Source organism: Apus apus, chromosome 10 (genome assembly GCF_020740795.1).
Source record: "Apus apus isolate bApuApu2 chromosome 10, bApuApu2.pri.cur, whole genome shotgun sequence".
Lineage (NCBI taxonomy): Eukaryota > Metazoa > Chordata > Aves > Apodiformes > Apodidae > Apus > Apus apus.
This window is the reverse complement of record NC_067291.1, coordinates 12,743,845-12,867,738: the sequence shown is the minus strand read 5'-3', so window position 1 is coordinate 12,867,738 and position 123,894 is coordinate 12,743,845. Positions and strand designations below refer to the sequence as shown.

At 43.6% G+C, this 123,894-nt stretch overlaps 2 protein-coding genes across 3 annotated transcripts; both read left to right on the top strand.

Annotated features, from left to right (window-relative positions):
• Window positions 1–9,542: 9,542 nt before the first annotated feature.
• Window positions 9,543–123,003, top strand: CEMIP (cell migration inducing hyaluronidase 1). Of its 2 annotated transcripts, XM_051628160.1 has the most exons (29): window positions 9,543–9,661; window positions 66,306–66,413; window positions 69,242–69,394; window positions 70,378–70,516; window positions 71,281–71,517; window positions 71,908–72,087; window positions 76,622–76,692; window positions 77,415–77,510; window positions 78,140–78,261; window positions 80,434–80,575; window positions 81,396–81,587; window positions 90,328–90,503; window positions 91,080–91,289; window positions 96,919–97,124; window positions 100,381–100,450; window positions 101,262–101,390; window positions 102,076–102,161; window positions 104,949–105,080; window positions 107,079–107,114; window positions 107,205–107,360; window positions 108,928–109,108; window positions 110,762–110,977; window positions 111,886–112,097; window positions 112,569–112,754; window positions 113,442–113,646; window positions 114,462–114,548; window positions 114,695–114,852; window positions 118,306–118,406; window positions 119,300–123,003. In XM_051628160.1, the coding sequence occupies exons 2-29, from the start codon at window positions 66,338–66,340 to the stop codon at window positions 119,425–119,427; spliced, it is 4,083 nt and encodes a 1,360-aa protein (XP_051484120.1). In that variant the 5' UTR covers window positions 9,543–9,661; window positions 66,306–66,337; the 3' UTR covers window positions 119,428–123,003. The 2 variants fall into 2 exon arrangements, with proteins under 2 accessions (XP_051484120.1, XP_051484121.1); XM_051628161.1 differs by lacking the exon at window positions 9,543–9,661 and having other exon boundaries at window positions 66,024–66,413.
• On the top strand, window positions 9,855–58,839 carry LOC127388746 (cell surface hyaluronidase-like). Its single transcript, XM_051628547.1, is given in 24 exon segments — window positions 9,855–10,341; window positions 10,459–10,990; window positions 11,211–11,368; window positions 11,685–11,789; window positions 12,220–12,272; window positions 12,274–12,363; window positions 12,365–12,391; window positions 13,240–13,449; window positions 17,194–17,263; window positions 17,266–17,398; window positions 18,822–18,891; window positions 19,525–19,590; window positions 19,592–19,652; window positions 22,324–22,359; window positions 23,197–23,347; window positions 25,181–25,358; window positions 30,530–30,745; window positions 38,489–38,697; window positions 49,876–50,058; window positions 52,011–52,075; window positions 52,721–52,822; window positions 55,106–55,180; window positions 56,540–56,649; window positions 57,653–58,839. Coding segments are annotated over 21 exon segments (3,075 nt in total). The 5' UTR covers window positions 9,855–9,893; the 3' UTR covers window positions 52,735–52,822; window positions 55,106–55,180; window positions 56,540–56,649; window positions 57,653–58,839.
• Window positions 123,004–123,894: the final 891 nt, after the last annotated feature.

Genomic DNA, 123,894 nt, shown 5'->3' with positions numbered 1-123,894 from the left:
AAATGTTTGAACATAGTTGTCCCGAGTCCTTACAACAGGCCTGCAGTTAATTTTCCGTACTGTAAGTATGTCTATTGTTTTTGATTATTCACTTGGCCCTACTACTGTAGAAGGAGAAAAACTGGTATTTTCACTTCCAGTGGGGGGAAATGAGGACACCCATCCTGCTCCACGTTGTCTGAATCCTTAGAATTTGGATCTGGGCAGTAGTTCTCTTGGTGACTATTCCAGCCAGAATTGGCAGGTTTTGCCTGCCACCTCAAGCTTGCTGCTTCACTCTTGTATATTAAATAATTGTTCAGATACATGTCTCTTTATTTTACACCTTCATAAATCTGCAGTGGATTTTCTTCTATTTCTGCATGTGTTCTTTCTGAGACTATAGCCCTGTGGAAGCAAAGCTGATGTCCATGGTATTCAGGAGAACCTTTGAAAGTGTAAGTCTCCATGGAGTGACTTGGGGAATTTTTACTTAATTAGACAATGTTTTTTGTAACCCCCATTGTACTTTGTGTTGCTCTGGAACTTCAGCCTACAACATTTCTTTTCCTCATGGCTCCTTGAAGCTACCCTTTTACTTCAACAAACTGGTACTTCTGTCCTTTTCCCTATATATGTTTTTAATTACTAGTTTAACTCCTGCAGAATTTTGTGACTTTGCTTTTTCTGTCAATGAGAACCCCAGATCTGAAGTAACATTGTCATTTATGTCCTATGGTCTCTGCACATGCAGCCCAAGCTCACAGTATTCTGGCTGAACATCAATTTCCATCTGTACTATCTTTTATTTGTCCTAATTCCTACCTAACTGATTTCCAGAGATGCCTTGGTGTTCTGCTGGCTTCTACCTTGTGTTTTTTTGCTTTGCAAATTTCATCTATGTTTCACACAAATGTTTTGTTGTTAATTAAAATGTTAGTTAATGATCTATCAGTGATCCACTGCTATGGCTCTTCTTCCCTGTTTCTTAATAATTTGTTTACCTGTTTGGTCCCTTAAATAATTTTCCGTGTAGCCCTATTACCATCCAGTAGATTTAACTGAATTCTAATTTTTTTTATAATTTTCTCACATCTCCTTTAAGAGTAGCAGTGAGCTTCTTTATGTTATAAACTTGCATCAAAGCATCACTGTTTCAGGCATTTCAAGACTACTGCTGGCCAACATTGGAATTACTAGTTAAAAAAAACCTGGGCAGTTCATGAAACTGCTTACAAGGCAGCATTTCAGGTCTCCATTTCTTTAAAGAAAAAGGGTTAGACTAGATTATTTTTTTTTTAATTATGGAAAAGGAGATAATATGAGGTTACGAAAGAGGAAGTTTGGTTGGGCTAAAAAACATTCTGTTCCAGCAAACTGTTAACATTCTCCAATTTAAATGTATATTGCAGGCCTGCACAAGAACTTGTTATGCATATTTTAGAGCTACCAAGGTGTCACTGCAAAAACAGCTGCCTGTGTCTGGATAAATTATGTGATGGGTCTTCCAAGGATGTAAATGATCACTAACATTTTTTTCTTTCTGTGGATGCTCTGTCCAGTTTTCCTGTGTAGCTCACCATCTTTGTTCATGCAGTGCAGCCTTGTATGGTGCAACAGCTTTTTTTTTCAGGAAGGTAAGGGGAGCCACGTCTGTTTCTCTCTCTCAGTGGTTGATGTTTGCATTTTAGAAAAAGCCAGAGGAAAATATTTGTTATGTCTTTAAAGATACTGTTTTCTAAAGAGTGTGATTGAAATTTTGTAACTGTTACAGATTTAACTTGTGTTTGTGTGGGGACCTGTTCTCCTTGTTGCTTCTGCTACATTCTTCTTCCCTGTTTTTGGATGTTACTCCTGTCACTTGTGGCAACTCTGCTCTGGGTGCTGACCCTTCACTTTCTCTCTACCCAAACCTGTATTTACACTTAGCATTGTACACATCTTTTGTAAACCCTGCACTGTATTTGCTTTTTCTAAATGATGCTAAACATAGAAGTAGAAAAGCAATGCACTTTATTCCTCTGGTTATTTGTTCAGCAGTAAACCTTGATTTGTTCTCATTTGGAAAATGTTTTCTTCCGTAGGTCCATTCTCATGACTGTAAATTAACCATCTCATTAAGTCCATTTGATTTATTTCTCCCTATCCTTCTTTGTGGAATTCAGGCATTTTAGCTCTGAAGTTTCTTGTGTTGCAAGTGCAGTTGTTTTGTACTCCCAGCACTGTTGTTAAGGGTAGGGTGGCTCTTTGGTGGTGGGCACCTCGTTCTTGGAGGTCAAGCACAGAGACTACCTGCTTAGCCTTCATTGCTGTCAAAGTCCGGCAGCGATTCTGAGGCCAGGTGGGTGTTGGTTTGAAAGGGGGAGCCTGGATCTCAGCTGTGCAGTGTTTGGATCCTGTCACTTTGTTACAGCGGTGAGAAGGACAGGACAGAACTGATGCTGACAGCAGGAGAGGGAGCAGCACCGTTCCCGTGACACTTTTTGCCTCTGGCAACGTTTGGTTTTGTAAATGGGTTCCTGAGGTGAACAAACTTAATTTTGCAGAAAGGAAGGGGGGAAGCAAAAAAAAAAAGAAAGAAAGAAAGAAACGCAACAACAACAGCAACAAGAAAAACCAAGACAACCCCTACACCTTCAGCATTAAGTTGTCTCCTGGCTTCTGTAAAGGTAGCCCCGCTTTGCCCTGGGTTTCCTTACCCCCCAGCGCCGAGGCGGGCTGGGAGCAGCGCCTGCCTTTCGGGAGGACAGCTCTGGGTGCCGGTAGGTCTGGGCTCCCCCGTGCCCTGTGCTTGTCGCTGTACCCGGGGCTGCTGAGCCCCGAGATGCGCTGCTCGCCCTGCTCCGGTCTGTTCGCTCCGCTACAGCCCCCGGCATCTCCGCTCCCCGGTAAGTGCGGGCTGGCGGCCTCCGCATAACCATTCCTTGTGTCCAGCGGGGGCACATCCCGGGCAGCCGGGCCCAGGGAGCGATGCTGCCAGGTCAGGAGTTGCCGCAGGGGTGGGAGCCGGGGGGCACGGGGAGCTCTGCGGGGCCGCCCCCCGCCTCTGTGTTGCAGGTGCCCTCCCGGCTGCTGCCGCTGCCCGGGAGGCAGGGGAGGAGTGTCCAGAGGTGACCCGGTCCCGGCGCGGGGGGCCCTGCTGGAGGGGAGGGAGGGTGATGCCGCAGCCCCGGTGCGGCTGTCCCGGCAGAGGAGGAGCGGGGCTGGGGGGCTTAACCCTCCCTGTTGCCTGATGAGCAAACGGGAGGGAAACACGCCTCTGGTTTCCCGTGTGACTTGAGGACACAGACAGGTGGCACGGCCTGGCTGTGGCTTTGGAGGGGCTGCAGGCGATGGGCCCTCCGTTTATTTTCTCTATTAGTTCCTCAGGCTTTTGTTTTTTGGTGTTGTTTTTTTAGTTTAAGGGCTGCCTTTTGAAGACAAGACACTGTTTTAGGTTATTCTAAAGAATGTTTTACACCAGCAGTTTATTAAAAAGCAAAACAAAGGAAAACAAAAGTCAAGAAATGTGCAGACCTACTTAAAGATTTAACATTGCAAACATTTCCAGTCACTCAGCTGCAGCAGTGCTACTATGTGCACTTAGGGTCGTTTTGGGTCTGCCCCAAAACCCAGTCAGATGACAGCAGGGTGCCCAGTTCTTCTCTGCCTGGACCATCGACCCCACAACACATCCGAGCTGGAAGAGGGGGTAATATGGACCTCTTGTTCCTGGGGTCCTCCTTGAGCTGCATCCTCCTTCCTCTCTGCTTGTTCTTCCTGGACATCTCACACTTGTGAGAGCCCATCACGAACTAGTGGAAGAGCTCGTTGATCTCTCAGGTCTTGTGAATAGGCTTCTTTCAATGGGTATTGATTGCTCTGAATGAAAGATGCAGTAAAGATGCAAAATGTTATGGCATATTCTTGAGTTATCCACTGTAATCTAGTTCTAGCAGTTATATTTTGCAGTTCCCAAGTAATACAGGGTTGTATTTCAGGGATGAATTACAGCTATAAAATGTGCATTTTGCTATGTAAAATTCCAACATAATGGTAGAATACTTCATGAATACAATGACAATATGCAAGCCATAGGTCATGGCTACTTGAAGCTGATAACCTTAATCTTGAAATCAAATGAAAAAGTACCTGAAGCTTCTGAAACGTGCTGGACTAGGATCCACCTCTAGGAAATAGAAGAACATTCTTTAAAATCCTGTCCTCTGCTTAGAAGTGAAAGGGGAGGCTGCAGGCACATTCCAGGGCTCCTAGGGCTGTGAGCTCCAGCCTTTAGCAGTGTGCTGATATGTTAAAACATTAACTATTTCAAGACTCTAGACCAGATGCAATTAAGTTTTTTTAATGATGAGAGCTTTCTTCTGTTTGCAGCCCCACTTATTGTGAAGTTCCAGCCTGCTTATGCTGCTTTTATTTGTTTCACTGGTCAATTCTTGGGGTGTAATTCAGGCTCAATGAAGGAGAGCTGAGTAGGGGCACTGCCTCAGAAGCAAACTTTAACTCTAGAAGAGTCTGGATTCTCCCATATTGGTGTGTTATTATCCTTAGGATGAAGCTAATGTGGCCTTTGAGAAACCACAATTTGATCCTGGTACACCAGGCTAATGGCTTTAATCAGCAGGTGGAGACCAGAGAGATCATCTAGAAACTAAAACATTTAAGCCCAACCTATATCTACTGGAAACCTGTCAGGTCCTGGGGCTGGACCCAGCGTGTAAAGAGACCAGCAAGAGGGTAGAAGTTTCCTTTCTTAGTCATGTGTGAAAAAGACTTTTATAGTTTTTAATAGGAATAATTCTTTTTCTTAATGTTTTTCAGAAAATGTATATGGAATAGTGCATACATTTTGGTGATTTGGGATTTTTATTAGGAATCTCTGTACTGTGGAGTGTATATATGAATAACAAAAATAGCTTTCCTGAGCATTACAGAAAACATTAGTTCAAACTAAACAATTACAAATAATCATTATTACATTCTAGTACCTAAAAACCTGTACAGGGATCATTCAGTAAGTTTATCAAAGCAGTGTAGCAGTCTGCACTGTATCCAGGGCTACAGCAGAACACTGATAAGTGTGTGTGTGTGTATGTATATATATATATATATAAGGAAACAAGCCCACTGGTAACTTTTGCTGTTTATATTTAAGAGGTTTTACTGTATTTATGATTATTTCAGAACTTAGCCTGAATCCCAACAGTTCTTTGTGGGACATGGATTATGAAGGCCTGTTGCACAGTAAGAAAACCCTTCCTGGGACTGAGGGCTAGTACAAACCCTCCAGCCTGTTCAGGAGCAGCTCTCTCCTGAGTCACCAGGGAAGAAGTTTACTAAGTCAAAACCTGGGCCAGAAACCACATGAAAAGCAGTTGTCCTGTGACATGCTCCTTAAACTTTCTAGATGTATTTTAATAGGTACCTTTGGACCTAGCTTGGCCTGGGATCTCTTTCGGCTTTATAACTGTGATCAAGAAGTCAACCTGCCCAAAATTCATACCAGTCCTCTCAAGGTGGCCCAGCACAACATGAAGCCATTCTTGCTAAGCAGGGTGCTTCTGCTCCTTGGGAATATGGGAGTGTTGTCTGAAGCTCAGCAGTCCAAGGCCTTCTCTCTGCTCGAGAAGCAAATGCTTCAACCAAGGAAGATAACATCAAAGCCCAAAGCGGAACAAAGTGGTAGGTATATAAGGAGGAATGTGGCTTTGGTATCTCACGTGCTTCCTGGTGAGGGCTGGGCTCTGTCATGCAAGGCTGAGTGGTGCCAGTGAAGGGTGGACATCACTGGGTGCAATCCAGAATATGGTGGCCCTGTGTTGTGCCAGGGTCTGTCACTCCCTGGTCAGTGTTGTCGGAGCTGGAGCCAGGGCTCGGGTGGCTCAGCCCCCGGCAGGTCTGGTGAGGAGGGCAGGAGGCAGGTGCTGCCGGCAGAAGAGCTGATGCCAGACAAAGGAGTGTGCAGAGGGCAGTCACCACAGATGGGCCTTTGTAAGGAGACGGTCTGTGGGAGTCAATACAAGCACTAAAAGCTGCGTTGTGGTAACGCGGTGCCCGGCCCGGTGGGGCTGCCGGGCCAGGGCTCTAACGCCGGCACCAGCCGCGGGCTGCTCCTTGGGGTGCCAGCGCTTCCAGCTCCCACCAGAGCCTGTTGTGCTCCGCGGCTCGGAGCTGGGAGTTGCCGCTGGAAATGCAGCTGTGAAAGGAAAAAAAAACACCTTATTTTTTAATTATTGGCAATGTTAATGACGCCCGTCCCCTGCTTCCAGGGTGTGCGGGCAGGTCTGCCCGGGGAGCAGGGAGCCGGGGCGGGCAGCGCCTGTGCAAGGGCGCCGCCTCCCGGCCGCCCGCGGCGCTGCAGGGGCCGGGCCGGGCGCTCCCCTTCCCTTTCCAGGGGCCGGGCCGGGCGCTCCCCTTCCCTTTCCAGGGGCCGGGCGCTCCCCTTCCCTTTCCAGGGGCCGGGCGCTGCCCTCCAGGCGTTGCTCCTTCTCCCGGTGCCCGCAGGCGCGGGGGGCGCCGGGCCTGAGCTGGAGCTGTCTCTGCTGAGGGAGCCCCGAGCCTGTGCAAGCGGCCTTATCCCGTGATGCCTCCTACTCCGTGGGAATGGGTTGCTCAGGGGATGCTGACTCCGCGTCTCCTTCCTTTCTCTGGGTAGAAAGAAGGAAGCAGGAAGCCTCCAGCGAGGGAGTGTGCCCGCTGTCATCACTTACAGAGAAACCATCCTCTCTGCATTCATTCACGTACGAGATGTGTATTTCTGGGAAAAGGTGTTTGTGCTCAGGGAGAGGGTTCATCCGGCGCTGACTCAGTTGAAGCAGTGTTGGTTTCTGCAGCTGCCTTAAAATGAAACGTCTCCAGTCGCTGGCATTTGTTGTTGACTGTTACAGTCGTGTTTGTAGGCAAAGCATTACAGCCATCGTGACATGCCAGGCACAAGAAGGTCGAGCTTGCCTCACACCTGGTAGCCCATTGCAGAAAATGACCCATTTTTGTTTGTTAGAAAGATAAACATAAGTTGATAAGCAGCAATAACACTCGGAGGGTTTGGTTGGGTTATTTTTGCAAGGAAGAATGACACCAGCCGTATGTTTGAGGCAGTGTGTTAGTCACCATTTCCCACTTGCAGGAGTGAGGATGTTTGGGAACGTTGGTGTGCTGAGGATGCATCCTGTAACTGAGGGCTGTGGTGTAAGCTTCAAAGCAAAGTGGTGCTACTGCAAAGCAAAAATAATCTCAGAAACTGTATTTGGAAATGAGTTTAGCTTCTGAGCACCAAACTACAGATAACAATTGGGGCTTCCATGTTTGCCTTAAAATGAGAATCTTTGAAGAGTCAGGATGATATGTCCACCCCAGTTTACTTTGAAATTTTCTCCCTCAGGCCACTGAAAACTTACTGTGGAGCACAATGGCAATGAAATAATCCACCTGAAAGTAGTTCTTTTCAAAAAGAATCAGCCTGGTGTATTTGTGTGGATTTTGAGGCTACAGAAGGAAAATGGCTTTGAAAAATTTAAACTGTTTGCGCCTTAAAATAGTGGGTCCTTGTTCAGGAAAAGTCCCGTGTAAACAGATGCAACTTCAGCTTTGCTGATAATTTCATCAGGCCTGCACGAAGTTAAGCATGAACCAAAGCAGGTGCTACATTTATTTCCACTATTAGTATGTTAGTTTCATAATTTTTGGTTTTTATGTAGATTGCAAGCCCATGAAACTTTTTGCACAGAGTCAATATTTACATGAAGATGTATGAGATTTCTAGGGCCCCAACAGGTTTAACATAAAAGTTGAAGTCTTCATCTACCTCAAATTTTGTACTTCTAGAACCACTGAAATCAGAGAATTTAGTCAATGTGTTTTAAGACAAAATACTCCCATTTGTCTTGCCTAAAACTTCCACTAGTAGAAAACTTTGTCCAAAAAATCTGAGCCCAGCCTCCTATATCTCTGATAACAGCTCTGCTTTCCCATGACCTGCATTCGTATATGTCATATTCAGATAAGAAGGAGGCACAATGCTGACTAATGCTGCTTTTTTGGAAGGAAAATGACAAAAGCTATTTGAGGCAGGAGTAGAAGTGCCAGCACAAAATGATAGATGAACAGCTGGGAGCAAATGGCAGCTCTAACGTTTCCCTGTATTTCTGGAGTATTGAAATGAAGGATGGTTATCTGGATTTGTTTCCCTAGGCTGGATGCTTATCTTCAAATTCAGCAATACTCTGGGTCCCAGGACAGGCTGTAAGAGAGTGTGTGAGTTTTGTTTAGTTTGAGTGTTGCTCCTGCTCCAGATCTGTTGTCTGGAGCATGGGGCATGGCTGTGCCCCTTGCCCACCCCCCCCTGCTCCCAGTCTGTTCCCATATTTTGTCTGACAGCACTTGCTCCTTATTAACATGACTATAGCCTCTTTGTGCCTTCCGTCAGAAGAAATTCTGCACCAGAATAAATTTCAGAGGTGACAGATTGGACCAGTTTGACCAGATGATGGCACACAAATGTCTCTGAGATCAGCAGCACCTGTGGCTTTGCACCTCTTTGGTTTTGGCCCTGGGCAGAAGCAGTGGTTGGCACTGTTGCCTGGTCACTTCTGGCTCTCCTCTCTGGATGTTGGGCTCTGGAGTGGAGATCCAGGACTATGTGTAGACCCTGAGAGGGAGAAGGCAGTGGTTACAGTAAGCAGTTTTTGTGTCCCCAGGAAGCTCAGTTATGCTGCATATTTAGAGCCTATTAAAAAGGTAATCTTCTGATTAATGGAAAACAAACCAGTGTGTGGTGGTCCTTCTGCAGGAGGACCCTGTCCACTGGGACTGGAGTCCAGGCAGGAACATGCAAAAGTAAGGAATGCACTCCCAGGCTATGGGGGTAAAAGCTCATGGGTTTCCTTGAGGCTGTGTCTTGTCAGACCATTTTTTAAGGCTTTTTCTCTCTTTCACTGTAAGTTCTGACTACAGGTTGATTTGGTCAGGTGATGGGAGGTGAAGTGGCAGATTCCTCTCTGCTCACCCACTGTCAGGGAAACTTTTGCAGCCCTCGGGTTACAGCATTCCCAGTGCATCTGCCAGATGCAGGACAGCACAGGCCAGCAGGCCTACGAGAAGTTGTGGGGGAGGGGGGGCGGGGGGGCAGGAAGGGCTGAGGGATGCCAAGCCCTTTAACCACATCGGGGTCTGGCGTGCCTCAGCCCCCTGCCCTTCTTGGGGAGGTAGTTGCCCCGCAGCCTCACATATTGCGTAGGGCTTTGGAGCCCAGCCGGCTGCTCCGCGGGTCTGCACAGACCCCCTGGGCTCTCCCCGGGCTGAGTCTGACCCCATCCCCGTGCCCCCGGGGAGCCCGCAGCTCCCAGGGGCTCGGAGCCGGGGAAGATCTTTGCATGTGGGCAGCGGGGTCCCCGCGGCCCCGGGCACCTGGGCGCCCGTCGCAGATATACGTCCAGGCTGGAGGGATCGTCCCCGGCTGGGAGGAGCCAGCAGCTCCGCTGCTGTAAACAGTGCGGGCACCGCCAGCGGTTGGAAGATGGATATAAATAGGGAGGCGGAGGGGAGGCAGCCGGAGCAGAGGAGCGGGAGCTGCCTGCGCCTGCCTGCCCCTGCCTCTGCTGCCTGCAGCCGGGGTGCCCAGCACCCGGGTCGGGAGCTCCCGAGAGGCGGAGTACAAAGTTTGCGGCTCGGCGCTGCCGGGAGTTAGGTAAGCGGTCCTTGCAGCCGAAGTTTGAAACCCGCCGGCTCTTCTCGTCGATCTGCCGCTGGGGTTTTCTTCTCGCCGGCTTCTCTCTTCGTACTGCTCTTGCGGTTGCCTCGCCGCGTCGGGGGTTGTGTGGATCTGGGGAAAGGGGGGTGGTTCTGTTTTCCGTCTTGCTACGTTAAGTGGAATGAAAAAAAAAAAAAAAGAAAGAAATCCCAAACACATCAAAAGCAAAATGTGTCCTTGCGCCGTCTCTGTGCAAAGCCGCGGCGGGGGACCCCGCGCAGCGCACGTGTTGCGGGCAGGGATGCCCCGCAGCTGCGGGCAGCAGGTACCTGCTGCGGGGCCTCCCGGGACGCGCCAGCCCCGGAGAGCCCCGGGGAACCGCGGCTCCTTCTGCTTTCCCGCCGGACCCGGTGCTGGTCCCGGCGCCGCAGCGGGACTCGTCGGGGAGCAGCGAGCGGCGACAGAGTATCAGGTTGGTACCGCGCCCCTCCGCGACCTGCCGCGCTCCTCCCCCCGCGCCGCTGCTGCCGCCCGTCTCTTGCAGGGTCCTGCCCGGAGGCCGCCCCACACCTCGCCCCATGGCATCCTGGCTCCGACCCCCGCCGTGGTGGGCCGGGGGGCGGCCCTGCGCCTCGAGAGCTCCGCTGCCTTCCACTCCCTCGTCATCCGCGACGGAGGTGAGCGGGGCTGCTCGTCCCCTCGGGGCCGCCGGCTGCTCCCGGAGCCCGGCAGTGGCGGGGGGCGGCTAGGAGATGCCGAGCCCCCAACTTCTCTCCTCTCCCCTTGCTCGCCAGGGAGGGCCATGTTCGCTGACCGTCCCCGCGGGCCGCCCATCACCCTGCGGACCCGCTACATCCTCATCCACGACGGCGGGGAGCTGCACCTCGGCTGGGAGCGCTGCTCCTGCCGCTCGCGGGCCACCATCTCGCTGGACGGGCGAGCCGCCGAGGGAGCGGCCGTGAAGGGCTTCGGGCAGAAGTTCGTGGGCCTGGGTCGCGGCGGTGTCCTGGAGCTGCACGGCGGGCGGCCTCGCTCCTGGACCCTCCTGGACAAAACCCCGCGCTCCGGCGGGTTCCCACACGGCTCCTCCTCCTCGGAGCAGCAGCGGGGCAGCCGCGGGATCAACCCCCGCACCCTGGACGCCGGCTCGGGGCGGGCGCTGGCGGCGGGGCGCTTCGACACCCAGCCAGGCGAGTGCCAGCGGCTGCCTGCCCCCCTGGCCCTGCAGGCCCCCGGCAGGCTGCTGGCGGCCGCCGTGGCGGGCTCTGCCCCCCGCAACCTCACGCTGGAGACGCGGCTGCTGCTGCGGGGCCGCCTGCGCGGCCGGTGAGGCGGGGGCGGCGGGCGCGGGGCGGGGGGGCCGGGCCGGCCGCGCCACCATGGACAGCTCCCGGCACGGGCCGGCCCCGACCCGGCGGCGCCACCGGGGGGGGCGGGAGGAGGGACGGGAGGCACCCCAAGCTGCACCCTCCCCTCCTGCCCCAGCTCTCTGGGGGATGCAGGGTTCGGGGTGTCACTCGCTTTGTTCCTTCCCGCTCTCCTTCAGGCAGCCCTGGGATCCTCGGAGGGGATTAGTTTTCCACAGCAGAAGAGAAGCGGGAATATCACGGGAATGGAACAACAGCTTAGCAGTTGCCCGAAGAGATTTCCTCACCTACGATGGCACGCGTTTTACTGTTACTGCTTTCAGCGGAGGGATGAAAGGTTTAGTCTTCCCTGACAATTACTCATCTTCTGTTGCCTTGCTCTGATTTTTTTCTAGCTGCTGTGAATCTGAATAGTGCCATGATAATAATACCTTAGTCTTTTACTTGTATGGGTGGTGACCCAACTAGCAGCAGTACTCTCACCAAGTAACGTTCTAGCTGCCTACAAAGAGGTGACACTGATATATTTAATGGCTAGAGCACTCCTATCTCACACAGTTACATAGATATAAATTAAACTGGTGTGCTCTTTGACTAATTGCATGACTCTGTCATGTGCAACTGTGAAAATAATTGATTGCTCCTTTTTTCAGGGGTGCCTCTTAATGGAGTTAAAGTGGAAGTGTCCAAAGGGATAACTCTTCATTTGGTGGATGAAGTTACAAGTTGGTTACCTGGTGACCGGATTGTTGTCGCCAGTATGGATTGTTCTGTGCATCAGGCTGAAGAGTTTAATCTCCCTCCTTGCCCTGAGTAATCAAGTGAAAATTGATGGTATGAAATATTTTTATCAAGCTGCTAATTTGTGGTAAATATCTTACGTTGTCTTGTCTTTAATATTTCACATTTATACCTACTTGCCTCTTTAGCTTTTTCTTCTCCCATAACACGTGTACTTTTCATATGAAAGCTGAAGGCCCCAATATTGGGACTTTAAAGTTTGATTGGGTCAGCACTCCTTTGTAGAAGTCAGGGAAAATGCTGGTCTCCTCTGGGATCAAATACTAACAACCAGGCATGTCCCTGAGCTTGGTGTTTGCTTAAATGAAAGGCGTGCATTGCTTAGAACAACGTGATGATGAAGATGCTGTGCTCACTCTGAATGAAAAAGGTTTCTGATTTTCCCAGGCAGCCCACTTTATCTTCATATTGGAGAAGTCATAGATGGCGTTGATATGAGGGGCAGAGGTCAGTCTCCCGACTAGAAATATAGTTATTCAAAGAGAAATGGAAGACTCCTGCTATGGACAAAATCAATGTCAGTTTTTCTCTTTTTGAGAATTTTGGTGGACATATTAAAGTGAGTAATTTTTAATGCCAGTACCTGTAGTTGATTTCAGATAGTTCCTTTCGTGGTTTGTAAACAAGCAATATAATGCATGAAACTGTGTCTGGGGGAAAAAGTATACTTGCATATGAAGAAGTGTAAAGTTCATTGGCCTTTTTTGCAGAACTGGGCTTGCAATGAGGCTCTGCCATTTCCTTCACTGCACATGCAAAAGTGTACCCTTCCCTGGGTGAGAGGGGCTTCTTTGGTGACATTGCTGTCAGTGGGGTCAGTGTGAAGTGATGTAGTTCAGCAGATGTCACTGAAGAAACTGTGCTTCTTGCAGAGCAAACCTGCTCCCTTCAGGGCTCACAGAAGTGCTGAGTCTCACCCCACTGTGCTTTGCCTCCTCTTGTTGTCCAGTGTGCTCTTGGTGGCAGCGTAAAGTTTTGCTGTTGCAGGGGCTTTGTGTAAAATTACTCCTCTACCACTTGGCGGAAACTGGGGAGCAGTGCAGGTCTCTCCTAAAATCACTTGACAGAGATAAAGCTACCAGGAAACGGAGCCTGGTGGTAAATGCTACCCCTCTCTGTAGCTGGCAGCAGCACCTTGCCCACAGCCACGCCACTCAAATGCTGCAGAAGGTGTTTAGCAGCTGTTGCTTGGCAGCCCCGTGCCCGCAGGGATGGAGCTGCTGGCAAACTGCTCTGCAGGTGCTGGGCTGCTGCAAGTCAGAGCAGGGAGCTGGCAGCTCCTCCAGGGATCAGGCCTGGTTTTACTCTGCAAACAAATTGCCTGATGAGAATGAGGGGAGAGGGTTTTTTTTTCGTGTGTGTGTTTGTATGGTAATGCCTTACTTGGATCTACCTTTGTCTTAACAGATCCTAAGGAATTTTAGCTCAGTTCACGTGTCAGGAGTGAAATTAAAAAACATGGGGCAGCAAGTCCTGGGCAGTTACCCTGTGCATTTTCACTTGGCTGAGGATGTGGATGAGAGAGGAGGATATGAATGCCCAAGGTACCTTGATAACCCGGCTATCCACCACTGCTTCTCTGGGTGTGTTGCCATACGTGGAACTCATGGCTTTGTGGTAGGAGACATGCTTTATTAATACCAAGTTCATTTTATGCTTGAGCACTGCTGAACAGTCAGAGCCATCTGTGATACAAAGAGAAATCAGAATATTGAAACAGGACATCTTTTCCCCTAGAAATGTCCTGATTTGTCAACTTCATTTGACTGGTGTTCAGGTTAGGATTGTTGCTCTTGTAATGCAGCTCTGTGAAATGAATTTTTGGTTCTTAGTATTGCCTAATTAATATTATTAAAAATGAGATCAGGCATAGTGAAGCCTTTACAATGGTTTTTCTGGACAGTTTGTGATAGCAGGAACTCCCATTTAAAATTGAAACAATGGACTTTAAATCAACCTGACTGAAGCAAACAAGCTTTAATTTGCAAAGGAGATAAAACAGGCAGGGGTTGTTCAAGTCAGGGCAATGTGAAATACATCCACAAATACTCTCATGACAAAGGGAATGAAATATGAGAGGGACAGACCCAAACAGTTGCTTCAGTGCCAGAAAAGCCCTCAGGAACTTGGCATTGACCGAGATCCTTGCAAGGGCACTGTGGAGAGGAACTTAAAAAAAAAAAAAAAATCACAAAAAAGCCATATGTGTCCCAGCTGAAAAAGACAGATTCCCACTCCAGTCCTGACACATCCAACTGCTGTGTGCTCTGCAGGACCCTGAATGGTGTTTTGATGTCTGTGGGCATTTTCTCACCTGAGGTGTGCTCAGGCAGAGACACTCCATGAACTATCCACAACCTCTTCTGTTTCCTATAACTTTTTCTCAAGTCTAGACATAAAGCTGTGTAAGACCAGACATGAATGGACTCTGGTGGGACCCTTGTGCTAAAGTGTCCCCACAAAAGGTTGTGTTAATGAAAATGTGATGCTGGACTTGTACACCTGGGAACACTTTTCATGTACCCTAAACTGGATTTGTATTGTCTGGATCACTCAAACTTATTGACTGTCATCTCATCTAGGTGATTTGCACTGATTGTAGACCCTGCTTTTCTGTACAGAGCCCTTACGTGGCAAGAGACTTGCCCAGAACATGTGGATATAGTTTAACTCCCTTTCTCTTATTGCTGGTATTAAGCCTTTGGAATTGAAGGAACCTGCCTGGGATAAAAAGTTAAGCCTTAGGTTAAGATTGATCCTGGGAAGAATGATGTACTCTCTTGCGCTTTATCAGAAGTGAGGTTGTCAAGGGTTTATCTGGGTGTGTGGGATGTGATAGTTGTGAAATTCAGAATCCAAGTGTGAGATCCAGTCCCCACCACATCAGGCTGCTGAGGGCTTTGAGTCTGAATCAGTGAACAGATTGTATAGCAAAGGTGAAATATGTGATTCTGAAGAAGAATCTTGTGGTTTCAATATAGTCATGAAGAAGAAAGGTAATTAAAATGTAATAAATAACCTTTCTTTAAAATAAATGGAAATAATTTGCAGTTCCAGGAAAGAGGATGTATATCAGAGCAAGGCAGTTAAATGACATAGACGGTACCTGTTTTAGCAAATTATGAAACTTCAGCCCTTGAGGCAGAATAAACCAGAGAGATGTTTTTTCCCCTCTGCTGTTTTGAGGGCTTAGAGGATGTAATTGCAGGAGTACTATGCTTTGTGCTTTGCTGTGTCTGGGTCATGGGGTGTTGTCTGCGAGGCCCTTCTCCCATCTGCTGCTCCATGTGCCAGGCTGGTCCTGGCAGCTCAGGTCCCTCCCCTGGCTGGGAAGCAGGCTGCCACATGCCTCCTGCTGCCCTGGCACACGTCAGGCACACACAGGCTGCTGTAGGCTTTCATGTCTAACGTTGCAATGCATAAAGGTCACTTATATTGTGTTGCTGAACTATATATAATTCAGTGTTCAGAGGCATCTCCGTCATCTGGTGTTGGATACACCAGCAGGGCTGTAGCCTGTGCTGTGGATGGTGTTTCATGCTGCCACATACAGTAATATGCTACTGTCACAGTGCCCCAGGTGGGCTCTCCTTCCCAAGCTTTTAATTTCTATCTGTGATATGCCAGAATTGATCACTTACTGGGGTTTCTGATATGACGCAGTGAGCCCTCATATTTCAGTGCAAATGCAAGTGATCTTTAGATGATGTTATTTCTGGTTAGGAAAGCCATCAATGCAGTTTTGTGTATGGAAGTTTTCAGGGCTGCCGTGCGTTTCTGAAGCTGTGATGAATCATATTAATTACAACTAAAATATGGTTTTGGATGCAAGGCTGGTTTTTAATACACGTGTCTGAAGGACAGTTTAGCCAGATTTCAGCTAAATTCAGAAGAATTATGCTCTACAATTGAAATGCTGTGTAAAACAGTGGGCAGATTGTTGTTACAGGTTCTTTCCAAAAATAGTCTTCCATGGCTTCCTTTAGTGCAGCTTCTGCCCATCATTTGAAAGAGCAGAAGTAGCTAGGCTTACTGTTCTTAGCAAGCTGGCAAGGATGCTTGCATTTTATCTAAATCCATTTCCTATCTGTATTTTCAAGACTCAGCTGGCTGGGACACGTTCAGTGTGGCTGCATGTAGGTTTCCTGTTACCCTCCATGTAGCTCACTCCAAGCTGTTGCACCTGCCTGCAGGGTCTCAATGGATTTCCAAAACTCTATCAGTTAGGAGCTGGGTACCTGGTTCTGTTTTGCCTTATTTTTAGCTTTCTCTTCAACACCTCATTAGGGCAGAAACAAGAGCAGCAGATGACAAGTTTGAGGGGTGACTGCCAGGAAAACAATGAAATCCAGTAGAAATATCCCTATGGGGACTATACTGTTTGTGACTCCAGATGTTCTATACAGTTCCAGCCCATTAAGGGGAAACCACAGGATATGAATCTGAAATTAATTTAATTCAAGTATCCTTCTGTATACAGAAATAATCAAGTAGGTTAATATTAGTTAATCTTGCAGTCTTACATGGACATAACTCTGACGTCAACAGGAATTTTGTGTGCCTGAGGAGTGAATAAATATGCTGACAGGCATCATTTGACTACAAAGTCAGGTTTCAGAAAGATTTTGTAACAAATAGCTGGCATTTTAACTAGTTTGATTCAGTATTTACATTTAAAAGAAGGATTTCTGAATTTGTCTTCATAAGACTGTACATCAAAGGAGGCTTGTGCTAAGTCCTCTTGGTCAAATTAGGGTTTAATGCAATATCCCTGAGCACGTCAGTTAATCTTAAATAGGCTGAAACAATAAAACACCATCCCTGCCCAGGCTGATCAGTACAAGACTGACACAGCCCTGCACTTCCTGAGAGTGGAGGAGAAAGAACAGAAACTTTGTTTATATGACTTACTTCACATGGCCTATCTTCAATAATTTCTTACTTTATTTGGGAAATGTTGCAGTCATTAACATTTCTGGATTAAAGAGGGTAACTTGGTTTTATCAAGCAAGGCACACATCTTTATCCAGATACTTGCTCCAAGGTGCTGAAACAAATATTCTCTCCCAGATCTGAGGGCGGTTTTAAATCCAGCATTTTAAGATGCATGTGATCTTCCTCAGAGTAATTTTAGTAGCAGTTTTGCTGTATAAGAAGGTGAGTCCACAGTTATGCAAACTGCTTGTAGTCGGAGTTAGCTCCAGGCTGGATGGCTCTGGAGGCACTGCTCGCTGTGCAGAGGGGTGGCAGAACCACTCCGTGAGTGTTTCGGGAATTCAGGGATGAGCAAAGCACATCAGTTATAGTTCCTACCGCTGTGTGTTCCTACTGCCATCTGTGGCCTCCATGCTTTTTTCCCAGGTAGGAGACACTATTGGCTATGACGCTCTGGGGCACTGTTTCTTCCTCGAAGATGGGACGGAGCAATTCAACAGGTTCATCACAACTTGGGCCTCCTGAGGAGGCAGGGGACGGTGCTGCCATGGGATGGCAGCCAGGTCGTGTGCCCGGCCATCTGCAGCCACCTCTACGGGGACCACCTTCCCGTGCCCAGCACCCACTGCAGGTCAGTGCTGCAGGGTCTGGAGTCAGGTTTTGCACCTACATTGTATGTTTTTTTAGCTGGGTGAATCTTTCAAATGGTGCTTTTTCATTAAATTAAAACTAGTAGCTTTTTTTCACCCATTTTTAATTTTTAAATCATTTAGCTACTTAACAGTGTTTTCTTTGTGAAGGTACCTGTTAACACCTACATGAATCCTAAGCAAGTATTGTTTGCTGCTGGTTATTCCTGTCGCTCTTTCCTGAGAATCCTAAATATGTCAGAGTACTTTGCTGATTTCTGACCCCCTTTCGCTTCTTTTTATATTGAAGGCTCCATGGAATCTGTGTGATAAATGCAAGTTGCTTCAGCCCTTCTATAGGCTGGCAAAAATCTCACTTGCTACAAAGGGAGGTTTTGGCTTTTTTTTTCACCAGGGCTGAATTGGGGCTGGAGCACCTAGAGTAAATTGGGTCAACAGTGCATGGATATCTGGAGTACATCAGGAGATTTAGTGAGAATGCAAAGATTGGCATAAACTACAGTCAGCATCATTTAACAATAAAGAATATCCTGATATAGCTGAGCAAAGTTAGATTCTGTTCTGGAGTCCTATGAGCTGTAACATGGGCACTCAGTGAAGGTTGATGGTACAGTTAATACCAATTTATTTTGCACTTATTTAGTGGTTCCGTTTATGCAAAGGAGTGTGGATTCTTTATTATTTAAGAGTTAAGGTGGATTAAAAAATATTGATATTTCCTGCTTAGAACGATCAGATTAATTTGTATGATCATGAGAAGATTTACAGTGTTTTTACATATGGTCTTTATTACTGCAAAAGATTTTTATCACATAAAGTAAGATGACAAATGATCATCTTTTAGTAGCTGTTATCTGGCTTCTGTTTGTGTCACTGCTGATCTTCCCTCTGAAGAAAAAACTCCTTATTTAAGCAAATGTCAAAATAACTTCTTCTTAATCTCCTATTTAACGAGCCATTTGTGGCTTGCAGGGACATTTGTTTTCCACATAGAAGCTCTGTAAACCCATGGAGAATCTTTTACCTCCTGCCATTGCCCTTGAACTTCCAAAAAAACAACCAGAAGTTCACTTCTCAGACATTTTTCAAAGCTGCTTAACTAAAAAAATTAAAAGAAGATGACATTGAGTTTCCTTAAGCTGCATTTAACAGAACATGGATTTTGTGTTAACGGTCTCATATAATTTACAATAGGTTCAGCATGTGGCTCCATAAATGAACGTGTCTGACATCACTAGATGTTTTTGGTTGGGTTTTTTTTTCCCTTAAAGAGTATCATTAAGAGGTTGTGTGGAGTTTTAAAGTCGACAGGAGAGTTGTGGCTCAAGTCCAGTGCAGTGCTATGAAAGTGTATCCCTTCCTGTTCAGTGACTGCTTAGGATCATTTTGATTTTGATTTTTCAGGGCTGTCAGCACATTCTGGATTTCAGATCCAAACAACAACTTAATAGAGAACGCAGCAGCTGGTGCTCAGGTAAAACCATGTAACAGCAAGAGCTACATTTTGCCTCCAGTTCCCATATATTCAACTCCTATTGATGTCATTAGAGTGAGAGCAATTAATTTTTAGCTAGTCATTGTACAATTTGGATAAGTATTTCTGCAACCTTCATCTCTCTTAAGGACAGTTATTTACCCACAGTTCTTCCACTGATTTCTCTCACAGTGTGGCTGGAAATGGTGTGTGGTGTCTCTTAGCAGATGTTGATTTTTATTGGTAGTTAATAGTGAAATGCCCAATAACACTTTATTTTTATATATTTAAATATATACTCTCTCCTTGGTTTTATCTCTGATGTTTATCCAAATCATGCTTGTGTTTAATGTGCCTGTATAGAGAAGGCTTCATGTGCTAATAAATCACCCGAATTTCACCCACGACACATGCATTCTTAAAACCTGTGTGTAACCCAGGGGCCCAGTGTCTGTGCCCAAGGGTCAGTTGAGAGGTGTAAGAGCATGGACTGATGTGTGTACCCTGGGATTCACATGTTTGACTGGCTCAGGTTAGAAATCTGCCCAGCACAGTGGGAAACCCAAAGTCTCCCAGATAACCTAGACCGTTAGTTGTAGTGTTCCATTTCTCAGACCTCCTTGTGCCTTTTAGGATGTTGGGATATGGTACATCTTCCATCGGGTTCCAACTGAACAGTCTGAGGGGCAATATCCAGAGGGGACAGGCTGAACATACCCCCCTGGGGGTCTTTTACAACAACTGTTTACTCCGATTTCAAGGTAAGTGGATGACTTTTACAAGTCACTATCAAGAAAATAGTGTGGTTTAGGGCTGATATGTGTGGTGCTCTGAACTCAGGCGATAAAGGAAGTCTCACATTTTGATAGAGGTCTTTTAACTATATCAAGAGACAATCAACTTTTGGGGCTGATGCTCTTTCTAATGATCAAAGAGGAAGCTGAGAAGGATGGGGCTCCCCTTTCAGGTGCTTTGGCTGGGTATGTTAGAGGGGATGTGCTCAGGCCATAGGTACACCTACTACGTGAGTGAGACTTATGGAATGACAGGCAGGACGGTGAGCACTGCAGTTGGCCACAGCAGTACCAGGCTGTAGGGGGATGAGAAAAAGCTGTTTGTGCCAGAGCCTGTTCATCACCTCTGAAAACTTAGACCAAAATTTCAAGGGTAGTTCCAAGAAAAACACTTTCCCACCAATACACTGTTGACATGAAAACGTAACCTGTAAGGTGTAAAAAGCATTTTAAACTTCATTCTCAGGAGACTAGATGGAAATCAGTGCTCTTCTCCATGCTCTGTATATTTTGCTTCTTGGTCCATGGCAGGTGCTGCTCTAGCCCAAAGTCTTTAACTTAGCTACAGGGGCTCTTGTTCTCTTTGGACTATCAGGGGACTCATCACTCTTTATTTAAAGCCTTACTTCTTAACAACACTCTTTTTCCAAAAAGTTATCATGAGCTTGGCAGAGCCTCTTATTGCTTTCTTTGAGGGAGAGAGAGAGTGGGAGTTCAGTGCCTTGCTTTGGATCAGCAGGCAGCCCGAGATGCTGATGCAAAACACGTGTCAGGGCAGGCTCTGTCTTGACTTCAGCCAGCAGCATCCTATGCTCATGTCACCCTGAGCAGGGCCAAGTGACACCAAAAGGGAAGAGAAGGCCCAGGCTGTGGCCGCTGGCTTTGCCTGCACGTGCTGGCTGCCCATGTTCATAGATAAAAATCTGGGACCTCTGGTTTCTGCTGGGTGGTCTGTTAAAATAATGGGAGTCACGTGCATTTTCAGGCTGGCTTGTTTATTGGGAAAGGAGTAAAGACAATGAGAGCCAGCACTGAAGATCCCAGGGAGTATCTTACTGTGGATAACGCCAGGTAAGCACATGCTATATGGCTTATTTTGGATAGCTGCATTGCTGCTTGGCTTCTGGATTGTGTTTAGCAGATCATTAATGCCTCATTATGGCTGCAGCATCTGAAAAAAACTACCCAAGCTATCTCTGATGTGCAGAGGCAAATACTTAATGGCTATGAGCTGGGTTGTTTGTGTTATTGCTGACCAAAAATGAGACACATGCACTTGGGGTTATGAGGACTAAGCAGTTAAGCATGTGAGGGGGGATCCAGATCCTGTTTGTCCATTAGTGGGTTTGTAAGCTCCAACATTTCTTGTTAATTACTTAGAAGATCATAGAAAGATGATGTAAGAGACTGCTGAGATTGGTTTAGGGTTAATGAGGAAAATAAAGTAGCCTCAAAGCTTTTTGTCAGCTGCTTTGAAAACTCTGAGCTTCCTTTGGTAGAGTGAAAGCTGTTGAATTAAGGTAATTTTCTTGCTTGCTTCAGCCTTATGGGGCTCCATGAGGAGATGTGGCAGAAATCAGCCACTGCTCCTGAGTCAAGCCTTGGCTTTTTTCCTCCTCCTCCTCCATCATACCCTGTCAATGCCACCTATGGTGCTCCCATATGGCTGAAAGGAAAGGGTGACTTAGGGTCCCTTTGTGAGCCTTTCCTGCCAGGGTCACCCCCTTGGCCACTAAGGAGACACGTTCCTCAGTACATCAGCTGGAAAAAGTAGAGGTGAAAGTTGATGCAGAGAACAGAATGGTGATTTTTTCCAGACAAGGCACAAATCTATCATTAACAGCCAGCATGGCAAGAATTAGCCTGCAAGTCACTGAGGAGTGCCCAGTTCCTAGAGGGAACCCTTTTTCCATATGACAGCTTCTCTTTCAGCAGAGACAGAAGCACATGGAAGTTTGGTGTGTACATGCAGGGAAAGCAGCTCCAGTTACTCTGTTATCTTTGCTGAATGAGATTCTTGAAAGCACCTACTTGCTTCTCTAGCATCAATCCAGTGATTCTCAGTGGGCCTTGTAAGGACTATTACAAAAGGACCCAAATGACTTGGGAAAAATGTTTTCTATGCCTTAAATCACACTGAATCAAATTAAGCTGTGGGCCCACTGAAGTGTAGTGAGGTATCTGCTGCTGATTTCGCTGGGGCCAGAATTTCAGCCTTGGGAATATCTCTGGTCTTCTGCTTTGTAGGTGAAATCAAGGTGATAGCCTGACTCTGATCCAGGTATATCACCTCTTTAGGCCCATCATGCTGATATTTGGAAAGCAAACAATCTCTGTCAGGCATGACCTCCTCCACCTGTGGATAGTTCCTGTGTCTTCTGTGCCATGTTAACTAATCTCCTTGCTTCAGGTTTTGTCCACATCAGGATGCTGATCCTGAGAAACCACGAGTTCCTGCTGTGATCGATGGTCTTATTGTTTTAAAAAATAATGTCCATGGGGCCTGAACAAGAGGTGGTGACATTATTTTCAGCAATTCAGGATATCAGGATATGTGGCAGATATAAAGGGGTCTGTAGGCCAAATTCACTGCAGAAATTCCTTGTCATTTACACCTTTTGTGTTTCTTCTGTCTCAGGTTTTCAGATAATGGAGCTCGACTCACTCTGGCAAGGTAACTTCTTAACGTGGGCCTTCTTCCCATTTTTCCCCCCAGCACAAAAGGCACAAGAATGGAAGCTGAGACACTCCCTTGGTAATTCCTGTAAAACATGAGAAAACCTCATGTTTCCCTCCCAGACCACATCAAGTCTTCCCCATGCAGCTGTTAATACAAGGGGCAATTTAGTTTTTCATTCTCTTTGTCTCAGCATGCCTGGGGAATACATCATAATTGCTGAGTATTTCCCTTTGGATGGTAGTTCCTGAACCAGTAGACTGAACATCTGGCTCTGCCTTTAGGAAGACTTTTGTTCTGCTCTAGTCCAGTGTAGCAGCATTGCCTGTAGCTCGTGTGCTGCTGAGACAGGGTGGCTGGGATGGTCACACGAGGTGACACAGCAGGTCTCCTTCCTCCTCTGCTGGTGTCAACCATGCTCTTGTCTTGATCCCTTTTGCAAAAGACCTGCAAAAATGTGCCGTATCCAAAGCTCACTGCAGGCAATGAGAATCAGTAGTATTTGGCTCTTGCTTCCAGGATGTAGCTAAAAACTTATAGAGCAATTTAGTATAGAGCAATATTTATTTATAATTTCATAAATATATATATATACAGGCACACACACACACATATATATAAATGTAGAGCTAGTTTTATCCAAAGTTACCTGTATTACTGATGCCCGAGCAATAAACTACCTCAGCATCAACTTCCTGGTTTCTAGAGAGATTTTAAAGCAGGCTGTTATGCCAATTTAAGAGAGAAATTTTGCTACATTTGTCGTGGAGTTAAAGTAAAGAATTAATCAGTTGTGCTGTGTTGCATAGTTACCTCGTGTTTCTTTGCCTGTAGTTGATGGGTGTTTCCTGACAGATGAAGGCTCCAGCCTGGAAGTCACGTGCTCCATTTGTGTTGGAGAAAGCAGCAACTTTGGGTCTCAGGGAAGCCAAAACAGCTACTGGGGAAAAGGGACTGGGGAATACAGAACACTGCCCAGAAACAAGTGAGTTATTTTTCTGCCATTTCTTCTTGTTGGTGTGGTTTGTTTTTTTTTTCACATAAACTAAAAGAAAAGCCTCAGGAATTACTATGACTACCAATGAGTAATTTATAATGGGTGTTTAAATTATTGCACAGGCCAGAAATAATAAGCATCCAAATAAACTCACCCTTCAGGCCAACATCTTGAGAGTATTCTCAGCTAAATATGTTTGATTTAATTTTCTGCTTCATTTATTAGTCACTGGAGAATGGATTAGAGATTCTGAGAGATACCAAATGGCTTCTGCGTGGTGCGTCACTAGCGCAGTGCTGGGCTGCTGGAGCAGCTCCCAGACACCTTGCCACCCTCCCTCCTGTTGGCATATCTGGGCAAACACGGCCAGTTTGAAAAAGGAGAAACCATTTTCCATTATTGCACTTCATTTTTCTTTCAATAGCCGTATGTTGTTTTGTAGTTTGGCAGCAGCACAACCTCCTGCCTAACAACCACGGTGCCTACCTGCGTCCCCATAGCAAGGTGTAAGTTCTGCCCTAATGTAAGGTTTTGGTGTTGCTCACCAAACATGAATCCCTGTATGAGGATTATAAAACTAAGGAATAAACAGTACTCAGCAGACATGCCATCACTCAGCCCTGACTACACATCTCAGCCATAAGTGGCAATGGGATCTGTGTGGGACAGCAAGAATAATCAGAGCTATCCTCTATTATTATCAGTGTTTTTTTAATTTTAATTGCAATTGCAAAAATACTCCTTTGCAGTTCAAACAAGCTCTAATAATCTGTGACTTTATTAAGCAATGTTCTCTTGGAAAGGAGCAAATCTGTCCTCTCATTATGCCACAGTGTAAAATGGGAGATGGGGGTTCCCAACTGCTGGGATAACAGCTCTGGAAATTGAAGAATTATTTGGTCAAGAAACACTAAGCCTGGTGTTTCTGACTGGCGAAGTGTTTCTGGATCTCTGGAGCCAAACAGTGAGAAAAAACATCAGGGCTGGGAGAGAATCTGGGCCTCAGTGACCTCCAAGCTGGAGAGAGCCTGTGTGCTCCTGGGTTGTCCACTTTGTGGCTTTCATGTCTGAACAGCTCTTCCTGGACTGGGTAAGCAGTGACTTACCCCTCCGGGCCACTACTCGCCAGCCTCGTTACCATCTGTGAGGCTGGTGCAAGCCACGCTTTAATCAAACACAACTGGGGCCAAGGAAAACTTGGCTCCTTCTCAAAACAAACCATGGAAAGGGCAGGTCCTTACCCGTGACTCCAGCAGCATCTCCTTCAACGTTCATGTCTTGACAACTTGTCCATGGATCGATGCTGCAGAAACAGCTTTTCTGTATGGAATGCTGTGGATTGGGTCCCAGGGGTCTTGTGTGAAGGGGTTTGTATGGAGAGGAGAAACTGCTGCAGTGGCTTTCAAGGAGACACTGTTGCCTTCAGGGAGTCTGATACAAGTTTTTCAGTCGTGCTGATGCTTTCCTGAGAGACCCATCTACCCTGGAATAGGAAACCTGATGGCAATGCTGCCCCTTTGGGGCTTCCTCATGCTGATGAACCCCTGGGTTGCTGGAGACAAGGGTTTAGAACTGCTTTATGCCAGCTGAAAGCCTTAGTCAAGCTGTAATTTTTTTGGCCTTTAAGCCTTATTCTGTAGAGGATGTTCAGTTGAGTTTCACCTTTCATTAACTGGGATGAGCAATGAGCATCCAGATCCCAGTTTTGGGAAAGGAAAGGTGGTTTAGCTGCTTGTTAATATCTTTTTGTGCCTTCAGGAGAAGACTCGGAGTTTAACCAAACTTTTAACACAGGGTTGTGTTTGTTTTTAAATCTCACAGGATGTTCCCTATTCGTGGATTCCAGATTTATGATGGGTCTGTCAGGATGGCAAAATGCACTTTCAAGAAGTTCACCCCAATCACTGACAGATACTCAAGTGCCATCGGGTTCTTCATCAAAAACTCCTGGCAGATAAGTTCCCAGAATAATGTGTCGGAAGTCCTGATGGAGAAAAGTGTGAGTAAGGAAAGCAGGAATGCATGCTGGTACATGTGCAAGTTTGTGAAGGTTATTGAAGCGATGAGAGATTTATCCTAGAGCAAAAATTTCCAAGCAGCAGTGCATGTTACATTAGTGCATACCACAGAGACAATTTCAATGCTTTGTTTTGTTTTGTTTTTATTAAGCTGGTAAAATGCGAAGGTATCTTATGACATACGTTAAAAAATCAGTGTTAGAGGAAGATTTCACCTTGTACCCAGGAAATCCAGAACATTGCTCTTTAGCTGGTGCAGCATTACGAGGTTATATACGCTGAGGACTTGGTGAGGATGTGGCCTCAGAGTTTGAGGGAAGCACAGAGGAGATGTCAGGAGGCAGTAAGCTGCAATACAGTTCTTACACAGCAATAAGCAAATGCACTTAGAAGCAAAGCCATGGCTCAAGTTCTGGGGTCAGCAGTGAAATTCCTGTTGAGCACCACGGGGGCTTCCCTTGAGCAGTGACAGCAGAATGGGGCTCTGTATCTCTGCCTTGGCAGAAGCCCTAGGATGCTGAGCAGTTCTAGTCTTTGTCCTGGATTCCTGCAGGGATTGTGTCCCTGCATGATCGGCTTGGGAAATGATGGATTCCACCTGGCTTGCTCCCAAGGATCATAACCTCTCCTCAGCTTTTTTCAAACAAGGTCCATGCTTGTTAGGATGTCCATGAACTGTAGTAACTTTGGCTTGAGGTTTGGCTTTATGTTGAGGAAAATTTCCATTGCTCTGGGACCAATATCACTCCTTCTGGCAAGCAGTCAGTTTGTCTGTCCCCTCTCGGGTACACTTTAGACCAACAACAGGAGGGTATTTAATGAAAGGATGATGTTGATTGCTCCTCTAAAGAAAACAGTTCCTGTGCATTTCACTAAAGAGATCTTGGTTGCCTCAGATGCTTTAGGAAGCTTTGGAACCAGGATAAGGGTTATTTTGCCATACCTTCTTTATGTTCTCCCTTGGGGAGGTGGTTATAAGATGATCGTGGGCAATATGAATGAGAACATCAGCCTGGAACAGGGGAAGGGAGCTTAGAGAAAAATGTATGATGAAAAAGTTTGATCAGTGGATTGGAAAAGAGTGGAATTTTTCCTCCAGTAAGAGGTGTAGGACTCTGTCCAACAGAATGCTTTCAGACAGATGGTATCTGTGAATATTAGCAGAGAAGGTGATTACCTCTGGAATGGCTGGAACTGCAGGTCTTTAATACAGTTCTACCATTTGAAGCAAATGAGCCTGTTAAATATTCCAGAAGTTTTTTTGTCTGAGAGGCAGTTTAGTACTGCAGTGCCCTGAAGATCTGAGATTTTCAAGGTAAAAGTGGTCAGAAGACTTAATAAATACTTCTGTAAAGCAAGGTAAAACACTACACTGTCAGCCTATTACAAAAAAACTCACAACCTAATGACATTATTCCAATAATTATTTGTTGCATGTACATTTCCGAGGAATATCTCTTTCTGAAGTTGGTATTTTGCCCACTTGAAAAGCATTTATGTTTGTAACCACCTGTATCCCAGCACTTTTCACTTTGATTCTGTTTTATCTGGATTGAAGCCAGGTGTGCTAACCCTGATTTCAGACTTGAAGGACCACAGTTTATTGCTTTGTTGCTAATTACTGTATGGGACAATACATCTTTGGCAAGTTAAGATAGAGGCTATAGACTGTTTTAATTAATTTTCCATTTCCAGGCTTCAATTTATTACTACTTAAAGGGTAGCTAAGAAATAAGTCCCTAAAGGACAGTTTACAGCTGTTTCTAAAGAAGAAATTAAACCTTACTGCAAGTTGTATAGTGATGACAAAACTATTAGTCATGCTGAAGGAATAATTATATAGTTAACCAGACTAATCAGCAGATTGGTTAGACAACAAAATTAGAAAGCCAGTCAGGTCTTGTTTAATTCCAGTTTAAAAAAACCAGTCAAGTAGAACAGATCTGAACATTAGACTCTCCAGAAAGTATTCTAGTTGCCTTTCCATTGGCAAACCTGAATCTCATATGTTAAAATACCTGTGCATTTATCAATAACAACATTATTCCTAGCCTGTGTGTGTGTTTGTTTTTGAAAGGGTGCTTTTAAAAAGTTATTTCACAGCAGTGGAAGCTGTAGTTACTGTCAGTCAGTAGGACCTGGAGATCTCAAAGATGATGTCCCTGGCCCAGAACAGAGCCATGCCCAAACAGAACACTTGTGCATAATTTTTTAAGAAGACCTGACATACTTCTTTTTAATAATGAAATATCAGCCCATTCATCTTGCTGCTTTTCTGATGCCCAGCTCCCGTAGACTGATGTGAGGAGCAGGAGGTTGTATGTCACCTTTTGGACTCCCATGAACAAGGCCACTTCCAGAAGGTGCAGGAAACTCACAAATGGTCCCAGTTCACATCCATTGCTCTGGATATTTTTACCCTGCAGCCAGAAGTTGAGGGTGGATTCAAGCCTATTCTGCTCCTGGCTGTACCAGCACTGCAGCACCTCTGAAATTATGTGAGCCAAAGATATCTCAGTGTTCTGTGTTGGGTGAGTTTGTGGTGCTTAGAAGACCTCAGAGGGGCCAGAACTGGCTCCTGGCTGTGGTCCAGCAATGCCCATGAGATGTCAGTTCTGTTTAGCTAAGAGATGGGTGCTTCCTAATGCTGCCTTTGCTATGTTTAACCTGTGTTGTCTTGGCACTGGTTTTGCAAACAGTTCATGATAGGAAAAAGAAAAGCAGACACCAAGTTAAAGTACAAGTCTGTTTACCCCCTGAAACAGAGGGCAGCAAAAAAAAACCAAACCAACCCTAAAGACTCCTGACCAAAGGGAACATGCAGGGTCAGGGCTTGTGTCGCTCCAGCAGAGCAAAAGCCATGCTAATGAGGGCAGAGTCCTTGGGTGCTAAAATAGAGGAAGATTCACAGTGCTTGAAAGTGGTTTCCTTAAAATGGTAACAGTGATACAATGATAAGGCTTTTGTGGGCAGCTTGTGCCAACACTTGAATTTTAGAAAAACTTGCAAGTTATGATGTTTTACAGTACTTTATTAATTTTTAACCTAAGAAGTGTTTTCCATTGCAGTCTTCAGGACTTGACTGCATCTGTGTTAGGTGTGCTGCCTTCAGACAGACTGAGTTAGCACATTCCTGAGAGGTTACATGCTCACATAGCCATCATCTGTCAGGTTTCCCTGTCAGGCTTCAGACAGGTAATTCAGGCAAACTTTATACCACATAATTCCCAGGTAGTCCACACCTAACAAAAATTAGGTGTTGGAATAGCAGTGTGGTAGCCAGACCTGACCTGTCTTGGCACCCTCTTCTAGCTCATTCCTAGCTGCACAGGGACACACCTGATGAGCTGAGTCTTTTCTCTGTTCACATGTATTCACTTAGAAAAAAAAAAATACATATTTTTTTGCCATAGCTGTAGCTGTAAACTCAGTGCATCCCAATGCCCCAGCATACAAAAGTAAGGTAACCTTGAGACTTAAAAGAAGACACTGCTAATTAACATTTCAATTTCATTTCTGACTTCCAGACTGCTTAGAGGAGAATGTTAGAAATCAGATTAACGTTAGCACCAAAACTCTTTGCTGGTGGATGGAAACACTGTTAATCAAATGTAAGCTGTACTGGCTGTGCCTCAGTTTGTTTTGAAGTAGAGCTGACTTTGTTCTCTTCCCCAGTGAAGTGCCCGTTTTCATATCCAGCTCCAGAAGTGCAATCACAAAGTATTTATAACGTAGCTTTGAGCTGCAGCACAGTGTTTACATTTTTTTAGCATCTCCTCTTTTATAAATTAAAAGAAAATTAAAACAAAATACTTTTGGTATCCTTCTACCTTCCCAAGTAGCCTTTTTGGCAAAAAAATTCCTGTGGTGCAGCAAGAAAAGGTTTCAAACCCCTCAGAAATACACATTACATTTCCATGAGCCTCCTTTAAATGAGACAACTTCTGGTGTTTGTTTATGAGTCTCATACTTAGATAAGAAAGTGGCAGAAAAATGCTTCTAGGCTCTAATTTAATTTTAAAGGGATAAAGGTTTTAATTCTGCAAGTAGCTCTTGCTACAGTGGTCACTCTTTTTAAGCCAATGGGACTTTCCATCTAACTCAGAATCACAATGACCCTCCTATTCTCCTAAGCTGCTCTGTTTATTATTGTTAAAATAAAGCCTTTAAAGCCCTTAGTAAACTTGCAGCCTAATCCTGCTGACCCTAATTCTTACTTATGTGCACAGTCCAATTAAAATTAGTTGGGCTAAATGGAACAAATTACAGTCCCTTGGGTCGACATGATCCAGTTGCTATTTCTTCTGTCTGCTTTTATACATGTTGCTGCAGGATTCATTCAGAGTCCTTGACCTGGAGTAATTATTTTTTTGATTACTTCAGACCTTAATTGTCACACACTGTAATAATTTCCCCTGCAGACATTAAAATATTCTATGCTCTTTTTTTGCTGAGCATCTGCAGTTTCCTTGTTTTGCTGGATTTTCCTATCAGGACAGATTCTTTTTCTTAGCTACTGAAAAATCTTGAGGACAGAGCTGTGGGTAATGGGGATAATGCTGCTTCCTGTTATTTCTCTTTCCTAAAAAAAATTATAATTCTTCAGGGGATTTATTAGAATGTGCACAAGAGCCAATTCTGAGAATTGCTGTCACTTTTATGAGTTTTAGAAAGTTTTAGGGGAACAATTAGGAAAAACAGTGGCACTCACAGGATCATTTAGAACAGCCATTGAAAAAATATGGGAAAATTCACTACATATCTAGTAATTTTTGTTTCTTTCATCACAGCTTTAATATTCCTCAGTAAATTTCATAATCTTCCAGTACTTCCCTACCTTTTGAGTCATCCTCTTCCTTTTGCCAGCACACAGTTTATTGCTGATTGATTTCAAGGAATACATGGTTGTGCAGGAGCATTTCAAAGAACTGACAGTCTGATTTTTGTGAAAGTATCTCCTGGGATTAAGAAATGAGGGGGAAAACCAAGAGAGTCAGCATTTTTTCAGAAGAGACAAGGCAAAACAAAACTCTTGCTCACACAATAGAGTTTCTAGGTCCAGCTGTCTCCCTGCTTTGGCTGTACAAACACTGCAAACACAAGTCCTTACTTAGAACTAACCAGTAATTTTCTTCTTATTTTCTCCTCCTAGGTTGGACTGAAAGTGTTTTTTGGCAGACCAGGGCAGTGGTTAGGGAGCAATGATGGCAATGGTGACAAAATGTCTCTCTTCCATGACCTGGATGGACCAGTGATGGGGTATCCAGACACTTTCATAGACAGAGTGGACAATTACCTGCTGCTCCATCCCTGGTGCCTGGCTGTTCTGCCCTGGAATGGGGTGATTTGTACTGGAAAATCTGCACAGGTATGAGGGGAACATCACAGGAGGGGGTTGGGTGGGTGTCCTCAGACGCTCTGCTGAGGAGTGGTGGAGTGCAACCTACTATTCACCTCCATGAGGTGAATAATAAACTGGGCATAATTTTACTCCTCAGTGTATTCTGCCTAATCCCAAGGGCTCATATCTCCAGTTGTGCTCCTGCCTGTGGCTGTAAGGAGCCCTGTCTGTTCCCATTCCCCAAAAGAAGCTGCAAATTGAAATCCAGTTGGGGGGAAAGTTTGGTATTTTCTAGTTCTTGCTTCCAGGCATTTGTCTATTCTATCATGGAGCTCTGCTGGATAAGTTGGATGAGTCAAGTTTCAGTGATGGAAGATGTTACTCCTCTGATACATCCCATTGGCTGAGCCACAAATTCACACTTATTTCTTATTTCCCATCCAGAAATCACTGGATGAGGGATGGTCGGTCTCAGATCAGGGTAGTCTTGAGTGTTTGCAGCAGCTTTCTTCAGCACACTTGAGTTAGAGACCTTAGCTGAGATGTTAACAACTTCGTAGAGAGGGCTTCAAATCTCAGGTAACCTTTCAGTAGGGGAAGAAGGAAAGAGAGAAAGAGAGAGAAAAGAAAAGAAAAGAAAAGAAAAGAAAAGAAAAGAAAAGAAAAGAAAAGAAAAGAAAAGAAAAGAAAAGAAAAGAAAAGAAAAGAAAAGAAAAGAAAAGAAAAGAAAAGAAAAGAAAAGAAAAGAAAAGAAAAGTTAGTTAATGGAGGGGAAATGTGACCTCAAAATCAGATTATGGTTCATGGTATGTTGCTCAAATTTCAACAATGCCTTTGTGTATGGATAAAACATACTGTAAATACATGACTCACTACAGCTTTCACAGCCACCTGTAAGAGATCATAGATGGCTCTCCTTGTTTCTCCACTTCTAAAGGATATTAATGCATTTACAAAAAAGGTATCCAGGCCTGTTTTACATCTCCAGTTACTTGGACATCTTACCAGGACTCCTCTCTCCTTTTATTGAACAAAGCAAATATTAAGACTGTGTGTAGTAGGTGCACACAGCACCAAGTGGTTGGAGTTAGAGAGTTGGTACTGGGAGCCCTCAAACAAGATGTGGCTTTGGAAGGACCATTATGTTCTCCTTATTCCTGAGAACAACTCTATACTGTCATATAAAGACTGCAGCGAGGTGCACGGCTGGGTATGAAAGGCAAGGACGGAATATGAAGTGATCTTAAAATAAGATCAGAGTTCATGAGATACAGCAGGTGTTATTTACATATGTTTTTATTTATTAAAAATCTTCTGTGCACTTGGGAGCACACTGCAAACCCTTGTCTTGCTGGGAGTTGGTAACACTGCCCAGACATCAGCAGTTTGGCACGGGATGAAACGCTGCCTGAAGTCGCTGAAGATCAGGCAGCATTTAAATTGCCTCGAGAGGAGCAGGCTGTCAGGTTTGCCTTTGTAACATGCTGGTTTGTGCCTGTAGGGATTAGCAGAGCCTGATTCCCTACAGTTGCCCCTTGGGGTTGGTTTCAAACCTAGACTCATGGATTTTCCATAGTGGGAGATTTCTGATGGTGCTTTCTCTGTGGCTTCTCTGATGTGCAGTAACCTGTGGGCTTGTACTTTGGGTAGCCAGACACAGCACCCTGCTCTCCTTTCTCCAATTAACTTTCTGCATCAACCTTTTAGGAATCCAGTTATCTTTGAGACCAATAAGTATGCAGCCATATCCAGATTATGCATATCTCCTTGAACTAAAAAAAAATGCATGCGTTTGCTTTAGTTTTGCAGCAGAGATCAGCAATTGCTTTTTAAGTGCCTAGACACTGGACTTACATCCCCTGGTTTGTTGTTGACTGGGCAGAAACAGGATTGGGCTCCTATGAAACACTCCCATTGAATCAGGGTTTTGTGCTGGGCGCTTATGTTTGGTTCTGTGTCTCTAGAGAAACCATATTCTCAGCTCTGGCCACCTAATGGTTAAATTCAGAATTGTAAACAAGGAGGAATTTATGTTTTTATTTCTATTAATACCCTCCCAGTTATGGCACTCTATGTGGTGAGGCAGTTTTTCCACCATAGAAAATTTCCTTGGCTAGGTTTAGGCAAACATAAACATTTGCTTCTCTGGAATCTGTTCCTTACCAGCATTTTTCAACTAATCAGCTTCCAGCAGGATGAGTAAAGTTCATACTAAACGCTTCACTTTATGAGTTTTGGATAGGGAGACATGTATGTGTGTGGGGCAGAAGAAACTGGTCCCATGCAGCAGGGGTTGATTTAATTTGAAGGGTATATATGTTGGAATATTTCAGTTTAACCCCCCTTCTTAGCACCTTGAAAAACTGTGGATTAGTTTGTGTGCTAAATTCTGAGTGTCGTATTTTAGACCAAAAGCCTAAGAGAGTGAACCCAATTATGGTGCAAGATGGTTTGCTTCCATCTTAGCAACTCTATTACAAAATCTGTTTTTCTTTTCCTTTTCATGTAGCCCTGGTAGACAAGAACTTTTATGCTTCCCTAGTGCAAGCAGGTGAAAATGTCCTTTCATTTCAAGGAAATAGTGACTCTTATATTGCTGCTAAGCTGGGCCCAAGATAGTCAGCCTAGGGATGGGCTACTTGGCATGGAAAAATGAGATCCAAGTCCTTCAGCTAGCTCTGTAGACAAATCCTTTCTGAGGAAAGTGCCTATAGTTCACTTAATTCCTTTCTGCTTGGTTTCTTTTAGTTGCTTTTCATGCTCTTCTTCTCCTGGATGTAATTTTCCCAGGAAGGGAAGTGCCTGGGGAAAGCCTATTCCTCTGGTAGGATTTCTAGCTCTACACAATCCTGGGGATGGAGTTTCCTGAGGGTGTTTTAATCTGTTGACTCAGGCTGACATTCCCACCTTCCTATGGTTGGTTCATGGCTTTTCCTCCTCACCATCCCCAAGAAGCATCACTCCTCCTTTCCCATGGGTGTCCAAGACAGCAGGGAGCACTAAATACATGCTTCATTCTTTGGCTCCAGTGTTGCCTTTCACTACCAAAAAAGGGGTTTAGGACCAACTTAAAATCAACATTTTTTTAATGATTTTACCTAAGCAAGAACTCTCACGTAATTTTTTTTCCCATTTTGATTCTGGAGCCTGTAGGGATTGTGTTGTCCAAACAAGACCAACCCCCTTGCTTTTTAATGACAGCTGAAACTCTAATGTTGTAATGTAAATACAGTGAGGCTTTGAGGAAGAACGTAAAATAGAGAGAGACTCACAGGGAAAATCACAGGAGTTGGCAGCACCACATCTTCTGGCAGCCTCTGAGAGTCACTCAGACTGTCAGCAGGGCACAGAGGTCCACGGTGTCCTATCAACATGACTTTCGGCTGTTGCAAAGGCCAATAAGCAAAGAAAAATCTAGAGGGAAACTCATCCCATAGTTCTTTTCATGTAGGTGGGTGAGATTTCCAACAGCACTGAACTGGAGACTTCTCAACACCTGCTTTACTTGTTAAAAAGTAAATGAGATTCCTAAACCATTCCTGATTTTAAAATAAGTTGTAAGACGAGTGCCTTGGCTCCCACAGGGCAGTTGAAGCTACACACTCACTGCTTCCTCACAGACTTCACAGCAAGTCTGTGAAACTTCTCTTTTTTGGTATTAGTCTTTATTAAAATAAGCAAAGTTTTTGGCAGTAAGTGCTATTTTCTTTTGTAAGCTTAAAAAGGTGTTAGTCATAAGGGACTGCCACATAGCTAAAGTAGTGTCATTCTTGAATTACCAAAAAATGGATGCCTTGCTATTATGAAATACTTCAGGCAATGCTGCTGATTTTTCATCAGTTTCCTTAGTGAAGTTCTCTTAGTGCAGGCTGCTGAAATAGAAGTTCTTCCATTTCTGTTAACTTTGTTCTTGCAGTGAAAGTCTGCAATTGCACTGATCCTTCATCTCCAAGTTATCTACCTTCAGCTTGTATCCCCCCATCTACCTCCTGGTGTATCCAGTGCCTGTGTAGCTGGTTTGGGGACTGATGCTTCTACATGTAAAGCAAGAGATGCCATAAGTAGCAAATGGTGCTTTTCTGAGCACAGGCACAACTGTCCAGCCCCAGGGTATCTGCAGAGCTTGAGCATTGTTAGCAACTCCCAGACTGGGAAGAAGGAAAAACCTGCAAGACATTTTTCAGCTGGTGGTGTCTGTGGTTGGACAAAGAGCTCCAGTTTTGATCTCTGTTGTACACAACTGGAAAATCAAAGTAGTTTTGTTGATGTCAGCGACAGCTTCGTGTGTCCTAACGTGTGTTAGAGAAAAAAGATACTTTTTTTCCTCTCTCTGAAATAATGTTAAAGTCTTCACTTGGAAATTTCATGGGGAGAATCTTGTGCCCTGGGAAATTAACATTTATTGAACAGTCAACCAACCAGAAGGAGGAAGCTATGTTTTGAGCTTCTCACTTTTAAGGTATTTTGCCCAACTTGACAGCTGACATCACAGCATGACAAAAGCAACCTTAAAGAAACTAGAAAGCAAGCAAGCCTTTTCTCAGAAACCAAGGTTTCCTGTTACAATATTTTGCATGTTGCTTATCTTCATACTTGCTATCCAGTTCAATGGCAGATCCCCCATGAATGGTAAAAGAACTTATCTTCTCAGTTTCACAATCTACTTGGGCAAATTGCCATGTAAGCCCAGGGAAACCTGACACATCTTTTTAGCATGAAGTGTTAAGTAGCTAAAATGACAACTATGTCCATTAAATCATTCAAGCAAGTAGAAGGCTCACATTTTATAACGCTCTAACTAGCTCTTCTTCCCCTACTACATTAAGCTGTCACCACTTCTCATATTTTAAAGTATCTTTATGACCCACTTTCATCTTTTAAACATTTTGATAGAGCTAACAAAAAATTATGGAGGTGTTGCTAAGGAAGATGGATTTTTCATTTTAGGAAAAAAATCTCATGCTACTCTCCTTTTCACTTCTATCCACAAGTGTTTTGCCCCTCCAAAGATAGATACAAGGAAGAAAAGTGATGAAGTTTTCCAGCTCAGTTGAAGTGAGTAAAGGTGTCAGAAAGTAAAAGCTGAGGAAGAAAGAGGGCACGTTGTGACATCCCAAGAGCACTGTGCTGGGACAGTGGCTGATGTTGTACCTGTCTGAGGCCAATGGAGCTCAAAGGGCTCTTTTTACTTCATGTCATTAGGAATTAAAAGTAGGCTTTTTCTGCATTACTTCTTTGAGATTTTTCTGAAGTAATCTGCTGGTCTTGATTGCAGTCCTGAAGGGGTAACAAAAAAACAGTGCTAGGATTGACATGAGTCAGCATGACAGAAGGGAGGTTAGGGATTTCAAGGACAGGGATTGGATTCCCCTATTGTCCCTTGTTCCCTCAAATGAGGGGGGAGGCTCAGAGAAGGGGAGGAATGAGAAAATGTGGGGTGCTGCTTTCTCTGCAGCTTGGTGTGTTCAAGAATGGACCAAGATACCAGGTCTGTTTTTCTCGAGTTGAGCACAGATGTTGCAGGAATCATCTCAGTCAGCCCCTGCTTCCAGTCAAAGCCCAGCTGACTTAGTGATGCTTTACCTGGGCATAAGAGTCTCTTTATGTAGGATCTGGGTTGCTTCACCAGGGCATTTGCCTACTGTGACCTTCTTTAATGACAAACATTTTGCAAGGGCCACCAGATATACTGTGGTATTTCTGTGGGACTGAAAATCACATCCTTGGTGACCTGCAGTTCTGGAAGGCACTCAGTCAGTGACCACTGTTGGTCATTGCAGGAGAAAAAGTCAGTTTACAAATATTTCTGCCGACACAGAAGTGGCACCTTTCCTTGTTCTAGTAATTACTGTTTCATTCTCAAAACAGCTGTCACCATTATCCCTAATATTAGACCTGTGATTCGGTCCCTAGGCACCTCAGGGAACATATTCCCAACAAATCTCTAACACACTTTCTCCATTATCTCACTGAAGCTGCTGCAAACTCTTCCAGCAATTCTTGAGGTCATTAACAATCATTGCAGGAAGCAGCTAAGGCCATGCAGAGCATTCTCCTTTCCCTTTCCCTTTCCCTTTCCCTTTCTCTCTTTTTTCTGGTTACACAAATGCCTTCAAGTATATCAGAATCTTTTGTTATTGGTAGTCTGTAATGTAGGAACTCTTGGGGCTCACTGAATGCATTTCCTTCTTTCCTTGGCTTATTTTATCGTTAGTGCCTTCAATTTTATAGTAAGTGCATGGCAGCTACCACCTTAACATTCTGTGCTTGCTGGATACACATATTAGAAGGAAATAAAGTCAAAGTTTACAGTGATAGGCCAGAAACTCTTGCCTCTTATGCAGGAAGACAAAAGTTGGCAATTATTTTGCAGTATCAGAGTTCATTCCAACTGTTCTTTGTCAGAAAATTCTGTTTTGGTTGAGAACAATGAATACACTTGATGGCTTTTTGGGTCCTAAGCACTGATCACCTGCTCTGATCTCAGCACTTGCCCATCTAGGTGGGGACAAATGAGATTGAGATATGGTTTATTGCATGTATCTGACTTTCCAATCATGGTTTGAATGTGAAGGGAAAATGGGTTTTCCTCCTTGGTTTCATAGATAAAAAGGTCTTTTATCAGACTGCAAAAAATAATCATTCCTTGATACATCAAGAATGAGCAAATGGGCTGCTGCTCAGAGATTGTTCAGGGTGAATTACTTGGTCAATAGTTTCAGCCATCAAAAAAAAAAGCTTGTGTTTGATGCAATTCTGGGATCCACTTTAATCTCCAAGGGTCTGCAGATACCACTCAGGAGAGGTGCTCATCACTAAAGTGCAATGGACTGAAAGGAGGAATGGACCAAGAAATATTTAAAAGAACTTTTGGACCTTCTTGACATGAGACAGATTTTTACCTTGAGCATTCAGCGTGAGGCTGCTGAATTAAGGGGCAAAGTGGGGAGTAGGCAGAGTGCATTTGAAACCCTTCAGGGAACATGACAAGCTGCCTGCTGCAACCCTGCATGCTGAAACAGATTTGCATGACTAGATGGGCACCCCCTTTTTCCTGCTGGAATTTCATAGGGGGGAAGCAGGAGAACATCATGTGTTCAGCCTTAAAGCTGAAGTTTGCCATGTGAGTTGGCCTTCATTTGCATGATGGCAAGACAGAAAAGCATACAGCCAGACTGTAGTTTTGTAATTGGTCTGAGGGTTGAACTTCGGCTGAGGGCATCTGTTGGTCCCTGCACAGAACAGCACCATGTTCAAGCCTGTGGAACATGGGACATTCAATCTATAAAATCATCTAGTCAGGCCATTGAGTTTTAGTCCCCCAAATTTCAGCCTGCTCTGCTACTTGAGAGTGAGATGTGGATTCCATTAGATAGCTGGACTTGATCCAAGGACTGGTGAAATAACTTGAGTTTTCTGTATTTTCAATGGAATAAGCCTGTTTCAAAAGTACAGCTATTTGAATTTATAAAAAAGAATTACTTTGTCATATTTCCTTGATTAGCCTTCTCCCTTAAGATTTTGAATAGTGTACATTTTTATGGCACTGTACAATTCATATCTCACTTCATGGTGTCCCCACCAATGGCTGCTGATGCTATTTCTGTTTTACCTTTTTATTTGAACTGGAAATGTTTCAGTAACTTTCCAAATGTTCTGAGCTCTTCATTGGCAAAAACCATTTACAGGCAGCGATGATCAAATGCACATGTTACGGCTGAGCCTGGCTGGTTTAATGGACATGTTTGTCATTTTCCTTTCACCCTTCAGCTTTATATTCAGGCCAGACACACTGAGAATCTGACCTTATCCATTGCCAGAGCAGCATACCATTCCCATCCTTTGCGACTGCAAGGCGTGAACAAAGGAGCCCCATACCAGCAGTACCAGCCCCTCATCATGCTCGAGCAGGCTTATATCATCCAGTGGGATGCCAGAGCACCTGAGGATATTATCCTGTACCCGATCAACTTCAACAGGTACTGCACTATGTTGTTAGAAAATGTTCTCTTTTCAAAAGGTCTGGAGCTCCAACTGTTTCCCAGGTTATCCACAAGTGACCTTTCAGCAATTTCCGAGAGCGCAGACGCAAGGTGTTAATGGCTGGCACCTACTGATGCAAAGAGATGCCCCTGATTTCACTTTATTCCAGCTTTTTTTGATGTGCAGAAATGTTTTTCTTTCCAGAAAAAAAACTTTGAAACAGAATCCAAGTAAGTCCTGGGCTGCTGTCCCTGAAATCCCTCCAGAAGAGCTCTGGCTCTCATTCGTTTGTTTGTACTAGTTACTGCACACATAATTTATCTCCCATATATATAAAGTGCAGAAATACATCAGAATGTGCACAGATCTCTCCATCTTCAGTAATCCAAACAGCCCTGCAATCACTGTTACTTTTTATGTAAAGTTTTAAAATGTTGAGACTCAGTACAGCAAAACTGTAGGCTGTGCTGTATTTATTTCTCATGGTTTCTTCTAGCATTATATAAAAGCAGAGTATATCCATGTTACATGCTACTTTTTTCCTTTGCAATCTATTTAATTTTGCATAATTTCACTGATGGTTTGTAGTACTGACTTTTCTTACTTTGGTGAAAATACCTGTGCTTTGCACTGGTGCAACCCTCAGGAGAAAGTCCTGCAATCCAGGCAGCTCAGCAGTGACAGAAATTGCCATGGTTTGCACAGATGAGATGCTGCAAGGGATGAGGACCACAAAAAACTGGCCATCACTTAGGGTTCTCCAGTTTATTTGACTCCTCAGTTATTGATTAAAATGCAATACAGTAAAAGGACACTTATGCAAACGAAATCTTCCATGTTTACATGCAACCCAGCCACACACAGGCTCAGATTTGCAAATCAGGTTATAGATTGTTGGCATGAAACAACTCAGAGGCACTGAGGCCATGAAGCAGCATGTACTGCTGGTAAATCTGGCAGGCTCCCTACCTGTACAGTATTATCCACCAAACCCCACAACCATCCTCTGTCCCCCAGTAGAATGCCACTGCTGTGGTTTTACCCTAGAATAGTGTTGGTAGAAGCTTGAGCTCTGTTAACCAAACCTGAACTTTGGAGCTGAAGAAATTTTAGGGAAAATACTGTCTCTAGTTGCCATTATGATGCTCCATGGGAATGTAGCTGAGAAGGGCAATGTTTCCTCTTGATAGATGCCCATTATAGTGAGTAACAGATACCTGGTCCTCTTGATTCAAAGATGTACTTGCTGTAAGGTCATGACCGAGTCACTGGAGGACCAGTGGTAGGATATTCCTGTCACAGAGAAATTATTAGAATTAAGTAACTGTTTTCCTTATTAATATATCTTTGTGCACTTCAAGGAAAAGGAAAACCCATTAGTCACTCATGGACAAGCTGAGCTTTGCAATTATTATCTGTCTTAAAACGATTAGCTATTTCCTTGCAATTGCAGAGCTGTCATCTGCTGGGTGACTGGTGGTTACTCTGTCACTGAGCCAATTCCTACTTGCCAAAGCTTTGGCCCATGACCCTTCAGCACAGATTCAACTTGGAAGGCGGTTCTGGGTCTTTGGTAAAACTCTGCTACAAGTTTAGCTCTTGCTCATGCAGCAACTTCAGTACATTTTACTCTTGAGAACAACGATGTGGTTGTGATTCTTTTTGTCTTGTGTGAAACCAGTTATATGAACAGGGCAACTGTTAGTAGTTTTTTCTGATCCAGAAGTGGTTGGCAAGGTGTGTTTTGTGAATAACCATAAACAAGCAATACACTGCAATGAAGGAAAATCACAATTCTGCTTCATTTCATTTGGGGCATCTTGCTAAGGAATAGCTGGGAATGAAACGTGTGGCTGCTCTGTGTACACCCCAAGGATGCTAATGGCTGTGAGGGTTAAAGCTGATGCCAGGGCAATGGGGAAATGTCCAGAGTGCATGCAAAAGCATGGAGAAATGGGACTTCCATAGAAGGATAAAGCAATTGAGGTGAAAAAGAGGGTTGGTGGGTTTGAAGGAAAGCAAGTACCTGTCTAAGCACTCCATGTATGACTTTTTTAAAGCATTGTTTTCTGATCATTTCTGGAACAAAAGAAATCTCAGACTGTGGAGCCCAGAGTAATCAGAGTTAGAAAATTAGGGAAGACTTTTACCTGTCTCAAGTGGCTGTGTGTTTTCTTTGTTCTTTCCAAATCCAAATACTGAATAATCTGCCAAAAAATGAGCTCTTTAGATAATAACATCTGTGCAGAATATATGATGTACGCCAAAAAATGCTTGATGAACTCAAATAGCAATATTCTAGGATTCACAATTTCATACATAACCAAGTGAATAACTAAGCTATTTTTGGTCTTGTCAGTGTAAAATGATGGATAGATACATCCAGGATGCTGCCTTGCAGCTGGACGGTCCTCATGCTTCCGGAGTGATTGGCTCTGCTCTGGCTAAAGGAAGGTCAGAGGGGAAATAAGGAATTTGACAGGGAGATGTGTACCAGGATTTGGATCTCTCTGGAGGTCAGGCACAGCACTGGTGTTGAATACTTGCATGATTAACGCTTTGCCTGCCTCTGAAGCACTGTAGAAAGTCCCAGCAGAAGTCATGCCAGCTCAGATGTCTATTTAAAAGACTGGAACATCCGGATTCCTGGGGCGGGCAAGAGCTGGTTGGGATAAATTCAGATGACTCAGCTGAAATTGGCAGCGCTGCTTTCTGTGAGCTGAGAATCTTGCCCGGTGAGCTCAGAGGCACCGCTTGGGTGGATTTTCTCAGCGGAGGAGGAGACCAGCTAGAGCACAGTCTCTCAGCAGATCTGCTTTCTGCTGTGGGCACCTGAGCAGTTGCTGTAGTACTTGTGTCTTCCTCGCACGGATTCAAACCGTGGTTGGAGTAATCCTTCAGGTTCTTCACTTCCATCAAAATATGTAGTTAACCAAGCAAAACTGCTGTGTCTTCACTTGTGGCTGACTGTGGCCACGTGGGGCTAAGGAGCTCTTCAAGGCATGGCAATTCCCTCCCAACCAGAGAGATACTTGTTTCCGTTTGTCATTAGCTGATTGATGGGTAAATATATATTGGGTCTTTTTACAGGGCTGCAGAGGCAGGGAAAGCCCATCAGACCCACAGGCAGTGTTCTCAGGCTGCTGGGAACATTGCTGTCGCAGCAGAAATGCCCTTGTTCAGCTATAGGTAGGGTTGTCTGTCTAATGGGTGGGAGTTTCCCCCTGAGGATGAGAAGGCAGCTGCGTATTGATGCTTCTGGAAAGAGGTAATGCAGGGCAAGGAGCTTCTGAATGTTTTGGCAGGTGAACAGAAGGAGAGTGCTGGCTGGAATTTTAATGACCTGGAATGAAGTGTTCTCCAGAACCAGTCCAGATCTGCTTGGGGTTGCTCTCATCAGGTTGCTCTCATAAAGTATGTGTGAAACTCTCATTAACAGGACCTCAGACCCCTTCCCTATGGGCTTCATCTATTTGTTGGAGCCGTTTCCACCCCCTCAGAGCTATTTCTATGTTTTCTTGGCTTTTTTTCTCCTTCAAAGAAGAATGAGAATTATCTGTAAGACTGAGTTAAGGGCTTTGCTCACAACTGCTATCCTGGAGCACAAAGACCCACAGAGAGCATCAAGCTTGTTATGAGAAGGGGGAGAGGCTGGTAAGGCAGAAGAAAAGGATGGAAAACATTATTAGGTTGCAAGTAAGTGCCTCCTTTCAGGTGCTGGAAAACAGTACAAAGATTGGCACTTTATACAGTAAGCAGAGTCAGAAATGAAGTCCTTCAGTTTAATGACTTAGGCTTTGTGTGTTTGCAAATTTTCTAATCACAGAAGTGAAGGCAAATGCTATTATCAAAGGCACAGGGCGGTTCAGTAAATCAGCCAGGCTTCTTTGTGCTATCAGCAAATCTAAAGATAAGAATTGAATCTCCTCAGAGCACATATCTGAAGTATAGTGTAATAAGTTGTGCTGCTGAAGCAGCCTGAAAAGCAGTGGCAATTAGATGAAACATTCCTAGTTTTTAATGAGCACAGCCAAATAGCTCTGTACTTGGTCTGTTAAGGCTCAGGGGGAAGGGGTTTTCCTTTTTAGGGTTCTTCACTGTGGTTCAACAGAGAATTGAGGGACATGTGAGCATCTAGTAGTACAAAGAAGGTATTTTTTGTAGGTAGATTGCCACAGTTCCCCAAGCAGGGGCTTTCCTGCACCTCTCCTGACAGCTGCTGGCTCCCATGGCAGCCTTCCCCAGGCTCTCCTCATCCACACACTCTTGGCTTCACCTGGAGAAGTACCATGGGGCTTAGGATTTCAATATTCTTTTGTGCCATGTTGCAGGATCTGGATCCTCATGAGAGGATTTTTTTTTTTTAAGAAAAAAAAATAAAATGGCAGGGGAGGTCCTGATTTCTTCTCAGTGGCAAGCAAAGGGGGAGATGTCCATGTGTGTGCTTGGGCTCATGTTCAGCCCTTCCCCTGGCTGAGGTGTTTGTGCAGGGGTGCACGGCTCAGCTCCTGTATTTGTGCTGGAGTTGTGCACTAGGGCTGATTGTCAGATTCACTGATGAATAATCTTCCTCATCTGAAAATTTAAGAGCCTGCAATGGGCTTGTGTCTAAATTCTTGATTTAAAATAATGGAGCCTTTGGATGTTGGATGATACAGAGCCTTCAGGATACTGCAACACATCCAAAGGTGGAGATTTCAGTGCAGCAAATTTAAGCAGCTCATGTCTGCACTGAGACTCTGGGGAACTCGTTATATTTGTATTTGTCAGGGTTGTGTAGGTAGGTGTTTCTCCTATGGCTTCTTATTCAATGCCAGTCTGATTCATACTTTCAGCTACTTGTCATTTTTGCAGTTAAATTCCTTAGTGATGATAAGGTCTGAAGGAAAACAAAGATAACAAGACAAGGCTAGAATGTGCTTGTTGCAAACTTGCCCAGTTTATGGATATTTCCTAAATTGTTTCTTTTTCAGATTAGTTCTAAATGACCTTTTCCTCTTGCTTCCCAGAATGATAAATGCACAGGAAGGAAAAATTAGTATTTCAAAGGGGAGCTAACAGTTTAAGGCTATGACTGCTTTTTTGTTCTTGTACATACATGAGTTCTGACCTCGATCCCCCAGCTCTGGATGTAACACAAGTAACACCAGCACCATTTCCAATAATAATAATAATATGTAAAGTGCTACTTGGGTTTCATAGCCTGCCCCTCCTGATAACATCTGTAATTCAGAGTTAATCACCCACACAACACAGAAGTCAGCAGATATATTTGAATTCCTTTCTGTCTATTTAAATCCTTTAAATTACCCACAGGTTAATCCATGGATGAAAGCCACAAGATATTTTTTTTTTAAATTGGAAAGCAGCTAAAACATTTGCCAGAGCACCAGGGTGCAGATTGCCCCATTTTAGTACAGCTGGTCCAAAGCAGGTTCTGCCATCTCCATGTTGGAGTGAACCTGAAAGCCCTATCTTTGCCTCTGCAGCCCTTGCTGCTCCCTGTCCTCAGTGGCTTGTGCTTGCAGCTGGCCCAGTGGCAGCAGCTGGAATGAGCAAGGTGACTCTGAGCAGAGACATCCCTCCTGAGCTGATCATTTTACAGTATGAGTTAGAGCAATGTGAACATCAGACAGTCCCAGACTCTTGTCACTTTGGGGCTTGGCACATGAAACGGAATTTTTTTCCAAGCTTTCACCTTTCTCCTGGCCCACGGAGTGGAGCTGGCTCTTCTCAGAAGTTCCATGGAGTCAGGCTGAGCCTTCTCAGGACCACCAACCTCTCCTGACCTGATGTGCATCCAAGGCACAGCAGCAGGAAAATACAAAATACACATAGATTATATCACTATAGTCAGTGACAGTACTTGGGAACACATTAACATTGGATTGGTATGTGATTCCTCTATGAAAGCATTTAGGGTGGGAAGAGAGATGATAAGATGATGTACTGTATTCAAACACAGGAAGTTCTTATTTTTGCTTGAATACAATTGTCTGTGAGCCAAGTGCTGTCTGAGTCAGACCCTGTTTCCTGAGTATCAGCAGAAGTGAAGTGTACCTCAGGGCTGGATCCCTGCTACAGTTCGTTAAGCTTCACTAAAAGAAAAAAAAAATCCTCCTTTTTGCCTAAGGAGGCACATGGGTAAAACCAAAAATTGTAATTTATATTAAGAGATTACTTATGTTTTAAAATTTTTAATGGTATTTAAATAGCATTACACACAACTCTAGTTGGTTAAACACATCCCCAACTTGTTACTATTCCTGCAGCAAGTGGCCTTCCAGAAGAGTCTACCCTTAATAGAAAGGTCCAGAAAAAAATTGCTGGGTGTTCACCCAGTAGCCATGTTTGTCACTGAAGATGTTTGGAGGTTTTAATGGACTTGAATTGAATGCACAAAATTAAATAGAAATCTAGAAAAACAGAAGGAGTGAGAGCTGCAGGGAACCTGTGGGAAATGTGGGTTCAAGAGAAAGAACCTGAATTGGGAGAAGTGGAGAGGACACGGCCAAGTTCCTTGCAAGCCTTTTGTCACTCTTCTTGCTCTGTTTTCCCCAGCAGTTATGCTGGTTGGAGAGGAGGAGGCTTGTCATGAAAGATGGTTTTGTGCCAAAGGACATTCAGCCTGTTCCTGGGTAGGTTGTTGTGAGGTTGGGAGACACTTTTGGAGAGAGAAAAAAAAGATGTATCCTGACTGAGAGCACAGAGCACTGTCCTCTGAGATTTGTTCTTGGGATGGGTTTGAGGCTGAATGCTGGCTTTGCATTTTTTTGTCTTTTGAATTTCAGAATTCAGCTGGTGAGAGATAAACTTACCAAAGCAGCACGTGGGGAGTTCTGCTTGGTTCCCATGATATGAACAGTAAAGTTTCAGATTCCCGGTTGTCTCACTCCCTTTGAAAGTTCAGCTCATGTAGATGTTGACCAAAATGTCAGTGGTGTTGTTTTTAAATAGGAGTAATAACAGTTGGGGGAGACTGATTCACTGACAGGAAAAAATAAGTAATTTTTGGTTGTGCTCTGCAGCATTCCCTCACTAGCTTATCCCACGTTTTCATTAGTGAGATCAGGATTTGGACTGTGCACTTCCATGGTTGTCAGTTATGTGACACACCATGTCAATAAACATGGTTGAGGTGTTTTCTGGAATAATATAATATCCATCAGTTTAGAGGCTCCTTTTGCTAAAATACATCCAGGATTGATATCCAGCATAACCAGCAACCCCAGCACTAGATCATACCCATTTGTCCAGGACTGACACTCCATCTGATGTAGTCAAGGGCCATGTTACAATATTCAACAAGTGTTATTTGTCCTCTCCTAGGCAGTGAGAGTCCCAGACATGCCCTTTCTCTATGTTTCTTTCAGCCAAATCTCATCTCCAAGTTGCATGACTCACTTTACATCCCACCACTTGCAAAAAGTCTCCCCTTCTTCGCCTGCTTGATCACATTTCTCTGAGGGGCTTTGCCTTTGGGAGCTGGGGGTTGAGCTGGGGGGGCTGTTCTGGGGGTTGTAAATGAGGTATGTATGTGTGTACGTGCAGATCTCTATCTGCCACATGTCCAAGAACAGGAAACCTTTTGCTTGCTTTTTTGCCTTTCCTTCATCCTTTTTTTTTGCTTTCCCTTATCCCAGGAATCCTGCTTATTGCCAAAACATAAGAACAGCTCTGTAACACTTTGCCTGATATTTTTGCTTCACCTGAAAGGGCCAGAACTACAAATGCCAACATTTTTGGGAAAAAAAAAAAAACAAACAAGAATGGTTTCTTGGGTTTGTTTCATCCAACCATTTCCAAAAGGAAATAAATAGGCTTAAATACATTCATGAAAATGTATGAAATACACTGTGGGGACTGTTGAATGACAGTAAAAAAGGGGGAGAAGTGTCGGGTTTATACGTGCTGGTGTCGGCAGATTCTCCAACATTTCCAAGTGGTGTTTGAAATTGTTAAGGCCCACGAAACTTTTTTGTTAGTGCATATTTAGCTTTTCTCCTTCAAATGCCAGTTGTTATTATTATTATTTTTTTAAACACATAGGAAAATATTGGCCTGATTAAGAACCATAATGAAAAAAAGAAAGAAGAATGTTCCTTCCTTCTAAAATGCACTGAACTTTATCACTGGAAAAGGTTGCGAACACAATTGCTTAGGTTTTGGGGTGAAAACATCTTCAATAGCTCATGTTATTTTCCTACCCATGTTAACATGGCTTTCACTCCAATTGACAGTGAATTCCGAAGTCAGTCTTTCCACCTGACAATGTTTGAATTTGTTTCTCTGACTGTGTTCTGTTTCTCTGTGGATTGTTGCATGGGGCAGCATTTTGTGTATTGATAGTCTGGCTTCTGCTCTCAGTGTTTTAAATTATTTCTTTCCCTTTTGTGCTGGTCTTTAAGCACAAGAACATCTAGAGCTACAGCTGTTCCCACAGCATTCAGGCAGGATCTGAAATGACTCTGGATTTGGGATCTACTATGAATTCAGTGTTTTCTCTCCTTGCTGGTGCTGCGTGTGTCCTCAAGCCTCTGGGGCATCTACAGAGATCCCAGCTGATGTGCTGGTACAGAGAGCAGCAGAATAAAGACTAGTTTTTCTTATTCTGTCTGCAAATACTCATCTTGAATAGCAGCTGGTGAACAAGACAGAAGGGAGAGGTTTAAGCAGTGAAATAAGCAGGACCTACTGTTTATTGACCCCCTCTCAAGGCTTCCTGCAGTTGAGACCCAGCCAGGAGGTCCTTGCTGGGCAGTGCAGTGGCTGAGGAAGGCACACCTTCTGTTTTATTTTGAATACAATGTCCAAGATGTCCCATGCCTGACTGCTCCTTGTTGCCTGTGGCTGCATTTCTCCCTTGGTTTTGGCAATTGCTGGAGAACAAACAGCTGAGACCCATCCAGTGGCCCAGCTGCAAGGCAGAGCCCTGTGGCTGTCCTGCAGTAGCACTCAACGTCTCTCACTTTGCTTTTCCTGGGATGGTGGAGCTCAGTTCAGCCACACAGCCAGGTGTTTGGGAGGGCTTATGGTGGATTTAGTACAAGTTGACGAAACAGAACTGTAGTAAAGAGCTAAATAGGAAGCTGTTAAAATACCACTAAATTAAGGAGAAAATAACCACCTTCTCCTTTTCTGTATTTACATAAATGATAACTTCTAATGCCTTCCCTTCTCACATCTCCTCCCAAGCCCTTTGTTGTGGGAATGCCCTTATTTCCATCTCACTCCCCACAAACTCCGAAGTAGATGCTTTTCATCTGATATAATTTATTTCAGCATTTCATTCACCCTGCTCACAATCACACTAGGCTCTAGCACTCATATTCCCAAATGCCCCAGCAACTCAAGATGGTCACAGCTGTGGGGTTTTTCACTTGGTTGTTGTTTTTTTTTTTCTTTCACCCTCCAATAGCCTTTTCTAGCACCTTTCTTGTTCCCTAGGGAGGTGGCAGTCAGTGTAGCACAGCACCAAAGCCAGTTCCCAGCATCTGAAGGAGATGACAAGCCCTTTTTGTGATGGTGTCTTCAGGGGATGAAATGTGCTAACACAATGCAAATCATCCTTATGAAACAGCCAAATGTCTTGGGTCTCCGTCCTAAAAATATTCCACAAACATGGCTCTGGTGCATTTCTTTCATTTCCTCTACTTGGAGGCCAAATAATCTGAAAATATATCCGTTTTCTAGCTGTCCTGTGTTATGACACAGCTGGAGTTGGTTAAAATCTAGAGGGCAGTATCTGGCTTAAGCTGATGGGTCTTTGTGCAGCTTTGATTTATTATTCTAGAACGGCCTGTCCCCCCTATCCTGCAGATAATTTTATTTTGTTTTAATGAGAAAACCAGGAAAAGTCTGAAATAGCTTTGCTCTTGTGCTCTCCATGTGTAATGCAAAGTAGAGATCCAGGCATACAGAAACCCAGGTTTCTGCAAGTCAAAGTGATTTTCCCCCATTTATTGCTCTGCAGGCAGGGATGGGTGCTGGGTCATTTCAGGCAAGCCTTTGGAGAAACTTTGTCTTCCTCAATTTTGTAGGGCCCAGGAAGACAGCTGATGAAGGTGGTGTTTGTATTTCTCTAAGCCAAATTTATATTTTCACATTTTAACCAGGAAGCCAGGTAACTAAAAGCCTGGGGGGTTTTGGTTCCCTCTAAAGAGGATACTAACCAGCACTAACCAAGCGCTGGTTCAGGCACCTTGGTGTGGCACATTGAGCCACTTCAGAGGCTAGCAAGAAGAAAAATAATTAAGCTAATTATCTCAGTGTTTAGTGCTTCTTTTCAAGTGTAAACTTCTGGTGGCTTTCTGCTTTGCACAGCACAGGTGCATCCCGCAGATGGGAAAGGGTGTCGGGTTTTGTGGAAAATTCTTCCCATCTGCATCCCAAGTGCACAGCAACTGCATCTTTTGGCTCCTAACAAAGGTTCCTAGTTTGGAACCAGTTTTTCTCTCCGTGAGGGTGGCAATAGGGATCACAGGACAAAGCAAAGCCACGAGGACAATTCCTTTTTTTATTTTAAATGTGCGTGCTGAACTTGTGACATACAAGAGTTAAAAGATGATTTAACTTTACCCTCAGTTATTCTAAACTGACATTGAAGAAAGAGAAGGGTGGTTTTAATGGAAACCATAATAATAAACTTTGCTGTAAAGTGGAGGAAGCAGGTCTCTTTAGACTGTGGCTCTGGTTCAAGTCAGAGATTACTTTCTAATTCCTGAACCTGTGCCCCCAGTGCAATGTCTGCTGGACGCCGGCTCCTCTCCCGCAGCAGCTCCGGATGAACTGAAACAAGCCCTGGCTGCCTCGGGAGATGTGAGCGGGTATGGGACTGCTTGTACTGCAGCCTTAGGAGGCAGGGAAGAGAAAAACCTCTGATTTTAAGCCATCCTGGCACTTGACTTAAAGTTCTCTGGGGTCAGCTGGGGTCCCTGGATCAGACCTTCATAATAAGCAGCCGTTGATTCCAGACAAAGCAAAAGAAAAATCTGATTTTCTTTGGCTTTGAGGATTTGTTGTGTTTTTTTTAAAGGAGGAAGAGAACCTCAAAGGACATTTCTTTGTTTTCCCCTGAAGACTGTACTCTTGGCTGCAGACCATCTCTCCTGTACTCAAGCCCTTAAGTGCATTTTCTCTCCTTCCCCCCGCCTACCCTTTATTTTTTCTGACAGAGGAGACTGGCTGCATGTTGCCCTCAGCTATCCCAGGGAAGCTGTTTTCCAGGTGGTGGCAGATATCTACCAGAGGAGGACAGGGAGGGTGCACAGCATCAGGCACTACCGTGCTGCCCCATCTCAGGCCCATCCTCTCCATGGGACCAGTGAGCAGCTCTTTTGCTTCGACAGAGCATCAGGGTGAGCCCTGCACTGCCCCTCCATGGGCAGCAAACCCTCAGGGTCTTTCTCTTACCAACCCCAGCACCTCTTTTCCCTTTCTCATAGTTCCGCTATCCATCCATCTTGTGTGATCTTTTCACTGATTTCAGGTCAGAATGAATTTACAGGCTGGGGTGCCTGGGATAGGGATATTTCTTCATCACCAAGCAGCCTCTTGTATTGCCATTAAGGAAACGGGTGGTTTCTTGCCTGGACTTAGCTCCTTTGAGGCATCCCTGCTGCTCAGACTGCTGCAGGTGTTGGTGCACTGTAAATATTTGTTAAAATCCACTGGACCACAAATGGCTACAAATAGGAGCCCTCTAGTAACAGCAGCAGCTCCAACACTGAAATCATTTGGGAAGTTTCAACTTCTTCATATTGCCACAAAGAGACATTTCTAGAATCATCACTTTAAAAAAAAAAAAATTAGACTTTGTAAAAAAAGGAGAGCACCATGGAACATCTCTTATTTTGAAGGCATGAAGTGAGTCCTAGAGATCTTGCACTACCTTTATGAGACTCTAGGACACCTTTCATTTAAAAAAACATATTACGAAACAGTGTTTTTCAGTCAGCTAAAATAGGAAGGAAAAATGTGTTTTGTGGTCTAACCATGGTCCCCATGATGCTTTACCTGACTAAGTGCCTGGTTCAGAATCAATCCACAAGTGCCAGATTTGAAATTAAGATGGGATATGTTTATTCATTCAACCATAACACATGAGCAATCGAATCCCGGAATGCCTTCCCTGCTAACCAGGCTCCTTGCTGATGGCCAGGTTTCTCTCATGGTAGGAATTGTGAAACAACCGTTTGCTTATTAAGACTCCTTTTTCAACAACAACAACAACAAAACCCAAAACAAAACCGAAAAACCAGAAAAGAAACAAGCAGTCCAAATTCTGTAAACAGGTTGTTTACTACCGAAGAGCAGGGAAAATGGTTACACGTGTGGGTCTGTGGGGGAAGAGCCATTGGCTGCCAGCAGCCATCTGGACCTGGTACAGCAGACTGATGTCACCTAATTGTGACAGTATCAGCCTTTTGGTTCTCTGTTTAGTTCAGCAGTTATTTTTTTAGCCTTTCAGAGTACAGAAGCCAGGGGATTGGCTTTTTGCTTTTCCTGTTGTTGTTTTTTAGAGTTTATTTCTTAATGAGTGGGATGTTTCCCCTTCTTTTTTTAACCCCACATGCTAGATCTTTGGCTAGGACCTAAGCTTACTCATTCTTTATTCCAGACAAATAGAAACAAATATTTAGTTTAAAAAGAAATAGAAAGAAAAATCCCTTTAAAGTTCATGGATCTTTGTGATCCTGGAGCTGAACTGAGCTGTTTGTATAATTTCCTCAGCCTGAATTGCAGAATGGACACAATTGAAAACATTCTTAGAGCAGCCAGAAAAAAAACAACCATGAGCTCCAAAGGCCAGAAGACCTGGCTGGTTTCAAGCTTTTGTAGTACATGCTTCAGGCTGAGCTCTGCCTGCCAGCCAGGACCGTGCAGCACAGGAGCCAAAGGGGAGATGCTGATGTATCCAGGCAAGGCTCCTTATGCACAACAGCTTGAGCACCATGGCTGCTCCTTATCTGGTGAGATACCACCACATCTGGGGCAGCACTGGGTGCCTGGGGCTGGAGGGGGTGTCTGTCCCCCTGGCACCTGCCTGGTGAAGGCAGCTGTCATGAGCAGACAGGCTGCAAGCGCTGCAGGTCTCGTCACACCAGGATGAGAGGGGAGTTTGACCTGCATCCTTGCTGGACCCATTTGAATTGGGTGTGCTGTGTTGCACCAACCTGAGACAGAGATGGTTTAGGTTGTTGGGCAATGGGAGGGATAATGCAATTTAGCAAAGGCAGACCCTGCCCCTACTCAGCTTTTGCTCTGAGCACATGGTGGCTCTGATCCCTCTGCTTGCTCTCATTTGCAGGTACTTGTTTGTTCATCTGCAAGACCATGAAGCTCAGGAAGGACACAGTTACTGCTCTCAGCAAGGTACCCAGGGTCTGCACCCTATGCCATCCACAGGCGGGGCATTCGTTTTCATGCTGTGAAAGGAAAATTCCCACTTGGGTATCTGCCCAGCATCATGTAACATAAGAGAGGGAAGAGTTTTGCTTTCAATTTCTGTAGCTTTTCATGCCATGCTTCAAAGACAGCCTGAAAGAAATGGAGCAACATACATGGCACCTTTTCTTCCCCCCATTTCTTTCTTTTAAACAGGGAAAAAAGGACTCTTGAAAGGGCTCAGGCTGAATTAATTTTAAATTCCAAAGTACAATATTGTTGCTGAATTTCAGACTGTAAAGTAATTCTACTTAGGAATAGCTGGAAAATTTTGGGGGGATTGGGGTGGATTTCAGGCTCATACAAATTTTAACAGCCAGGCAAAATATGTGAAACTCATATTCAGCTTTTAAACTTACTTAGTGGCAGAGTGACCATCAGAGGTCCCTTCCAGCCAGCATTGCCACCATCCTTGGATACAAGGTGTCTTAGAACTTGTGAACCGGAATCACAGTTTGAAAAAAAAGAATTCTTGAAGTTTTGTGATCATGTATATGGTACCTGGTGTCATTCTGTTGAGGAAAAACAGTCAGCAAGCCAGTTTTTAAGTTGCTGTCTCTGGTGTAATTGCAGGTTGCTATCACTAGCACACCCTCAGTCAAGTATGTCAGGATCCAGATCCAGTCTCTCAGCAGGGCAGACATTCAAAACCACTCGACATCCACGTTGGTTAAGGTATGTTGTGTTTTATTACATTTGAAATGGTGGTTAAACAGGGGAAGCTTTATCTCCAAGGAACGTTACTGCAAAATCTTGCTGAGCCTTGGCAGAAGGAAATGGGAAGTTCCCCTGGAAGAGGCAAGTGCATTGTTCTCCTTCACAATTAACTCCCTTGAAGTCACTGGGAGTTTGTATTCTATTCAGATGAGGATTTGAGCCTTTAGGGGGGAAAAAAAAAAGCCTTTTATCACCTCAGAAGAATTAACACCACCACCACTCTAATGGGGAGGAAGGGAGATGGGAGGGAGCACACCAGAAGTCCTTGTTTACAAAGGAGGTGGGGAAAAAAAACAAATTTGTTTTTCTGATGTTTCTCTGCTGGCATTGCACTAAAAGATAACAATATTTCACTACTAAAGGGGTTTGGAGCTGTCAGGTTGTCCCTGCACATGCCTTATATGTTTGTCTAGGTGGTGAAGGGTGACTTACATCATGCTCACAGGGACACTGTCCAGCCTTACATGCCTGTGTGCTACTGAATTATAATTAATGCTAACAAATGCCAAGCCAAGTTGGTACAGCATCCTTAAGGAGTCTGAGCAGCCAACATTTCTGGCCGTGTGCACTGGCTGCATCATCAAAAATTTATTCAAAACCATTAGCAAGCAGGTGTTAGTGGAGGCAGCATCCACACCTGAGGTGGAAGTGCAGAGACCTGAGTGTGTGCAGGACTTGTGGGACAGGCATAGGATCCTCAAAGCTTCTCTGCCTTTTCTAAAGCTTTAATGCAAGGGAAGTTTTATTTCCAACACATGTACTCTTAGCTGAAGTAAGGGCTTGGGTAAGCAAATGATAAAATTTCATGCCTAAATGGGGGATTTTTATTCTAAACCTTAAAAGGTGTGGGAAATTTGGAAACAAGGAAGTGAAGCAGAGGAGCCCTCACTACCAAAGCACATGTTTTGGTTTTGTTTTGCTAAATGAAATGCAAAAGTCAGAAACATTTTAAATTTCTCATCTGGGCTTCCCCAAGGGCTGGGGGAAATGTGTGTGGAGGTCACCAGCTCCAGCTCTGGAGGGGCCACAGGAGCCCTCCTGTGGGCTCCTTCAGCAACTCTGGGGCAGGACACACCCCAGGGCTGCTGCTTCTGCCAGAGGGTCACGGTTAGGTTGGTTTGCAGTGGTGGTTGCTCTTTTCTCTACGTGCATCCAGACTTTGACACACTTCCCAGGCTTAGGAGTGTGAGACAGCCAGGACTAAGCAAAAGACTTAGTCTGTCTTTGCTCCTCCTCACTCCCCTCTGCCCACCCATGGCCCAGACATTGATGTTTCCCTTACCCTTGACCCCCTATTGCATTCAGCATCCTCCAACATCTTGCAGAAGCCACTTTTTAACACTTGGCTCCCTCATTCACTCTGGATCTAAATTCCCTGGAGGTGTACATGTCTCAGACTGATGTGATGTATCCACGCTCCCTGGTGCCTGTAGGCTTTGGACAGTTATGTGGATGACAGTGGGGTGTTGTATATCATGGGCTCAGCTTTCTGATCACCTACCCTTGGTCTGATGTTGCTCTCAGTGGTGGAGGTTGTGTCCTCCTGGGCTGGGCAGTCCTCCAGAGTGCTGGGGAGGGGCACCAGTACTGGGCATCTCTGAGAGCCTTTACCTTTCTAAAAGCAAATATCACAGCACATCCAGAGAGATGTAACCTGAGGAAGGGGCTCTTGCTGTTAAGAAAGGAGAAGAGTAAGAGCCACTTGTGCTAAAACTTCTTTGAGGCACTGGGACAGCCCTACCAATTGGAGCATTTTGGTTTTGATATTTACATTTCCAGGGAAAGCAAAAAAGTCCATGTGTCTCTTCTGTTCCCTCATCTGCTGTCTCAGCATCACTCCCTTGCTCCATGGTCAAATCTGCTTTGCCAAGTGATTGTAATTTTCTCCATGTGGAAAGAAACTGTATTAAGACTGAACTAGGCATTTTACTCCCAGGATTCTCCACTTCCCAAATGTATCTTCCGAATACACAAAAGATGCCAATGACCTCATTTCTCATCTTTTTGTACCCCACTGAGAACTAAGGAGCTCTCTAACACTAACTAAAGAGTTTTGCTTCCTCTTGCCATTGACCACCTAACAGTGATGTCACTGCATTTGTACTAATTACACATTTAAAATTATAGGGGCTACACCCTTGATATTTTCCTTGTTTGTAACTCCCTTATGGAGGACCAGGATCAGATTCTGAAGCTCCCCAGTCTTCCTCCATGAAAACCTGCCTCTGTTTTCTGCTGCAGATAAATGACACAGTGTTCCTGTTTGCTAGCTGTGGGATATTCTTTGTGGTGCTGGATGCCTGCTCAGGAGCAGTGGTGAGTAGGCAACACTTTGACACAATTACTGGTGAAAACACTGTCAGTGCAATAACTGATTATGTTCACACATTGATAAAAGAGAGGTAAGCAAACTGCTGAGAGCCCAGCTCATGTAGCAACCCATGGCTGATGGACAAAGAAAGGAAAATTACCTACTTTCATAACCAAACCTGTGCTCTGAAGAAATCTGGCACAGATTAACTATGTACAAATCCCAAATATTACCCGGATGATAAGAGAAGTAGCATTGCTCTCCCAGGATTGCACAGATTAAAGCAGACAGACAGAGGTTTTCTGGAAAACTGGCAAGTCCTTCTAAATTAACCATTTGTTTCCTTAGCATGAAGTAGATAAGGTCCTTGCAATGACATTTGCAATCCTGCACACCTATCCTGGTGTCCAGCAATTTCCTGGCAGCCAATGACTCAGTTTTCCATTTCTGAAATGAGTGGGATTCTGTTTACTCTTACTGATTGGTTTTTGCCTCTTGTGACAGATGAGAATCAGAGGTGTGCCAGATTTTCCAATAGGACTTTTCTTGGGTGAGCCAATGAACAGACCTGCCTGTGGGCTCTGTTACCTTGCCTGTGTCCTGGCAATGGTTTGGACCATCTCTGTTTGTGTCTGTCCCACATTCCTTGTGGTTTTATGTGTTGCCACATAAACATGCAACAACAGAGATTTATAGATAAATTCTTGGCTGCTGGCAGAAGCAGGTCAAATAACCAGAAAACAGACATTCAGTCCAAGACATTTCTGAGCAGTTCATGACCAAAGATTTGAACACTCCTGAGTTATTACGTCTGTGTTTATGCACATGAGTATGTGCATGTACAGAACGTGCACAGAGTGACATACATCCTCGTGATGTCTGCACTTTCAGACTGATTTTCTAGTGGGATGTGTATTTTGCAAGTCGAGGCATTCAGCTAAATGCAGCCAGCTGTGCAACCCATAACTCGTTGCAGGTACAATTCACTGGGGGCTGGAAAACCCATCTGTGAGGGCCAAAGCTGGATGGAGGCTTGACTGAAAATCATACCCAGAATATTGATGGTTTCAGAGTCTCAGGGCTGTATAATAACTGAATTTCTTCTGCAACTGAGTGTCGTGCACTGGCAAACAGTCATTTGTGCTTGTTTTGATTCTGTGTCAGCACAGGTTTAATTTAGAAACATTTGAACAGTCTTAAACTTTGGAAAGCTTATGTGTGATTGAAATCGAAGGGATGTAAGCACCTTCTTAAAGTTAAGCATGCTCTTATGTACATTTCTGAATTGGAGCTCAAAGGTCTTGCAGATTCTTAATGAAAGTGATATTTTGCAATCATGCAGTAATTACTGTCCTCCTTTTCAGGTCTCTTCTTCTTGTGTGCTCTAGAGATATTGCAGAGGTGGCAGGTGGCTCTGAAATGTCTGTTTTTACCAGGTTAGGTTCAGCAAAGCCCATTGTCTTCCACAAGGAAGGTAAATGTATTTATTCTACCATGTTTCTTTTTCTTAAGAGTTACTAGTGTGTTTCCCTATCAAAAATGTGCCCATAGTTACATAGTGCTTATAAATATATTTGCTACCTTAAAATATAGCAATGTAATAAAATCCGCTTGGCTCAGGGAAGGTGAGAAGAAGGAGAATTACTCTTGGGTTTTAACCCTGCCTCACTGGTGAGAAGCTGCATGCTGCAAATTTTTCATCCTAAAAGGAGCTTGTTTTTCTAACAAAAAATAGTGAATCATTTGATAAAGATTCCATTTCTAAAATTCAACTGTTTTGCAAGGAAAAATAATCATAAGCTGAAAGACTGATGAAAAAGAAAATAGCCAGAAGTGAAATAGGAGCTATTTATTTTTATTTTGATGGAAGGAAGGTGAACTCACCGATTTTGGAAAGTTCTAATTACAGTTTTACTTTGGATTGCTGCAAGAAATCCATTGATGTCTTTTGGTCCAGGAAATCCACACTGGGTTTCCTACTGGAAAACTAAGAGCTATTAAGTTGAGGTTTGGATGACTAATTTCAACGATAAGGAAATCAGGAAAACAACCAGTCAGCTTGGTTCAGTTTTCATTTGCAGCCTCTCAAGCAGAGATCAGATGGAGAACTGGCTGTATTTCCAGCTTCTTCTTTCTTTATTTTTTTTTTTTTTCCCCAGGGTTCAGAGATTTTTTTTCCCCTACAGCTTTACTGAAATGTATATCAATATCTGGGTCAAGTTTCAAAGCTCATTGCTGTGACCATTCCAGGGGAAGACAGTGTAATTTTTACAGCAGAGACAGTGATTTCACTTTGGTGCCTGTTTGATTCCCAATAAGCTGTTTTTTCTTTCATTCCTTTAAAAGCAAAAATTTGAAGGTTTCTTTTTTGATTTTGTCCTGAAACTTCATTGCTTCATTCTTTCATCAAGGCCCTCAATACTTTTGAAAGGAATTTTTTTATTAAAAAGGAATCTTTTGTTTGTTTGTTTTGTCAGACTTTGTTCCCTGAACCACCTGTGCCACTCACTCGGGTGCATCATTTCCAGTTCATTTTGGAAGCTTGGTTCATCCTCCAGCCCTGACTGATCCTGGGGCACAAAAAGCAGCAAACAGGGCCACCCCCTTCCTTGGGACATGCTGGTTGGTGGCCATCCTCTTGCCTTGCCACTTCAGTGGGATGCTGGTGCCTGGCAGTGGGACCAAGCTGTGCTGGCCAGTCCCATCTGTCCCTGTTTTGCTTTTTCTAAGGGCCAGGGTGTTCACCCACGTGTCTGCCCTGATTTCCAGTCTGGGTAATTAAGTTCTTCTTCATGAGCCTTCCCCTGCTGACTCAGGTATGCATATTATTTGACTTCCCAGCTCCCAAAGTGACCACGTGCAGGACTGGCCCATGCTGGGGGCCTGTGTTTTGGGGCAGGTTGGAGCATCTCCCAAGTGCATATTGCTTTTTCGAGGGATAACGTCAAAAAAAACCCCTGATCCCCTTGACCCCAGCAGGATCAGGATTTAGGGTCTTGTTGCCTGGGTTTGGAAAACCTTATTGAAATTAGAAGTGTTTACAGGAGTAGTCTTGATCCAACCAGCTGCGAATAGCCTTGGGACTCTTTGCAATGAAAAGCATAATATAAACACAAGACATTATTATTAAAATTGAAGAATACATAATGCCTTTGTACTTTGTGACAGCAGAGGAATGGAGCAGAGTTGACATGGGGAATAGTTTAGGCATAACAGGAAGAAACTGATGTAAACTAATAAAAGAAGGATTCCAAGTGCCTAACCACTTTCATGTAGTCATATGTGAAAAAGTACTGATGTGTAAAAACAAAGAGTAAAACAATATTCCTGCTGCCTGACACCTGGGAACCTGTTTTAGTTTATTGACATACCTGGGATGTAGTGAGGTTAGGGCTTCAATGAAGCTCATTTTCTCTTTCATCACCCTTTTTTCTCTCCTAAACATTCTGTTATTTTAATCCAAGCAAGAAAAGAGAAGAGCTAAGAAGTTTCTGTGATTTGTGGAAGGAGTCCGTGCTGTGTTGCTAGTAAGTGAACTGACCCATCCAGAGGGTCACTCTCTTTTTGTCTGTTTTTCAGGGACTTTTGCCATGCTTGGCTATAAAGGACAAGCCAAACCCTGCTGGATTAAAGTTCTTAATCATGCTGGTTATCAGAAAGCTGCTTCTCTACAGCATTATGTTCCCTTGAACCTGAAAGAATATCAATGTCCAGCTAATGCAGATGAGTCGATAAATTTGCTTTTTCCCCAGAACCACTCGGAGCAAAACTCTGCAAATCCCTGGGATTAGCATCACTGGGGCAACACCAACCCAGCAAAGCCTGCTGCTGTCACACAACCTCCTCTTGTTTATATATGATTGTACCAAACTGGTGGTGTTCACTTGTCTATTTTATAACTAATAAATATATTCTCATCCTAGCTACTGTGGTAGAGCTTTTTTTTTTTCCAGTGGTGTCTCACAAGGCAGGATAGGAAAAGCCTGTGGGCTGCCCTCCCCAAGGAGAAATGTTTCAAAATATCCATAGTTTGGTATCAAAAGGTAAGTTTCAAAGGCAAAAACCTGCACTTTAATATCATAGGGACTGGAAATGAAATTTGACGTAGAAACTTTAGCAACATCCAGGGAAAGATACAAGCAACAGCAGAGGTAAGGAGTTCTCCCTTCAGTCCTCTTTTCTCTCCATTAATGTCTGCTTATAAGAAAATTAATTGTCCATCTGCTCTGGCATCTTAGGTGAACTCAGTAACATCTGCTTGCATTGATGGGTAGGTGTGCAATGATCTTATGATGATGTCTTCTAATAAAATGGAATAGGTAGGGTGTAACAAGGAGTTATAAATGTGTTTCTGTCTGTAGCTAATGACTGGTAAAATGATGTTTGCTCAACTAATGTGAACATTTAATTAAAGACCTACAGGAATAAAACCCAGGATAAAGCACATGCTGCGCAGGGTAAAATCTTGTGTTCCTTTCAGACAATGCTAGTATTGACTTTCTGCTCCCATTGAGGACTGAAATACTGCCAGTATTAGTGGCTAATTCTCTCTGATTTTTTGTTTATGCTGCTGCTTTTTGAAGTAAAGGCAAAAATAGAGCTTTGTATGCAGACTGAGAAACAACCACTGACCTTGTTGACCACAGTTTAAGTTCAAAGTTACCCTGAAATGGCAACAGACTCATTTTGGTTTGAACATGATGTTATTTGGTGACAGCAATGAAGGGGCAGGTGATTTCAGCCTGTCCACATCTCCATCACAGGGGTTATTCAAACAGGTATGTGAAGGCTTTGTTACTGATGTCCTGTTGTTTCTCTGAAATTCTCAGAAATGGCCAAACAAGTTGCTACAGGGAAAGGTTAGTGTTTTGTTGGCCAGACTTCTGCTCCCTGGTGAGTTAGTCGCTCTGGCATCCATGCACTGGCCAGCTGACACTGTGCCTCTGAGTGGGGTCTGACCTCCTCAGCTGGGACAATTGCCTCCATCAGATACATGCTGCCCTTGGACATGGGCTGCAAAAACACCTGAAAGGCAGAAGAGAAAACTGTGGCTCCATCCCAATACCAGGTAGGAGAGGTGGGAGTCAGATTTGACCAGGGGAAAGGTCCTGGCTTGCTTGGAAGTACGAAGAAATCACTGAAGGTGAGACACGGAGTGATGCACAGACATTGTGGGCCTGAGCTGGCCCACATGAGGAGTGATGGAGGCTGACGTCCCCAGTGGAGATCAGCAGTTGTAAAAGAGCCCGAGTGGTTGGCAGTGACTCTCCGAGGAGCTCCCCAAAGTCCTTTTGAACTCCTGCTAGTACCTAATTTTTATGATTTCTGTGGCTGTGCAGGGGAAGAAAAGCAAGACGGTTTAGGCTTGTGAGCGTAAGTCCAACACTGGAACATGTACTTGCAGAGCAAGCTTTTCGCTTCTTGGAGATTTATTTGATAATTTGTGACAGGTCCAGACCCTGGATCCCAATAAAACTTTGCAGAGCTCCAACCTCAGGCTGAGACTAAACAATTGGCAAAGGAAGAGCCTGGTGAAGGAAGGAGAGGAATGTGCCTAAACCTCTGAAAAATCACTATTCCTCCTCCCGCCCCAGAAGGAGAGCAAATGGCAAATGTCCTGGAGAGGAAGGCGTGGAGCTGTGGCGAGCCAGATGCAAACAGTGAAGTACCACAAAAGCAAAAAGGAAAATATTTACATCCTGATGCAGTTATTTGGGTAGTTAAAAGCAGCGGATTCATGATGCTGTGATCCTCTCCAGCCACTGCACACACACTTTCCTTACCTCAGGAGGGAAAAAAGGCTTCAAAACCAGGGACGTTCTGCAGAGGGTACGGTTCCTCCACAGACCCTTGGGACATTCCAGAGGATGTTTTCAAAGGCCACTGTTAGCCTGGCATGCACCAGAACTCTGTGTGTGTGAAGCTGCGGGGTAAGTGTCGCGTGGGCGCTGTGCTTGTGGGAAGCTGTCGTGTTCCTCCCAGGGATTTCCTGAGCAGGAGGATCTCCATGCTGGAGTCCACACAGACTGTGCGTGGCCACGTGGACCTGCAGCCAGTCCAGGCACATTCAGTGCATCTAATGCATTCAGGACATGTAGGTCTCCTGGTTATCCCCAGAGCATTTCTGCAGCAGGAGCACAGTAGCTCTGGCACTCCCTGAAAGTGTTAGCAGGGCTGAACACTGAGTTACTGTCAGCAGGCACAGGGAAGTCACTGCACCCTCAGCCTCTGAAAATGGGGGTCAGCTTCCCACCACTTTGAGGCTTTCAGAACTTCATGCAGTGGATGAGGGTGTAATTCAGTGAGCTGCTGAGCACTTGGAAAGCATGTGAAACCGGGAGTCAGTCAGCTTTGGATGGGTGGGGTGACGTTAACTGCAAATGATTTTGTTTTAGCTGGGCCAAAAATTGCTTCCTTTCCTTTTAAAGGTCTGTAAGCCTGTGCAAAAAAACCCCATTAATTCAGAAAAAAAAAGAAAAAAAAAAGAAAAAAAAAGGCATAGCTTTAAAATAACTCTATTTTCCCCTTTTATTTATGTCCCAAAATAGCTCGCTGGTATTACAACAAATTTGCAAACACCTTCATTTCCTTTAATTTATGCATTGTAAAAAACTTCCTCTAACTTCTGCTCCTCATTCAGAATGTCAGGAATCAGGGAACTTGCAGTGATGTTTATATGCAGATGGGAGCTGAACTTTTTTCCTTGTAGGGAAAGATATTGGATAAATTAATAAGAAACTGAGGTTCATTGGGAGAAAAAAGTTAGAAGGCTGCTTTTGCCTCCAGTACTGATTTTATTGAAAAGTAAATTCTGTTCCTGAGTTTAATCCTCCTCTGCTTGCTGGTAAAGGAGAGCAGCTAATAGTTGGGTGGCAAGCACAAGATCAAGGTGAAAAGCTACTCTGCTGTTGTGCTGGGACTGGGGAAGTGTTTTCATTAGCGATCCCTAGAAATGTGTTTGTTTATTTCTAAGGCCCTTGGAAGGCTTCAGATGTGCTTGTGACTGGGTATGCAAAGGCTTCCCCTGCACACGGATGTCACTGCAGAAGAAGCTGGTGTGTCTTTTGGTCAGAAAGGCAAATGTGCTCGTCAAATCCATCTTCCCAGCTGGGCTAAAATGTAAAATATCCCACGTGGGGAGAGAGGCCGGTTGGTGCCGTGTAGTCTCAGGAAGAAGGGGGCAGAGGTGCTCATTCAACAGCTCCTCCCTCTCTCAGGAGTGTGCTTCCAAATTGATGTTGGCTTCTTTGCATATCAATGAAGAAAAGTGCAGCAAGGCTTTGGACCTAGCCACCAAACCCCAGCACCAGCTATGGCAGTGGGACAGCCCAGGGCTGCACCACAGCCCTAGCACTGACCTGTGGGGTCTGCTGGAGCAGCTCACCTTGTAGAGGTGGTCCCTGGAGAACACAGATTTTTCTCACAGCTCCTCTCAAGTACTTGTGCAAATTAGTGTCTGCTGGGAGTTCACTCTTCACCAGGGTCGAAGGCACCTTTTCCACATGAGTCTTTCTTGTTCTTCTCTGTGGATGGCTCCCCATCCTTGCTTTGTCCCTTGCTGGGCAGTAGCAGCAGCAGTAGCCTCCAGGTTTCTTGCTCCCTTTGACATCTTTTTCAGGGGGGATCAGGCAGCTGCTGCTTTTCTGCCATCTTTGTGTTTGTAATGTTTAATGCTCCTGTTATGCTCTACTTGACTTATCAGCAAGAAGCCTCATCTTCAGCAGATGCTGAAGGTACATCCTCCAAAGTGTGTCAAGCCAGTCTTAGAAAGCATGTTGAGATAACCAATATCATGAGCTATTTCTGAAGAATTTTGGTTCTGGGCTTGGGTGGTCAGCCCAGAGCTGTGCAAGGTGGTGAGTCAAGGCAGGAGCCTGGCTTGTGTTACTGACTGGCTGCTTGTGCTGCTCCAGAGAGCTCTGCTCTGCCACCTGGGATTCTGGGTGTCTGTGTGACCCCAACGTGATGCCTCTGACAATGCAGCTTCCTCAGAGCCTTTCTTCACTATTTTGCTCTTGAGATTATCTGCTCTGTTGCCTCTAGGATTAAAACTGCAAGGCAGGCAGTGGCTCAGGATTCCTGCCTGTGCAGTGTGCTTTCTAGTACAGTATCACTGCTGACACCTGCAGTAGCAGCCAGCTGAGGACTAATAGCTTCCTGCATCTACTTTTAACATTGTCTGATGCTATTGTTCACGTTTTGGAAAGATCCAGCAGCTGGGAATCATTTCAGAAATGCTGCCTTGCCAGATACAGGAATATGAGTCCTACTCGCCATTGCCTGGCAGCTTTTAATGGCTAGATTAGAAAGCTTTTCTCACCCGAGAGAGGAGTCACAGATGGTATTTGAGAAACGCTGGAGAAGATAGACTTAGGAGACCACTTGTATGGCCCTTAAGCTCTGAGAGTGCCCGAATCTGCAGGGAGATTTGTTGACATAGCTGGTTGCATCAGAGCTGGCCTCAGCCACGTGGTGCCTTTTCAAGTGCGATGTGGGACGATCCCTGTGTCCCCTCGTGGTGCTGAGGGAAGGGCTGCCTGGCAGGAGAGAGCTGATCTGGGTCCTCTCCAGCAGGAGACATCCATGAAAATAATCACTATCTCTTCTTCCTCTTCTACTCAAACAGTAAAATCAAACATGCCACTGTTTGTGTCTAGTATTTGGGAAAGATTCTTAGTTGAGAGCCTTTGAAGGAAAATTCCTGAGATGATCCTCCGGGCAGCGTTTTTCCAGCAGTGTGTTAGTCAGAGCTGAATCAGAGCAGTTGGATCCTCTTGGCCCTCTGGGCTCTCAGCGTTTCCAACCCGAGTGCCAGTTCATACTAACACTGCAATGAACTCGGGCTCACTGCGCGCCGAATCAAACACCCTACCTCAGCTGCAAAATAAGCAGGATATTCTTTGGATTGTGGCAGATCAGACACTACAAAAACATTGGAGCCTGGCACTTGGCTGACACCTCCAAAAATGACATGACTTTCCAGTGTCTGATTGCTTGTTTTGGTCTCTGCTATGAAGATGGATGCAATCAGGGAAGCAGTCCCCAGGGAGCAGCTGGGGATATAATACCAGAAGCCATTTTGCACAACCTGATGGTAAGTACTGTGCAGCTCTTGGCTCTAAAGAAAGCAAAGGCTGTGACATTTCTTCCACTCATTTCCTACCAGTTTGTAGCAGTTTACTGTCAGAAAACAGGATCATGAGCTGGATGGAGCAGAGATGCTCCCCTGAGTTTTTAATGGACCAGAGCAAATAGATTTCTCTGCTACCTATGAAGCAACAGGAGAGCAAATGCATGCCATCACTATCGAAAACTCTGTCCCTTTTTAAAATTTCTCTGAACTCTTAAATCATCTGATTGTATTTTATGACCAATGCCTTAGCAGTTGGAATGTGGCTCTGTGCAGCAGAGACAGCTGTGTCTGGGCTCTGTCATGACCATCCGGTGGCATTACCACTCTTTTAGATTTTACTCTATCCTTAAAGCAGAGTCTTGTGATTGGGTTTGGAGATTAGGCTGTGTAATAATCGCTAATAAATCTTGACATTTTAATGGTGACTGCTTTACTTTGGGTGTATGTCTAAAACTGTTCCTTAAGAGCCCTGGCTTATCAAATGTTGATGGCTAATGCTGTTAAAATGTCAGACACGTGCAGCCTGGTTCTGGCACAAATTCCGTGGTGACCACGTTGCTCTCTGATAATGTATATAACTCAAATTTATAGCATTACTAAGTGCATTCCTCTTTTCTACTGTTCTGTAACAGCATTTCAGCACCTGATAGCCTGTCCTGAGCCCTGAGTCTATGCTGTTTCCAGAGCTCATGGCTGTCAAATACACTATAGAAAAACAAGCAAACATTTTCCTGCTGGAATATTTCCTGAAAAATCTGTTTCTAATGATATTTTTAATACAATCATTGGCTTATATGTGGTTTGAACATATTGTTCTTTGAGCTGTATCACCTTTATGAAAACTACAGACATGTTTTCCATATCTTCACTGTAATATTTGCTCCAGACTAAATCTTGGCTACTTGCATATCTCTTTCTCATGGTTTTTTTGGTTTGGTTTGTATTAACAAGTGACATGAAAAGTAACATGTTTTTTGCCCTAAAGAAACTGGAGTACCCTGGAATTTTTCAATTATTCTTGAGGGTTTTTTATATCTAAGCAAGCTGTGCAATGCATACATTTACCCTATTCCATCACTGCAATGTGACATGACAGCTACAAATAAGTTTATTTGCTATTCCTCAGCTACTGGCTTACATGATAAAACCTAATGGCTCCAAGGACTGCATGTGAATTTTAAATAGTGCCTTATGAATACAGAGAATTGCCACTTCCAAAAGTGGGTGCCTTTGCCTCAATGTGAATATGGGTGTAAATAAGTTGTCGTGAGCACAGGTCTGAGCTGCAGAATCTGAGAAGAGAATCACAGTAATTCTAATTTTGACTTGCACGACACTGCTTTGTTTGTTTTTACTGGGGGTTGGCTACTGAAAAAAAGAAAACATTAGGTAGACTGGTTTCAAAAGCCACTTTTGGTTTTGCAAGAAAGTTCTGGGTTGGCATATTGAATAGACAATGTTTTCTTGGCTCTGAAATCTAAGAGATTGCATACTTCACACTGGATGTGTGAGTACGGTTTATCTTGAGGGTGCACAAAACACCATTGCTAAAAATGTGTGGGTAGTACGGGGGGGGAAAGGTGCCATCAGAAGGTTGCTCTGTGAAAATCTGTCCCTCTGCAAACACCTTCTCTGTCGTGTTTCATTACTTTTTTGCATGTGTGAATATGCAGCCCTAGAGCCTCTTGACACTGGATGTGTTTATAACGCATTCCTAAGGCAGTTTTGGTTACAACTGGTGGTTGCTTTCCGAGAGTCTATTTGGATTCCCAAGTGGGTTTATCCTAAACCAAACAAAGGGTGAGGAGCTGCCCGTGGTTTCTTCCTCTGTTCAGGCAGGTCTCAAAGTGGTGTGAGAGTGTTTGCAGACATAGAACTGAAAGGGAGTGGAAGTGGGCTGGCATAAAGCTGGATGTGACCTTTTTTTGTGTGCAGTGAGCAGTTTCTGCATGAGCTGGGGGAAAAAAAAAGTGACACTTGATATTCTTTTTTCACAGGTATCCATCCGGAGAATTAAAAATCCTGAAGAATGGCTCTACCTACCTCCAAGAATCTGGTTGAAAATTTCATTTTTCTTCTGTTTGTAATTTCTTCTGTAAGCACAGGTAAGTTTTCCTGAAAAAGGATGTGGTTTGTAGCACTATTTTAAAATAAAGACATCACTGGTTTAGATCAAGCAACTTTTCACTCTTCTTTGTATAAGGAAAGTCAGGACAGAGTGAGAAATCTCAGGAGAAAAGCAGTTTTTTGATGTGCCAATACTCCTCATCAAGGGCAGCTGGAGTAGGAAAGGTTGAAATATCTGAGCAGGTGAAAGTACCCTTGGGAATCCCTCAGATGCTGCCACTTATTCTTAAAACAAACCTAAATCCAAGACAAAAGAAACCTCAGGTTCTAATAGCTGTGGCTCTGGGAGGAGAATTCGAGCATTTTGCTGCAATACCCAAACACGGATGTGGAGAGCAAAAAGCTTTGGGCTGGGTCATCCCTGCCCCTCGGGTTTTGTCACTTCCAAGCAGCCTTTTCCTAAGTGGTTAGGGAAAGCAGAGAAGAGAAGCTGGATATACATATTCTAAATGTATCATTTGGGGATTTCTAATTGTTTAAAATAGAGAGACCATATTTCTTGCCCCAAACGCTGCAGCTGCATGAAGCAAATTTCATTGCCATGCTCAGGCCCTTTTGGTCAAGGAGCAAAACATTCAAGCAACTCCTGTGCTGGGTAGAAGTTGCACTCATTTAAAAAATGACAATGAGAGTAATAATTCAAGCTGGCAAGGAACCTGGATGAGCTGGCAGAAGGTGCTCAGCCCTCTGGTGTCCTTGGCCCAGAAGACAGGGGTGCTGTGAACAGCTACTGCTGTCTGGTATGAATTGGTTAATGAAACTGGGAATTTGGGTCCTTTGTTCTGAATTGTGTTGGCTTTTGCTGATTATCATCCCAATCATCAGTGTGAATTCTTCTTGATGTCCCCTTAGGCTTCACTGTCTACTTCTCTATTTCTAAATAATGAATTTCAGGAGCACAAGTCATCTTTTGAGACTGCAGGAAGCTCTTTTGGACACTAGCATAGCCAAGGAAGTGGAAAAATTAACAAGCTTTTATCCTGTCCACTTAATCTAGTTGATAAATTATACCCCTACACTTGAATTGATTCTTTTGGTTTTATTTAACTTCTTATCATGAACAAATCTTTCTATTATCCTTATTCCTAGGGGAATAACAGCTCATTTTTTGAAATTTGTCATTAGTGTGTTTTCCAGTTGAACATCTATTTACAATGCAAGTTCCATATCCTGCCTGAAGTATTCATCTTTATACATTCGTATTAATTCTATGTGTCTTCTGGTAGGAACCCAGCAAGTGCCTCTGACATTACTGATACACTTCCAGTCTTCAGCTGGCACAAGGGATATAAAAATCAGGCCCTGGATGTTTATCAGTATTTGACTTGCTCCCTGGGAGATTTTTAGCCCTCTCTGATTTTATCATTTCATGTATATCTAAAAGGTTTACAGGGAGCCAAGGCATATGTTGCCCATATGAAATGCCCCTTGTTTACCTTGAATAGCTGGGATTTATTTCGTCTCTGGAGACATTAAGATAGTGGCTGATCCAATTCCATTACTTTCTCAAGACATGAAGCTGATGGAGGAAACTGAAAGCAGATGAACAGGTTTTGTTTCTGTTGCTGTGGAATTAGAGATGTCCCTCAAGTTTCACAGTGGCAGCACACAACAGCTTGCTGTCAGCTACACCAGGACTGGAACATGTTTCCTTGCATGGATTCAGATTTCCATTAACTGAATGCATTAGTATCTGTGTGGCAAAACCCACCCAACTTTACTACACTAAGAGTCAGAAAGATACCCTGCTGCAGTCAAGCTGTTTATCCCGTGTCTATTATTACTGGGTAGTGGATCCTGTAGTTTTCCTATGGTGTTTTTGTTTTAAAAGATACAAATTGGAGAGCTGGTGAGAACTCCCAACCCATTTTGATGGCAAAGGGCTCATTGTTCAAACTTCCACTGACCTCAGCTTCCTAGGATTAGAAAGGTTTCAACCCTCAGAAAATATGCATCACACATGAGACTCTCACAGTCCTGTTGATTAGAGTAAGACGTGGGGCTCACATATCAAGTGAGATTATATCAGGGAAATATTTTATCTTAAGTAAATACTTACACCATGAGACTCTTGGATTTGGTACTAGAGCCGTTTAGACTAACACGTCATGGCAGTCCATAATCAAATTTGTCTGTGGAGACTGGGGATGTGTGAATTCAAAATGAATAAATCCTTATTGCTTCTGCCTGGAAAGGCTCACAAACCCACAGTCTCACTCCTGGGAGGTTCCTGTTGCTCTCTGTTACTGGGTGGACTGGTAATTCCTTGGTGCTTGGTGTTTCAATGTTAGTTTGAGCACTTTTACTTTCCTTGTCCAGTGAAAAAACAGTGTGCAAACATAGTTTAACATATTTACATTAAACAAAGCTTTTCAAACCTCAGAGTTATTTGGGGGGCATTTTTAAAGGTAGTAGCTCTTTTATCCTTCCATCCACATCTTTTGTGGGCTTGGGAAAGGCTTTGTGTCTGGATGGTATGAACAGAGCTGAATGTCACTGCCTGAAGGGCTCAGATACAGCCTCCCCTTGGGTAGTTTTCTGGAAACTGCAGCCCTTGCAAGGCTCCTTTGCATCGGGTACCGGGTTTTTCCATGCTTCCAGCAAACAGAAAACCATACAGCTGAAGCTGTTGTTTGTTTTCCTTTGGTCATGACCCGCATGTACTCTGCTGCACTGAGATACTGCTGTGTTCCAGGGAGGCAGCAAAAGGGGTACCAAGAATGAGACTGTAAAGGTGCCCAGATATGGAACTTTCTGTCTTGCACCAAACAAACAGTAATTGTCTTTACTCTCCCTCTCTGCCTAGGAGAAGCAGCTGCCACGTGTCCCGATAAGGATCCTGAGTTAGAAAACTGGAACCCAGGTCATGACAAAGAAAACCGCATTGAAATCCGTAATGGCAGGAAGCTCCTTCTCTCTTCTTCTGCCACTGTCCACTCTATCCACATCACTGATGGAGGTAAAACGTGCTAGGAGAGCTCCCTGCTTCTTGCTGAGAACTGGGTGGCTACAGGACAAACACAGCTTTAATTCAGTATGAGGGTGGGTGGTATATGAGATGTTGTCAGTTCTTTAGCCAATATAATGAACCTATTTGCTGTCATTTCTGGAGAATTTACAAAAGTAGCTCATTAGTTCTACTTCCATGATTTTCTTCAAAAACATTTTTTTAACTTAATCATTGTCCCGATAACATCACACTGCAATAGTTGTGTTCTCAGGGTCTCAGGACAGGGGAGATCTATACATGCCTCTTTGTCTCTAAGGACAGAGACTTAGTGTTGCTGAGGTCTGCTCAGATGAATAGCATTTATTCATCTGAACTCTTAATTTCTGTCTCAGTTTTGAATGAGTTCCCTTCCATGCAAATCTTAATTGCATTCTTCAAGAACTGGACTGAATTAAAAGCCTGTAATGTCTTTAGAATTTCTATTGGGATCTGTTTTGGGGAGAATGGGCAGAATTTTTCAAAAATTAAGATGAGATCCCAGCACTGGGTTTGGCACAATGGTTCAGACTGGAGAACAGAAGTCTCTGGGGAGACCCTATAGTGGCCTTCAAGTTCCTGAACAAGGAAGCTGGAGATGGACTTTTTACAAGGGCTTGTAATGAGAGGACAAGAGGTAATGGCTTTAAACTGGAAGAGGGTAGATTTAAGTCAGACATTAGGAAGAAATTCTTTAGCACTGAAGATGATGAGACACTGGAACAGGTTGCCCAGGGCGGTTGCGGATGCCCCCTCCCTGGAAGTGTTCAAGGCCAGTTTGGACTGGACTTTGAGCAACCTGGTCTAGTTGAAGGTGTCCCGGCCCCTGGCAGGGGGTTGGAACTAGACGATCTTTAAGGTCCTTTCCAACCCAAACCATTCTCTCATTCTATGGTATCACAATGTCTGCTGAGCTGCTGTGTGTTAAAGGAAATGTTATCACCTTTTCTGCTTAGGAAAACTGGTCATTAAAGATGATGTGCAGCCCATCATTTTGCGTACTAGACATATACTAATTGAAAATGATGGAGAGTTACATATTGGCAGTGAGATGTGCCCTTACCAAAGCAACGTGATTATCATCTTGTATGGGCGGTACGTATGCACGGTAACACACTGTCTTAGAACTTTCTAGGATCTCTCTTTCACAACAGGGAACATTTTCTCAGATATACTTATCATCAGTGTTCTGTGGAAAGTTTGGTAGCTTTCTCAACAATTTAAATAGCCTGTAAATAATTGTCACAAGTTTTGGTTCTGGTTTTCAAATTCTGCTGGGAGATGATCACTGGGATATTTGGGCATGACAGAAAATCAGCATGCACCTTGTCACCACTCAAGCTGGTTTCCCAGAATAGGCTTGAAACCCAAGGAGTTAATTTATTCTGAAAATTCTCCTCCTTAAACATCCTTCTTTCTGCACTAAAGTGGTGAGACAAAGGATAATACATTTACATCTTGCAGATTGTTACAGGATCTCTTAGAATTTCAAGGGTGTCAAACCTGCATTTAACAACCACTAGACCTCCTACCTACTAGTTAGGGTCCTAATATGCTCCAGAATTCAAACCCACAAATGTGTTGTTCAGTCTGGGCTTCAGGTCTTCTCTAACCTTGATATAATGAGTAGAGCATCTACAATCTACATTCCAGATTGCTGCTGGTTGCCAGTAGTTGCTAGTATTAATTCAGACCACTCATTTTCTGTACAATGTGGGCACTTGCTGATTCTTAGAGTAGTTGAAAGAAATGCATTGCAAATCACTTCTCTCCACGAGCCATAGCAGAACAATGGGAGAGGCTCCTTGACTGTCAGACACAAACCCAAACCTGTCTCCTTTCCTCCCTCCCTCCTGCAGAGCGGATGACGGCAGCCAACCCAATCCCTACTTCGGACAGAAGTATCTTGGAGTAAGCAAGGGTGGCACTCTTGAGATCCACGGAAAGAAGAAGCTGTCCTGGACTTTCCTAAACAAAACTCTTCACCCTGGTGGCATGGAAGAAGGCGGATATTACTTTGAAAGGAGCTGGGGCCATCGGGGTGTCATTGTCCATGTTATCAACCCAAAGACAGGAGCCGTTGTCCATTCGGATCGGTGAGTGGCTTTTCAACTGGCTGGATGTGAGGATTGTTGGGAACAGGTTGGGGACAGCAATTCAGCAAGCTCAGAAACACACGTTTTAGCATCCAGTTCAAATTGCTATTGATGAATACATCAATATATGCATGTATATACAGTTCTTTCTAGATCAGTAATCTCCAAAACCAAAGAGTGATTAGTGTTACTACCTTACTCCTCTGTCAACTGGAGTTTAACCAACTCAGCTTACCAGAAACCCCTAATATGCCCTGTTAGACATGTTCTTGAGCAATGGGATAGCAACGTTACTGAAAACAGTACAAAAGAGTAATTTATTTATAGCACTTGCTTTTCATAAAGCTGCGACACTCAAGTAGATGCTTTGGGGTGTTTTTATCACTTTAGGTTTGATACCTACCGAGCAAAAGAGGAAAGCATGCGGCTTGCCCAGTATTTGGGCAAAGTTGCTAATGGCATGATCCTGTCGGTGGCAGTGAACGATGAAGGATCCAGAAACTTGGACGACTCGGCCAGGAAAGCAATGACCAAACTGGGCAGCAAGCATTTCCTCCACCTTGGGTTTAGGTATGTGCCAGTCCTGCCAGTTCTCCCAGCACAGAGGCTTTATTATGCTCCTGAGATGTCCAAATAATTCCAGTCTCTCAAAGGCACAAAGTTCTTTCACACGGAAAAAAAAAAAAAAAAAAGTGAAACAGCTCAATGTGAAGTTTTAGCAGTTAATTAGATAGTTTAAGATGCACTCATTGTCTATATTGGGTATTTTTATTAGAGATTGAGGAACAGCATATGATTCACATTAAAAAAAAAAAAAAAAAAGATGTTTTTCCGAGGTAATATTTCCACAAGTTATTTATTCCAACTTATTTTCAAGCCATCCCCAAAAGATTTAAGAAGCAGATCTACACACACACAGAGGGTTGGAAGGGCTGAGCATTAAGGAGGGTGGAATAATAGCCAGGTAGCCCTGGCTAACTGCATACAGACAGACACACAGCATATTCTTCAGCTTGTCTGACACATATTCAAGGACTTCTGCAGCACAGAAATTTAGCAAGCAGTTATTTATGTTGTGGACTGTAAATACTTCTGTGGCCAATACAGTGTCTCTGTTGGCACACACACTGTTGAGAATGTTTGCAATTTACCCAGCTGTAGCCATTATATTTTTTGTGTTCATCTCAGTTTATGTAGGTTTTGGTTGTTTTGTTTTGTTTAATTATTATTTATTTAAAGGTACTAAGAGGGTCAGTGCAGAACAAGGAAAAAAATAATAATCTGCCTTATAGGGAGAAATGATTCAATGCAGCAGTCTGGGTGAACAGAGAGGTAGCAGTCTGGGGGAACAGAGAGGTGTCAGCTAGGAGTAAGTTTTGGGGTGCTTGATAAAGAGGTTGTGTCAAATATTTACAGGGACTCCTGTGCACCAGATAGTGCATTTCAAAAAATCAACTAAGGCTGCAGAAATAGTTTTCAAACCCAGGCTGTCTCTATCAGTGTAATGCTTGCTCTCAAATACCCAGACTCCATGCTAAAGCCCAGCAGCCTGCTGGGTTTCTTTTCAAAGACCAAAATTAGGGAAACAGAAAAAGATTTTTGAACCTTATACTTTTTCTTTTTTTTTTTTTTTCCAATTGTGCAACAGGAAGAAATTGATGGGTTTGGCATATGTTTATAGAAGTAAATTGCATTTGATGTTTTTATGCTGCTGTGGTGTTTCAATGCTAGTTTCTCACTTCTTTGCCATAAATGCCTATAATGGAAATACCATACAAATTCATCCATTGAAGTGTGACTTCCAACACTGCTATTGTTTGCAGTCAAAAAGCTAATCCTTGTCATGCCATTATCTGAAATACCACAATATTTTTATATATATATATATATATATATATATATATATATATAAAAATAAAAATAATAAGGTCATTGTGGGTACTATAATGTGGTAGTAGTTGGTAAATACTGTCTCCCACCAGCATACCAGTATATGGTAAAATATCTGCATCTTGATGCATTATTTAGAAGATTATGAATATAGGAGTGTTCATTTCAGTTCATCAAGTTTCAAAAAAATAAATGTCTGGATGGCAGCTGGGACCAGGTTTACAAAGGCAGTTAGGAAGCAGAGTGGAAGATGAGCAGCTTTGGCAGATGAATCCAAGCTTTTTCCTTTATGCAAATGGAACTTCCACTTCACTTTAGCATGACAGGATTTAGACATACAGATTTACTTTTCAGAGACACCTATAATAATGAACAAAGATATATATACCTGACAGGTGCTTTTAGGAATTTTTTGGAAGATCTTAAAAAAAGCTGGATGAGAAAATTACAGACATGGGTACATACTTTAACCTATGCAACAAAAGAAGGCTCTAGCAGAGGAGAGTGGATGGATTTTGCTATCCTGCACAGTCTCACTGCCCAGCTCCCAGGGTTTGCTGCCTGGTCCTGCTGCATCCTGGTTGTCAGATCCCAGTTCCTTGTCAAGGGCTGGGGCTGACCATGGCCATCCCCAAGACAATAACAGTGTAAGTCCTAGGCAGTAATTTGGCTTAGGAAATTTCCATTTCACATTTTGTGAGGTGTCACTTGAGTCAGGCTATTCAGCCCTGGTCTGGGTTGTTTTCTGACTGGAGTGGTAGTGGAGGTTATATGGACAAATTCCTGTCTATCTCCAGTCGCTTCAAATTCAGCCAGATTGTAAAGTTGTGCAACTCCCCCTTGCTGTAGCAGAGCTGATGAGCAATGCTGATTTATCAAAAAATGTTTCTGTGCTCCTGGCATCTCTTTCAGTTGCCTATTTACTGAGTCCAGAACATCGGAATGAAAGGAAAATCTTCCATTCCTCCTCTATTGTTGTCCTTTTGAAAAATGAGTTTACTCTTTAAGTGTGAGGTTTGATTTTGTTTTCCTCCCCCCCTGACCCTGTTCTACTAATAAATTATAAGAAAGCCTTTCTGCACTTGATTACATAGTTGTTCTCTTTGGCATCCCACCCAAATATCACTGGTTTGGCTCTAGACTTACTGGCCCTTTCATTTCATATAGCCCAAACAGATTGCATGTGTCCTTATGTGTCAGGGTTGAATGACTTTAAAACTATTTTTAGTGATAAAATAACTGGGAGAAACAAGTCTTTTAACACATGAAATTGAGCCAGACCTTTAGTTGTAGAACGAGACAGCAGCTTATTCTTTAGATTATTTTTGAGATTATTTTTTTGGCCATCATCTTTTTTGTCACTTGTTTCCAACTTGTTGACCAAAAAATAAAAATAATTAGAAAAATTATCCATCTTGCCTGCTGAGTGATAACATGTCCTTCCTGTCCCCATCCCCCTTCTCTCCCTGGATGGAGATCACAGCCCAGCAGTGCCTTCAGCAGTTGGCGCACAGGCGCATTTTCCAGCTGGAGCATCTGGCTGGCTGGCAGGCTCCTGAAGCCCTTGTCCTGGCAGATTCCATGGGGCCTGTTTTGTGCTCTGGATGAAGACACGATGCTGGGGCTGCATCCCCTTGAGGAGGATGTCCCCTTGAGGAACAGTGTCCCCATGAGGAGCCACGTCCAGTGTGTGGATGGAGCCTCGGGGCGGCACCAGCGCTGCCTTGGAGCCACCTTCTGCCAACCCCACAGCCCTGGGCTGTGAAGCCCAGCAAGTCCCAGCTCACGCCATGGTGATGTGTGGCTGTTTTGGTGCCTTTCTGTCAGTGCCTGTATCTGCTTTCTTCTGAAGTCCCAGGGTGGTTAATAACTTTGCTTATGCCAGCAGATGGCAAATGTAGGGTGACCTGCGAGACTCAAGGCTGAATCTCAACACAATTGAAATAATAGAATTATAGAATGTCTTGAGTTAGAAGAGACTTCTAACAGTCATCTAGTCCAGCCCTCCTACAATAAGTAGAGACATCTCCAACTAGAACAGATAGCTCAGAGCCCCACCAAGCCTGACCTTGAATGTCTCCAGGGATGGGGCCTCCACCACCTCTCTAGACAACCCATTCCAGTGATCCACCACCCTGGTATTAAAGAACTTCTTCCTAATGTCCAATCTAAATCTACCCTTTTCTAGCTTAAAACCATTACCCCTTGTCCTATCATTACATGCCCTTGTGAACAGCTCTTCTCCAGCCTTCTTATAGGCCCCTTTCATGTATTGGAAGGTTGCTATAAGGTAGGTATCATTGGGTATTTATACCTACAGCGACATGATTTAATCTATGGGACTGTTTGCTAAATTCAGGGTAGGGGTAACCATCTCCCTACCACCCTAATATCATATTTGTTATTCTGTTAGTGATTAAGAGCAGATTTGCTTGAACTTCTGTTTTGGAGATAAAACTCCCTCCTGACCCCCCTAATCTCATTTGCCTCCAAGGTTAGGAGGCACTTTAATCTCTGTCTCCATTGCTTACTCATCCACGTGGTTATTCTCCAGCGATGCTGAGAGCTATTGAACCAGCACAACCAATAACCAGCAGGTAGTAACGAACTTACTTCTGATGTAGGATCAGATTTGAGCAGACAATTCAGACTCATAAAACTTCATCCCTGTTCAATGTTCAAAAGAAGGCAAGTAGATATCCAGAGACTAGCATTTTTTATTACCCTTTCCCAGCCAGTTTGTCTATCACAAATTCTCATGGGTGATTCCAAAGACAAGGTTGCAGTGTGAGATAAATTTATTTAAACAGAAGGGGAGCACTTTTTTTTTTTTTCCCCCCCATATTATTTACTGTGCATGGTTGTGCACATACATAAACAAAAGAAAGACTTTAAGGGCTTCCCAAGGAGTTAAAAGTGTCTTATTTTTATGTCACACATGAGCCTCTTTAACGCTAATTTAAATGAGAAATACGCTTTAGGAGTGTTACAGGAGTGTATTACGTGGAGATTTGTCTTTGAACTCCCTTCACTTTGGATCTATTTGCTAAGGAAATAGAGTGTTTAGATACTTTTAATTTTAACCAAGCCACCTGTCACACTAATCAGACTGCTTTGAGTGTGATGCCCCTGAGGAAAACAAGAACATTAGGCTCAAAAAAATAAGCATCTCATACATGACATAACTTGATCATTTCTCATTTTCATTTTCCAGGCACCCATGGAGTTTTATTACCATTAAAGGAAATCCCTCCTCTTCTGTTGAAGACCACATTGAATATCAAGGTAAGTCATGCACAAAATGCTGTCTTGATGTTATCACTGGAAATTATTGCAGTTACAGCTGAGATTAATTTGGTCAATGACGTTTTCACTCCACACTGCATTACATGGAAGCTGTGAGCGATTGATGAATAGACACTCTTAATTGAATGTTCTTGGTATATGTTGTTATATTAATGCAGCTGAAGCAGCTGGGTGGGATGTAACCTGCATTATCCAAACTCTAAGATAAGGGATGAGATCCTGCACCAGTGTAAAGCCATGGAATTCCACTGAGCTCAGACACTGCCTCACTTAGGCACAAAGCTATGGAACAAACCCAGTTCACACCAGCTGAAATTTTAATCAGTGTATCCTACATTGGCTGCCTCAAATAGTCCTGCAAAACTGTTTTCTTTCAAGCTGGAGACTTTCGAGTCTGTGTCTTTTCATGACATTTTTAAGAGCAGCTAACAGCACAACTTGCTACAACATCAAATAAAAATAGCAATATATTACAAATCATCTCTTGATTTTTGGAGATTTTTCCTCCTGATTGCCCAAGCAGTTATAAAAGTGTCTGAAGTCTCATTCCAAGATCAGTACATTTTTCTAGAAAAAGCTGTGCAGGCCTAAGTCTTGATAATGTGTACAAAATATGCAAAACCACACATGGACCATTACCTTTAAAGTTCTGCCTTCTATCAGTTGCATTCAGTGATTTTACCAGTGTTTGTTTTTTACAGGTCACAAAGGGTCAGCTGTGGCCAAAGTATTCAAACTATTCAAAGCTGAGAACGGGGAACATTTTAATGTCTCTTCAACTAGTGAGTGGGTTCAAGGTAAATGCCTGTGTGCCATTTAACTCCGTGGTAGACATTTGACAAACAGGGTGAATCATCCTTTTTATTGCAATACTTTTCCATTTGGGAAGAGTGGACTTGTTAGCTGCTATTTACGTTGCTGTTAAACCAAGTAGACAACACGCGCAGATTCTTTCCCCAATTGTCTCCAGAACTCTCTGAATAACTAGGATCATTCTTCCTTTACTGCACGGGGTATGAAATTCCAGCTCTTATGATCTAAGGGATCACACACAACCTCTTACTTCTCTTGACTGCGTAGTCAGCATGTCCATGTCTCAGACAACATAGAGTAACTGGCCATAACTTGATCTGAAGATCAGAGGAGGCAGCTAAGGAGAACACAGATCCAAAATCCAAACCTATTAATAATGCTCATACTGCACACTCCAATTATGTAGCTTTTAATAACTCTGCTTTCCCTTGGCTGGTTACACTTTGCAGCATCATTATAAGCATCTGACAGACTGGCAGGAAGGGGCAGGAATCAGATCATCAGGAAAGAAACTTGTGAATGATAGCTGAGATCATATTACGCTTCATGCATTTTTGCTGCATTCATTAAGCTTGACTTTTAAATGACTTCTCTTGTTTGCACTTGTCTCCAGATGTAGAATGGACAGAGTGGTTTCAGAAGCCTGGCAAAGCAAGGTCTAAGGACATGGAGAAGCTTTCTGACTTCAAAGCTGCTCATCCTGATAAAATCTGTAGGCAACCCATTGACATCCAGGTAGGTTAGCTTACTGCTCACTTTAGAGGGGCAAGTCCTCTTTGGACTGACACTGAACTCCAAAACAACTGTATTTGTCAGTAATTTTCCTGTCTAAATAAAAGACACTGATTATTTTACTGTTCTAATACATAATCAACAAGATCTGGTATCCAGTCTTGTACAATTCTGAGACAAAATTCTATAGAACTGAGCTCCTTTCAGTAAATTCTGGCTCCTGGCATGAAAAAGAGCACAGATGGGGTCATGGACAGCACAGATGCTATCATGAAATATGTGGCTCCCTGCTGGAAGATTAAGAGGAAAAAACCACAGAAAATTTCAAAGTTTTTAAATGGTCCCAGAATAGACCCTACTAAAAAAATTAATCACAAAGGGTAATGAGATGGTAAAACTACCAGCTGTAGTATGTTGGAAAAAATATTGGTGAGCTTGCAGCCATTTTTCAGAATCTATTGGTTTTTTCTCTATGAAAAGAAATTTGAATTCTGTTTGGGGTTCAACATTATAATCATACCATCAGGCCAGCATGATGAGGAGAAATCACACACCTTTTCTGAGACTGCAAAAGCCTCTCTAAGAACAAAAATTAAAGCATATGTTCACCATATATTTTTTACTTCCACGTGGTAAAATCACTATGGAAGCAGCAAAAGACAATAAAATACTTCATATCTGTGGGAGGCTGAACCAAAGTTCCTGGTTACTCTGAACCAGTGGAGCTGTCACAAGAATGTGGCTATTGAAATAAATGGGAATGTTGACAGCATGAGTGAAAGTTTCCAGAGCTAGATGTTATAAAGAATCTCCTCTTGAACAGAAAGGAAAAAACTGCCTTATAATTTTCTGCCATTTCTTAGCAAATCCCTGTTCATCTCTGCTTCCGCACACATGTATGAGAAGTGACAGCTTAGTTCAAAACAGGGGTCAGATGTTTTTTATGATACAGCCCCTTTTAGCATGTGTATTAAAAGAGAAACAAGAAAGATATTCTTCTGCTCAAGAAACAAACTTTTTTTTGCTCCTCTGTCCAATGATAGTTTTGTTTGGTTTTTTTTGTTTTTGCATGTATATTAAAAGTGAAGCAATATTTTTTTCACCTTATCCTGCAGATCTTGGGGCAAATCCTCAGGTAGTGTAATATGCTGGTGCTCATTGCCTTCACTGATTTATACCAGCTGACCTGCTCCAGCTCTGCTATACACAAAAAACCTGAAGATATGATGATAATAACAGGAGTGCAGCACAGCCAGAGGCACATTCCTGCAGCTGATGGTGCTAATCCTCTACATGGCATTAATAGGGAAGGTCTGCCTGAGCAAGAGGATCAGGATCAGACCCTTCACTGGAAGACACCTTATCTTCTGGTGCCTTGGGAAAATGCACGTGTTATTTGGATTGCCCAATGCCATGCATCACATTTTTGTGAAAGGGTCAAGAGAATTGCAGGCTGTAGAGTTGGACTGTGAAATTTAACATGACCCTGAAGGGTGACACTGCTTCATCAGGAACACAGGAGAGGCCACATATCACATTGCTTCTTGGTATGATGCAGCCTTTTTTTCTCAAGGCAGCTCTACAGGTTCTGCACTTGTATGTGAGACAAGGTCCCCTCTTCTTGTTGCTTTTGAAGCAATGGGTAATGAAACAGCTTCTTTTATTTTTTTGCTTAGAGGGACTGATCTGTGCAAAAAAGAAATAAGACCTCCAACTCTTTCTTCTGCAACTCTTTCTTCTATGGCCAGATACAGTCTGGCCATAAGCAATGATATGAGTGCAATCAACAAGCTTGAAACCATGAGTTCATTTGGGTACAAGCATCTGCGTTCCATGTTTTTATCTGGCCTCAAACCAATGGCAGGAGAAAATCTAGGGCACCAAGGCAGATGTTAGTGAAGCTCAGAATACTCCTCCCAAAAAAAGCACATGGTCTTAATATAGATCCAGGAGAAATGCGTGCACTGAACAATCATCTGTGCAGCTTGTGGATAAAATAGCTGTGTCTGAGCACCAGCTGCAATGGTGGCTGGGTAGGACATGTAGCAGTCACCATGTTTTGTTATACAACTGTTGTGCAGTGCCCAAAGCAAAGCAACAGCCTCTTCTGATGGCACTGGTGAAATTTCTTCTCCTCAAGGCATTACATGTTTTATATTTCTATCCTCGTTCCAGGCAATGACGCTGGATGGAGCTAGTTTAACAACGGAGGTTTTCTACAAGGGTGGCCACGATTACAGGTTCCTGTGCCATGGGAAGGACCAGACAGGCGAGGGCTGCCAGAACTACAGAGTACGGTTCCTGTGTGGCAGATCTGGTATGTGCCCAGCGTTGGAAAACCAGACCAGGGAACAGCAGAAATACTGTTGTTTGGTGACTGGCTCTTGTTCGGTGCAAGAACAACTTCAGCCATTTCTCAAGCTAAAACATTGGCAGGGCTCTTGACATGAACACAGATAAAATGACTGAAGATTTATTTCAGGAAAAAATTCCTGAGCTCTAACAGAGGCAACAGGGCGGTGCCTCAAAAACCCAGCAAGCTTATGGCAAATACCAGGCAAGTCCCTTCCCATAAATATCTTGTCTTTTGCTGAAGCATTCTGGGATGAGGTAGGATTAGTCAATCAGGGAGTGCGAAGACAGCAGGTTTTGAAAGTAATCCTGTGTTTTGTAGCTATTCATTTCAACACTGCTGTCCCTAACCTTGTAATTAGACAAGGTCATTAGGATTCTTCAGTGCTCAGCTGGCGGGAAAAGAAGGGTGGAAGATGGTTGTTTTGGTGGAAAAAACTGTAATTATGCTAAAGACCACTTGGCTGCTGTAAATAACAGTGCCCAGCACCCACAAGTGCTGCTGCTAAGTGGGTGTGGTGAAAATGAGCCACTCAGAGATACTTTTAAATTTAGTTCTGGGGTGAGTGGAAAATCCACCTGCCTGCAACTAAAGGAAAACACTTTCTTGTTTGCTCACTTTCCAAGCCACAGCCAGTAAAAAGCGTGTTTGGAAGACTTAACTGTTTTTTGATGCATGAGGAAATAATATTTTGGTGGCATCCCAGGCAAAGGAAAAAAAAAAAAGGCAAGCATTTTCTGATAAGATGAACAGATTTATCTATGTTTCCATTTTGGCTTTTCAGTGAAACCAAAGCTTACAGTAACCATTGACACCAATGTGAACAGCACGATCCTGAACCTGGTGGATGACGTGAGCTCATGGAAACCCGGAGACAGGCTTGTGGTTGCAAGCACTGACTACTCCATGTACCAGGCAGAGGAGTTCCAAGTACTGCCATGCAGAACCTGCAGACCCACCCAGGTCAAGGTAGCAGGTAAGGTTCTTTATCCTACCAGGCTGTTGATGCAGTACACACATTTTATCATTTGCACTGAGGTAACTCCAGTAAGAGTAGCAAAGATCTGGAAGACACCTCAATTTGATGGCTAATTTTCAGATGCTTTTGGGAAACTTACACTTCCTATTCTTGAAAGCCATCTCATTTGCTTCTGGTTCCTTTCTGCCTTCCCTTTTCATAACAGACTCAATTTTTTTTTTCCCCAAGCATGCTATTGAATTGATGTATTCATTTAAGAGAAACAAGTACAGGTGATGTGTGTGAAATGCTCAGTTATACATAACTGTATTTGAAACCATATCCCTTCCTGGAAAGCAGGAGATGAGCACAGCTGGTGAGAAGAGTGAGCTCAGGCAGGGGCAGACTGTGAGAGGCTGTGAGGCTATGAAGTAATGTGCAGCTGGCTCTCTTCCTAAAACAGTTATATTTAACAAGAGCTGTAATCTTACATTTTAGAAATACTGTTTTGTACAACTGGAAGCTACTGTTTCTCTTTCACTGTGTCTCTAGACAGCATTGCTTAGAGGTGATGTATTAACCAAACATTTCTGGCATCACATGGTTAGCCAGTTGTCCTGATCCCCAGCCCCAGGGGAGATGGAGCCAGCAGAGTGCTGCCAGTGTCAGTCTGAGCAGCAGGAGCAGAAACCTCTGCAGAGTCACAGCATTTTTCCCTTGAGGATGCCTAGCTCAAATCCAGAACAAATTGCTTTTGATTAAAAGACATAGCAGTCCAATGATTGTGAAGTGGCCTTCAGATACTAAATCAAATTAAGTAGCATAATCATGATGAACTGTTACTGATTACACAGACTATTAATGATATGAGCATAAAAGTGAAATCCAGAGTGGGAGATTTGCATCTCCACCTTAGTCTGGGAAGTGGTCTTTTCCTTGTAGAACAAGACTTTGGCACACTGGGAAATGGTGCATGGAAATGCCACATTCACTGTGTATAGGTGAAGAACTTTTACTTGCTGTACTTTACAAAGGCAAAAGTTATTTTACAGTATGAAAGTTATGGATAAAAGATGAACTATAAAAGCTGTAACAGCTGAGGCCACGTTTCAAAGGCAGCATCTGCCTGGAAGTAAATAATGTTACATTATCTTTTGTCTTTCACTGGCAATTGCTCTAGGCAGAGGTTTTGTCTGCATTTACAGTAAGATCTTTCTGAGAAACCATGAGGGCTCTTGGAACATCCAATGCACCAGGGAGTTTGCTCAGTTCTGTGAAATTAACTGCTTCACCATTATCTCTGACGCAACATCTTCTGGAAGGTACCAATGTTCTTCCTTTGGCAAGTGCCTCCCCACAGAGCTCTAGCCATTCATGGTTAGATGGCCTGAAAGACACGTTCCTCAAGCCAAGAAAAACATTATTCACAGTTTGAATGTATCATAGTCTTATGACTTAAAATGACTAGTACTTTCAAAGACTACACACATCCAAGTTGAATATTTTTCTTGAGAAACTTTTGAGCTATTGGAAAAACTGTTCCAGACTAGTATGATACAAGTCGCATCATGAAGATGGTCTTGGAAGATCATCAGTAAAAATAAAGATGACATAGGAGTATTTCTCTTAGGCTTCCCATAATCTAATGGCTCTGTGAAATTAATGTAATTAGATTTATCTTCTACAACAATGACAACTAAATTTGTTGAAGGAAGTTAATAGAGGGTTAAAAGCAACAAAAAAAAATTCATGTGAATTTCAAGTGAAGAAGCAGTGGAAACACTTGTTAAAGTAATTGTGCTCTTGGTCTCCAATTACTCTTTAGGAGAATGAGGACATTCCTTTTATTACCACAAATGACATGAACACCAGGGCCAAAGTCTGCCCTTACTTATATCCAGGCAACTCCATTGACGTCAATAGGATTTCACTGATTATATAAATCAAGGCGAAATCTGGTCCAGTAATAAAAATCACATCCAGTGCTCTTGTAACAAGAGCAGATTCACACTAGAAAATAAAATAATTTGCCTGATTCTAAGTTCAGTCTAGAGGAAATAAAACTCGGGAAGGCTGAGGTCTCCCCTGTCTTTTGGAGCCAGGAGGTCCCTGAGCTGCTCTATGCCTGGCCGTGGTGTAACTTCATCATTGCCCTGTGCCATGACATGCAATTATGCAGAATAAGGAGCTCTAATGAGCTGCAGGGTGGCTGTTTCCATGTCTCCTCGCCTCCGTGATGCCTGCAGCTCCCTGCAGCCTGCACAGCTCTGCCTGTGTCCTCCCTGCCCTGCCAGCTGGGCAGCAGTACCAAGGTGGTGGGTTTCAGAATGTGCTTGTCCCTGGACGAGGCAAACATCACTGGCTGGCACTGAAACCTGTCCGTGCGTGGGCACGTGAGTGTGACTCTCCCGTGATCAGGCACTGACTTTGCTGAAACTTGTTTTGATTCAATTAATTCCCTGTGAGACTTCCAGCCCACTGTTAACTAGGGCTTTATTTGTCCCAGAGACTCAAACACTGTGTGAGGAGAGGACAACCCAGAAAGAGCAAGCACACAAAAACAGCTGACAAGCAGTGGGGCTGGTCTCCAGCCTTCTGCACAGCCTGCACAGCAGCATTAGGCTCTTAATTGTGTGCAGAAGATGTTAATCATAAATGTCTGCTTCCTTTCACAACTTGAGATACTCAAGATTGCTTTGCTTCTTCTGAGAAAAGACTTCCACACAGATGTATTTCTGTACAGGGTCTTGAAAGGATGTAATTTGTAATAAGTGGAATGGCCTGATTTTTCTCAAGCAGTTGAGAACTCCAAAAGTCTGCCCTTTGAAAGAAAAATGATAAAACTGTTCCTACCCATGATGGTTTTATTTCTCTTTCAATATATTTTTTTTCCTTTTCATTTTATTTTTAAGTGAAACTTAAATGTCAGGTCTGAACTACTTAAGAGTCTCTTTGTTTAATTAAAGGCAGAAACCCTCTGCTATGTGAACAGAGTTTGGTGTGGTAGCACTTGGCATACCACAGTATAATTATTATTGATGCTCTCATCATTTGGTAATATTTTAATAGAGATGGTTTAGCATATTGTGCCAAATAAGTCAAACTCATTAGTTAGCTCATGTCCTCTTTATACTTGATACTTCCTGCTGAAACTCGTACTTGTCTTTTCTTGCTAGAAATGAATTGATTAGAGGCTGGTCTTCCAAACAGCTTAAGAGTGTTAATACTCATCAGGTTTAGTAGGATTTATATGTCTAACTGTGGACTTCTGCACAGCTCAGTGTAGAAAGCAAGGGAAGGCACATGTGCTGATCTTGTGCACTCCTTTATTGGAGCAGTTGCGCTAATGTCAGAACTGCTGCTCCCATGAGTAACTGTGGTTTGCATGAGGACTCAGCTCTGCAGGTCCTGCTCAGTCCCTCCCTTAAATAAGGCTTTTTTCTCCTCTTGCTTCCTTTGTTTAATTTTTTTTCAGTTGTCATTTTTGTGCCTAGATTATTTTCTCTGTGGGAACAGATTAAAGCTGTTTGATCTTCCAACTTCATGAGGTCTGGGGAGGGACAACGGTGCAAGGCCGTGGGAGGGAGGAGGAAGGAAGGAAGGAAGGGTTGTGTTGCTATGATAGAATTGGATAGTAGGAAAGATCAAGTATTTTGTCTAGTTTCTCTGGGAAACAAGTCTTATCTGCATTTTGGTTGCCCTGTATGAAGTTACTACCAATGCTGATAAGTTTCAGCATGGGACAAAAATGATGAAATGCTCTTTTGTGCTCCTATATGCTCTTGATAAAGCATGAAAAAACTATTTGTGCCCAGCATAATTACTCCAATTATCCCACATACCGGTGAATCATGATTACAAGCAGACATATCTTAAATCCTGCTTATTGGGTTGCAAATACTATAGAGATAGGGAGTTTACTGTGATCTTGTTGATGCAGAGAACTTTGAATTAAAATGTAAATACATAGCTGTCTAGCAGCTTCACAGGCTGTGTCAGCATTCATCTTATGCTCTAAGGTTGGGAGAAGTTACTTTGCTATCAAAATTCAGATATTTCTAGAGATTTAGGGGTTTCTGTTGAGTTGGCATCATTCTGGCTGGAACTCGCCAGAAGCTCTTTTTTTAAAGACAACCCTGGTGTTTGAAGGCTGGGCAGGAAACTGTCTGAAATGGCCCTTTCTAACAGTCCTTCAGAGCTCTTTCTCCTGCCTTTGGGCATTGCCTTAGTAGCAAATTTAAAAGAAACATAGTGGAATTTGTGCAGCATTTCAGAAAGGCTGAGTTTGAGCCTGATTTAAGTAGGGATTTAATCTGTTTTGCCTAGTTTTCCCATCCCAGCTGCAAGAACTTTTATGTCAAGGAGCAGGAAAACTAGGTTAGAGAGGGCAAACCTTGCATTTATAGAAGTGTGTCAGTAGATGGCTGAGTAGCTGCTGCAGGGAGTGGGCATGAGGTGAGACAGGAGTGGGCTTAGGACAGCATCACCCTGCCACTGGGATAAAACACTGAGGCCTTGCAAGGACCTCTCAGTGCTCAGTTAGAGCTTGCATGAGTAGATGCACTGCCCTCAGTCCACATCAATCCTCCTGTCACACCTATCTGCACCAGTGGCATCCACGCGTTTCAGCCTTGAAACCAAACAGCTATGGAGGCTTTGATCCAACACAGCATTCAAGTACACACCTAACACTATCTATGTGAGCTCAAGGCTCTTCCCTCTCCTACAACAGAGGGTGTATTTCCAGCCTTTGCCATACACTGTGCAGGAACCTGAAAGAGAAAAGGGATGAAAAGCTATAATAGGATGAGTTATCCAGCAGGAATCCATTACAAGAAGGTTTTGTTAGCCCTAACTCCTTATATAGTTTCATCCTTTCTGCTGTATGTCTTTTTACTGGAAACTTAATTTTCCATGTAGAAGTTATGAATTCATTAAGACATGGTGTTGTACTGCATGACTCAAGAAGCTGGTCAGCTCACCCAAGCCATGCTGCGTTGCATTACAGGCTTGTGGCTTGCAAGTGCAATGGCAAACCCCATCAAGATAATTCAGAATAATGAGGATTTGACAGGATGCCTCAGTGAACATTTGTTGGTTATTAAATATAAGCAATAGGGGCATTACCACCAGTGTTGACAAACGTTTGGCAACAATGCTAAATCTGACAGAGCCCTGGGTTGGCATCTACAATGACTTGCAGTGATTTTAAAGATGCCCTGAAGGGTTCACTGTCTCTGGACTATGTGGGTTGAACAGACAAGTTTGTGCTTAGCATTTCCTTTAAAAACTCTTGTTTAGAAAACATTAAAAGACTATGAGTGAGAAGGTCTTAGCTAGAGAGCCCAAAGGAGAACAAAAGACCATTTAGAGAATTAAAAAAAAAAATAAAATCCATGAGCATCTTAGCTCCACTTTATCTTCACCAAACCCAGACCTTCAAGTGCCTGTTTCACTTCTGAAAGGGATATTTAGCAGTTTGGGTCATTTAGAGCCATGGCATTTAGGCATGCATGAGTGTCCCTGGGAGGGTTTTCAGAGACATCTATGTAACTTGCCAGTGGCAAGCACCCTGCCACTCTGTAGCAGATGAAATAGTTTTAAAATCCCACCTTTCCTATGTCTGATAAGGCCTGAGACCTAGGTTTTATGGTTAGGTGCAAGTATGGCAGGTTTTCCTGGAGCTTTGTACGGTTTGGAGAGAGTCTGTTTTGAATCTTTGAATTGCTATGTTGACATAAGTATGCCCTTGATTAGTGGGTCATCTGTTTATCTTAATGCAGACTTTCTTTTAATAATTACCTTGTCCTTACCATCAACTGCTGACTTTAATAGTCACTGTCTTGAGTAATAAGCATGGAGAGGTGCTCATATTTTGCTGAATCAACACTTCTATGAGGCAAGCCCACACATTAAAGAAGTTGTTCCCTGTAAATTTACATTTTGCCAACTGGAGGCACTGATATGACAAGTGGAACAGCAAACCCAGGGCAGTTTTCCTAGTCCGTGACACAGGCCTTTAGTGGAAAGACATAATCTGTGTCACTGCAAGGCTCTGTTTGGTTTAGATGATAACACAGCACAAGCCTGGCTGGCTGGCAAGGCAACATCTGTCTGTGAGGGATGCAGCAGAGCCCAAGGAGGAGATGGAGAATCAGTGACCCCTGGGTTTGTTAGCAGCTGGGCAACCACAGGCATCAGCTTTGATGCTGAAGCAGCAGACACATTCCTCCCACGTTCACTGTAGAGCGTTGCCTTTCTTAGTATCAAAACATTTCAGTGCTGGTTTGCAGAGCCCTGGCATGGGTTTGCCCACAGTCAGTGCCCAGGGTCTCAGATATCACAGCTGCTCCCTGGGAAGGCTCCACATGCTGGCTGCAGCAGCAGCCAAATCTGCAGCTCTGCAGAGTGAGACACTTCCATCCACACATGAACTCCCTGAACTCAGCATGGAGCAGCCTCTTTTGTTGTTTTGTGGTGGTTTTTTTCCTGTCCATCACTACATACACCCTAGCAGCTCTCTGGAAGTACCACACATCTATAAATGCCCATTGTGGTGCTCTCAGCCTCTTGGGAAGTGCCTGGCACTGCTTTACAGCAGACATTTACAGCACCTGAGGGTTCCCGTGCCAGGGTCTGTCTCCTGTGAGGTCTTTCAGGGGCACGGGTTCCCATTGCCATGGGTAACTTGAATTTCTGGCTACCTCAAGGAGAGATTTGTTTTTCAAAACTCTGTCAAAGGACCTATTATTCAAAATCCACTTTTACATTGGAAAGGAATTTCTTTCCCTCTCTCCTTTTATCTCCAGAAAGTCAAGTCAGCAAAAACACAAAGTGAAAAACATGCACCCAAGAAGTTATATTTAGAAACTGGTTAGTCCGTATTTAACATTCCTGTCAGTGCTTACATTATTTTGCATGTCTGGACTGGTGTTAAATTAAATTAAAGACATGCAAGCATGACATTTATTATTCTAGAGCTCAGCACATGAATAACAAAACTGCCGATCTAATTTCACTGCTGCAAATCCTGGAGATGTGGCTTGAAATAGGATGTTCTTATGATTATCTGAACTTCTTCCTGCACTTCAGTAAATCAAGAAAAGGTCAGCTCCGGGGGAAGCGGAAAAATAACAGCTTAAAACCAGTTTAATAATGAGAGGCTGTGTTGTTTAGCGGAGTGACTTGAAGGTCTCACACAGTGTCCTCGCGTGGAGGGCACTCACTGCAGTGGCTTTTTTAATGCATGTGAATAAGGAAAGTGAAGCTGTTCTATGGACAGACTGGGTCTGGTTTTGGCCACACACCTGATCAGGCTTGCTGGCTTCAGGGCAGCATCATGGGAAAGCCCAGGGAGGCAGCTGCAAACACGGGTGAGGTGCCAAGGAGAGGGCACACGTGGCAGTGTGACCTCCAACCTGCAACACAGCAGTCTTGGAGCAAGGCAGAACACTCACCCTTCCCAAGTCCCCGTGTTACCATTGAGTTACACTGCTCCCAGTTCCTGGAGAAAGAGGGAGTGAATGATGTTTGCTTTTCTTCTTTATAAAGTCAAAGCATCACATTTTGGTTAAAAACAAGACTGTTTCAATGTTCAAAATCCTCCCCTCAGCTTGGCACCTCTGCTTAAGCATGAAGTGCTTCGCAGCCATAGCCAGGCCTCAGGCTTGCCATTTGTTTCTAATTACTGCTTTGAATGATTCCATTGAAATTAAATACATGCAAGTGTAGCATTCCTTAAAGTTCAATGTTTACTTAAAGAGTTTATTACTTATTTTTACTGGAATAATACAAAATGTAGTCAGTAAGATGAACCTTTTCCCAACTGCATTCTCTGCAGAAAGCGGCGGAAGGAAGGAGCGAGTATGAATATGTTTGAATGAAATTACAGCAAAAAGATTATTTTGCTTTCTAGATATCCACACTGCCTGGACTACACTCCTTTCTGGTCAGGCCAGGGAAGGATTTCTGTGCTTTAACCCCTCCACGAAGCCAGGTGTGTGTGTGGAGTAGGTTATAGGCAACCTGGCTTGGCAGAGGGAGTTGCGGCTTGGGGTAGATGGAAGATTCCATTGACTCTGACCACACCAGGGCAGAGGGAAGTGTTGGGAGACAGTTTGAGACATGTGGGCAGATCTAAAATTGAGAGGTTTGGGAGGGCAGGCAGTAGGAGGTTTTTCAGCCCTCAAGCTGGATTAAGGGTTGCAATCACCCCAAGCCACAGTTTTACAAGGCTTTCTGCCTGGTCCTCTCCTTGCTTAGAGGAACAGCCGTGGCATTAGCAGGATCAGACTGTGATCACCTGTGAGTAGTGCTATGGGATCTGAGCAGCTCTCAGTCTCACTATAGGAAGTGCTGTGCTAACCCTGGGGATTTAGACTTTTCAGTAGCTACATAATCAATTTTCTTTGTATTGGATGTTCAGACGTGGCTGATTGTAATCCAGAATAAAAAGATCTCAAATTATTGCAGTCCCTTTTCAAGGCAGGAAATGTGTTTTGTCGGACAGACTGTTGGTTGAACTCCCTGCTAAATGAAGCAACTGAAGACCAAAAATCCCACTTCCTTTATTGCAAATATCTCAGCAAGACCTTAGGTGACACCTGTGCTCCAGTCTTCCCTCCTTTGAGGAGTCAGCCAACAGTTTTTGCTGACTCAATTGCTCCTTTCATTATCCCGCCAGCCCCACCACAGGAAGCACAAGGGGAAACCAGCAGCATTGGCAGAGTAACCCTGAAACTGGATCTTGTTCCTTTAGGGAAAGCAACATACCTCCACATTGGTGAGGTCGTTGATGGTGTTGATATGCGAGCAGAAGTGGGGCTGCTGAGCCGCAACGTCGTGGTGATGGGCGAGATGGAGGAGCAGTGCTATGAGTACGGCAGCAAGTTGTGCTCCTTCTTTGATTTCGACACCTTTGGGGGACACATCAAAGTAAGGCTGGTGCCCTCTCCTTACACTTCCCTCTCCCCAGCCTTGTCTTCACATACCGAGGAAGCCAGGAGCAAAGGAGAAATCCCTGCTGTCAGCCACTGAGCAAACAGCACCTCCTCACAGGGCAGCAGATCCACCCTCCTGCTGCCGCCTGTCCCTTGGCTTTGAAGTTCACCTCACACCCCTGCAGATGTTGCTCAACCAGCCAGGCTGGTGCTCAACCCATCCAAGTTACAGTCTCAACATCCTGATTCCAGTTTTCTGCAGATTCTGGTGGTGTTCAGCCCCAAAAGTTTTATTTGAGCCCAGCTGACTCAAACTCATGGAAAACATTAAATCCAAATGGTTTTTCTTCTAAAATTAAATCAGATGTGGCTATGGCATCAGTGGTGGGATCAAAGAGGAACTTTGACCTTCTTATCCACCCTGACCCCTCGTCCTTCACATCCATACACTCCCTTCCACACAGTAAATCTCTCTAGCAGATATGGTACAACCTTTCCTATCCCTGTCCTCCCCCCTCCTTGCCCTCAACAGTCTTTTATATTTCTTAACTGATGTTCTGTTCTTCTCCAGATTGGTCTTCATTTTAAGGCTACCCATATTGAAGGTCTAGAACTGAAATACATGGGCCAGCAGACGATGGGACATTACCCAATTCACTTCCATATGGCTGGAGATGTGGATGAGAAAGGAGGCTACAACCCCCCAACATATGTGAAGGATGTCTCCATCCACCATACTTTCTCTCGATGTGTCACAGTCCATGGATCCAATGGTCTACTGGTAAGAAGCCCCAGTGTCCAAGTGGCTACCTTAGAGATCAAGGCACCAGTCAAAAGATTTCCTTATAGCATGAATATAGCTTAATTATGTCAGAGTGATGTGTTTTATTGTTAGAGCTATTGTCTGACTTCATCCTCCCTTCTGTTCATGTAGCTATATATTCCAGACATATTTCATAGAATCTTTGAATCATGAAATGGTTTTGGTTGGAAGGGGCCTTAAAGATCATCTAGTTCCAACTCCCTTGCGTAGGCAGTGACACTTCCCATTAGACCAGGTTGCTCCAAGCCCCATCCAACCTGGCCTTGAACTTCAACCTGCATTAAAAAGTGGGAGGCAAATGTGGCCCTATAGGCTGTGGTGACTCAGAGCAGACAGAGATTTTGTCTGTGTGCAACCATGTCTGCAGACCAGCCCTTCTCTAATGAGTAGTTGGATCTGTCTATAGGTGGAGAACTTGATATTTAAAGAGGATAATCAGAAGGTTTAAATGTGCTTCATCTTTCTTGTAATAAAAGTTTGTGTTTGCAATGCCATTCCCAACATTAAGCACTGACAGAGCTCTGATTTGTCAGAGCTGCCAAAACAAGAAACCCTTTAGGATAAACCTATAAAATGACCTAAGCTTGGCAGACAAGTTGCAGCACACCAGAGATAGTAAGAATACATTTATATTCTCCCCAGATTTAGGGGTGCCTTCTTCTTTGGGGTAAGGATGTCAAGGGAAAATATCGTTACCTCACTGAGCATCCTGGAGCTTGGCATGTAGCCCCAAAAGGCTTCCCTCCCTCTTACCCACCTCTGATGGCTTCTTCTTACCCATAGCCAGGAAATGTGCAGAAATCTATCCCAAAAACAGAGTTGCTAAAAATGTGAAATAAACATCAGGTTTGACTAGACAACTTTTCTCCATGTATCACCTCAAATACGAAGACTTAAAATGACAAGATTTCTGTAGGCAAAGGACTCCCACCCATTCAGTGAGATTGCAGTGTTTTCCAAAAAGAAAAAGAGTGTATCAGAGCCCTAAGTGGGGCACTTGTACAGTCAAGAGCCCTGCTACCACATATAACAGAATTTTAAGACACATCCTTGACAGTTGCCATCTGGATGGTCACTGTGCATTAGGGGTTCCTATCCATACCACTGTTCTGAAGTCACCCAACCATCTCATAGTAGAAGCCTGTAAGAATCTGTTTTCCTTAACTTCTTTGGGGAACATGATTTGCTGTCAACACCTAGCTAAGACATTATTTTTGACCTTTACTTGCTGATTAATATTTCCTCCTTTACTGACTCCAGCACACGGAGGGCTTCATCTTCCAGTCTTCTGTTTGGCAAGTCTGCAGGCTACAGCCTCTCAAAGTGGCAAGATTGGAGGAGAAAGCCACAGGCATAATTAACATGCACAGAGGTTGAAGAGAGGGCATTGAAATTGCAGCTCCAGAAGCAGAGCAGCTTTTATCTGCTATTTATGAATCTGAGGGATTGGTTTTGAACTCTATCCTTCTAAGTTTATGACACAATCCTAAAAATATGGATTCCTAAGAAAAAAAGACATTCTACTATATAAATTATATAAGGCATTTAGAGTCATATGGCATCTTCCCAATTCAAAGTAGCCAGTCCAGGGGCTCAGAATGCAGTTCATGTGCAGAGTGGAAGGGCAGCATTGTGGGATTCATTTGTCCCACCATCATGAGCTGTTACCAGTAGCACCATAAACACATCTTCTGGCTGCATGGAAGTTGCTCTGCTGTTGCTGAGCTGCAGACCAGCTAAAGCCTTGCTTCTGGATCTAATTTCTGATCTTCATCTCAGGGCCACATACTCAGGGCCTGGCATTTTTTTGTGTTGGTCAGACAGATGGGTTTCTACAGAGCATTTGGAAATAGTTCTCTCTCTGGTGCTTTCTCCAAGTGACAACTGTGCCTTGGGGACCCATGACATAGGGATCCATACGCTCAGGCTTTTCCAGCCAAGGTGGCATGATGAAATGTAGGCAGGCTGATGAAAGCAGCTTAATTCTCTTACTGTTACTCACCAGCCACAATTCCCTGAGTGACTGTGCTTTGCCTCCAGGACAAGGCACCCAGGAGAAATCTTAGAATTTCGGACATAAAATCTGAAACTTTCATCAAGAATTTAATCCCTGTTGATAACCGTTTATTGAAATGTGTGAATACTAAACTCTACTCAATACTTCAACTTATTTTTCATTTTGACCATATAATTTTTGCTGACAGCTGAAAAGAAAGCCTCAGTGACATAAAGCAGTCTATTTGTTCAGTGGTGTGACACATTCCAAAGGTTGCATCACTTGAGTGTTGTTTCATTGCTCTGTGATAGACATCTGCAGTCAGCAGGTCTATGCCTTGATTCATCAGGTGATCCCACCACAATCTCCTCATCTGCTTTCCAACTCTGTTTTCCTTCCTTTACTCTTCCTTCTGCCTCAGATATATTCAGACACCCACATGGGTCTCTGATGCTTACAATGGTTACTCTATACATTTCCTAGTTGCCTGTTGTCTTCTTTCTTGGGCAACACTACCTGTTCCTACATGCATGAACATCATTTGTGCAAACAGTGATGAGCTCTGTCTTTCCCCAGGTAACATTCATTCCCTCTGAGATCAAGTCAATCCAAAGCACACTTCTGAGAGGAGATTTGCCTGGATGATGTGCACAAACCACTCTTTGGAAACAGCCACACAAAAAATCTAGCTGGGCTATTAAACCTCAGCAAAGCACAGCACTTAATGATGTCCTGAACATTAAGGCATTGATTTCAGAAGGTCTGATTGCATGATGGTGGTTGAGTACCTGTGCAAATGCTTTAACAAATGAGAGACAGCCATCAGTTATTTTTAACTGTTATTAAAGCAGGCTGGTAATTTACATAAAGGCTTCCCTACTTGTTTTGCTATTGCTTTTCCCATGTCACTTCAGAGATATTCATACTGAAAGCACTAGGAGAAAATAGTGTCCAGTCATTCCTGATGACAGAAATGCTTTTCTGTGGGTCTATACAGTGTGCTCAAAGTCACTATCTCAGCATTAGCTCACCTCCAGTGAAGGGCTATTCTGCACTTGTCTACAAATTCATATTCACTAGGAGGCAAAGAGGGTCCTTCTGGAAACAAATCTGTAGAAATTCTTTTCTCACGATAATTATTGTTTGAAAATGCAAACATTACCCAATGTTTTCTTTAATATATTGGCCATAAAACCCACCTAGTTACGCCACTGCAATGCCAGGGTTGAAACTTTGCTCTGATTCCCGCTCTCTCTACTGGATCCCAGTGTGCAAGCTAAAATAGAAACAGCCATTGGGGAGGGAAATTAACTGGAGGTCAATAAACTGTTTGGCAGAATCCAGGGCAGACCTGTAGTTCATGGAATAAGAGGTTGTGCCATAGCTGTTTCAGTGGTATCTGCTTTTACTAATCCAGCTATTGTGTACTACACAGCAATTGTTTTACCATTATGGCATTATCTGGCCACAAATTACTCATAGTTAAAGCAACATTATGGACTATTAGGAATGTTTTAATCAAATAAAAAATTAAATCAATTGAAAAAGTGGTTTTGGAACAAGCATCTCATTTGCTATCCAGGCATTCCAGTGCTGGGCTTGCGACATGAGCAAGAGAGGAGATGTGGGGAAAGCAATTAATCAAACAGAGGGTGACAAACACATCAGGGACCAGATCCCTGGCTGATAACTCCATGTTGTTCTGTGACTTTTCAGGGATGAGTTAGGAGGAGGGATGTTTGCTCTGAGCCCCCTGCCAGCATGCAGCCCCTCTCTCTGTGCCACTCCTCTCTCACCTACCGGGAGGTGTGTTCCCCTGCCATGGTGCTCCCCATGCACAAAGGTGGGCTTTGCCCCAGCTAAAGGCTGGTCACTGTAAGTTCTCAGATCCCAGTCCTGGTGCAGTGCTGTGCTGCCTGAAAAGATAAATGGTCACACAAAATGGCTAACGTTTCTCTTAGGAAACTGTTTCCACCATCAAAAGGCCACAGCACCGTTACTTATGTTTCTTTCCAGTATTCATCTTGTGTGAGAGAAAGCTAATAGTGGTGGCAGTTTCTGTGCAATTCTGACATCTCTGTGGTTAAAAGACTTCCTCTACATGTCAGAAAATGTTTTCTGAAGGTAGCCTAATCTCCTGAAATGTTCTTTGCCACTTCAAGGCTGGCACATGTCATTCTTCCAAGATGAGACAGTTCAGTCCAGTACATACGTTTTATACCTAAATAAAGAATCTTGCAAAAGCTGTCGTCTGATCAGGGAAGTCAGCAGCAAATTTCAGTGAGGTAGCTTGAAGGAATGCACCAGGTCATTTTAGCTGTGTTTAATTTATTGTGATGACTGGTGTTCAGAGATTTGAGTATTTACACTGGAGCATGGATGATACATAATAGATGTGTGTGCGGATGTAAGCTTGTAATAGATTTGGCAAGCAAAGTGTTCTTTCTTATATGAAAACATATTTGTAATCATTTCAACACTAGTCCTGCGTTTTTATTTGAAACTGATTCTCCTTGCCTTGAAAATGAGACATGGAGATGGCAGAGGAGTCTCAGACCTGTTTACAAAACTAATTGAGGTGCTTGAGCACCCAGATCTCTCAATGACACCATAAATAATGGGGTTTATATCCAGCTTAATATTGTATTTTGTCCTTTGGCAACTTCTGTTTCATCAGAAGAATTTGTGGGATGTCAGGCTAACCTTTGCCACGAGGGTTCCTGAAGTCCAAGGTGATTGATTGGTGATGGTTGATGGGAAGAGCAAGGAAAGAACCCAGGAAAGCCAGCACTTCACCTGCCCAATGGAGCCCTGAAATTAATTTTCCATATCCCAGACATATCAACTAACAATGGATTTGCTGGACATGGTGTGTCCTAGGACTGTTGTTTTCCAGCCAGTCCTAGCCTTAGGCTTTGAATTCACATATCTACTCCTGAAATTGTTTTCTCAGATCTTTCAGTGGGGTGATGGGTATTGTTCTGTCCAACACAAAGGTGTCCCAAAGTTAACAACATTCAAACCAAAACCAGAACAGTACTGATTAACACCAGCTGATTTGTCTCAGGGTCAAGTAAAGCTCCTGTCAACAACTTGGAAAAAAGAATCAGGTCAAACCTAAAACAAGCCAGCCTGTCTGGAAAACAACTTGCTGCCTCTCTGATAGTCTGGAAAAATATTTTTTCAGCTCAGCTGCATTTTTCAGATGCATTTTATGTAGCTGCTCATGTAACTTCATGTGAAGATGAATGAGCCCAGATGTGATTTGAACATCTAACATCCTCCATTCATCCCCCACCTTGTGTTTTTTCCAGCCTCATGCTAAGACAGTGTCTGATTTCACAGGCAGACAAAAGAGTGGAATGAGCATTTCCTAGGTGATGACAATTTCTAATTAAATTTAAGTGTTGGAATTTTGCTTAGACTATAAGGTCTAAAGAGCAGAGAGTGACCTTGCTTTTGTTTTTGCTTACACACCCTGAGTTCAGGAGGGTACTGAGGTTCCTATGTGCCATTGCTATGGAATTTCTTATTATTATGCAGTGGCTGAAGCATGAAACCTGAACACTGGCTTTTGTTTTATGCATGCAGGTGAAGGATGTGGTGGGTTATGATGCACTGGGCCATTGCTTCTTCACAGAGGATGGCCCAGAAGAGCGCAACACGTTTGATCACTGCCTTGGACTGCTTGTTAAACCCAGCACGCTGCTCCCCTCCGACCGGGACAGCAGGATGTGCAAGTTGATCACAGAGGGGGCTTACCCAGGGTACATCCCTAAACCCAGGCAGGACTGTAGGTGAGTGGAAACCTTCTTTTTCTTCCATCTGTTCTTCGCAGGACTTAGCCGTAGCATTCCACGTATAAGACTATAAGGTTACTTGTAGTGGTTCGGGCTGCATGCCCCAAAGTTTGGGAGACCAGTGTCCTTGGGATCTTTATCTTTGTGCTGTTCAGATGCCTACACACCTAGGGTGTAATTTATATTTTCAACATAAAGTCAGTTTAGATGGTTCTTACCTTAGATATAGAAAATCTCTCTTTCAAAGTGCACAGTGACGCCGTGTGCCTTATGGAGTCTTGATCCCAATGGCTCAGCAAAAAGTTGTGGACTTCAGAATGGGCTGGGCTCATTAGTGCTGGGACATTAGTGCTCATGTCAAATGGCAGCTGATTTTGAAAATACTCCCATTAATTCCAAAGTCATTATTTACAAAGAACAGATACTGTTTAGTGATAGAGCACTGGCATTTGCTTGGCACAGTGTGCCTCAACTGTGGAGTGAAACCAAAATGATATAATAAACACAGTTTAGCACAGCATTGGAACTTGACAATAAAAGATCAAAGACTGTAAACACCCATTGGATCTCTAATAGTCTGTTTACATGAGCCCATGAAAAAGTTGCCATGAGAACTTCTCAATTCTATTTGCCACAAACACTGTATTAAGCTTGAAAAATACTGACTACCTTTCATCTCCCTTTTTGCAAGATCCTTTCCTCTAAGTGTCCTTGCAGATATGCCAGCTGAGGTTTAGATGAGCATTATAGAAGCCTTTGCAAGAAGAAGGGATTTTACAAGTTCTTTTTGCAGTTCTCTTGCTTTGTAGAACAAAAAAACAAAATCAGGTGAAATATGGAATCTTGGCCACACAGTTAAGCATTAGAATTTTTTCTTAGAGAAATTAATGGGCTTTTCGCTAGCAGTAATGTTTAAGCCCAAGTTAGAGAAAGGCCAATCACGAATACTGTAGTTGTAGTTGACCCTGTCATAAGGCAGGGTATGAACTCACTGAGTTCCTGAAGGCATTCTAGCCCTTCTTTCCATTATTTTCCAGCTGTTTTTCTGCCCGAAAATCAAGGTGCATAACCTGGGAATATTATTTTATTGCTAATTAGTGGCTGCTCAGGGAACATACTCATTTGTATGCATATCAGGCAGCTAATTAGTTTTGGTGTTTTTTCCCCCTATCCCCCCAACCCTTCTTCAGAGAGTGCTAAACTCTAAAAGTAAAACCTCTGTGCTTAGCACCTAGGTAAGCAGATCCCCAGCTGCAGTTCAGGGAGTATAGCAAGTGGCCTGGAGAGGATCTGTGGAACCATGTTGTTTTCAGAGTGTTTTCCATTAAAAGCTGGATGTCAAGCTTGCCTTTTAGAATTTAAAATTGATGGTGGATCATCTTGAGGACAAGACCCCTGTGCAACAGAATGGGAGGTCTTCCACAGTGAAGAGCCCCCAGAGTGTTGCTGCTGTGTGGAAGCTGCTGGGAGACAGGAACGCTTAGATCCACAGTCCATATTTTTCTCCAGGATTTTATTCTACTGCAGATGGAGGGGGGGAAATTCTACAGTTAAAGCAAGCTAAACTTCTGACCCACAAAAAGTGAATGAGAAAGTCTCTGAAGCCAGACTTGCATCCTGAAATTGAGAGAGTTAGATGCTGATTGATGCCTAACAGCTAAAAATCTTCAGAGATTTTCTTTTACTTGGAAATACTCTCAGTCTGCTGAGAATGTGTCGGTATCACCCATTCTGTCCTCAGAAAAAACTGGGGTTTTGTCCAAAGAAATATATTTTTAGCTTTTTCTTTGGCAAGAGAAAGAGATGGATTCATGCAATGCTCTTTTTCACATCTGTGTTTGTTTATAAATTGCACTTAATATCTCCATTCACAAAATAAGAGTTAATCAGCCATTCTGCTCATTTTCCACTGATAATCCATTTAATAGTCAGAGGGACATATTTTGTGTCATTTTGAACACTGTTACATGAAAAAGTGCTAGGTAGGCTGAGTTCTAATGAAAAGGTCCTAGAGTTCTTTGATCATGATGACATCCTTTATAAAATAATTCAAGTTCTGATTAGAAAAATAACTTGTTTTGCACTGGGCTCGTCCAGCCTGAGTGCACTAGTGCTACCCCTGGGGCAGTGGCCAAGGCACCAGTGCAGGGATGAGGGACAAGCACTGGCTGCAGCTGCACTGGCTTGGAAGAAGCAGGCAGGCAGCTGCTGCCAAGAATTCAGACAATAGGCTAATGCCAAATGACACAGTAACCTGCCCCATCCACCTGGCTTTGAGGAGCAGGATTGAGCTGAAAGACAGGTCACTGTGGAAATACAGTGGCCTTGGCCTTGCCTCCACAGCAGGAGGTAGTCTATAAATAATCTCAAACTCTTTCTAGGCCAGTCCCATGTCCAAAATTGGAGCGTTTTGCTGTGGTTTGATGATAAAGTCACACAAACGGAACTGCTTCTTAGGCCAGGAAAATCAGTTGGCCTAAAGCCCCTGTGGAGTCTCTCACAGCAAAAGTAAAATAGACACAAGGGTTACCTAGGTCCATCCCCTGCAGGAACACAAGTCTCACACAGCAAATTCAGGGAGCCAGAATGCAGGTTCTAAGTGCTGGATGTTTTCTTCCCAAAGTTCATGTGCCTGCTGATTAATGAATGCTGGATGTCACAGGATGGACAGTGATGGATTGATCTTCCCTCCTTGATGGGAATCTTTCAATTAAGAGTCTTTTATGTGCATTAGACAAATGGAGTCCTTTTGTCCCAAAAGAAATGCATAGGAGGGTGGGAGCAAATAAAGTTAATGAATCACAGCCAGTCTTGGAAAAAGCAGGTACTGGGGTACACTTGGAAAGCTCTTAAGAGGCAATTCATTGGGTCCCCTGATTAAGTGAGTCTCTAATGAACCTGAGGGCTTATCCGGGGCCAAAGTTCTTTTCTGTGACTTGTGCAACAGTATATTTACCTTATCATAAAACATGATTGACATCTGACAGCTTCATAGCAGGCTTGGAATTGCAGTAGAAATTCCTCATTTAATACTCAGGGTTTTAAAAGATAAGGCCATGCTCTCTGTCAAACCACAGAGGACAAATGTGGCATGAGAAGAGAAAGAAAAAAACTGCATTCCCTTGGCCCCCTGGGCAGGACCCCTTATCTGGGGAGTTATCAGCCCTGCCTGTACTGGAGGGAGTTGATTGGTGACTCTGGTGTGTGCTCAAAGTGTCATTTTCATGTTATTCTTTGTTTTCCTGACCTGCAGCGCCGTATCCACCTTTTGGATAGCCAACCCACACAACAACCTTATAAACTGTGCAGCTGCGGGATCCGAAGTGAGTGCAGAAGTTTCTTATTTGGTAACAACTCAGACTGGTTACAGCCCTGCAAGGCTGAGGCTCTTGCTCAAATAAAACCTGCTTCTGTTACTCAGGCATTTTTGAAGCTGCTAGATCAAGATATATACTAATGGGCCTAGTGCTGCAAATACAAAGTTATGCTTTTCCTTTTGCATCACACTTGTCACTTGCTGTTTCTAGAGCTGGGTGGCTTTAACAAAAATTCTCAGCCTTTGCACACTGTGTAGCCTGAAAAAATTAAATAAATGTGACTGTGGAGTCCCAGTGAAGTCATTGGCAATGATTCTGTTGGTTGCAGTACAGTAATGGTGCTCTGAAACTTCCATCAGCACCAATTCTGCAGAAGTTATTGGTCACATCAGGACCCTTTTGGCAAACCAAGTCTAATACAAAACTTCCAAATCTAAGTACCTAGATTCAGCCTTCTAGATAGGTTTTTGGGCAACTAAATGAAAATGATCTGATTTTTTAGGTGCGTGCGAGCAGTGACAGGACATCAGGCTGTGTGTGCGTGTGTTAAGGATTTCGAAAGTCTCACTTATAGCTTCAATATAGATGTCAGAGCTTAAATTAAGACACCTTGAAGGTGCTGGTTGGGAGTGTGCATGTGAAAGTATATGTGTGTGAAACTCTTTGCTGCAGACAGTTATACAGGTCGCTGCTGCTAGCTGTGATTTGCCCTGAAATCTTCTGGCTCGCCGCTTGTGGCTTTCCTGGTAAATACTCAGGCTAATGTAGACCAGAATTAAGTTCAAGCAAAGGCTCAGATGTTCCTTCTTTTTGTCAGGAAACAGGCTTTTGGTTTGTTCTGCACCATGTGCCAACAGGGCCCTCGGCAGGCATGTACTCTCCTGGCTACTCGGAGCACGTGCCCATGGGGAAATTCTCCAACAACCGCGCGCATTCCAACTACCGGGTAAGTCTGCACCAACGGGAACGCTGCCCTCACAACCCCACCGTGTTCTCACTCCAGCTCTTTGGATCCGCAAGCTATTAATGCCTGTGCTTTCTGTTTCACTAAAAGTTACTGTGAGCTTGTTTGTGTCTGCAGATAAAGCAGCTTGCGTGCTGGCGTGGGAGCACGCGGAGTCAGCCAGCACCAGCTTCACTTGGCTCTTGGGCATTCGAAGAGGCTCTTTCTTCTGCTCATGCTGCTCCTCTGCTTCTGCACTCCTAAAATAGTGCCTCCAGGAGCATCTATTGGCAGCTCATCTAATTACAGACCTCAACTGCCAATGTTAGCAATTAACTTCTAGAGGGATAAATACAGGCCGCTGTGTCTACTCACCTTCTCTTTATTTATTTACCCCTCACATGCTGTGTTGTGGGCTTGTGTGTTAGTTTTACTGTGTGCCTTCAGCTGCAGTAGGGTGTTGATGTCTGTGGGCATACATGCATTTGCAAGAGACGTAGCAGTTTTTGGGGGTATATGCAAGTCTGGATAGGTTGGCAACCCTCTGTTTCATGTGCTACTACCAGAAGCAGTTATTAGGATCTTGTAAGTGACTTGGGCTTAGAACAACTGGAAGCAGAGCCTGGAGATTGAAACAATTATAGAATATCTACATCTATTATAATCCTGCATTTCTCTCTTCTTTTAGGCTGGAATGATCATTGATAATGGTGTTAAAACCACCCCAGCCTCAGCCAAGGACAAAAGACCGATCCTGACTCTGATTTCTGGCAGGTAAAATGTTTTGCATCATTTGTTTTGGAAAAAAATCTCTAAAGCACTGACTGAAAGCTTTGAAATTGCCCCCAGGGAAGCTGAGAAGAATCATTGCAATACCTTTGGGGTGGCTCTTACTGAGGAAAGGTCTTCAGTTAGATTTACTGCTTTCTAGCTTCGTCTTCTCAGTTTCCTTTCCTAAGGGACCTTCAGCACCCACCCTTCTGGTTTTGCCCTTGCTCTTTAGCTCTGAGCTGAGCTGCCAGGGATGTTACATCTATTCTAGAGTATTCCACTGATTTTGGTTTTTTTAGATAAGGAAGAAAATTAAATTCTGCTGGCCAACAGCCTCACTGGGCAGAACTTGCTACTAGAGTTTCCCAGGAATAATAAATTAATGTATTTCCTGGGAATGCTATTGATTTTCTTTGTTCTTTTAGGACCTGCTTGAACAGGAAGTGCTTATGTGGTGGAGTTCACACTTGGATTTTGACTTTCTGTCTAGTTCCACATCTGTCTTTGCAATAGCAGTTACAATTAAATACACAGAGCCACCCTTCATCCCTCCTGCTGGGCACAGCCTCTGTGGGGCACAACGGAGTCATTTAGAAATACTGGAAACCTCTCTGCAGAGTGTATTGTATTGGCAGACCTACTATGGTCTAGTGCCTTATGAGAATGTTCCCTTCTTTCCCCAAAGCTGACCCCAGGGAGGAGGCTGATGTAAACAGAGGGCTTCTTGCAGGCCAAGTGTAATAGCATACAGACCACACTTGCACCCTTTTAGCTCCTTAGAGGTTGAGTCTGGCTCTTAACTTGGTTGTCAACCCCAGGGAGAGAAAAGCACGTAAATATTCTCAAGTTTCATAGGTTTTTTTCCTGCCAGACCAGTTGCCTCCAGTTGCACTCAACCTGCACTCCCCCATGACTGAGTGTCCTGCAGGAAGAAGTAATGTAGGGAAGAGGAACCTGCTGAAAACCTCTGCTCAGAGGGGGGAGAAAGGCAATTTTTTTCCTTTTCTTCTTTCCATGCGGCATGTAGGCTACCCAGATTGCTGTAGTTGTGCACTTGGCAAGCATTGCAGGGGTGGGGCTGGTCATCCTCCCCAGGGGAACCCCTCCAGCAGCTCAGATATCAGTTATCCTGTATTCCACATCACCCCAGCACCCTGCCTAGCAGCTGATGCTGAAAGATGTTCAAAAGTGAATATTATTTACATTAATTTAATGCTCAAGTAATTGAAATTATTAATTCAATTATATAAAAGGACTTCTAAAAAAAATAACTTATTAAAAGCAGCCTGCTCTGCAAGTATCTCCAGATTCTCTCGGGAGCCTGATGCTGCTTTTCCAAATAGCTGGACACATGCCTTGGGAATCTGCCTGCTGCCACAGGCACAGTAAGTGATTACAAAAGGCAATTTGTCCCTTGCCATACAAGGGCAGGAATGACCCCTGGAAGCCAAGCACTTCATAATGCAGTCATGTTTATGCTGGGGGATTACCCACCAGCCCAGCCTGCAGCTCAGATTATTTATATCGTTTTCATGTGTCAAGACCAAAAGACTGAATAAATGATTATAGCTGGAGGGGCTAGGGCAGACCAGGAGGCAGGCTGGACAGTTACAGAATTGGAGAGATTGTTCTGCACTCACTTACAGCATTAAGTGTCTGAGTCAAATTCTGTACCCTGTAGTGTTCCTCCAGTTATGCATGGATGTGAATAAAAATGGAATCCATCACAAAATATCCATATTTAGTGATGTCTGGGGAATTCACAAGGGCTGATACTAAATCCCTCTCTGAAAGCAAATTCACAATGATGAAGCTGCCAAAGCAATATTCATTTACTGGAACCCTATCAGCCTGATGCTCAGTTTTAGATTGATATGATGGCTTATTAAGCAAAGCAAAGTGCTATTGAATATCTATTAGTGATTTGACAGCTTGGCCTTGCTGCTCCTTGGCAAGGCATGAATTTTAATCTCTGGACCATCCGTTGCTGGCACTGAATTGGATATTTATCTGTCAGGTTTTCTAAGCTGTGTAGTATGATGGAAGATGGTTTTTCAGTAGCAAACAGGAGAGAGCTGTGCCTCAGGACCTGGTAGATGACAGCTGAGCTCAGTGTCACCATAGTGAGCCAGATCCTTCCTCAGATCCTGTGGCCTGAGCCAACAGGCAGCAGCTGAGGGCACACGTTGCTGCTGCTTCCACTTGTGACTGCTTTTTTCCTGTGTCAGGCCAACATTTCATCATACTTGAGAACTTCAGAGTTAATAAATGTTGTACGTGTGTCCTGAGTAATGTATAGAGGGAATAGTGAAGGACACACTCTCAGCCCCTCTCCAAGATGTTTTAATTCCTTTCCACAGCAAGGAAAATTTGGCAGCAGTGCTCATTGTCCCAGTATAGCCAAGGTTAGGAGATAAGAATGCTCAAAAGGGAAAACAAAAGGATATTTATCTAAATAACAGGAATATGCTAAAGGATAACAGTAAGGGATTAAAAATATCTCAGACTTTTGGGAGCAATAATAAACTTTCCATGCTTTCAGCAGTATATCAGCAATACAATAATGAAAAGGCGAAGGGAAACTTGGAGAGGGTCTTTACAACTGCCTATCCTGGACCATCCTTTCCTTGGCAGCTGGGTCTGGCCATCGCTGCTTGGCTGGACATGCTACTTGGATGGACTTTTGTCCCAAAGCTGTTCCTGAGTTAGCAGAAACCAGATGTTCAGTAGGGCTGTGCACTGAGCAAAGGCTACCTTCCCTTGCCAACCTTTCTTCTCTCCTGCTTGCAGATACAGCCCACACAAAGATGCTGATCCTTTGAAGCCGAGGGAACCTGCAATAATTGACCACTTTATTGCCTACAAGAATCAGGATCACGGTGCCTGGCTACGGGGTGGAGATGTGTGGCTGGACAACTGCCAGTGAGTTTTGCCTTATTTAAACTCTCAGAGTTCAGCCTAGTGTTCATGGCAAACAAAGCTGAGGTTCAGATTATTTATATTGCTTTGCACCTTTCAGATGGCCAAGATTGGAGTAAGGATGAAATGTTAAGTAAACACAGGCATTATTTTACACAAAGAAAACCTGCTTTGTCTGAACTGAAGATTCCTCAGATTGTTTCTCTGTGTGATGCTGACCAGGATTTTAAAATGGTCACATACACACATAGAGACACACAGATACAAATAAGTAAATCTGAAAACTGTTTTTTTACATGAAAAATTAGGTGCTTTGAAAAGGAAGCAGCAAAATCCCCGACCTTCCGTGGCTAAGCCTGGTCACAGATCAGTTTTGTGTGGTTCACTGTTATGATGAATAAGCAAGTACTGATGAAGCAGACGTAAAACTATGCATCATAGCAGCAAGGGAGAGAGACTGGGCAAGCGTGTGTTGTGCTCTTTGAAGGCCGCTCCTGCACTGGTCAGAACAGATATTTGATTTGCACCTGAAAACAGATCATCTTCTACAGTTCCTTCTGCTGAGCCAGGCTCTTGATACCAAACTCAATAAAGAACAAGGAGAAAAGGGAAAAAAAACTACTTTGCAAGGCATACTGTGACAACTCTGGTAAAAATAGGTGTCACACCATTCCCTGGTGTCCAATTCCTGGCCAGAGCTGCCTTAGCTTTGAGTGACCCAAACCTCTTAAAGCAATTGGTGATACAATCTCACTCTAGTGACCAGGCAGGCTGGTGAAAATGTGACTGTAGCAGAACTGTGGGATATGTAATATTTAGTAACACAGTTTGTGCTTCTCATGAAGTGATGAACCAGAGGTATCTAGTGCACTCCATGGCCCCCAAGAGGTGTCTTTGCAGACCACACTTGTGATGCAGACATTGGCGTTGGAGCTACTGCAGTGTGTGGAGGTTGCTACAAGACCGAGTTCTTCATCTCTTTCCAGCAGCAAACCTCGGAGTGTATGCGAATTCGAGGAAGCAGCCATCAAGCTTTAATTTGCTTTATAACCACGACAATTTCCATTTCTATTGCTACAAAAAAGACTGATGTGTGACATTAATAAAACTAACGTTAATGTGGCCTGCAGGTTCTGTTCCTGGGGCTGGGGCAAGGCAGGGGGGCGATAGCCTGGGAAGGGCTGCCACCTACAGACAGACAGACAGCAGGACAGAGCCGGGGCTGGCTCTGGTGGTTGCCCTGAAGTCAGAGAAAGGCGTGGAAAGAGAGACACCGATGTGAAGATACCACCAAGACCTGCTCATACATGTTGCATTGCTTCAAATCATGGTCTGAAAGTTGTGATTTATCCCATCTAAAAGCTTTGAAGTTTCAGCATAAGGGATGGACGTTTTAATTTTATTATTATTATTATTGTTGTTGTTGTTGTTGTTATTATTATTGTTGTTGTTATTATTATTATTATTATTATTATTATTATTATTATTATTATTATTATTATTATTATTAAACAAGGAAGGTCTGATCTCTGCCTTCCCGTTGATGAAAGAGAAGCCAAGCTTCTCTGCTTTTATAGCAGCTCCTCTTGTAAAATTATTTCATGGAAGCAGTATGTGATACATGAGCACCAAGGAGGACAGAGGTGCTTGTAAGGCAGAGCAGTTAAATAATAAAAGCTGTTGGAGTGAGAGAGAGGTGTGGTCTTTTTGTGTAACAGTGAAAGGGTGTGATCATTAAACACAGAGAAATAATCATCATTGTGACCTCAGCTTGGAGCAATCAGGTGCATGTCTGCTGCTTCACAGTATCTGCATATACCTCAAGATGTGCCAAAACAGATATTCCAAAATCGGACAGGGGAAAAGCCCAAGCTTCTCCATGAGCACTGTTCAGTAACTAAGCCCTGCTGCCCGCCACCTCATTGCTTTGGTTATTTTAATTTGACACGATAAAACAAAGCAAAGTCAAACCTCTTCTGAAACATCTTCCTTCCTTAACAGGTTTGCTGACAACGGCATTGGTCTGACCTTGGCAAGGTAAGTGTGGGGTGGGCTGTGCTGCAGCTGGGGGCAGCTGGTGGGGGATGGATGTGAGCAGCCCCTTCACCTCCAGCCTTTCCCTTCTAGTGGTGGGACTTTCCCTCATGATGATGGCTCAAAGCAAGAAATCAAGAACAGCCTGTTCGTTGGCGAGAGTGGGAACCTGGGCACAGAGATGATGGACAATGAGATCTGGGGACCTGGAGGTCTGGATCACAGAGGAAGGACCCTGCCCATCAGCCCGTAAGTTCACCTCAGCACATCAAAGCTCTCCCTGTTCCTGCTCTCAGTGCAAACTCCAGCCCAGTGTGGTTTGTTCTGCACTGTTCCATTTAATAGCCATTACACAGAAAGGATTTGGTTTCATGTCTCCCGATCCCAAAGTCCCCACTGTGCAGCTGCTGCTGGCAGGTACATACTTGCAGGCTGCCAAGACAGCATCCAACTCCTCTTTCCTTCCCCCTCCCCTCTACAAACAGCTGAGAAGACAACAAGAGGAGTGTGTGCTAGCTGGGCACTTCTGTGTATGTGGTCAGCAGTGGTTGAGCAATGTGGCAGTCTCCATCCAGGTCAGCTGCCAGGAAAGCTCATGGAAGCCCTGCCCTGGGCTTGGACTGGCTCAGATGTGGTTAGAGATGTCATCAGAGCTGCTGTTACTATTGCTGCTGTGCTACAGGAATTTTATGCCTTTGTTTGATAATTTTGAAATGGCCAGTGAGCTTCGTGTGTGGCCTCTTCCTAGACTTTAGTCCTGCAGATTGGTTTAAGTGTGCAGTAATGTTTTATTGTTATTCCTAAAAACATAGTTATCCTCCCAGCAGCCCCAGAGTGAACAAACAGCTTGGCTGCTTTGCTTTTTTTTTTTTTTTCTGCCTCATTTATGCACCTCAGCTTTGCTTGTCAGTAGCAATACAGCAATACACAAATACAGAACGCTTAGTATTAACTGTAATAATAATGAAAACCCAATCTGCTATGACTGTCCTTCCAATATCCCTTACATACATATGTATATGGGCATATTTTGTCTTGGGTGTTGTGTGCAGAGACTCAGAGGGACAGAACAAATGCACAGGAGCAGACAAGTCTTGTCTAAGGGAAACCATTCATATGTGGAAGGGATCAAATTTATTTATCGCAAGCAAAATTTGAAACATCTTCTTTTAGCCACTTCAGTAGTTTAAAAATCTCATTCTCTTAATCAGTGTGAAAAATGGTGTCTTCTTTACCTTGCAGATGATATCAGAAAAGGCTGTTAATAGGGGTTCATTAGTCTGCTCTTTCACCTCTTTTCAACCCTATAGATTGTGAGACCTTTCCTTGTTTTCAGATCCATTTTTTATTACAGTTGAGTTGCACTGTTTGTCTCCAAGTTCCTTTGAAAGATGCAGTGGGACTTCTTTCAGCCTTGCCAGTACTTGGCCCACGGAGTCTCCGTGGCTCTGATGAGTTTCAGGTTTCAGTGCTGCTGAACTCATTTCTGATGGCAATGATGGATTTATTCATTTTTAGGTCAATGCTTTGGCATTGCTGTAAGTTCCTTCCCCGGAGGAGCACAGACCAAATAAAGATGATCTGTTCAGACATGAGAGAACTTGAGCTGAACTTGTAAGGATAAGAGGACTTCACAGACCTAAAAAGGAGGGAAATCCTTTATCTTCCAAAACATGAGCTCAGGAGCCATCCTAAGGCCTGTGGAAAATGAAAGCAGCTGAGAAACAAGTGCTAGGGGACTGTACGTGTCTAGATTCTCATCCTCTTGCTAAGGTGTCGTGACCCAGTCTTTCTGTCCCCTCCAAATGTGTTGTAGGGATTTTCCCATCCGAGGGATTCAGTTCTACGACGGGCCCATCAACGTGCAGAACTGCACCTTCCGCAAGTTCGCGGCCCTGGACGGCCGGCACACCAGCGCCCTGGCCTTCCGGCTCAACAACGCCTGGCAGAGCTGCCCCAACAACAACGTCACCCACATCCATTTCGAAGACGTCCCTGTGAGTTCCCCTGCCCAGCAAAGCCTTTTCCACTTGGCCTGGAAATGGGGTTGTGGGCAATAAAGGTGTAGCAGCCTTCAGGAGGAAAGGCGAGATCTTCAGGTGGTTGCCCGTTATCTTTGCCAGGAGTTTAACAAAGAGGGTGGCAGCTGAGAACTAGAAAATGGAATGGGTGAAGCAAGGAGAAAATCCAGTTCTCTGGACAGGTTTGCAGCAAACCAGTAGCAGGCATTGGTTTCAAAAAAATAGTGACATTCAAGTGGAAATACTTTCCATTTTTGTGTGCCTCAGAAACTGTTGGAACAGGGAGAAGAATCTGCCCTCTTATTTTCAACAGCAGTATAGTATTAAAGCAGAGGGAAGTCTGCTGTGGAAGTTCTAACTCTCCTAGAAGCAGAAAATACTGACTCTGGGAAATCAGCAGTGAAACTGAGCTAATGCAGGTTAATTCTGCAGCCCTGCACACCAGGGTAATTCCATGGACTTCAGTTCTACAGACCCAGGAATGAATGCAGGACCCAGCCAAAAAGCATCTGTCAGACTTTGAATTACAGGATGAACATTTGGGTGCTGGTTTGAACCCATCCTGGGATCTGTGCTTTTGATTTATTTTTGATAACTGGTTTGCTGAGGTTCACCTCTAACAGCTGTTAAATCCAACTGCCAAGCATTACAAACAAATAAAAATATACAGTGGTTGGGACTGAAATTATTCGGGTTGCTTAACTTTCAAAAACTTAGCAGACTTGCTCACATGTCAGGAGAAGTGCTGACTATCAATCCTTGTGCCAAATGGGATGAGAAAGGCAACATTCCCCTAAAAGTGTTGGTTGGTCACTCTCTAACATTGCACCAGGCAGGCTGGTGACATGATGTTTATTTATGCTGGATAAAAATACCAGGCAGAAGTTGCCTGAGCAGCCATTTCCCAGGGGAGGTCCCTGGTTGTTCCCAGCAGCAGTGTGACTTTATGTGGCTTTGGAACCGTAAAAATATATTTGCAGACAATGAGTAAAGTTGCTCTAGTGAACTCTCTCTGTCTCCTGAACCTCCCTCTAGAATTTTAAAACAAACCTCACAGCTGAAGTTGAAATTCTGAGGTTTTTTTAGCCTTTCCCCCTGGTCAACAGGGAAATCTGTGTCTATACTCTGACAAGTCAAACACACCTTTTAAGTGTGTGACTGAGCTCTGCATTGACTTCAAGCTCAACGGAGAGGCAGCATGCAGGCCAAGGAGAGACAATCCTAATATTCCTGTACTGAATGACACTGATATTCCTGTTGATTAATCAAATGGATGCTCAGGCTCAGCAGCTCATAGTTTTATTATCACATAAGTGCTGTCTCAGAGGAGCTTCAACCTTAGACTTCACCTGTCATCACGGCACCTCAGAGCATCAAGCCTACAGTGTCTCAGTTAAGCAGCCAAAATCCATGGCCATCTAAAGAATGATGATGCGTAAACAGATTTCTTCATGCACAAATTGACTCACAGACCCAACACTGCTTCTTGTTCAAGCTGCTTTCCAATGCCAAATAAAGTCAGCAGATGGGTCCTTTGAGCCACTCTAGTGAGCATAGCCATCCTTTGCTATGTACTCTAAGTGATTAATCCTTTCTGGAGATTTAAATGTGTTTCACTCTTTTGTTTAGATTACCTCAAGGGTCTTCTTTGGAGAACCTGGACCCTGGTTCAATGATCTGGATATGGATGGTGATAAAACATCAGTTTTTCATGATGTAGATGGTTCTGTGTCAGAATATCCAGGTTCATACCTGATAAAAGAAGATAACTGGTTAATCAAGCACCCGGACTGCATTGACGTGCCCGACTGGAGAGGGTCCATCTGCAGTGGACACTTTGCACAGGTAAAGCTGTTCACCTTACACTATCATTTTCACCTTGTTTTATTTTAAATTTCTTGGCACTGTAAAGCTTGACCTTTAGAAATGGACTTTCTTCAGGGTACTCAGGGTTTATTTATCTGCATGTCTGCACAGGTGGCTTCGAACATGAGGGTACTGTGCTACATTTGCAGACACTTTGGCCTTGACTGTTAACAGCTCTAAAAACTTCTGCCTGAAGTTCCCCAAGAGCTCCATGAGTTTTAACAGATTAGTATTCATAAATCTAAGGGCTAGTTATTTTTCCTTGATTTATGGAGGGAAGTGTTGCCCACAGTGTTATGGGAAATGTGCTGAGGAGTTGAAATTAGACTTCAGCTCTCAGGATCTTTCATCCTGTTGTGTAACCACTAAATCATTCTTCCTACCACATGAGCTCCGAGTGCAGCAGCCTTGAGAGAGTCCTCACTTTCCTCTGAAGGGTAGTGCCCTTTTTTGTCTTAGGTGGTGCAACTGTTGGGTTGTTGGTTTTTTTTCAATGTAGTGCCACTAAAGCCAATTTGTACCCACTGAGCTGGTTTTCCTGTTTCTGAAATCCAAACAGAAGGGTCCCTGTTCAGCAGAAATCAGATGTCTGAGGTAGATACTGTCCCACTGCTGAGGGTTTGCACTAACACTGAAATACTCCAGTCCTAATGCAGGTCTCTTTGAAGCCTAGATTGGTGCATACTCTCGAACTCAGATGATGAGGAAATGATCCTTCTTTTTTATTTTGTTGAAATGTAGGAAACTGAGTATTTGGGTACCTGTGTACAATGCACAGGCCACTGCTGAAGTCACAGGCCTCTTACTAGTTCACATCTATTGAGTAGCTGTGCCTTTAACATTTTACTGCAGTTCATTAAACTCTTGGTGATCTTTTTTTCATCTAGATATACATCCAAGCCTACAAGCCAGCCAACCTAAAAATGAAAATAATAAAAAATGACTACCACAATCACCCACTCTACTTGGAAGGGGCTTTGAGCAAAAGCACTCATTACCAGCAGTATCAGCCAGTTATAACTCTGAGGAAAGGCTACACCATCCACTGGGACAAGACAGCCCCTGAAGAGCTGGCCATATGGCTCATCAATTTCAACAAGTGAGTGATCTGACTGAATTCCAACATTCCAGCCCAATAATGTAACTGCAAATTTTTAATGGCTGAGGTGATCCCCTCATGAGCTCTTCCAGAATGAACATGCTTGTTCCAGGAAGTCCATTGAGTTCACCATCTTCCCATTTGACATCTCAGATTCCTGTTTCCTCCCCCGGGAAGCCTTGCAAGATAACACGGTTCATTTTTAGAAGCCTAGAGCTAATTCATTCCTGGTGCGTGGAAGTCACAGGTGTAGAAGTCAGGAGCAGGTCTGACCCACATTGCTTAAGTAACCCATGGTTGTTATGTCTAATGTAGGTTGCACTGATTCATCTCAAACCGTTACAATTTTAACTGGTCAGGAAAAAATCAAGTTACATTTCAAAGTGAATTATTTAGTTTGGCTTCTAGCATGCCCAGGAAAATAATAGTCATGTGTTGACTTGTTATACTGTGGGTCTCTGCTATTTTTAGGAACGACTGGATCCAAGTAGGATTTTGCTATCCTAAAGGGACGACATTTTCCATTCTCTCAGACATCCACAATCGTCTGTTGAAGAAAACGAACAAAACTGGAACCTTCTATAGAACCTTTCAAATGGAGAAACTGGAGCACAGATATCCTAGCAAAGGATACTACTACTGGGATGAGGACACTGGGTAAGGAAGCAAGACTTGCTGATTTGGACACCCCTTTGAGAAAGCTGCTGGAATCGTGAGCCATTTGGCTAATGCCATTAGCAAGGATCACAACAAAACCAGAAAGTCTTTCTGGGAATGTGACCACCATCTAAATTTCCAGGGACTCCCACGGCTGCCAGTCATTCATAGCCACTGCAGCACTGCCAATTATTCTGGGAAATGCTTTGCCAAATGAATACAAATTAGAAAAAAAAAAAAAAGACAAATGTGAAGCACAGGCCATGAAACTGAACTGGAGACACACCCAACACTTTTGGTTTTGAAAAACAACCATTTATAAACACCCCGACAGGGATGTACAGGAGCTAAGAGAGTGAAGCCTGTTGTTTTCTTTTAAAGAATTAAAAAAACAGGAAAGAAAGACCTTAAAATGCAAAGCAGTCATTTGTACGTAAATGCATAATTATAAAATAGAGCTCAAATGGAGTTCAGGTGTCATCTAATTGTTCTGTTTTAAGTTCCCTGACCTCCCCCCTTCTATTTGCACATGATATGTTGAGCATTATAAAATGCAGCCACAGGCATCGTGGGTTTGTAATGTGCATTCCAGCAGAGCATTAGGAAGGAGCCCACCAAAACTGGGAGCTGGTAATTTTTTTCACAGAAGTCTTAAGAATGCTGTTCACTTTTGTCCCCTACCTGCAGGCTGCTCTTTCTGAAACTCAAAGCTCAAAATGAGAAGGATAAATTTGCTTTCTGCTCTGTCAAGGGCTGTGAACGAATAAGGATCAAAGCTGTGATCCCACAGGCAGCTGGCATCAGTGACTGTGAAGCCATGGCTTATCCCAAGTACATGGAGACACCAATAGTAGAGGTGCCAATGCCCAAGAAGCTCTCTAGTGCACAACTGGTAAAGTAGTTCTTTCTTCTCACAGAATTATTGCTAGTGAAAATCTGTAGTTCTGGCACATATTGTGCCCATAGACATAGAAAGACTTTGTACCAGGCTCCCTCTATCCTGTGCCTGATTTTCTGAAAAGCTCCAGGTGTGTGAAATAGTAGGAAACAGATTCTTGCATGTACAGAGAGTGCAGGGCCTCAAAGGACTGAGTCACCCAAGATGTAGGTTGATGTTCAGTACATAGTCTTTTGGGGCTCTGTTGTGAAGTGCTGTGCTTAAAAAAGCACAGGGGGAAAAGTGATGAGCTGGAAGACAGGTTGGTCCAGGGAATGAGATTCTGAAGACTGGCAACTCTTCTTGCCTGGCCATCCAGTTCCTCCCAAGCTGTAGGAACAGCAGTGTCAGAGAAGGGGCTGTGTGGCTGAACGTCTCATTCATATAAAGGATTTTGTGCGACACTGTCTCCTATATACAATCCAGTCTGGTTCTGGAGGAGGGAGGGGAATATTTATCTGGTTTTTGCAGTTTTTTTCTCTCATCGTCCTTGAAGTAGGAATGCACAGCAAGGCCTCAAAGAATTACGTGTCAGCTCTGTTAAGTGGGACTCACACTGCCATTTGGTTAAACAGTTTCATTGCTGACAGGATGAGCAGAAAGGTCACTGCTGTGCCCAGTCTCATTAGCAATGTAATCTGGCAAGACAGTGATTAGCATGTAGCTTTCCTGTTGATTCCATTTCAAAGTTTACAGTGTTTTCTGAAAATTAGGTATTCAAGTAATGGTCTTCCTCACTTTCTCCTTTTTATTCTTGCTTTTGTAAACAGAAGACTAAGGACCACCTGCTAGAAGTGAAAATAGAGACTTACAAGAAACAGTACTTCCACCTAAAGGATGACTTTGCATACATTGAGGTGGGTTCTTAAATGAACTTGATCTGGAATTCTGTTCTTTGATACAAAGAGCAGTCCTGTGGCTCAACACTGCCAGTGCTTCTTACAGGTGGCTGTTTGCAACTGCGTTACTTTGACATACTAAGAATGTTCTTCCCCCCACACAGGTTGATGGTGTAAGGTTTTTCCTCACTGATGAGGGCATCCAACTGGTTGTGATCGATGGACATCATGGAAAAGTTGTCGATCGAGTAACATTCAAAAACTCAATTCTACAAGGAATCCCAGCACAGATAGAAAATTACATCAACAACATCAAAGATCAGTGAGTAAATAATCTGGTGTTACTTAAGTGCAAGAATACTGTACAACACTCCTCTTTTCCTTGTTTTTTGTCACCCAACATGGGCCAGAGTGACCAGGCAAACAATGTGCTTTTGTACCTGCCGACTCAAATAAGAGTCCAAACGTGAGCAGGGCATGCTGGCAGCAGAGGGATGCAGAGCCTGTGATTTAGGACCTGATTGGCCCCCAGATAAACTGCAGAGCTCTGTTTGATGAATAAACTGCAGATCCACATTTATGTTGTGGCCTATAGACAAACTGCAGGCTTAAATTCACAAATAAACTCCCAGCACTTATCAGCACAGATGTGCACAGCCTACATTTTCCTATTGCCTGCGTGCTCTCTCACATTGCAGAAAATTCCACTAATAGAATACATTCCTCTGTGCCTGTGTTTCCTGTCCAGACCCAGGGACTGGATGCTTTCATTTTTTAAGTCCAGCACACCAAAAATGCAGAGTTTTGTAAGTGGGTGGTAAGTAGCCAACACAGGTTTATGCATCCTAAAAGGCAGCAGCTTCCTCTGCTGGAATGAGAATATCAGAAATCCTTTAACCAAAGGGGTTGTTCTCTTAGTGGTTTGTAAAGTGCTGTTGGGAAATGAATATATTTCATTGTTATTAAATCTGCTTTGATTTTAAATCTGGTACGTAACATTTAAAACAAATATGATCGCTTTGTAGCTGAATCATCTGAAATAACAGTGGGCAGATTGACAGGATATTGTTCTGACATTTATTCTAGAGGCCTGGGGCAAGTTTCAGCAGGGTGCCAAGCAGATGGATACAGATGTGTTTCTGCTGTCTTAAATAATTCTGGGGGTTGCATAAAACACACTGAGCAGTTACTGCAGAGAAGCATGGTAGCTGCTCACTTTTCTTTCATTAAAAAAATAAGAGGGCTTTTCAGAGAGGCCATCATCCTCCTCTGCAAAAAATCCAACCTCAGTCCTAGCTAAATCCAGCTCCTGGATTCTTTCTTAATTTAGAAGTTTGAATTGTAATTAGACTTTAAGGGTGTTTAAGACTCTGAGCCTCATTATCTTCTCTGGATTCATGCTGGAACAAGGGTTAGGATTAGGATTGGCACTGGAAATTGACCCAAGATAGTCAGCACCTCTCGGGTCTCACTCAGCTTGTGTCTTTGCAAGAACTGAACCTTCAAATTATTTTCCTTGTTTCACCAGAAGTTTTTCCAGCCTTTCCCCTGCAAGCCTTTCCAATGTAATCAGGCACAGGCTTTAGCTACAGCCTTGAAAAATCTTTCATCCATTTGCTGGATGAAAGTATTGTTCAGAGCTCAGGCTGTACAGAGGGATGGATGGTGCTCACAGGGAGAACAGCCCCGATGGCCTCACCAGCCTCTTGTGAAGAGACTGCCAGAATAATGTTTAAGTTTCTGGATTTGGGTCTGTGAAAAGTGGTGTTTCTAGCAAGAACAAGCCTCTTCACATTTAAGAAGCTCTCCACAGGCCAGATTCCTCTTTTTCAATAAATCCATTATTCTGATGAGTTTCCCAGGGATAAGAAAATCGAACATCTGGTAAATTTATTTTAAACTTCAATAGCAGGAAAGATTTAATAGAAAGTAATTATTTTAGTGAGCTGAAGGAAGAAAAGAGAGGTGATTCAGCATTTGCAAAGTACTCAAAAGCAGCCTGCTAGCTCAATCCACTCTGGTAAGCACCGGAGCATTTTAACACCTCAGTTTTAGTCTAGGGAAAGTCCTGATGACTCTTTAACTCTTTTGCTTCTCTTGTTCCTCTGCTGCCACCTGTTGCTATTTTCCCCTGAACAGTTCCAGCTCCAGCTGAGGTGTTAAGATGTAACTGCTGCGCTCTGTAGCCCGGGCCTTGAGCTCTGCAGGAGCCCTTGACTAACTAATTTTAGCCACTTGTGTGTCCCACCATGCAGGAAAGCAGGCCCAGCAAGGCACTCTTTCTGCAAGAGTGCAAAAGCCATTTGAGTCAGGGATGTTTCATTCATGGACACCCTACAAGGGGGAATGAAATAATTTCGTCCACGTAAGTGTTTGCTCAGTGACTCTGTGCTGCAGCTTTAATTAGGGTGAAAAGGGTGATATCCCAGCCCCTCTGAGCTTAATAGCAAAACTCCCACTGAACTCACTGGAGCATAGTAGCTCTTCCTCAGTACACTTTGAGAGAACCATTGGAAGTGTTTCTGCATCTTGTAGGAAGTAAAGGGGTTAATGCTGCTGAGTGGCCTCTATTCCTCACTATAAGATTACCTCTCCTGTTTAAGATTAAACTCTCCTGTTGGGGTTTTATTCTACCCTTTTAGAATGACAATTAAGGGACTTAAACATCTTTTCTATGAAGAAAGGGGGAGACAACTGGGGCTGTTTAGTCTTGAGAAGACTGAGAGGAGATCTTATTAATGTCTATAAATATCCGAGGGGTGGGTGTCAAGAGGAAGAAGCCAGTCTCTTTTCAGTGGTGCCAGTAATAGGACAAGGAACAATGGGTATAAGCTAGAACATAGAAAGTTTCACCTCAACATGGGGAGAAACTTCTTTACTGTGTGGGTTATGGAGCAGTGGAACAGGCTGCCCAGGGAGGTTGTGGAGTCTCCTTGTCTGGGGACATTCAAAACCCATCCAAACACATTCCTGTGTGGTCTGCCCTAGGTGATCCTGCTTTGGCAGGACTAGATGATCTCCAGAGGTTCCTTCCAGCCCCTTCCATTCTATGATTCTATTGCTTTTACCCAAGCATTTACAGCTTTGCATTAGTTTAACACACCTCAACTTTTCTTTATCACTTGGCATTTGTAGAAGACCCTGACAATTTTGAGGGGAAATACAGCACATGCAAGTAAAGCAGGAATAACAACAACAACATTAACAATACACTTTTTAAGCAAAAGTACACTCAGGACAAAAGGAAATGGTCTCAGATTGCACCAGTTTACCGAATCACAGAATCTTAGGGATTGGAAGGTTTAGATTAGATATTAGAATAAATTCCTTCACTGAAAATGTAATTAAATGCTGGAATAGGCTGCCCAGGGAGGTGGTTAAATCACCATCCCTGGGAGTCTTTAAAATACATGTGGATGTGGTACTTAGGAACGTGTTTAAGCACTAGACTTACGTTACGTTACGTTAATGGTTGGACTCGATGATCTTAAAGGTCTTTTACAAGCAGAACAATTCTGTGATTTTGTGGGATTCTGTGAATAATGAAGGAAAAATATCAAGTCAGCAATTATCTCAAATAAGTTAATTTCTTCAGGCTTTATCCTGCTAATGATGTAAGAATAAATTAGTTGACTTGCTCAGAGCATCCCAAGGAACACGTTCCCACCTGAGCAAAGCAGGATGGAACTGCTGGTTGAAGGAGTTACCAGTGCTCAAGACAGAGGTGAGGAATGTGTTCTGACCATCTGTTTGTAAATGACTTTGTTTCCTTCAGCTCCATAGTGCTGGTGACATCTAAAGGAAGATTCATTTCAAGAGGACCGTGGACTAAAGCTCTGGAGAAACTTGGAGCAGAAGAGGGTTTTAGGTTAAAAGGTAACCCCTTTTAAAAAGGCAGTTCTAAACTCATCTGATCAGTAAAGTGAACTTTTTTTCTTTCTTCTCAACTTTGCCTTGCTTGTTTCTATCAGCTTGTGCTCAGACATCCTGGGACCAGTCAATTATTTGTTCAGCCAGGCTGTTTCCACTGCAGCCTTGGATAGCAGCACTCAGTTCAGTGCTGGAGATGGAAGAAGTGCTCTGGCACCTTAGAAGTGAAGAATTCAGGGGGGTTGATATTCCAGATTAATTTTAAACAAAAACCCCCACATTTTTTACACAACAGGAATATTGGACTTTTTTCCCCACTAGGTGCCCCAAACCAGGATTTTTTACTTGTCTGAACTTATTTGGAGCTGGTTTTCTCTTGAAACAAAATTCCATCTTGATGACACAAAGCATATGGATTTGAAAGTACCATGTATAGCACTAGAGTGTTGCTCTATTGTGTGTGTTGCACTGCTCAGCTCTAACTGTGAGCTTTTGGCATCCTTTTCTCTTTGTGTGTGTGTTGTACTCACTGATGTGGGTCTTATCTGTTGTTCTGCCCATCATCCTTCCACCTTGCCCAAGCAGGAAAGGGTTTTGAGTGCAACCACCATGCGAATAATGATCACTTCAGCAGGGAGCTTGAGCTGCCTGCTTGGAGGGGTTTTCTTTCTCTCTCTCTTAATTAATGGAAGCATACAACATGTAAATAAAATAGTAATTAAGCTTCAATAGCAAAGCATTTATTTAATACCTGGATAAGGCATAATTGGCCAAGTCTGTGGGCAGATGTGTGCTCTTGTCCACCAGCATCTGTCCAGCCGTGCGGGTGCAGCTCCGCAGACGGGTGGTTTTCTGGTGCAGCTCCTACACGGTCCTAACATATTTGCTCTGATTTGCAGAAAAAATGGCTTTTGTTGGCTTCAAAGGCAGCTTCCACCCTGTCTGGGTGAAGCTGGTCACTAATGAGGACTCAGCTAAAATCTATCAAGCACTGCCAATTCCTGTGGTGAAGAAAATGAAATTATGAGGACGCACTGCTCTGCCTTCTGGCTGCCAGCACTGCCCTGTGGGACAGACTACTGACTGCTCAGCCAGGCACCCTGCCAGCTCCAGAGGTGTTGTGTTGCTGTTGTTGTTGTTCAAAAAGAAATCTTACTGTAAGTAGCTAGAGTGGCCACATGTGACAGAAAAGCCTTCCTCTGTGACCAGCTTATGTTCTGTGATCACCAGCTCCTCGCTGGCTGACTTGCTCACTGATGCCACGTTGACTCTCGTGTTACTACACAAGGTTTGACCTGTTTTGCAAAGTGCTGGTTTTATCAGCACCCCTGTGACAGACTAACTTATGTGCTGCCTCTCAAAGGGGGAGTTCTAGATCTGAAGGCCATTGAGGTTTACTGTTTTTACCAGCCTCTAAATTGTCTGAACACTTCTTTCTTTTTTTTCTGTTGTGTAGGTAGCCATTCACATAAACATGGCATTGCAATTCAAAGGCTGGTTAAAAACCTAAGATAGAGTATATGTGAATGATTGCCTAGATGCTGGGACTCATAACTGGACAGTAAAAAATGATCCTGAAGCTTCTATGATGCTTGATCAAGCTGTTCAGGATCTGTGTTGCACGTGCTAACGCATGGCACATATTTGGGGAAGAGGGGATAGAAGAGAAAACATACCAGCAGAGACTGATGAAACCACATCTTTCTACTTGCTTAGAACATGATGTTTCTCCCATGGATCAAGGTGGGTTTTTTTAATAGTGGTTGTTCAAAAGGAAGTTTTCCTTCAAAAGCAGCTGTAGGCTAGAAGGAAAGTCAATCAGCACGTGTTTTCTCAGCCTTTCCCAGGCAGTCCCTTCAAATAATAGTGTTCAGGATCAATCTGGAGGGTTTAGTCGGGGCAGTCTGTGGCATCCTGCTCAAGGCTTCCAGACTTAACTGGGCATACTGGGACTCACCTCATTCAGCCTCCAATAGGATGAAGGGCCGTTGTCTTTCCAGGGAGGGAATGGGATCAGGCTGCTCTACTGTGTGTTGTTACTGATCATGGCCTCAGGCTTAAGGGCATGAGTGTCTTGATCCTTCTGGGAGAGTTACGTGCAATCTGGATGGAAGGTGAGAGAGATCTTGCCAGTTAGCTGAAGAATTAAGAGTGGGACTCCACATACACCCATTGGATATCTTGTACCTTCTTTCCCCCTTCTTCAAAGCAATATCTGGGTAATGAAGGCAGATCAGTGTGAATCAGGACTTCTGCAGAGACATCTCTTGGAGCTGGGAATTTACACATTATCTTGTAAAAGCTTTTAAGCACTTCCAGTGTTCAGTGATATTTCTGTCTATTGCTCAGAAATGCCATGAAGGCACCTCTGGAGCCTGAGGCTATTCCAAGAAAGCTAAGAGGGTTTAGAAAAGATAGGATGAAGGCTTTTCAAAGCACAAAGAATGTTAATTTTTCCAGTAATATCTGGGTTTGTTTTCCCACTTTATCTCTGCCTTCCCCCACTGCTACAGAAATTCTTCTAGTTGCTGATGGTTACTTTGTTTTGCTCTGCTTTAATTAAAACTCATGTAATTAAGTGGAGCTTTTTATCACCATAGGTGAAATGGTCTTTTGCATCTAGCATGGAAGAACAAGCATTTTGTGTGTCATTCCAAAGTCTGGGCAGTGTTGCACTCTATAAGCCCAGTTCAGATAAATTGCTCTGCAAGTCAAAGCAACCATGAGGAAAAGTTAGATAGTACTGTAGATTTCAGACCCCTCAAGCCTCTCCTGGGTTTTGAAACTGGAAATGTTCTTTTCAGTCTTATTATATAGTTGTTTTGAAATCACTGAATGTCATGTGTGTTGTATTTAAAGAAGAAGAGCCAAGCTTTTCCTCCCTTGCTTCTCAACAAGAGCCTGTTAAAGAATGCTCCTTAGGCATTTGTGCCATTTCCAGAATGAATAGGCAAGACTTGTAAAAGGCAAGTAAGGTGGGCTGGATTTTCCCCCAAAAAACTTATGATGGTTTAAGGATGTCACACCTTATTCCTTGAAAAAGTCAGTCCCACTTTTGGTTCAACTGTGATTATCCAAATGTCATTTATCTGACATTCTCTGATAACCAAAAGAGATCCCAGAAGTCAAGCAAACAGACTAAAGAAAAACTCCCTTGGGAACATTAGTCTGGGTTACCTAAACCTCTTCCCTGTCCTAAGGCAGATCTGTTGGTACTGTTGCACCTTTTAGGGGAACACATTCGCTCCCAAGAGAGGGAACAAAGCAGGAGTATTTATTTCATGAGCACTTGACAGACAGTGGGCAGGAAAGGTAGGCTCAGAACGTGCCTGGTTTGGGATGTGGCTTTGTTTGACCCCCAGGGCAGGGGCTGTGCTCTGGGGAACACTGAGCCCCTGGGTCACCAGGGATTTACTGCTCCTGAGCCCTGTAAATGTCCAGGAGGTGTTGCCAGGTGGGTCTATCCCCTTGACTGGTTTGCTCAGCTTCTACGAGCACTCTGACTTTGTGCTGAATTGTAGCTTCTGATTTTATTATTTTGGGAATTCTCAGGGTGAAATCATAGGACTTGGCTCTAGGAAAAGCTGTTTGTTGTTGCTTTTTTTTTTTTTTAATTCTTATGTTATTTTTTTTTCCTAAAAAAAAATCTCATCTTGTTAAGAGAAGAAAACTTGTAAGTAGCTTGTTTTATCATTCAAATCTCGTCACATGGGGCCTGTTTTGGAGCTAGGGGTGGGTCTCAAGCTGTGAATATGGAGTACAGGATCACTGCAGTCTGTAGGCCTGAGGGCTAAGCAGAGCATGGCAGCAGGGGGCAGCAGGGCAGACACACCTGTGCAATGCAAAGGGCTCCCGTCGACCTTCATGGGATGAACTCAGTGTGTCGCTCTGAAGAAGGAATGAAGTCTAACATCATCACCAGTCAGCAATAGCTTTGTGCCATATGATTACTTTTTAATCCTTGACTGTTCTAGACGTTGCACGTGCACATTTTGACTAGCAAATTACCTGGCTGCTTGTTTGTACGTCCTTTTAGCAGTCCCTGCACAAGCTGCTGTTCTCCTCTTTGTGAGGTTTTGTTGCTGCAAATGTTTCCGTGTTTGCCTACACAGTTGCTGTTGGTAGAGTGGGTTTTTTTTCGGTTGCATTTGGTCTGTTTGTTTGTTTGGATGTTTGGAATTTTTGCTTTTGTTCAAATGCTTGTTTTACCTGTCGCCGAAATAGCTGGTCCTTTTTCGGAGTTAGATGTTTGTACATTTTCTTATAGACTTTCCAATGAAAAAAAAAAATATTATATTTTCTATTAATTTATTACAGTGGCACTAAGACAACAAAATTGCGGACATATGAAGCATTTTTACTGGAGTTTAGCATTGTCCAGGTTGTTAAGGAGGTCAGCAGTATGTCTTTTCTGGTAATCTGCTTTGCACTTGGAGGATCTCTGTGTCCACAGACCGTGGTGATGCATTGACTGGTTTATCATGACAAGAGCTCTTGGGACGCTGGTTCCAACAGATTGTGGCTTACAACTGAATTAACATGTAGTTGATTGAAGTACACAATGTTTATAAAAATAAATATTCAGTGCAGATTTCCTATTTTATTTTTGCCTCTTGCCTCTTCAGTGTCTCTCTGCAATAAGGAAAGGACGTTTGCTGGGCACACACAAGCACCAGACTCGGTGCATCATCCAAGAGAAAGGCAAACAGCTCCCTACTTATTTCAAAAGGCAGAAGCTGAGGGGCCAAACCACCCCTGTGTGTTTGCTGGCTGGTTGGAGCAAATGGCAGCATGTTTCACTACCTGCCCATCCACACTTGCAGGATCCAAGTCAGGGAGAGGGGAAGGGAAGGAGATGGGAGTGGGAAAGGGAATATTACAGTGGGCAGACATGGGAAAGGGCTGTATTTGGGGCAGGGGGAGCACTATTAGCAGATTAAATAGATTAGTTCCCCTGTTAACAAAACTTTTTGCTTCACTGGATAGGATGAGCATGGAGTAAAAATATATAAAACTTATAAAGTTTTTGTAGTGGGCAGGTATTAAGGCTTATGAGAATCTCACTATCAGTTCAAGTATTACTTTGACTGTAAATTTTCCACCCCAGGATGGTGCCAGCTGGGTAGACTCTGCTGTAAGCCTTCTTGGAGGGTCCAAAAGTGGAATGAGTGTTGGTTTTTTTTTGGTGGCAGCAATCAGCATTTCACACACGGGGTGTGTGTGTATGTGTGTGTTTGTGCAGAATGGGGGGGGTGTGGATAGGTACATGGGGGTGTGTGTGTGTGTGTGTGTGTGTGGTTATTTATGTTTGTGTATGGGGAGTTTCTGTGTGTAGAAGTATAGGTATATACAGCCATTAGAACTAACAGTAACAAACCATACACCACTATATACAATTCCTTACATTAGTTCTAAAATTACTGTGTCATTTTTAGTGATGTGTGTGTATTTATAGACTGGATACATTCTATCCATGCATATATAGAATGCACTG

Excerpts from the sequence above, each read along its gene's own strand:
- CEMIP (XM_051628160.1), top strand. The coding sequence starts at position 66,338 with ATGGCTCTACCTACCTCCAAGAATCTGGTTGAAAATTTCATTTTTCTT. Across the intron at positions 109,109-110,761 it reads TCCATTTCGAAGACGTCCCT|ATTACCTCAAGGGTCTTCTT; the intron begins GTGAGTTCCCCT and ends TCTTTTGTTTAG. Across the intron at positions 112,098-112,568 it reads TGGCTCATCAATTTCAACAA|GAACGACTGGATCCAAGTAG; the intron begins GTGAGTGATCTG and ends TGCTATTTTTAG.